The sequence below is a fragment of the Leuciscus leuciscus genome (assembly GCF_965113295.1).
Source record: "Leuciscus leuciscus genome assembly, chromosome: 25".
NCBI lineage: Eukaryota > Metazoa > Chordata > Actinopteri > Cypriniformes > Leuciscidae > Leuciscus > Leuciscus leuciscus.
In genome coordinates, this window is record NC_138724.1 from 2,169,671 (window position 1) to 2,297,964 (window position 128,294).

The following is a 128,294-nucleotide window of genomic DNA, read 5'->3' on the forward strand; positions in this document are numbered from 1 at the left end:
TGAGTATTTCATCATCCGAGCATGCCTCGTTGTAGAGCTCTAGGAAGCCCTCCATATATTCCTCCAGCATCCAGCCATTTTGGAGAAAACAGTCCTTCTCCGTTTCAGTTTTGGCAAACACTATAGATATAGAAGGATGGTTCACTCCTATTACTTATGAATGGGAGAAACTTTAACCCCCTGGGGTCGACGCCGGCACGACGAGCTCGCTTTTTTTCTTATCAGTGCAAAAGAGACTCAAAATACTCTGTTGATTTTGATCTTACATGTAAGTGTTATACATCATTCTATCCTGTTAAGTGTCTTTTCCATTTATGTATACTCACAATAAAACAAAGTGTTGTGCTTTTTGCCAAATAAAGAAAAATAAACATGATGCGAGTTCTGCCTTCTCTCTGTCAGTGAAGTCCATTCTGAAACGCGTCCGAAAATGAACAATAACTCAGCGAATACTCAGTCAAACAAGCATACAGGCACACAGGCATAAAGCTTGAATTCACTTCTTTTAAATAAAGTAATTTATATAAAAAACTAATATTCTCAGTGTATGTAATCTGTATGAAAAGAGAGAGATAAGTCAGTCATTCTCATTTCAGCTCATTATAGCTCATTAAGTGTTAACGTGAACACGCCCACGGAGAGCGCGCACTATTCAAACGCAAATTATCTGAGGCGATCCATGCAAACGTGTCAACGCCCACATCAGCTGGATAAAACACATCAAGTTTAATCAGACAAGTGTACTTTAGGTCGTCTTGCGACGCTGTGAGGAATAATACTATCGTAATAATAATCCTGGGAAATTTACCTCAGAAGTGCTGGTTTAGTTTCACTTCGAGGAGCAACGGATCCAGCTGAGGATTGAGCAGTTTTTTGTTCTAATCGCGATATGCAATAGTGTCTGTAAACCGCAAAAAGACTGTTTAAATATGAATATCGCGTGTCTGTGTGTGAATGAACTGCATAGATGTGCACTGTTGTTTACTACAGAACCGCTTGCATCTATGCCGTTTAGCTTTTACCAAACTATATTGCTATTGGCTACTCAGATGAGAAAATAATCGACTGAAATACTTTGAAAAAAAATTTCTTTGTATAAGCAACGTATTAAACTGTAAATTAACATTTATATGCTAATATATGATAAAAATGATATGTTACAGACGAAATATGAATGTTTAGACAATATTTTGTTGTTTTTAATAAGTTTTTACTGTAAAAAGACTACTGTCACATCAAATAAGCTTTTGTTTGCCAATTTCTGCTCATTTGTTAAATATATAGTATGTGATGTTTTGTCAAAAATAAAGTAGGTATATTGAATTATCAGCTAAGATGTTATTATAGTGTTTGTTCCAATATTCAAACTAATGAATCCTTAACTTTGAAATATGTATGATAAAATGTATACTTTTTTACAAAGAAAGATTACATTTGAAATATTGTTAACATTTTAATTGTTGTTAATTTACATCAAAACAGCAAAAAATATATTTACAAGGTAGATGTAAGCAACATCTTAATAGGTCAATATAAGCCTTCTCATTAAATTATTTATTATTGTTTTTTATTAGTGACACAAAAACTTTCTGAAAATGCAGTATGATAATTAATTGCATAGTTACTAGAAATCTTTACCTTGGATATTATACAATTTGCATGCATACAAAATAAGTCCTTACATTCTTTCTTGTGGTACCCTCTCAGTGACACACCTGAATGAAAGGCTCATTATGCAGGTCATTGTCTTCTCATGTGTGAACCACATCATTATTCATGATCATTCACACCCCCACGCATATTGCCTTTCCGAACAAAACGTGTCTTACAAAATTGAAATCAATGTATTGTTTTATGTGAATGATAAGGCAGGATGATTTTCAGATAATTTTGAAGCAAAAACTCTAGGCTACAACATCCATTAGTCAAAAGTCTTGTGGACACATATTTTGTGGCCTTATTTCAGAAACTTGAATTTTTAGTTTTTTCAATAACCATGCATAAACATTATTTTCTCAAAAATACAAACATGTACATACATGTTGCTCACATATTATGGTAGCCCTGTTTGTGCTAAATAGAGTGTAATTATACCTTGGTCATTAATATGTTTATAAGCAACTGAAAAAAGCACAAATGTCAGGGCATGTCAAAACATCTCAAGGACCCCAAAAACACCTTAGGCCCCAGAGGGTTAACTAGCAATATGGTGGAATACGTCCCGCCTTCTAAATAAAAGAGCCAATCACTGATTTGTAAAGTCCTTGCATCACTGCAGCTGCCGTTAGAAGCTCCGGTTCCCATAGAAACCTGAGACACATGCTTAGGACTTCACATGTGCATTGGCTGGTTTAGCCTGAAAAATAAGCCCTTTTATTCGCCATTAAAGAATGTGAAGCATCCTGCATCATGGCTGTTATATCAGATCAAAGCACATGATTATCTATGAACACCTATGAAGAGACAACCCAACACCTGTGAAGAGACGGCGTATACTCCTGCGAGGACTTCTGATGAAGCAAACTCTGAATCAACATGCACCAATGCAAAAATGTTCTATCCTAATCGTTTGTTAACAAACATATATTCATTACTTCAATCAGCTTATTGTTTCTGCTTTAAATTAATACATTGTTTAAATTAATACATTTTAGCTAACTGTGTGATTTGTATATGTACATTTCTGAAATACATAACCTCTGATAACAGATCACTTTAAATTGTAATGTAGACATGCATTTTCTTTAAAGCTGCTTTGAAACAATATGTATTGTGAAAAGCGCTACACAAATACATGTGAATTGAATTGCTGTGGTGTTTGTTACCACGACAACCGTCTGCACATCCGCTTTGAACACACTTCTTGTGTATCCTGCTTGTAGCAAATGCAAATTATCATGCTTCTGAAGCTGTAACTAAATACTGACCAACAGTGCGTAATTAGAGGTTCAAGCATGAAATGCTGAAACCCTATTGTAATTGTAAGGATTTGTAAAACTGATCGTGCAGGCCAAAGCGTAAGGCCTAGAGACTTGAAACCTGGCCAGATGGTAGGCCTCAATTTGGGGAGAACCTATCAGAGTTGGCCCATAGGTGGCGCTACAGCAACAAAAAGTACAAAATCGCTCATAACTCTTAGACCGTTTGTCCTAGTCAAGTGTCTTACACCACTGTGATCCCTGGCTCAAGGCGGAAAAAATGTGTATCTCCGATTTAGGCAGGAACATTTTGTGCTATATTGGATTTTGTCCAAAACATACTTTTGCGAACTAGTCCCTAGTTTAGGACAATTCTCTGGACTCTCTAGATCAATAATTATCGAAAAAAAGTTGAACTTTTGCATTTGGGTGGCTGTAACAGGGTCATTTAGAAAAGGGGCGTGCAAAATACACTCAAAAGCCTATAAATCCTAAAGGAAAACTCAAAAATTGGTGAGCATATGTGACATAACATTCTGAATAAGCACCTAAAGTTTTATGGATATCGGACCATAGGTGGCGCTATAACTGTTAAAATGCTTTAAAACCATATATTTCCTATGGTAAATTGCCTGTACTGGCTGTAAATGGTCTTTTCCATCTAGATAAGTGGTTACATGCTTGCTAAATAAAACTTAATAACTTTTGATGCTTTTGTGCTTAAAGGCCTTAAAGGTCTTAACTGCTTGAACCCCCCGATAAATGCTGCTTGCAGCTTTAATATATTTTTATAGTTTTAAATGGCGCTCACTCATTTCTGTAAAGGATCCCATTGAACGCGCTGCCCATTATGCACTTTTTATTGCAATAATCAGTTAGCTTAGTGTGCAAATTTAGAATTTCATTTTTTTTTTCATTTTAAATTAAATTTGTAGTTAAAATAGATACACATAAACCTTTTTTTTTAAAATTTGATTTACAGCCTTGCCTTATTGTGTAGGTATTTGTGCAGTGAAAATTACCCCAAAGCACCACCTAGTGTCCAACCTACGCTAATACTGTTGTAACCCATTTAAACGTGAGTACCGTAACTGCACTGGGGGGAAAATTGTGAAATGGCAAGTGAGCCACACCACAGCACTCAAACTGTTCCATGTGTCATTTCATCATGCAACAGCAAGCAACAACAAGAGAGAAAGGAACCTCAAGGATGATCCAAGCAAATATGTGCAATTGTATAGGGCCCCATTCCTACATTTTGCCTGGGGCCCCCAAATCACTAAATCCACCCCTGGAGCAAAACTCATGAAAGCAGAAAAACTCAACAAAGATACTTTAATGAACACGGAGAGGAGAATCAAAAATATACACTGAGGATAAACACACTAATCACATTTACCAACAACGAGAACCGACAAAGGACTGAACAGAACACAGAGTATACACACGAGGGAACTTAACAGGAAACAGGTGAACATGATCAGTAACTAAGGAAACTAACTAGGGCACAATGAAGACTAAACTGAAAGGGTATAACAAGGCAGAACCCTGACATACAGTTTGTTGTTTCAACTCAGAAACATATGTTGAAAAAACAAGATGAATAGGAACAGGTACTGTTCAATTGTCCTGATAAGCAGTTTTGAATAAAGTCAAAGAAAGTTGTGGCATTATTTTATTAATTATCATGATGTATTGTTTTTCATTTAATAATAATACTAATAACAAAACTGAAGCAGCATCCTGATTAAAATTACAGTAGAATGACTGATACAATAGAAAAGACATACAGCTTACATGGATCCCAGAAATACACTTCACAGGGCATAATTATCACAGTAATTGTTTAGTATTGTACTTATTAAATGTAAAAGTATATCATGTCAGTAAACAAATGAAAAAATAATTGCAGAAATATGAAAGCTGAAGCAACGTTATATCTTTCATATCTTAATATATACAATAAAATATATATGTCATAGATAATAGAAGAGCCACTGCATATTTTTTTTTTATTTGTTTGTTTGGTAACACTTTACAATAAGGTTTAATTAGTTAACATGAGTTAATGTATTAACTAACATGAACTAACCATGAGCAATACTTTTTTTAAAAATTTTATTTGTTAATCTTTGTTAACGTTAGTTATTAAAAAAATACGGTTTTTCATTGTTTGTTCATGTTAGTTCACACTGCATTAACTAACAAATACAAGATTTAATTATAATAATGTATTAGTACATGTTGAAATTAACATTAACAAAGATTAATAAATGCTGTCGAAGTGCAGTTCATTATTAGTTCATGTTAACTAATGTAGTTAACTAATGAAACCTTATTGTAAAGTGTTACCATTTATTTATTTGTCTTCAAGTGCTTTGCCTTTAAGAAATGTTGGACTGCTACCCTTCTTAAGTGTTATGGCATGCTGTAGAGGAAAGTGTTTTGGAAATGTCTGTGAAATAATGGAAACCACAGACACGCTATGATGAGGACAAGCCCAGAAAACAGGAGATTTTCTGCCTGCTGTACACAAAATACACACACATTCCCCATTCATAATAGACACTCAAACACACATAGCCAGAGGCAAATGGGATAAACAGATGTTTCACCCACTAAAGTTTGTTTTGCTTCTCCATGGAGACTGAGGGGTCATGCTTGATGTCTATTTTGAATTTCCCTTTTGGTCTGAAATTGGAAATCCTTACACAAATTATCTGAAGGCTGCATGACTTCATCTGTGATGTAGCCAATGAGTCTTATATTCATTTTGGAGTAGTGTGTATATATGTGTAAAAACTATTGCATGTATTTAATATTGTCTTATTACCTCACCACAAACTCTCAACGGACCTGGGCCTTGCGGTCTAAAAAATCCTGGTAGGGTTTTGGGACTAACCGACAGAGGTGACGCCGGAAGACGCCCAGGCGGAATCTGATGGAACGAGAGACCAGGTGACACCAATGAACCAGGAGACCAAGGTGGAACCGTGGTGACGAGCGGCTGAGGAGGAGCCAGTGGTGCCGGGGGACTGAGGCGACGATGGTCCTAGGTTGAGCCGAGGGGGTGAGGATCCAGGGCAGAGCGGACTGGTCGACGGGGAAAGGTGGAGCTGAGGACACATAGGGACGAGGCAGAGCTAGGAAATCAGAGCCAGGAATGCTGGCTCAGTTGCAGGCATTGGCTCTTGCATGATGTCCGTGGTGGGCATAAGCTGGGTCTCTCAGTCTGGTTTCTTATCCGCGGTGGGCATAGCCTCTGGATCTGGAGTGCTGATTGATGTTAAGTGGGGCTGGACGCTAGGGACGGAATCCTCTTCAACTTTGCTCACTGCAAAAGAGGATCCATCAACCCACAGGGCGAAGTTGATATATTCCACCAGGGTACAACAGGAATCCCTCTTAAGCATTACAATCTGAATCTCATCGTCCAGTCTGCTCCAGAACCCCTCCATGAGTGTCAGGTCATCGCAGTTGGCGTGATGGCTAATGCTGACGAACTCCTCCACATAATCCTCCAGGTTACGTCCGCCCTGAAACAAAAAATAACAGCCCCTTTGGGCCCATGAAAGCTCTGCATTGGGGCAACGTTAAAGGAAGCGATATCCAAATCTTTTAGGTCCAGTATTCTGTAAAGTTAAATGAGGATGAAGATAGGCGAAGTAGTTCAAAATAACAGCTTAGTAAAATAGCAGATCTCCAAAAGGGTTTAAACACAACGAAACAGTGCTCATGGCACAAACAATACTGGACAATGAACTGAATGAACTGAGGGACTTTTAAATACACAAGAACAATGAACTCAAATATGAACAGGTGTGCTAACTAATCAATAGCCAAAGTGAAACAAAGGAAACAGGTAACAAAGAGAAACAAACTAAGAGTCCATGAAAACGACAGTAAAACACACTAATCATGAAACATATACGAATCATCAAGTATTCTCGTCACTTAACATTAAGGCTGAACCACTGGAGTCACATGGACTATTTTAACGATGTCTTTACTACCTTTCTGGGCCTTGAAAGTGGTCGTTGCATTGCTGTCGATGGAGGGTCAGAAAGCTCTCTGATATCATCAAAAATATATTATTTTATGTTCCGAAGATGAACGAATGTCTAACAGGTCTGGAACGACATGAGGGTGAGTAATTAATGACAGAATTTAAATTTTGGGGTGAACTAACCCTTTAAACAAAAGGAGATAGGGTTGTGTTTTATGCCCTTTTTCATTTTATTATAGGCCTACACATACAGTGAAGATAATCCGAGTATTTGTGCTCTTAGTGCCTGAACCACATGCTAATATATTTCATATTTTTAAAATAAAACTAAAAGAAGCAGGGTGGTGTGTGTGACGTTATCAAGGACTTTCGTCCTCCTGTCCTCGGGAGATGTTCATTCAGAAAGATTTGCGGAATGTGCAAGAAAACAAGAGGAAACGGCCAGTCATAGTGCGATGGAGGAACTGAGGAATAACGGTCAATTTTCTTGGAAAGAAAGACTTTATTTTTAATGCATTAGTACTAAGCTAGTGACGGTCGTTTCATAAGCCACCTGGAAAAATAACAAAGCGCAGTAAACGATAAAACTATTTGCGCTACAATCTAGTGTGTTTATGATTATTACTGTTACTATAATAAATTATAATAATACGATAACAAAGAGTACCAGTTTCCATCATCAAGCAAAATAATAAACTGACTTTGCACAGCTGAAATAACAAGCGCTGTTTCTAATGTTTCTAGATCTAGTAAAGAAACATTTCTTCAGTTTCAGGTCGGGAACAGCAACAGCACTGACTCACTACTGACAGCTAGTGGTTCGTTTTAGTACTCGTATATACAAATACTCTATCACTACAATTACAACTAATTATGTAAACTTATAGATTAGCTAACCACTAATCAAGCACTGTAAGAATACAAGATGTAATGCATCGTATTACAGTCTCAAGCATTATTTACATTCCAATCACAGTAATATCAATAGATTACATTTCCTTTTTTTTCTTTTATGAGAAATAAAATACTTCCTGTAGATTTTTTGGATTAAAGACTATTTAGATTAAGACTATTTCCTTGAATTTCCTTAAAGATTTCGAGGCTGTTCTCTTGCTCACCCCTCCCTCGCTCCATCCATTTGAGAACAGCAAGCATCTTAACCTCACACTCTTAAACCAATGCACACACACACACACACACACACACACACACACACACACACACACACACACACACACACACACACACACACACACACACACACACACACACACACACACACACACACACACACACACACAATCATCAGTTCAGCTTCACTTACACACACACACACACACACACACACAATCATCAGTTCAGCTTCACTTACACACACACACACACACACACACACACACACACACACACACACACACACACACACACACACACACACACACACACACACACACACACACACAAAATCATCAGTTCAGCTTCACTTACACACACACACACACACACACAATCATCAGTTCAGCTTCACTTACACACACACACACACACACACACACACACACACACACACACACACACACACACAAAATCATCAGTTCAGCTTCACTTACACACACACACACACACACACACACACACACACACACACACACACACACACACACACAAAATCATCAGTTCAGCTTCACTTACACACACACACACACACACACACACACACACACACACACACACACACACACACACACACACACACACACACACACACAAAATAATCAGTTCAGCTTCACTTACACACACACACACACACACACAATCATCAGTTCAGCTTCACTTACACACACACACACACACACACACACACACACACACACACACACACACACACACACACACACACAAATCATCAGTTCAGCTTCACTTACACACACACACACACACACACACACACACACACACACACACACACACACACACACACACACAAATCATCAGTTCAGCTTCACTTACACACACACACACACACACACACACACACACACACACACACACACACACACACACACACACACACACACACACACACACACACACACACACACACACACAGTAGTTTGTTTATGTGAGCTGCAAGTTCTAATTTTCATGTCTCAGATTGTCCAGAAGTGTGTAGTTGTGTGTAGTTGTGTCATGTTTCCTACAGGAGGCGCTGGAGGCCTCAGTCAGTGTGTTGAAGTAGAATCGGGATAGTGACCTGAAGAATCGCTGTTCAGCACAACCAGGTGAGTCCAACACCCAAGACATCCATACATCAGATAATATCTATTATTACATAGAGTAGTCAATACATAATAACAGAACACGACTCACTCCTGAAACTGATGATTGACACGAGGGAACCAGAAATGGGACTACAATAACAGAGGCTGTGGATGAGAGTAAACATCATCATCCGAACAGGTGAACAGAGAAGATCTGCCAACAGTTACATCAAGTTTGTGTATTGTTCTTTTGACAGATTTTTGTTGTTGTTGTATAGTACACATAAATAATTAACACATTTAACACATTGTTTTAAAGGGACATTGTGTAGGAATTTCTCCCATCTAGTGGTGAAATTGTATTTTGCATTCAAACGAATAATGCTCTCCAGCGCCTCGCTTTTTCAAATGCGCGTTGCATCTACGGTAGCCGTTATGTACCTAAAAGCTATGACAGGATGTCTTATAATAGCACTTCGAGTTTTTCTTCGGGTGAACATGTTTGTTATTTAAAACAAACTGAAACTTGAAACAACGAAAAAAAGAATGTTACAGTATGAACTACTGACTGTCAAAAACATTAACTATGGTAATTAGTAGTAATGCCTTCTTTACTCGTTATATTTTTTGAAGTATGTGCATTGTTAGATATCATCATCATCAGAGCCTTCTCTATCGTTACTTTACTCAATAGCTGCTATTCATCAAAGAGCCTGTTTAACTTTTAACTATAAATGTTCGACTGTCTATATAATAAAGTAGGCCTACACAACCAAGCAATGAAAAAGAAGCTTGTAATTAAGACCGTAACATTGACTTACCTGTCGAGAAGAAAGCAGGCAACTTCAGGGTCTCTTTTGAAAGCTTTCTCCTGCATTAGCTATCCTGACAGTAACCCTTGTTTTTGTAATCTCCGGTCACGTTTCCTTTTACCATCTATTTTGGACTTTTTCGACGACGAGGACTCCTTATCCTGTGACTCATATGTATGTATGAATGAACGGTGTATAAATAACCGTGCAGTGCAGCCTTTTAAACTTGCCGCGGCGGTGACAAGCGCCTCTCACTGCTCTGCTCCTCCGCTTCTGCTGGCTTCAGTCACGTGACGCTGGCTCTAAACGAAATGCGTTGTGGAAACGCGTTGGCCTAGTACTTTTTGTCCCTCTCTGCTATTATAGTTTTTCAAGATGGCGGAACTACATGGAAGCCTCCGTGGACTTACCCGTCCCATGTATATAAAGATAATAAATTCTTCGTTTACGAGGATTAGTCTGAACATTGGCATAGGTATTTGTACACCATTGAGGGCATATTTATGAATAAAAATATAGATTTTAGATAATAAAATACCTAAAAAGCTACACATTGTCCCTTTAATACTCATTCATACAGTGTGTGTGTTCAGTTTTAATAAACAGCAAACAGCACATGAGAGTGATGATCTGCACCTCTAGACAGAGTTTTTCATATGAGTGGGGTTAAAAACGAAGGAAAAGTGGAAGAAAGAGACGCCTTTATATTATATAGGAAGTTTGCTGAATGTTTATTCTGAGTAGAAGTTTATTCTCATTTGATGCGCATGGTTTTTATGATTTCATCATAACTTTGAACGTATACAATCTTCTTATTAAAAACATGTAATAGTGAATTTTAATCCCAATTATAAGTATTATTATTAATTGAGTGTGATCACTCTCTTGTCATTATTGCCTTTAGCTGCAGGAACCTCCTACTTCTGGCTGTAAATGAAAGTGGACATCGGGTGTTTTGGGATATTCAGCTTTAGTGACGGTTAACTTCCTGTTTCCAGCTGCCGATTCGTCGCTGACTCCGAGGCTTTAAACCTCTTTACACTGAATATTTAAACAGCTGGTAAGTTCAGAAATTATTCTTCATGTAATCATATAAAACGAGCTGATTTATGTTTTTACTTCAGATCTTTATTTCAGATGTTTAATGTGCAGACTTACTTCACCAAAATGTCAGAAATGCTGATTATTACAAAGTAAATCACTTGTAATATTTACACTGAAAGATTTTTTAATATTATAATATTTGTTAAAATAATTTAGTTTTTATGTATAATTAAATATCATAGACTAACAGTCATGCATACTTTTTATCATTTATCCTTTTTTTTTTTGTGCCACATAGTAAGCTATTGTTTTCCACCTGTGGTTAAAAAAAGAAGAAGTGGAGATAAGGACACCAGAAGCCTGAGAGTTACAAAGAGCCGCACCCGATCTAATGTTAAAGGCAGATATCCTGATGTTTCTAGATGTGCTAGGGGTCTTTTTACATTACAAAGAGCAGTGCATCACATTTACCACTCTATTAGGCCTATGAAAGGCACTGCTTTTCTACACATGTACTACAGTGTTTCAAACAGAGTAACACAAACAACTGAGAAGTAATAGAGAGGTCATAGATACAGAATATATGAAACTGTCACAAGATCACCATAGCATAACTGAGAGCAGTATTTACAACTCAAACTCTACAATCTCTTTGCAATTGCACAAGCAAATTTATATTCACATAATAAGAAAGAAAGAAAGAAAGAAAGAAAGAAAGAAAGAAAGAAAGAAAGAAAAAACAAGAATTCAGTTTGATTTTGTAGGTTCATGGGTAGAAAATGCTTGAGCTTGAATATTCGGGGTCAGCCCTATGTTCCCACAGCCCTATGTTCCCACATTTCTAAGAATTATTATTTTTTTTTTTTACGATTTGTCTAAACCCCAGTTACGGGTAGGTTTAGGGGTGGGGTCAGGGGTAGGCCATTTGTGGGACCACAGGGCTGTGGGAACATAGGCATGATCCCGAATATTCGAACACGTGGACGGTAATGAAATGCTGCTTTCTACTGATCCGTCAACCTGAGATCAGTCTGTGCCGTCATCAGGTCTTCAGTTCTGTGCTACAAAATCCGCTGTGGATTCTTGAACCGTTTATTGCAACTGCCTAGAGTATAATAGGACACAAGCAACACCTAGATAAAGCTTTCTTCTAGGCTACCTGCAGGTGCCAGATAAAGGGCTATTATTTGCTTATTTCAGGTATTAATGTACCTTGCATCTGGACCAATAATTACTAGGGGTGGCACGGTTCACAAAACCCACGGTTCGGTTCGTATCACGGTTTTAGGGTCACGGTTTTCGGTTCTGTACGGTTCTTGTTGTTGTTTTTTCTTTTAATCTTTAACACTCCAAAAATTTACTTCAGCATATGATATATAGCTGAATTATCTAATTATTAATTTATTTATTTCATAAATGGGGTGTGTTTGCAAAACGCAGCTTCTCATTTCCCGTGGGCTGTGTCGGACAGTTATTTGTCACCACTTTTTGCCAGGGTTGATATTATGTCCCAGCACGGATGTACCAATACAAATAAATAAAACATTTCCAGTTAACTAGCAAAGTATTCGTTTCGTTCGTTTGTTAAATAAGAAGCAATCTAGCGCTGAAATGTGTTTTTTTTAATCAAGTGATCAAAGTGCTCGTTGCCGTTGCGATCAGTGGCGCTGATACAGTGTTCTCGTGGCTCGCGCACACACCGCAGCGGCCGCACATTCTTCACTCAGACGCGCGCTTCAGTCCGTTGAGGAGACTCTAGGCTACTCTATTCGTTCCGATGAAATCACAAAACAAAATTCATACAAATCTGTCCCTGCTTGATATACAACCGCTGATAAACATAATCGGTTTTGATGAAAAAGAAAAATATATACGAGTGCAGATTAGAACTCAGAACCTTTGACACGCTTGGCAAGTTCTGCCACTGGACCATTAAAGTACATACCGGTACGTGGAACAGTCGATCTATGTAGCCTATTTATTCACGTGAAAAAAACAACATATAGCCTAGTGGAGTTGATCTCATTAAATGTCTAAGTAAACCCAGTGTACTATTTAAATCGATTGCTGGACATTGTAATGTTATTCTACATTTGTCTGATTTATGATTTAGCATTGTATTAGCAGTAGCACGGGCACAAGGCTACATTGCGCATGCGTCGAACCGTGCGAACCGCGCGACGCACACACGCACCGAACCGAGACAAGCGAACCGAACGGTTCGGATGTTTTTTCATGTACCGTGCCACCCCTAATAATTACCCCTTAGCCTACTGTCCAACTATCAAATCTGTGCGGCAAAGCTGCGTGACACACTGGACAGCGCAAACCAGATGCATTTACACTGTAGTGAAGTGCAGATCAATATTTAATATCGATTTAAGTTTAGTACACAGCAGTCATAACTTTTATTTTAGACAATACACTGAGTTTTGGACAAGGGATGAATTTTATAATATATTAGTCACATTAATTTGTATCAATGCTAGTTTACTATCACGTTACTTAATCGTTAAATGTCTTATGATGTGGTTAATGATGTAGTAACGGAATTTGTAGTTCAGGGAAGAACGAGGCGAGAACCAGCAAATGTTCAACACAAACTTTAATCACAAAATAAACCAAACACAAAGTAAAGCAGACCCCCACGGATGACTGACGCATTATGCAAACAAAATAACAACTTAAAATGTCTTCTGTCGTCAGTCGTCGTTTTCTCCTTCCAGAGCTCCTCCGTGAGACTCACTCAGCGCTGCCACAGATGTATTGATGAAACGAGAACTGTCAAAAACATATACAGTATGTATAATATAGTATAGGACTGGCTGAGAATTGATTCTCATTTTCAGAGACTGTCAATATAATTTTCTTATTTGCAATAGGCCTATCTTACATAAGAAAGAGAGCATACACAGGGCAGGCGTAAGCTAGCCTACACAAAATTTGAGGCTAAGGAAAAATGCATTTCTTTTTCAAATCAGAAGCTTTTCAGATCAGAGCTCGACGAGGACCTCTGCTGGCGAAAGCGATGTAAAATAATGAATGAATGGATAGATGAATAAATTAATGAATCAATATATTAAATAGCCTACATGACAACAATCTGTTCCATTGCATACTCCTAGTAACTCCAAACAATAAAGATAACATTTTGTATTGTGAATGTGGACATTCTTCCTGTTTGTAAACATATAAAACTCATGAATAGAGGAAGTAATAAATGCAGGTGCAAGCACACACACACACACACACACACACACACACACACACACACACACACACACACACACACACACACACACACACAGTTTCACATGATTATAGTAGAGTAAATGTACTGTAGCCGAATGGGCAAGGCTTATGGAGGCTTTGTGCTTAATGAACATTGTAAGAAGTGTTCTTTAGAATTACTGGTGCTTAAAGTGGGAAACACTTTAGAATACTGTTCCGTCATTAATGAATAACTACACATGAACATGAGTAACACACTATTAACATTCTAGTAACTACTATTAAAGGGATAGTTCACTTTGAAATTAAATTTTGGTATGTTTTAGCTTACCTCAAGGGCATCCAAGATGTAGGTGTCTTTTTTTCCGCAGTAGTTTCAATTTTGATATTTTTAGGTCAAACCGTTCTTGTCTGTCAGTCATATAATGCAGGTCGATGGTCACTGTCTCAAAGAGCATGCACAGAGTCCAAATTAAAACAATCCCCCAATTCGTAAGTACACATTGATGGCCTAAGACACGAAACGAGCGGTTTGTGTGAGAAAACGAACAGTATTTATATATTGTTGGGGAATTGTTTATGGGGAATTGTTTAATTTGGACGACGGGGAATTGTTTTAATTTGGACTCTGTGCATGCTCTTTGAGATAATGACCATCGACCTGCATTATATGACTGACAGACAAGAACGGTTTGACCTAAAAATATCAAAATTGAAACTACTGCGGAAAAAAAGACACCTACATCTTGGATGCCCTTGAGGTAAGCTAAAACATACCAAAAATGTATTTCAAAGTGAACTATCCCTTTAACTAACAAGAACCTCTGATTAACACATTAGTAAGTAATAGCACTCAGTTGAATGAGGTAGTTCACTATTAGCTAATCAGTAACTACAATTTTTTTCATACCTCATTAATGAAGGAACAGCATTCTAAAGTGTTACCCTTAAAATGTTTCAAAGTGTTTGAACGCAATACACCTTAACAGAGTGAGGGCACTCCCTGCGTCGTGCATTTTTAGACCTTTGAATCAAAGTATGAAGCAGTCAAGTGGGTGTGTGTGATACGAAGTTTCGGACGTCATTGGTCACGTGATTGTGATAGAACGAATCAAGCATCGATACAAAGCTTCACTAAAAATGCTTTTTTGGACACATGGTTTACATCACTATTCATTACACCATGTCTGCATGTCTGCCACGCCAGTGCCTTTTCACAACATGTCTGCCACACCAGAGCCGGTTCACAACATGTCTGCCACACCAGAGCCGGTTCACAACATGTCTGCCACACCAGAGCCGGTTCACAACATGTCTGCCACACCAACTCCAGTCCATGAGTGCGCTCCAGAGTCCGCTCCAGTCCATGAGTCTGCTCCAGTCCATGAGTCTTCTCCAATCCATGAGTCCGCTCCTGTCTATGAGTCCGCTCCAGTCCATGAGTCCGCTCCAGTCCATGAGTCTACTCCAGTCCATGAGTCTTCTCCAATCCATGAGTCTGCTCCTGTCTATGAGTCCGCTCCAGTCCCTGAGTCCGCTCCAGTCCATGAGTCCACTCCAGAGTCTGCTCCAGTCCATGAGTCCGCTCCAGTCAATGAGTCCGCTCCAGAGTCTGCTCCAGTCCATGAGTCCGCTCAAGTCCATGAGTCCACTCCAGAGTCTGCTCCAGTTCATGTGTCCGCTCCTGTCCATGAGTCTGCTCCAGTCCATGAGTCTGCTCCAGTCCATGAGTCCGCTCCAGTCCATGAGTCCGCTCCTGTCTATGAGTCCGCTCCAGTCCATGAGTTCGCTCCAGTCCATGAGTCCGCTCAAGTCCATGAGTCCACTCCAGAGTCTGCTCCAGTCCATGAGTCTGCTCCAGTCCATGAGTCCACTCCAGAGTCTGCTCCAGTTCATGTGTCCGCTCCAGTCCAGGAGTCCGCTCCTGTCTATGAGTCCGCTCCAGTCCATGAGTACGCTCAAGTCCATGAGTCCACTCCAGAGTCTGCTCCAGTCCATGAGTCCGCTCCAGTCCATGAGTCCGCTCCAGTTCATGTGTCCCTCCTGTCTATGAGTCCGCTCCAGTTCATGTGTCCGCTCGTGTCCATGAGTCCACTCCAGAGTCTGCTCCAGTTCATGTGTCCGCTCGTGTCCATGAGTCCGCTCAAGTCCATGAGTCCGCTCCAGTTCATGTGTCCGCTCGTGTCCATGAGTCCGCTCCAGTCCATGAGTTCCAGAGTTCAATTCAATCAATTCCTTGAAAGTGCTGATGCACAAACGTTCTGCTGTGGCTCGTTTTGTAACCTTTCATTGGCAGAACAAAAACACAATGTATTTTCTCTAAAATTAAAAAAAGTTATTCAGTATTGCAGTAATACAGATCTATGCTTCTCGAGTCATTCTGCAGCACAGTATCGGTCACGCGTATGTTCTGTTTTTATTCAGTTTTCATTGTGTTCTGTTTCTCTTTACAGTTAGTTTGCTAATTAGTTCATAATCTCCTCTGTTCATTGCCTGTTTGTTTCCTAGTTTACAGATTGATTAGAGTCCTCGTTTGAGGTGTCTTTTTAATTAGATCATTCACGAGTTTGTGTGCCCATATAATCTTAGCGTAAGTGGTAAATGGATTTGGCTTGCTGTCTTCTATGAGGAGCTCATAGAGGATATTCTACTCGAGCTCCGATTGCCCCCTATTACGCAGGCAAAATATGGCACAAAAGGAGAAGGGGATATGGGGGGATTCTGAAAGAACTAACGACGGGATGTGGTAAGAGGCTAGTTTTTATACCTTGGTATTAATTAGAAGATTAGATTAATATCTAATTAATATTAGATATATGTTAGTTATAATATAATCACTCGTTCTTGAATGAATAACATTTGTAACTATATTTGTAATGTATATTTTATTTATAAAGATTAGTTTCTGTACCTGAATACCTGAAAATCTTAAAGGTATAGCGGAGGATTTTCTTTTTCCGGGTGGGTAGCCTATACTATTGGTCCACCTAAGTGTCAATCATTCTGGTGATATGTTTACGTAAGGCCGTCGTACGTGCTCGTCCTTTCTGCGCATGCGCACTTTCAGGTGTATATGTGTCAAGTCAAGTCAAGTCAAGTTTATTTGTATAGCGCTTTTCACAATACAGATTGTATCAAAGCAGCTTCACAGTATTAAATTAAAATAATACAACAAAGTTTGTTTCAAGAGGAATTTATTGATTGATAAAATTAAATTAAATATCCCCAAAATATCCCCAACTGAGCAAGCCAAAGGCAACAGTGGCAAGGAACCGAAAAACTCCATCAAGTGACCTAATGGTGTCCTAAAACTCCATCAGGTGACCTAATGGAGAAAAAAAAAACCTTGGGAGAACCCAGGCTCAGTCGGGGGCCAGTTCTCCTCTGGCATTTATGAGCTAGAGGCCGGATTGTAGTTTGAACTGTAGGATTATATGAATGCCTGGCTGAAGAGATGCGACTTTAATCTAGTTTTAAACTGGGAGAGCGAGTCTGAGCAACGAACAGTATCAGGAAGACTATTCCAGAGTTTTGGAGCCAAATGTGAAAATGCTCTCCCTCCTTTGGTGGTTCTGGATATCCTAGGTATGACCAAAAGCCTTGAATTTAGTGATCTTAAAGAGCACGATGGATTATAGGGCGATAGAAGATCCGTTAAATAGACTGGAGCTAAGCCGTTTAGGGCTTTATAAGTCAGTAGTGATCCAACGCTGCATACTCTTAAAGGTTACGTCCGTGGATCACGGCTGAACGCGTCTTTTCCACACTCACTTACAAACAAACATTTTATATCCAAGATTATATCCAAGACTTCAGTCATAAATTAGTATTAATATTGATAGCATCACTGGTAGCTTCGTTGCTAACTCACTGTCCATCTGTTAAAATGGCGAATATATCAGATGTAAGTAGTCTACCGTTTAGTGCAGGTGAGGACACATTTGAGCTGCACGCACTGCAGTCTGAGCTGGAAGCTGTTGAGAAACAGATCCACAACCTTTTATTGAGACAGGCCGAGCTGAGAGACCGGTGTTTGGCTCTTGAAACATCACGTGCCGATGCACACAAATCAGTGTTTAACGTTACTAACCCGCTGACATTAGGTTAGGCATTTTGGACTAACTGTAGCTTGTTTATTGAGGATGCAGGACAACCAGCTAATAAAGCATTACAGTAATCCAGTCTCGAGGTCATGAATGCATGAACAAACTTTTCTGCATCAGAAACTGATAGCATATTACGCAGCTTAGCAATGTTTCTAAGGTGGAAAAAGGCCGTTTTTGTAACATATGAAATATGATTTTCAAAAGACAGGTTGCAATCGAGTATAACACCCAGGTCTGTTACTGTAGAGGATAAAGTAACAGGACATCCTATGATGTTAAAGTTGTATTGTGCGAGGTTTTGTGGGTGGTTTTTTGAACCGATAAGTATTACCTCTGTCTTGTCTGGATTTAATAAAAGAAAATTACGCGTCATCCAATCTTTTATATCTTTAACACACTCTGTCAATTTGGAAAATTGAGCGTTTTCATCCGGCCGTGATGAAATATATATTTGAGTGTCATCAGCATAATGGAAACTAATTCCATGTTTCCTTATAATATTTCCAAGTGGCATCATATATATTGAAAATAACAGAGGGCCTAATACAGATCCCTGCGGCACTCCATAGTTTACTGGAGTTATGATCGATTTTTCTCCATTTAAATAGACAAAATGGTAGCGGTCAGATAGGTATGATTTGAACCAGCTTAGTGCTTGTCCTTGAACACCAGTATAATTTTGTAGTCGATCTAAGAGTATTGTGTGATCTATAGTATCGAACGCAGCACTAAGATCAAGTAAAACTAGTATTGAGATACAGCCTTGGTCAGAAGCTAAAAGTAAATCATTTGTGATTTTAACGAGCGCAGTTTCAGTGCTATGATGCGGTCTGAATCCAGACTGAAACTTTTCATAGATATCATTTTGTTGCAAGAAAGAGCCCAGTTGAGCGGACACCACTTTTTCTAATATTTTAGACATAAATGGAAGATTTGAAATGGGTCTATAATTTGCTAGATTATTATGATCTAATTGTGGTTTCTTAATGAGAGGTTTTATTACTGCCAGTTTAAATGTTCTTGGAACATGACCTAAAGATAAAGACTAGTTAATAATATTGAGGAGAGGCTCTTCCACTACAGGTAACACTTCTTTCAGTAGTTTAGTTGGTATAGGATCTAATAAACATGTTGTTGTTTTAGATGAAGTGATAAGTTTATTTAACTCTTTTTGTTCTATAGTTGTAAAGCACTGTCATTGTTCTTGCGGGGTGATAATTGAAGCTGAATTATAAGGCGCGATTGAAGATTGAACGTTTACAATTGTGGTTCTGATGCTTTCTATTTTCTCAGTGAAGAAGTTCATGAAATCATTACTACTGAACTGTAACGGGATATTTTGTTCGGGTGACGTCTGTTTATTTGTTAGTCTAGCCACGGTGTTAAATAAAAACCTTGGATTGTTTTGGTTGTTTTCTATTAGTTTGCGGAGGTGCTCAGCCCTGGCCGCTTTTAGGGCCTTTTTATAACGTGACAAACTGTCTTTCCACGCGATTCTAAAGACCTCTAAATTAGTTTGTTTCCATTTACGCTCTAAAATAGGGGTTTCTCTCTTTAAAACATGCATAGTATTGTTATACCATGGTGCTTTATTTTTCTCTCTGACCTTTTTTAATTTAATAGGTGCAACCACATCCAATGTTCTAGAGAGAATGGTGCTCATAGTGCTAGTTAGTTCTTCTAGTTCATCTGTTTGTTTGGGTTCAGGCGGCAGCTGAGACAGATTAGATAAGCAATTTGAGAAATTATCTATGGTGGATGGGAGGATTGTTCTGCCTGGTTGATAACACGACGCCGCATGACATATTACAGCAGTACGTAATATGCAAGTTACCATGTAGTGATCAGTGACTTCATCACTTTGTGGAATGATATCTATATCGGTTGGATCGGTTCCATGTGATATAATTAAATCGAGTGTATGATTAAGACGATGTGTTGGTCCGGTGACGTTTTGCTTGACCCCAAATGAATTTAATAAATCTGTAAACGCAGCTCCTAACGCATCATTTGGATTATCTACGTGTATGTTAAAATCTCCAACAATTAATGCTTTATCGACATTGACATTGAGGTCTGAGAGAAAATCTGCAAACTCTTTTAGGAAATCAGCGTAAGGCCCTGGCGATCTATATACGGTAGCCAAGGCTAGAGATAATAGGGATGTTTTTCTAACATCTAAGAGCGTAACATTTAGTACAAGTACTTCAAATGAAATAAACTTTTAGTAACATTTAGAATATCTCTATAAATGGTTGCAACACCTCCGCCACGACCAATCAGACGGGGCTCATGCTTATAACAGTATCCAGGAGGAGTAGACTCATTAAGACCGAAATAATCATTTGGTTTAAGCCAGGTTTCAGTAAGGCAAAGTACATCGAAGCTATTATCTGTGACTATTTCATTTACAATAACTGCCTTAGGTGTGAATGATCTAATGTTTAGAAGACCTAGCTTTAGAAATAGTTTTTGTTTACTAATAGCAACATTTTCTGTTTTAATAACAATTAGATTTTTCCTAGATCCTGCATTAGATTTATTATTCGATCTCACTAAACGAGGAATAGACACGGTTTCTATGCAATGTTCTACACTAGTATTTATATCAGTTGAATTGGTGCAGCAGAGACTATGATTTGGACTTTTGGTTACTGGTCAAAGGGTATTTAACATTTTGGAGATGTTATCTGACAGAAGATCCGCTCCGAATCTGCTTGGGTGTAAGCCATCAGCACGGAAAAGCCTAGGACGCTCCCAAAACAGATTCCAATTATTTACAAAGAGCAGTTTCTGCTCATTGCACCATGACATTAACCATTCATTTAGCGCAAATAATCTGCTGAACTTTTCATGCCCTAGTCGGTACGTGGGAAGCGGTCCTGACACAATGATCGTTGTTTCAGGCAATGTGCTGCGTACCGTATCGATTAGATTCCTGAAGTCTTTCTTCAGAATCTCCGTCTGGCGCAGCCTGATGTCGTTCACTCCCGCGTGCAGGACCACAGTTCCGACGCGCTCGTCACCGTTCAGGATCTCGGGAACGCGAGCAGCGATTTCAGAAACACGAGCACCAGGAAAGCAGTGACTTTGCACCTTACTTTTACCTAACGTAGCGTGTACGTGCCGAACGATGGAATCGCCGATGATCACAGCATCGCGTTCTGTTTCGCGTAGAGGGGAGAAGCGGTTTTGTGTGGATAACTCGAAAACCGGGAGGGTCGGAGAAAGTCTTGGTCTAAACCTGACTCGCGTCTTCCGCTGCGGAACCACCCAGGCTTCGTGGTGGCGTGTTGGAGCCGGAGTGAACGAGACCATGGCTGATTGCGACCGATGCTGAGGAACGCACGGAGTAGACGCGGTCGGAGTCAGCGGGTTAGTAACGTTAAACACTGATTTGTGTGCATCGGCACGTGATGTTTCAAGAGCCAAACACCGGTCTCTCAGCTCGGCCTGTCTCAATAAAAGGTTGTGGATCTGTTTCTCAACAGCTTCCAGCTCAGACTGCAGTGCGTGCAGCTCAAATGTGTCCTCACCTGCACTAAACGGTAGACTACTTACATCTGATATATTCGCCATTTTAACAGATGGACAGTGAGTTAGCAACGAAGCTACCAGTGATGCTATCAATATTAATACTAATTTATGACTGAAGTCTTGGATATAATCTTGGATATAAAATGTTTGTTTGTAAGTGAGTGTGGAGAAGACGCGTTCAGCCGTGATCCACGGACGTAACCTTTAAGAGTATGCAGCGTTGGATCACTAATAGGCTTGAGACGCGTCTGCTCAACAGTCCGCGTTGTAACTATGAGGTTTGAGCAGTAGTGCTTCTCAGTGAGGAAAAGTAGAAAATGTTCGTTGTAAGCGAGTTTAAAGAGAAAAATCAAGAATTATAAATCAAATCGATAGAGCTCCAAAAACAACAACGCATTCAGACGCAACGCATGATAATAACAGGACAAGACATTACTCACCGTGTTTGTTGAGTGTTTCTTACTCACCTGAGCTTTTATGAACTCAAAGGCGCGAGCGCGCGAGAGAAAATAAATAAATAAAAATAGCTGAGCGCACGGGTGGCGCGTTAACAGGCTAGCGAATTACTAGCGTGTTGTGCTAGTAGTAACGGAAGCTAACGATGTCAGGGTTGGGTAAGCTGTATTTAGTAGTAATATAAACAACTAGAAATTGTAGTAAATGATGGTTCAAAACAAGGAAATACGAGGCTAAGACGGAGCTTACAGCACCGAAGCAAACACACTCACAGCAGGCAGCGAGGCAGACAGGAGCAATCGAAAATCGAAAAAAGTCCGAACAAACTGTGTGGTGAGCTATGGTTTCAGCCATTCATTGAAGCTCGCCGTTCTCACCGGGTTTTTTCAAAATGTCTGAGGGTCGCAAGAGAAGTGTCTACGAATTGTATGACAAGAAGAGAAAGGCCTCTGAAGAAAGAAACAAGACCAGTGTTTTTGGGAGAATATTACACACGCTGGCGTGAGCTAAAAGCTAAAAGCACAGGTTGGGCTTCCCACTGATGCCTCAGTCGCGAAGTTTCTACTCGACAGGTAACGTTTGGCATGCTATTTGGAGAAATCCATTTAAAATCACTGCTAGTAAAAGTTAATGTAAGCTATGATTAGCGATGCTAGCGATTAACCCTCTGAGGTCGACAAACGCGCGGGCGCGTTTTGATGGATTTTCTCCACATTGTAGCACTATAAACTTAAATTACTCCGTCATTTATGGTCATACAGAAAAAAGAAATATAAAAAAAGAATCTGTGATATTTCTCCTTTTGTATGTGTCCACTGACAATCAAATCAAAACATTGTGCTTTTGTAAAATAAAGAAAATAAACAGGGTGTGCGTTCTGCCTCTCCGTCGCGGTGAACTTTTTTTTCTTGAGCACGTCTATAAACTGAAACAAAACTCAGCGAATACTTGTCACACATTTTTGAGCCATACCTTTATAAACATTTAAGTGTGTACTTTTAAATGATCGGATTCAAAACGAAAACAAATATTCTCTGTTTAAGTCATTTGTATAAAACCAACAAGATGTCCAGCTTCTCAAACGCTTGCTCATTACAGTTAATTTGGCCACGCCCACTCGCGCAAAAGATATTCACATGCAAATCTCCACATGGGACGCGAACGCCCTCGTTACCTCAAACACAAAACACCAAAACACTTCACAAGTCTCTGCTTTTCGTCGAGTTTGGAAGACACGTCTGAGCTTACATTGAATTTACCTCAGAAGAAGAAGAACGCGATTTGAAGACAAGAAAGATGTAAGGTAAGAAATTCTTACTTATTAGTTTATAGTATTGTTGCATAAACTTCACATTGCAGTTGAACTGTTGCTAGATATATGGTGAATATTATACTATTTAGACCCGTGTTTCCTGTTAAATACTGTTTGTGGATATCTGCTCAAACATAGATATGTATAACCATAATGTATCATATTTTGGAGCGCTGTGGGTTTGAGTATCATATTTTGGAGCGCTGTGGGTTTGAATGTATCATATTTTGGAGCGCGCTGTGGGTTTGAATGTATCATATTTTGGAGCGCGATCACGTTTGAAAGGAAAAATGCACCAAACATTAGGCTTTATGTTTTTACTATTATCTCATTTCATATCATCATATCGAATGGAAACATTTGAAGTAACATAAGATAATCAATATATTTTTTCTCTAGCATTGTTACTGAAATCTTTTGGAAGATTTATAGGCTGCTATTATATAGGTTATTGTTATAATTATTTTATGCAGTACTGCACATAGCTTATGCCTACAAGGCACAACAAACATTCTGTTCATTATATTATATATTGTTGGAAACATTTGTGTGTGTGTGTGTGTGTGTATTCTGTGAATTTTAAAAAGCAATTTTAACCAGAAAAATTTAAAATGTATTCCCAAAATCGTGCAGGCCTAGTTTCTCTTGATACCAGTATGTTCACTTTTTTTTTTTTTTCAGGGACCAGATGCAACTGAGTCCTGCTGACTTCAACATTCACATGTGTCTCTGTACATGAACATGGTAAAGTGAAAATCAAACACCTTGGAAATGGTATGTACAATGTTTTTAGGAATGGCACAAAGGTCTCTGTCTTTGGATCATTGTTTTCAATATGCTCTTTTGTCATTTGTTGTGTATTTTTGGATTATGTTGTGTTGTAAATAAATCCAAACAATCTGTAAGCCATTCTTTTTTAAATCTCCTCATTCTTTGTGCAAGGTTGCTCTGAATGACAGGGCCTGATCGCTCCTAATAGGGCAGTTAGGGGAGTGTCTTTGTCTTTCTCAGGTGTTGAAGGCTTACATATTCATGAGATGATCACGCCTCTTCGCATATGGCTTTGTCACACAAAACACGTCTTAGAAATTTAAAATCAATATATTGTCTTATCTGAATGAGCAGTCAGGGTGATTTTCACATAGTTTTGGAGCAAATATTCTAGGCTACGTGATACAATTTTCAAAAGTCTTGTGAAGAAATAATCAGTATGGGTTTCATGGCCTTATTTCAGTGACAATTTTTTTTGGTATTTTCACAAACCACGCATAAATGTCATTATCTCAAAACTACAAACTTTTACATACATGCTGCTGATATATTATTGTAGCAGAGTTTGTGCTAAATACAGTGTAATCAGACTTTAGCCATGACAATGTCACAAGTAACAGAAATAAGCACAAATGTCAGAGCATGTCAGAACACCTCCAGGGCCAGAAAACAGCTCAGACCTCAGAGGGTTAATAGGCGTTCCCTCTCGGGAGCAGGCAGAGTGTTGCGCATGTGCATTTTTTCAAAAAGTGGAGAGGGCGGTTCTTTCCTAAAATTCGGGAAAATCCTCCGCTATACCTTTAAAACACTTCATTTCAATCGTATATTTGTTCAGTAAGCTGTCATTTTTTTTTCTTTTTTAATTACTGAGGGCCCTATTTTAACAATCTGAAACGCAAGTATCAAATGCAAAACGCAAGTATCTTTGTGGGCGGGTCTCGACGCAAATCTAAAATGGGTTGGTCTGAAGTAGCTTCATTACTCATAGGTGTGGTTTGGGCATAACGTGAAATAAACCAATCAGAGCGACATCCCACATTCCCTTTAAGAGCAGGCGCGCTTGTTCCATGGCGGATGGCTATTATAACGGCGGATTTCCCAGACGCATGCCAGGAGCGGTTCACAGCCGATGAGACCGACGTTCTCGTCAGGGCCGTAAAAGACAGAGAAGTGACATTGGGGATGGAGAAACACACCCAAATTAGCCTCGGTTAAACAGGCGTATGATAATTTGGGTAAATGTGTAAGCTAGATTTATGCCTATTTTTTCACATCTTCATGGACACAACAGTGATTTCCCTCGTGTGCAGAGCCGGATTAACGCAAAGGCAAACTAGGCACGTGCCTAGGGCCCGATTGGCGGGATGGGGCCCAGACAGAGGGACAAAAAAAAAAAAAAAAAAAAAATGTACAAATGTCCTATCTACAATTTATTTCAATATTTATTAATTAACTAAAAATAGTGACGATGTTTATCTTAACCATAGACTGTTACATTACTGCAGTTAAACCAATTAATGTGTCCGTTACAAAGCGGGTGCCGGCTTCTGAAAGTATGTGTAACGAACATCCATCAGGTGCTGCGAGGCAAAAGCCTAATAAGCACACAAAGAAGCACAGCTCATAATGCAGGTGTGTGAGTTGTCGTCATCTATTTTGGAGTGATTGCAATGTATTCTAAATATAAACTTGTACTGTAGATCAGCGTCATTTCTGGAAAAATCATTCACCGCTTTATTACGAGTTTAAAAGAGCGCGAGCGTCATTAACGTGCCCAGACGCGACGCTTTGAATTTGCGCGTACAATGAATAACATCGCGTCGGGAGCTGACTTGTAAAAAAGCTACAAAATTAAAAGACAAGACGTCTGTATTCTAAGTTAAAAAGCCAACACACTCACTACAACATTTTTAAATGTTTCAAATAAAGGATCTCATATCTATGGGTCTATCTTCTAAATTCTGCTGATGATTAGATTATACCCTGACATTACGCCAATAATATCAGTTTATATATTTTTTTCTGCTCAGTAGCGATCGTGTCTTTCTCTTCCACTTGATTTGTGTATAGCATATTTAAGGTAGCAATGCAATATAAAAGCACTTATGCTCATCTACTGAAGTGGGATTCTGGAACTGTGAATAAATTGAATAAAACAGCAAAATAACAACAACAACAACAATAACATCTTCATTAAACAAAAAAGAGATTACCTTAGATAAAGTTTGATTAATATGTACATACAGTACCGGTAAAAGTCTGGACCCATTACTATTTTTAATGTTTTTGAAAGAAGTTTATTATTATGCTCTACAAGCCTGCATTTATTTGATCAAAAATACAGAAAAAAACAGGAATATTCAGCAAGGATGTGTTAAATATATAAAAAGTGATAGTGAAGACTTTTTTAAAACAACTTTTTAATAATAAAAAATCCTGAAAAAAAGTATCACAGGTTATAAAATAAATATTAAAGGAGAAGTTCACTTTTAAAATGAAAATTCTGTCATCATATACTCACCCTCATGTTGTTTCAAACCTGTATACATTTCTTTCTTCTGCTGAACACAAAGGAAGATATTTAGAAGAATGTCAGTAACCAGACAGTTTTTGGGTCCCATTGACTTCCATAGTATATTTTTTTCCTACTATGGAAGTCAATGGGACCCAAAAACTGTCTGGTTACTGACATTCTTCTAAATATCTTCCTTTGTGTTCAGCAGAAGAAAGAAATTCATACAGGTCTGAAACAACATGAGGGTGAGTATATGATGACAGAATTTTCATTTTAAAAGTGAATTTTAAAAGTGGTGCTTCTCCTTTAAGCACCATTTCTAACATTTGATAATAAATCAGAATATTATAAAGTTTTCTGAAGGATCACGTGACACTAAATTCAGCTTTGCATCACAGAAATATAAAGTATAGTAAAATAGAAAACCATTATTTTAAATTTTAATAATATTTCACTATATTATTTTTCTGTATTTTTGATCAAATAAATCCAGGCTTGATGAGCATAAGAGACTTCTTTCAAAAACATTAAAAATAGTAATGTGTCCAAACTTATGTACAGTGTAAGTAAAAATATACTGCTTTTAAAATTAAATGTTGTATAAATAAAAAGGTTAGGAATCATATTTGCTTCAAGTGTTTTTTTATTGGGGGTGGGGGGCCTCCAACATGAATTTTGCCTAGGGCCTCCTAATGTCTAGAACCGGCCCTGCTCGTGTGTTAATATTTTTTCTTGTAATAATGTAGCCTATGATTTGCAAAAATGAAAACGGCTGCTTCTGTGTAGATGAGATAAGCAAAGTGTGTGTGCATTGTGCACACGCTACATTGATTATGGCCAAGCATGCGCCCTCAAAATAGCATATGAATAACATGCGCCACTGACTTTAGACTAGGTTTCTCCTGGTCTGTGGCGGAATTGTTTTCTAAACCTGCAAAATAGCTCCAGGGAACGTTTGCGCCAGAACACGCCTCCTCTTTTCGCTGCGCCGCCCCCGGGAGCGCAAGTTCATTCCCTAATTTACCGACGTGCGTCTGTGGAGGGAAGAGTCCGCTGTGCGCGGGTGCTAAATAGGAATGATACATGCGTCGGTGTACAAAGTCAATTGCGCTGGGTGCAAGATAGGGCCCTGAGTGTTTACTTGTCTTTAATAATGTGCTTGAAATTTATATTAGTTAGGTTAGGTGTTTTGTTCATGATATTCAGCTACAATTAAATGTTTTGCAATAAGACTAAATGTGAATGATCTAAGTTTTTTTTTTTTTTTTTTTTTCTTATTAGAATCGAAATAAGGAATCGATAAGCAGAATCAAAATCGGAATCAGAATTGTTCAAATTCAAACGATACCAAACCTTAGTCATGACTTTACTTGAGGGGGCACATCATAATTCATTCACTGTTAACTACTAACTAAATTTAGCTCATGATTTATTATAAGCTTACTATTTGGTGTAAAAAAAAAATTCACATGTAAAAATAAATCTGCATTGTTTATCCTTTTGATCTTTAATTAAAAAAAAATGCAAAAATCTATAGGGTTCAGGTCAGGGAACTGGGACGGCCATGGCAGAAGGTTCATTTTGTGCTCAGTGGCACATTTTTGTGTTGATTTTTATGTTTGTTTTGGATCGTTGTCCTGATAGAAGATCCAAACACGGCCCATTATACGATTTCTAGCAGAGGCAGATTTTTTATCTACTAGCCCTGGCCCATATTCCACCCTCCTAATAATCCCCTTACATTGAATTGGCTCTATCACTCTCTCTCCTCTCCACCTATAGCTGGTGTGTGGTGAGCGCACTGGCGCTGTTGTTCTTTGGCTGCCGTCGCATCATCCAAGTGGATGCTGCACACTGGTGGTGGTTGAGGAGAGATCCCCTGACATGATAGTAAAGCGCTTTGGGTGTACAGTAGTACATATAAAGCGCTATATAAATGCCTTATTCATTCATTCATACCAAACCTACTAACCCTCACTTTAAACCATCATCGAGTATTTGTATTATCTTCCAATCGCAATCTAAAGTGGTGTTTAGTCATATAATGATGTTGAAATATGTTATATTTCGCATTTTATATGCAGCTAATCGCTACACCTGCTTAGCATGTATACTGAAAACATTCTTTATTCATATGAAAATACCCCAAATCACACGAAAATCGCACACAAACCACATATAATCGAAATTGTGCATTTATTAGCTTGTGTCAGGTGCAGAAATATTTCTTTAGCTTTGATTTTCACGGAGCAGAGGGCGAGGAAGTGTACAGGACAGCGTCATGCAGAAGGGCAGGATTATGGTCACGTTGAATCACGTGATATGATTGACAGCTGTACAGCGAATGAGGAAGAGGAAGAGGAGAGACAGAGCTAGATGTGTTCGCTGTGATAGCTCTTCAGATCGCAAAATATTATTCTGTATATAAACATTTGATGATAAATCATTATTTCTCCAAATATGCGCACCATTAGACTAAGAGCTGTGACGGATGCTGTATATTGCATGTTTGTGAACACAAATAAACCGGAGAAGACGTGACTGACTGCATATGAGTGATGATATTACAGATGAATTATTTTGCACTGTTGACATAAATTAAGAAATTATTGTCACTGCAAACCAGTTTTATCATAAACAGTGGTCAAATATCGAAGCTGGAGTCTTAAATCATTCTAATGATGCTCAGTTTGTCCAGATCAAATGTGTGATGTTTTAACGGGTAGTGAATGTTGAACAACAATAATCTGGGGCCGTCTGCGATCTTAAGGGGTTAAACATTAACATTTCGCAGATTCTGCAAGATTTATTTAAACTAATCACCTATCAACTGTGTATGTTTCACTTTCTTCTTTTCATCTCACAACTATTCTCTATTCTTATAACATTTCTTATATGACTTCTTCCCCAGGTTTTACAGACAAGGCTTAAGCCATCTGAACACCAGAAGGTGTCTCACGCAGACACGCCAAATATACCCCTCCGCTGAAGTACGATAAAACACATCATTCCTATGGGCATCATCGCTGTAGCTGAATAAACAGAAGATTGAAACGCTTTGATTAAACATGACTAATAAACACACGACTGCCTTATTCTGTCTAAGAAGCCACATCATCTCACAGAAGGATGCTCAACTGTCGTTATAAAGTGAGTTTGGAGTAAAAGCATGTTATTAAATGTTGTCTTTTGTTGGAAAAGAGGTACATAAATGCTTCTCATGTTTGGAAAGATGTTTGACGCGTGTTGCTTTTTCAAATGCACGTTATAAGTGAGTATAAGCGCATAAAAAATAATTGCAGCCTTCGTGATTTCAAAATCGCAATAAGCCAACTTTAAGTGCGATTTCATGTAAATTGTGATTAATCGTGCAGCCCTATGGTAAATATGTATAACATGTCATTTTATTTGTCTCTTGTCATTATCACCAGGAGGAAAAGACGAGTCTCCAGAACCCAGTGGTGTGTCTGTGAAGTGTAATAGATCCATGAATCGACCCGTTTCATTCAGTGATTCCATGTCCTCTGACCCTTTGTTAGTATAAACATGTAGTAGCTACTTTACTGTACTGCATTTCATATGAATAAAAATGTCAGAAACTCAATCTCATTGAGTTTTTTCATATCATAATATCATTGTCTTTTTGACAGAACCTTTCCGACATGCACTGTATCCCTGCAGACTGGAGACTTGCAGAAATCAGTGGATGATGTCATTCAGAGAGCCAAAGACCAACTCAAAACCAACATGAAGAACAAGTATGATAACTTAGTTGAGGGAACCAAAGTCCAAGAGAATGAAACCCTTCTTAACAGGATCTACACACAGCTGTACATCATAGAGGGAGAGAGTGAAGGAGTGAATGAAGAACATGAGGTTTTACTGATGGAGAAAACGGCCAGAACACAACACTCACAAGACACTCCAATCTACTGTAATGACATATTTGAAGTCTCACCTGAACCAGGATGCAAGGAGAAAGACCAAATCAAGACTGTCCTTACTAAAGGCATCGCTGGAATCGGGAAAACCGTCTCTGTGCAGAAGTTCATTCTGGACTGGGCCGAGGGAAAAGCCAATCAGGATGTAGATTTCATGTTTGTGCTTCCATTTCGAGAGCTGAACTTGATCAGAGATCATCAGTACAGTCTTCACAGACTTCTGCTGGACTTTCATCCTGAACTTCAAGATCTGGACTCAAAGATTTATGAGGAGTGTAAAGTTGTGTTCATCTTTGATGGTCTGGATGAAAGCAGAATCCCACTGATGTTTTCAGATGCTCAGGAAGTTTCTGATGTGACTGAGACTTCATCAGTGGGTGTGTTGATGTCAAAGCTCATAAAAGGAGATCTGCTTCCCTCGGCTCTCATCTGGATCACCTCCAGACCAGCAGCAGCCAATCAGATCCCCTCCAAATACATCAACCGTCTGACAGCGATTCAGGGATTCAATGAGCCTCAGAGAGAGGAATATTTCAGGAAGAGAATCAGTAACGAGCATCAAGCCAGTAGAATTATCTCACATATCAGAAGAGCAAGAAGCCTCCACATCATGTGTCACATACCCGTCTTCTGCTGGATCTCCTCCACTGTGCTTCAAAAGCTCCTGAAAGAAGATATGAGTGCAGAAATCCCTCAAACTCTGACTGAAATGTACATCCACTTCCTGCTGATTCAGATCAACACAAGGAATCAGAAGTATGAAGAGAGAGATCCAGAGAAACTCCTGCAGTCCAACAGAGAAGTGATTGTGAAACTTGCTGAAGTGGCTTTCAAACAGCTGATGAAGGGCAATGTGATGTTCTATGAGGAGGACCTGAGAGAGAGCGGGATAGACGTCACTGACGCCTCAGTGTATTCTGGGATTTGCACTGAGATCTTTAAGGAGGAATCTGTGATTCATCAGAGGAAAGTCTACAGCTTCATTCATTTGAGCGTTCAGGAGTTCCTTGCAGCTTTCTATGTTTTTTATTACAATTTGTACACTATTATGGAGACACTAACCTTTTTTGCACTGCATAATTTGCTCAAAGGAGCAGTAGATGCAGCCATTAAAAGTGAAAACGGACAGCTGGATCTGTTCTTGCGGTTCCTGCTGGGTGTCTCACTGGAGTCCAATCAGATACTCTTACAGGATCTACTGACACACACAGTTAAAAGCTCAGAGAGCATCAGAGAAACCACACAGTACATTCAAGAGAAGATCAAAGATGGACATGGACTCCCCACTGAAAGATCCATCAATCTGTTCCTCTGTCTGCTGGAAATGAAAGATCAGACTCTATCCAGAGAGATTCAGGAGTTTGTGAAATCAGACAAACACTCAGAGAATAAACTCTCTCCTGCTCACTGCTCAACAATCGCCTACATGCTTCAGATGTCAGAGGGGGTGCTGGATGAGCTGAACCTCAAGAAATACAACACATCAGATGAGGGTAGAAGAAGACTGATACCAGCTGTGATCAACTGCCACAAAGTTTTGTGAGTTTGTGCTCAGTTAAGAGACAAAAGTTTTTATATATATGGCTGTCAGTAGATACATTTTTTTAAATCACAATTACTCACACCCTCTTTGTGCGATTAATAAATAATCATAGACCATTTATCTTGTTTAACAAGTTCATTTTGTCATAATTTGCTATGTCTAGCAAAGTAAACTATCAGATTTAATGGTGATTCTCATCAAAACTTCACTAGCAAGCTAAATTACTAAATAAATAATACATTTTCAATATGAAAGACTATACATGAATCCATCTTGTATGCTTGTATACATACTAAGTTCTATAATTTATATTTTACAGCAACAGTTGTTTGTTTGTTTTTAAAGACCATAACTGACTTATTAGCCTGTTGAAGATGCCATGAAACTCTGTTGTGCTCTGCTCTGTTTCAGTCTTGCTGAATGGAATCTGACTCATCAGTCCTGTGAAATTGTGTCATCAGCTCTACAATCCTCAAACTGTGCCCTGAGAGAGCTGGACATGAGTAACAATGACCTGCAGGATTCAGGTGTGAAGCTACTCTCAGACGGACTGAAGAGTCCAAACTGTCAGCTAGAGATACTGAGGTATGCAACATTTGATCTTCTAAATCTTGGATCTTTGTAATCCAAGATTTTAATGTTTAGTGCTAATAGTGATTTTAGGGATCCAAGCACAGAAATGGTAAAACTAGATAAAAAAAAAAAAAGTCACGACAGACTTTGATGTTGGCTTGAGAAGGCCTGACCAGAAAGTTTGAAGTAGTTTTAAAATATCAAAGTTTGCCTATACAGTCTGGTCCATCAGAAAAACTGATAGATAGATAGATGAGCATTCCAATGTTACCCAGATGGTGTTCTGAAGTAAAGTGCATATCCGTGCACACTCTAACAGCTAAAGTCCTCATTATACTTCTGCGTCGGACTTACGCCGGAGCCTATACGCCGTAGGCAACGTGTTGGTTTTAATTTATACTTCTGCGTTGTTGTCCGCGTTGACGCGCACCTAGGGAGCATGTGAAACCCCGAGGGAGGGGTTCTGGCAGACCAATCACAGCGCTTGCGTCCGCGTAGAATTGACGTGTTGTTACATTTTTGGAGAGGTGCACGTCAGGGTACGCCGAAGGATACGCGCGCTACACACAGCCTACGACGTAGCTACGGCGGCAGTTCGACGCAGAAGTATAAATAGGCCTTAATACTGCTCACAACCCATTGTGCAATAGGCCTATGCATTTGTTAGGAAAAACTGTATGATTTCCAACATTATTGGGTAATTATAGTAAATAATAATAAGAATAAAGATAAGCATATGTGTATCAGACAATGAGAATATTTTATACAAAACGAAACCATCAACACAGTCCAGCATCAGACAACAACAGCACAGCATAATGTTGACACCAAACGGGTGTCAACGCCTGATAAGGCAGAAAATTATCCCAGACTTTCCAACATCGTACTGGTTCTATCACCTGCAGAGGTGTAATAATCTTCGGAAACACTACCATTTCTCTGTTCACGCTCCATTTCATGTGCCAGTGAATTTAACGCTTGTATCAGCTCTGCCGCCGCCGTGTTTCATTCCAGCACCTCAAAACACGTAACACATAGCCTACGTTTACCTGTTGCCGAGCCCTGCCTTCACGCAGTGATTGACAGGGCGGGAGGGAGCAGGGACGTGATTGGCTCAGAATGCATTTTTAATTTGCACATTGAATTAACATTTAAATTTTAATTTTGCTACAGTTTTTGCTTAGAAATATCTAATAATTTCTGTTATACATTTTCATTTTCATTTTGCAACTTATAAAGTGTTAAAATATGTATTCAATTTACATATTAAAACTAGTGTATGAAATGCCAAATGTAAATTACATAATTGATTTTTCATTTTGCACCAACATTGCACAAATGCAATGGAAAATGTCAATTTAAATACAGAAATGCATTGCCATTTTACATATTGCATTGTCATTTTGCATATTAGATTTCAAATTGAATATTGCTACCCATATGCTTCCATACTGGACAAGCTACAATAAAATGAAACCTATACCGGGGCTATTTTTTTAATGTGATTGTAAAGGTCTTGTCTATGTGATATGGTTTTGTAAGTGTGAATGAACTTATTGTAATAAATGACAAATTTTGGATTTTGTCTGACAATAAAGTTATGCCATATCTTATCATCAGCAAATCTGATGATTGTGTTAGTAGGATAAACAGGGGAGCAGTCATGGGTAATGGAGGAGTAGAGAAGTGGGCTGAGGACACAACCCTGTGGTGTGCCAGTGTTCAGGGTGAGAGTGGATGATGTGTAATCTCCCTTCCTGACGTTCTGGGATCTGTTGCTCAGGAAGACTAAAACCCATGCGAGTTTTGGAAGCAGTTTGTGTGGGATAACTGTATTAAAAGCAGAACTGAAATCCACAAACAGCTTTCTTGCATAGGTGTTTTCCTGGTCCAGGTGTGTAAGGGCAATGTGGAGAGCTATGATGACAGGATACGAATATTGAAAACAGTGATAGATGGGTTTCTAAACCTTTACGCTTAGGAGAAAACTTTGAGGGGACCAAGCGAAATGTATTTCTGCTCAGCTGGATATCAACAACACGGCATTTGCTAATAACTTTTCACTACCGTCTACTTTCTATGTATAACAGTTCTATCTAATAACACATTAGACAGGACTGTTAGACAGATCGTAAACTAAGGAACATGGAGAATGCGATGACTGTGTGGCTCTGGCTGGCATTCTCAGTTCCGTCAAAATAAAGGTCTACCGCGCAATCAAAATAAATGTCTCAACAACAACGTTACTTCAGAGTTACTTACATTACTTCAGAGTTCCTACTGGCGGTGCGAATGTAACCAGGAAAACGTCCCTAGGGGAACCATTAGTTCTCGGGGATCCACCCTGGTGGCTAGTTCCTAGAACTAAAGCGGCGTTTCCACCTCAGGAACTTTCCCCAGGAACTAGTGACTTTGGGGTGGTACTCCGTGTGTTTACACCGCAGAAACCAGGGTCTAAATGAAGTTCCGGGTAAATATCCCCCATTCCCGCTTGCGATGTAGTACTTTTTCAAAGTTCAGGAACTTTCAGGGGTGGGACTTGGGCATTGAACATGCTGATTGGTTGAGTCTATGCCGCATTTTGATTGGTTGACTCCACGCAACATTTTATTTTAACCACCATCTGTTACGGTGCGTGTAGTAACAGTTGTTTGCTGTTCGAATAAACAATGGAGTTTAAAAAATACGACCAATGAACCGACGACGAGGTTCAGGCTTTATTAAGCTTAAATTCAGAGGATGAAACCCAGCAGGAACTGTACAGTAGCATGCAGTCCTACGTCACCGGACTATTTGCCTAATCTTCACGGTACTAGATTTACGGTACTTAAATTGCATTTCGGTGGAAACGCGGCTTAAGTTCCTAGAACTACCCGGTGCAAAAGCCCCTATTGACTTAGGTCAGATCCTAATGGTGGATCTGACCTGATGTTGGGCAAGCTGAATAGGTTCGTCCTTCTCTGGTAGAGCAGGATGAATGCTGGCCTCTCTTGTTACAGCGGTCAAAACGAGAAAATAAAAGATTCAGAGTGTCTGGCAGTGTTGACATGCCAGACACTTATGACATGGTATGACAGTGAGGTAAGATGGCAGCATGTCTAGACGCAGCAGGGCCGCACTCTCAAGTTTTGGCAGCTTTTCTAAATAAAATATCAGTTTGTCAAGCCAGGTCCAGTCAGGTCTATGTAATGTTTTTGAGTCTTCACTTCAATTCTGACTGACAATATCTGACTGTTTTGTGTTGTCTGTAGGTTGTCTGGCTGTATGGTGACAGAGGAAGGCTGTGGTTATGTGTCTTCAGCTCTGAGTTTAAACCCCTCACACCTAAGAGAACTGGATCTGAGCTACAATCACCCAGGACAATCAGGAGTCCAGCTGCTCTCGGACAAACTGAATGATCCAAACTGCTCACTGCAGATACTCAAGTATGTGGGGCAGTATCAGGGTTTTACACAAGATCATTATTACTGCTAATCTCAGTGAAACTGAGTGAAATAAATTACATAATAAGTATGTATAAATACACATACAGTACTGTGCAAAAGTTCCTGTGAAGACGTTAAGTATTTATTATTTAATATTATAAATCTAAAATCAAATCAATATTTAGTTTGACCATCCTTTCTCTTTAAAACAGCACAAGTTCTCCCAGGTACACAGTTTTCAAGGTTGTTTAAGCATCTTGGATAAGTTGCCACAGTTCTTATGGATTTATTTTTGTCTCAGTTGTTTTTCTCTCTTCAAGTAATCAAACCAAACTGATGTGGACCAGACCATACAGGTTGACCATACAAACTTGTTCATACAAAAATTTCACTGGATTAATACAATATACGTAAATAAAATGTTTGGAAATCTAAACTGGTATTTCCTACTGGTACACTAAAACAAAATACATTAAAATAAGTATTAAAATAAAAAAAAATGTAAACCTTTTTTGTGAAGCATATGACTTTTAAACAGTACTGTACACACACACACACACACGTTGCGTTTTCATGTTTTATGGGGGACTTTCTTTAGACAATGATTTTTATACTGTACAAACATAGGATTTACCAGGTTAACACACACACAAACAGGTATGTATACAAATTATACTTTCAGTATGTGCCACATGAGCACACACACAAATTACAAAAACAAATTGACCAAATAATAATAATTTGTCTGTTTAAAGTTTTTTGGCAGCACATAAAGTTTCACAAAAAGATCATAAGATAACAATACTACAAATACACATATAAAGTCAAATCAACAAAAACAATTAAATGTCTAATTTAAATCAGTTTGTAAAAGATATTTAAAAATGGTTAAAGAGATTAGAGGTGAAAAGATAAGAAATATAAGAAGGTAATTTACCTAAAAGTGCCTTAAATAGTGCAATAAATAAAAAACGTGCAATTTTCTCCTATGAAATAAAGGTGACCAAGCTAAAGATTAATTTAAAATATGATGCGTACATGACTCTGCACCACAAACAAATCATAGTAGAGAATGATAAACAGAATCTAATTCAAATGTAACTAAAAAAAGTGGTTTCAAGATGGCGGCTTGAAGGGCGGTTGTGTGTAGTTAAGCGGTATATGCTCTCATTGACAAATGCGGAACAATTAGTTCATGCGTTCATGACATCAAGGCTAGATTATTGTAATGCTCTACTGGGTGGTTGCCCTGCACGCTTAATAAACAAACTACAGCTGGTCCGAAACGCAGCAGTTCGAGTTCTTACCAGAACCAGGAAGTATGACCATATTAGCCCTGTTCTGTCAACACTGCACTGGCTCCTCTATAAACATTGTATACATTTTTAAATATTGCTGATTACTTACAAAGCACTAAATGGTTTAGCTCCGCAGTACTTGAGCGAGCTCTTAACGCATTATAGTCCTTCACGTATATTGCGATCTCAAAATTCCGGCCAATTGATAATACCTAGAATATCAAAATCGACTGCTGGCGGTAGATCCTTTTCCTATTTAGCACCAAAACTTTGGAACAATCTTCCTACCATTGTCCGGGAAGCAGACACACTCTGTCAGTTCAAAGCTAGATTAAAGACACATCTCTATGACCTAGCTTTCACATAATACATTATAGACTTCTATAATCCAATGTTAGGCTGCATAGATTAGGTCAGCTGGAACCGGGAACACTTCCCATAAATCCTGATGTACTCGTTACATCATAAGAAGAATGGCGTCTACTAGGGGTTTCATCAACTAGTCGACTAGCCGACTAGTCGACTGTCACAACCACTAGTCGGCGCTGTCGGCCCTAATCGACTAGTCGGAAAACAAAATGGCGTCAGGCGCTGAGGTACCTATGCGTCCAAAACGGTCAAGGTCATGGAGTGCAGTGTCGCATTTGGTGCAATATAGATGGACACGCAAAACGGGACACATTCAGAATTAATAAACATTTAGTAAACTACAGAACAGCGCGAGTGGGAAATGGCGCACCTCACACGGGCAGGGCTACGAGAACGGACACTGCACTGGTGATATAAAACGCACACACACAGGTCTGTTAACTTAAGCGATACTTTTAAGGTTGTCTAATATTTTTCTGACTAACAAATTACTGACACAGTTGGCTAAAGGGTAGATTTAAAAAAAGAAAAACGAAATTTAAATAAAGAAAAAACAAAATTTAAATAAAGAAAAAACGAAATTTAGGCTAAATAAAACAAATGAAATTTAAATTAAGAAAAAACGAAATTTAAATAAAGAAAAAACGAAATTTAAAAAAGAAAAACGAAATTTAAATAAAGAAAAAACGAAATTTAAATAAAGAAAAACGAAATTAAGTTAAAGGTGCCCTAGAATGGATTATTTTATTATTTTAGAATGTTTCCTGGGGTCCCCTTATAATGTTAGTATGTTTTTTAGATCAAAAGTTGTTATAATTTAGAAATAAAAGGCATATTTCCTAGCCTGATTTCATCCCCTGATTTGAACGCTCTGTTTGAAGGGGCGTGTCTGCTGTGAGACTTCAATGTAAACGCCCACTGCTGTGATTGGCTGACATGCTTGCATATGAAATCTGGCATTCGAGCTATCTGGAAAACTTTTACTATTACAGCTTTTATACGTTTTTACTATTACAGCTATCGGGATTAACGAATCATGAGAAGTTTTTTAAGTATTTAGATCTATTCCCATCACATAAAAGGTTGCAGTGATGACCATTGAGCAGATGACAGCCTGTTGATCGCGTGAATGAAGATCTTATCACTGCAACGCGATTTACTGATGCATAAACAGTGTTGAACGACTTTGAGAGAAAGATTATCTGTCTGAATTTGAACAATTACACATCAGAAATTCACATAACCCACTGGTTCTCCAGAGGCTCGGATGAAGGAGCTAAACAAATATTTTTGTGTTCATTTGTACATCCAAACACTGAGCAACTGCCATGCTTCGTTCGCTCGTTTGCAAGCCACGATGTCTCTCGAGGAAAAAACAATATCGCGCTGGATCTAGATAACACAGTGTAAATTATCGTTAATAAAATCACTACCGCTTGCGGGAATATAACGTTAGTTGAAATCGCCCCCTTCGTCCGTTTGAGACGCCGAGAGAAGAAGCCTGGCTGCTTGATATTGTTCCAGGTTAGAAAAACAGTCCGTGGTGAAATGGGCAGAGCAAACTAACAACTTCGAATTAAACTGTAGCGGTATCCGATTATAGATAGAGAGATTAGAGATAGATCTGCCATTTTCCCTATGATCCTTCACCTGCAGAACTTCTGATGATTCGGCTGTGCAGTTTCGCCTGGCCTTGAACATGGGCTGGCATATGCACATTTTTGGAGGCGTACATATTAATGATCCCGACTGTTGCGTCACAGTTGGTGTTATGTGGAGATTCGCCTGTTTTTCAGGGGTGTTTTTCAAAAACGAGATTTAAATAAGAAAGAGAAAACTATGGTGTTTGAGACTCACTTTATGTCATGTCCATGTACTGAACTCTTGTTATTTAACTATGCCAAGATGAATTCAATTTCACATTCTAGGGCACCTTTAAATTAAAAACGAGATTAATTTAAATTAAAAACGAGATTAATTTAGATTGATAATAACGGGTAAAAAGACTAATACATTTTGTTTCTATTATTCTATTTTCCACAATGTCAAAGCAACGCAGCTTAACCGAAAACACAAGCTCAGGCATGCACTTCGGTCCATACAAACTCCGCTGTTCTGCACTCTAGCGGTTCGAGCCGCGCCTGAATCGCGTGTCTCACGCAGGCAGTGTGCAAACTCCAACCTGTTAAGCTGAGACGCTCACGCCACGCAGCCAGTGTGTCGCAGGTGATACAAAAATATAGTGGTTCAGTATAACCTACATCAAACTTGTATCGGCCTATATGCTTAAATGATATTTGCTTAAAGATGCAATGAAAAATGCACAGTTAAAACTATATGCAAAAAATATGTCGTGATGTTGACAATGTTATTGTCTGAGGCTAGCCATGTGGCAATGCTTATCTGCAACGTTCGCTGATGCGCGTGGTGTGGCAGTTCATAACAAGAATGTTTTAATTACAAGAATGTTTTAAATGAATGCTGCTGTTTTTGTATAACACAAGAATAACTGATGAATTTATTTATTATGTTATTTCTGAATTTCAAACATACATTTCCAATAATTCACCAGAACTCCTTCCTCTGTCTTCCTTAACAATGCTCAATGCGTTAATGCGTCAATTTAATGAATAAATAATTTAACGACTAGTCGACTAGTCGTCGACTGTTATGCAAAACTAGTCGACTAGCAAAAATCAGTAGTTGTGAAACCCCTAGCGTCTACACTAATATTAGTCTCTGTTTATCCCGAGGTTTACCACAGTCCGTCGGATCCGGGCTGTATCCAGATCTGATGAAGGACCTGCGCCTGGATGCGATGACAGCGCAGTCCTGAAATGTCAACTAGTCTCTTCCCTGTGAAGGCCTCCCTCCCCTCTCTTTACCTCTCTACAGATAAAGCGTTGTCGGGATAATTCCGGTTCGCGTGGCTATGTGGAAGCGATACAATTCTGTATTATTCATTTTAAGGCCAGACAAGTAGTATGTTGAGGGTTGATTTGTAGGGAAGGACTACATGCCTGCGCACATACTGTATATTCAAACGCGCATACCTATCGACTGAACTCGTAATACGCATGTGCACGCCATCAACGTTCTCACTGGTTCGCGTTTTTTAAGTTTGCGCAGAAAGAACTTAAGAGTTTTCTGTTAAAACGGTGTCGTGTTAGCGGCCCCAAAGTTCATAACTAATGATCGTTGCGACAAAAGTGAATCAATCAAACTAACTTTAGCTGGACAATAACTTTATTCGAGAGCTGCTATAAAGCCAAAACACTTTACTTTAGTTTCCTATTATCAATGTAAAGTTGCTTTGGAACAATCTACATTGTTAAAAGCGCTATATAAATGAAGACGACTTGACTTGACTTGACTACACGGCTACTAGCCAAACGGCTAACTGGTGCTACAAGGACCCCGGCTGCCATTCCATGTTGCCTGTCCTTTAAATTCAGCCACCCTATCAGCAATCTGTAATGGGATTGGAAGACGCTTCACAATCCCCCTTCCCTTCTCCTGCTTACCTTGCTACATTTGAGGCTTGTTCGACTTGAACCGGCGCTGCACAGGCCGATCGGTTTTTGACATCAAAATACTGCGAGCGTGATTCAGAAGCATACAGAGCCGTCTGCTCTCTAATCGCTCTTGCGGTACTTTGATGTCATTCACTGATCGGTTTGTACAGCGCCGGTTCAAGTCGAACAAGCCTTTGGACTCTTTGTGTTTCGTCAACGTCTGCCTTCATCACTTATCTTGCCCTCTGTCTCTTTGTGCTTCGATCTCATGCCACGTTGTATTCTCTCGTTGTAGCGATCACAAACCAGCCTGGATTATACAGATTGGACTGTTCAACTGATTTCTTCCTGTTCAAGTTCATCATCTAACTCTAGTTGGCCTCACCATCTGTGATTTGGATTTATTTTTTTTTATTTTTTTTATTTTCATCTTCCAGGACTGTTGTGATTGTTTTCACTGTGGACTAAATAAACGATTTAATTGCAATCAGCGTTTGGGTTCTGTCTGTTACGGTGTGAGTGATTTTCTCTATTCAAAATTTCTATAGCTGTGTGTTTAGTCAATTGGTCTTGAATTTATTGTCACTGCGTTATGTATGCTGTTGGTTTTGTAGACTGATCTGTCTTTAGAAATCTGTAACTATTTGACTGCTAAGTTCATTGGACTGGGTCCAAAAGAATTCTGTATTTGGCTCCATTTTTGAATGCCTCATTTTGAGAAATACTTATTTATTTTGAAGTTATCAATAATATTTTATGTCTCTTTCTAGTTTGGATCATGGAGAACATTTCAGAATTCAACAAGGACTGAGAAAATGTAGGACTTTTCTCTTTCACTTACACACACACACTCTCACACACACACACACACACACACACACACACACACACACACACACACGCACACACGCGCACACACACACACACACACACACACACACACACACACACACACACACGTGTTAATGACTATATTATTGAAGATATCTCATTTCAATTGTTTTTTCATCAGGTGATTATATTTTAATATGTCCTAACCCAACCCCTACCTCTAAACATAACCCTCATAAAACTCAGCAAAAAAATAAATGTCCCTTTTTAGGATACTGTATTTTAAAGATAATTTAGTAAAATCCAAATATGCTTTCAGATCTTTATTGGAAAGGATTTAAACAATGTTTTTCATTGAACCATAAACAATGATCGCACATGCACCTGTGTAACAGTCTTCAAAACACTAATGGTTTACAGGCAGAATTTTTTTTAAAATAATTTTAAAGAGACCTTTCCACTGACTCTGAAGAACATCAAAAGAAAGATGCCCCTGGTCCCTGATCACCTGTGTGAACATGCCATAGACCTGCAGCAGGAGGCATGAGGACTGCAGATGTGAACAGAGAATAAACTGCAGTGTGTGTAATGTAAGATACCTAACATAGTGCTGCAGGGAGACAGAAGGACAGCTAATCATCCTTAAAGTGCCAAACCACGTGTAACCACGTGTCCCCCCAGCCCCCCAGAAGTGTTCGAGAACTTGCAAGTGCCTTGGTGGAAGAGTGAGGTATAATCTCACAGCTAGAACTGGCCAGTTTGCTGCAGTCCATGATGCTGTGTAGGGCTTAAAGCAGCAGCTGGACACACCAGATCCTGAGTGCTACTATTGATATATCCTCCCCCCGATCAGGGTCTCATTATTATTATTTTTTGTTCATCAAATGTTTATGAAACTTGTTTGGTTTGTCTTTTCTTTTTCTTTTTTTTGTTGAGTATACACACACACACACACACACACACACATGCACTGCTCTAAAACGATCAACTTCACACAACTTCTAATCTTCTTCTTGTGTTTCTTGTGTTCAGATGCCTGTGATCTCATACTGGATCCAAACACAGCACATGTTAAACTCTCTCTGTGTGAGGAGAAGAGGAAGGTGACACACACCAAAGACCCAGAGTCATATCCCGATCATCCCGAGAGATTTGAGAACTATGAGCAGGTTCTGTGTGGGGAGAGTCTGACTGAACGCTGTTACTGGGAGGCTGAGTGGAGCGGGAAGGGTGCTGGTATAGCCGTGGCATATAAAGGAATTAGCAGGAAAGGAGGGAATGACTGTTGGTTTGGATACAGTGACAAATCCTGGAGTCTGTACTGCACTGCAAATGGATTTACTGTCTGGCACAATAATATGAGCAATAACATTTCTTCCCCCTCACCGCCGTCTAACAGAGTAGGAGTGTATCTGGACTGGCCATCCGGCACTCTGTCCTTCTACAGCATCTCTGACACAAACACACTCACACACATAGACACATTCAACACCACATTCACTGAACCCCTCTATGCTGGATTTAGGGTTTATGATGCCTCCGTGTCTCTGTGTAAGATTTAACAACCTGTGCGCTTTCATTTGACCAGGACTAAAAAGAAAAAGCGGCCCATCACACCATAACGCTCTGGCTTATTATGCACAGAGCAATTTTTAACACGACTTACTAACATTAAAATATAAAAAAATATAAAAAAACTAAAATATAAATGCTATTTAATTGTTTTAATGTGTAGGATTGAAAATAATTCCAAGATATTGCAAATGAACAAAGACATTTGCTTTGCTGTTTTCAACCCACTCTCTCTTACCCCAAGGACCATTTTCTAAAGGCACAGAGGGGTATCTCTATCAGATAGTGATCTAGGCCTGTTGGCCAAGATGTGTGTACTTCGGGGGTCTATGAATTGTCACACCTTGATTGGTCAGTTTGAACGGCTCACATTTGGGTTTCGGTCACATGGTCAAAGAAGGGATAAAAGATGATTGTAACTGTTGCTCTGTCTCTTTGTGATTCTCTGGCTCTCTTTCTCTGGGCATTCTCTGTTTGCCTCTTTTCTTTCTCTCTTACTCTACACTTTCTCTCTGCCTCTCCCTCTCTTTCTATCTCTCAGGTAACATTTTGCATATGCTGGGTACAAATGATGGTATAAGTTTTTATCATCTCATACATCTGTTTTATAACTATTTAAAATGTAATCATAACCATATTGTCATTGAACCCTTTCAATTACAAATAATGTGCTAACTAGTTTTGATTTGGTATTGACTTTGAAGTGCTAACCTATTGCAATACGATATCGTCACTCTCTAGCGACGCTCTCCCACATATTAAGCTATTGTTACTGCGCTTATTTCCGTCATTAGTATAAGTAGCAGTGGGTGGAATAGACAAGAAATGCACAGTTTTCTACCATCTTGCTTACATTTCTTTAGTCATTCAGCAGTCTTGCAGCCTGAGACCCTGTAGGAAACCCACCCTTACAAATGGAAATAAAAAGTATTTTTAATGAACAAGTGACTGGCTTCTTTACATTATAAATTCTTTCTGTGGACCTCATTTATAAAATATAAAATACAGATTTGATCTTAGAGTGTTTGTATGCCACGATTCAGATTTATATAAAAAAAGGTATTTGATGTGGACAAGGGTGGGTGAGGAGGGAGACCCTGTACTCAATCCTGAGGGAGACAGGAAGCCAGTGGAGTGCTTTAAGGATGGGGTGATATGGTCATATTTGCACACCCTAGCAGCGCTTTTCTGAATGTACTGCAGCTTCTGGAGGCTTTTGTGAGGGATCCCGATGAGGAGCGCATTGCAGTAGTCCAGCTTGGAGGAGACAAAGGCGAGGACAAGCTTTTCCACATCTGCAAGAGTGAGTGTGGGACGGAGTTTGGCGATGTTCCTGAGGTGGAAGAAGGAGGTCATGGACAGATGTTTGATGTGAGCCTCAAAGGTCAGACTAGAGTTCATTCTAACAGTCAGGTTGGTGGCTGATGTTGAAAGTGGAATATCCTGTCCAGAGAAGGTAATGCCGGTAATGACAGATGTCCGGACCTGGTGTGGGGCGCCAAGTAGGATGGCTTCAGTCTTGGAGCTTTTTAGCTGCAGATGTGTTGCTTCATCCACACCTTTATCTTCTCCTGGGAGGTGCTCAAAGTGGATGATGGCAGGGCAGAAGAGGGGGTTGATTTTACTCCTGAGGTAGAGTTTCATCTTTCTGATGATGTCCTCAACCTCTCGCTGTGAGATGTCAGAGAAGCAGCAGATGTTGGGTCGACAGTCTGGACAGGCAGGGTGGAGGAGCTGGATAGGAGGGAGCGGATGGTGTCTACTTTTTTTTCCTGAAAAAATGATGAAGTTGTTGCACCTCTCCTCTGTGGCTTCTGAATGACAGTTTGCGGTTTGAGGATGTGATTTATAGTAGAGAAAAGTTTCTTAAAGTTGCGAGGGCTATTGTTGATGATATTGGAGTAGAACTGTGACCGTGCATCTCACAAGGACCTTGCTCTCTGGCCTTTGGATGCTCTCTGTAGGCTTGCCTGTGAACAGTCAGTCCTGAGACCCCAAAATTGCCAAACTATTGCCAAAATGTGTTATATTAGATCTATTATATGCATTTTATAATAATTCCAAAAGCAAAACATACAAAAAGCACTATAAAAGGATGTGGTAATGGCAAATGAGCTAATGAGTGGTCCTCTGCTGCCATCTGCTGGCTATAGTGGTAATGTCATGCCCTTTTCATGTTAAAGAGTTTGTTTTCCACCAGGTGACAGAAATCCTTGACTAAAGCATGGCACATTTCCTGTGTTATCTCCATAAATGAAAATGAGAAATGTAGGTCTTTTTTAAAGTTAATTTTACTAAGTAAATGTATTTTCCAAAAATATTTTAACCACATATTGCCAATCTAGACATTTACAGTAATATAGGGTTTGTCTGTATTCTCAATATAATAAATGAATATTAGCTGGTTATTTAAAATGATTAGAAATTAATTAAATTTTCAGGGACTGACTTGATGGGTTGTTTAGAACCTACTGTGTTGTTAAGGCCTATCCTAGTATACAAACAATATAACAAATTAAGTTTTTTTTTTTTTTTATCATACCCTCATTAAACCCAAATATTGTAATCCTAGAATCGCCCCTGTCCCCTCCCTTCAGCTCACAGGCCATCAATAGCTAGTTCTCTTACGAGAGGTCTCTCGTACTGCGTAAGATATCTTACGCTAGGGGAAAATCCTTTTTCCGCGAGATATTGAAGCCAAAAATTATCCTTAATTTTGTAATAATGCAAAACGCGTTGCGGCAGCATGCAGACATAGGCGAGACAGCTCGCGCGCCTATTGGCTGCTCTGCGGCAACTGCAGCAGCCTATCGAGCGAGGCCTGGCGTGACGCCAGACCCAATCAGGGCACTTCGCGCCCGCTGCGTCACGTCCCGCCGAAATGGGCGTGGTCTAGGCCTATAAATACCGCTCGCAGGCAGCTATTATCTGATTTTTCATCCTTCAAGCGAAGCACACGCATCGCTGGAGCCGGAGAAGAAGCCGCGCCGTCTGAGAGAGCACCTTCAGCGGGACGAGTCACTGAAGTCGCTGGCCGCGCCGCCTTCCTGCCTTCCTGCTGCGCTTTCCGGCGCTTATATCCTTTCCTTATTACACTGTACTTTTGTGTGTGTGTGTCGCCGCCGCGACACACATTCTAAAAGAGCTAGCGTCTTTTTAAAGATGCCTTCCTGCGGCTCGTGCAGAGCCACACTCAGCGACGGGGACCGCCACGTGGTTTGCGTTTCCTGCCTGGGTGAGGAACATGCAGTTCTCGCGCTCGCTGACGGCGGCTGCCCTCACTGCGAGCTGATGGCAATGGCGACTCTGAGGACTCGCCTAGCCTTCTTCACCGAGACTGCTCCCCCGCCCGCCGCGGCGTCGCGCCGTAAAAAGCGCCGTGCCCAGCGGGCCCCGGAACCCTCCCTCAGCCGCCAAAGCTCGCCGGTTCGCCCGCTTGCTTCCCCGGCTTCGTCAGCTTCGCTTCCTGACGGACAGCGGCCGCCGTCTGCCGCCGCTTCCGTTGACATCGTGGATGAGGAAGCCCTGCTGGGAGAGGATGATTCCTGCTCTATCCTGGCGTCAGGCAGTGAGGATTGGGCGGGCTCTGAGGACCCCGCGCCCCCTGCCCGCACGTCGTCAGGCAAGAGAGCGTCCATCGAGACGGAGCTCATGCGAGTACTCGCACAGGCCGCGGCGAGCCTCGGCCTCGAGTGGTCTTCGCCTGAGCAACCCGCTCACAACCGGCTGGATGGATTTTTCCTGCCTGGGGAGCGCGCTTCGCCTGCGTCCAGACCGGCGCCTTTTCTTCCTGAGTTACACGAAGAAGTCGCCAAGTCCTGGAACGATTCGGCTAGAGTGCGTCCTGCTGTTTCTTTGGCATTCTCCGCTGTTGACGATGCCAAGAACAAAGGATACCTTTCGCTGCCGCCGGTCGAAGAGGCGATAGCGGCCCACTTATGCCCGCCCTCCGCTGGACGGCGTGCTAAGTCGGCCCTACCCTCTAAAGCTTGCCGCACGACGTCAAGCCTGCTCCGCCGCGCTTTCTCCGCCGCCGGGCAAGCTGCGTCAGCGCTGCACACCATGGCAACGCTTCAGATCTTCCAGGCCGATCTCCTCCGTAAGCTGGATGAGGAAGGACCTGACGCGATCTGCGTGCCGGACTTAAGGAGTTCCACGGACCTCGCTCTCCGTGCTACTAAGTCTGCAGCGCAAGCCATTGGACGGAATATGGCCTCTCTCACCGTGACTGAGAGACATCTTTGGCTGACGCTCTCGGAAATGGCCGAGTCTGAGCGCACCGCGTTCCTCGACGCCCCGCTTTCCGCCACAGGCCTCTTTGGATCCTCCGTCAAGGATTTCGCGGAGAGATTCGCAGAGGTACAGAAAGCGTCACAGGCTATGAAGCACTTCCTCCCGAAGCGCTCCAGCTCTGCAGCAGGCCGTGCGAAACCGTCTGCTCAGAGCTCACAGCCACAGCCACCGTCCACTGCCTCCACTTCACAGCGCCGCCAGGCCCGAAGCGCGAGACCGCGCTCCCGCTCATCCGGTCGCCGCCCCGCTGTACGTGGCCCTCTTCTAGAGAGAACCGAGGTTACGTTAGTAACCGAGTACGTTTTACGGTGGCCGAGAGAGCTCAACGCGCTGCAACTGAAGAAAACACATGCAAATAGAAAAACACCTGCAAATTAAGAAAACATCTTCATCAGTTTCACAACACATGTGTGCTCCAAATACTCACAACACAACCAAATACAGAAACGCGCTGCAAAAGTTCACAACACAACCAAATACAGAAACGCGCTGCAAATTGGACAGAACACAACGGAAATGTTTCCGGGGAAGCTAATAAGTGACGGACCCGACTGGGACGTGTGGACATGCTTACGGAGCTGTCTACTTTAATTTAATTTAATTTATTATTTTATTTTTGTTGCAAAACGTACAGAGATTACACGTTTATGACATACAACTTTGTATACAATATACAAAATGCATTTGTAATATGTTCAATGTCATAAGAATACTAATCAGAAAAGAACAAGCTGAAGACTAAAATAAATTAAAGAAAAAAGATAGAGAAAAAGAACATGAGGGAAAGATATTAATATATACATCAGTTACATTGTACACATTCATGTTATGTTAAAATAAGTTTCATAAGAAATGTTAGAATGAAGGGTCCAAATCATAGACAGTAGTCTATATAAGAGGTCCAAATATGAGACGGCGCTGCGTTGTCATGGGAACATCCCAGGTGAAAATAATGAGGAAATTACATTGGCTTTCGTTGCTCCCTTCATCAAGTCCGTTCCAAACGGCTACATAATGGCACACAAGTGCCACGCTCCCTCCAAAGTGCCCACGTCAAGGGCTCTGCCGTCATTAGTCGTTAGTAACGTTAGGGCATAGGTAAAGCTCACGAGCAATAAAAAACGTCCCAGCCGGGTCCGTCACTTATTGGGTTCCCCGGAAACATTTCCGTTGTGTTCTGTCCTATTTGCAGCGCGTTTCTGTATTTGGTTGTGTTGTGAGTATTTGGAGCACACATGTGTTGTGAAACTGATGAAGATGTTTTCTTAATTTGCAGGTGTTTTTCTATTTGCATGTGTTTTCCTCAGTTGCAGCGCGTTGAGCTCTCTCGGCCACCGTATAGTTTCCAGCCAAAGTTGCAAATTTAACTTTTGAAAAATTTGAATATTGCATAAAACATTTTCAAATAAAGCATCGTTTTCATCCAGTGAGTCAAAGAGAACAAAATCGTCACTTCCTGATAAACTTGCGATAAATATCACTAAGATAAGTAAGAATTGCCACTATATATAATAGTTTTCGTATATTATAAATTACTTGCGTCTTTAAGCGCGCAGACGAAACACAATAAATGTGTTATCTTGATTTTGGAGGCAGATGCTGCTGTTTGGGAACGCAGTCGTGTAAGGCAGTTCTCAGGTAATTATACTGAACCACTCTGTTGACAGACTTTGCTGAGGTGTTTCAGAACAAGCGTTTGAGATGTGGTGCAACAAAATCGGTCCACAGGTTAGTCTGCGCCATCCCATAGCAAAGTCACATGTCTTTTTTGATGTGCATCGTGGAATTTATTCAGTAAATGTGTTTCCATCGTAGTTTATACACATGTTTTCTTATCGGATAAAAAATCAGACTCATTTGAATTATTTTTTTATGCACATTTTTAGATTTTATGCGCATCTTGGCGTTTCCATCCAGCATTTTTTTATGCGATATCCCAAAATGCACATAAAAATAGGTGGATGGAAGCATAGCTAATATGATGATCAGACAAGGGGTTTCAGCTGTATTTCTATCTATTTTTGCACTGAAATCCAATTTTTCATAAATCACATTTTTCCGTTTTTTTTTTATTATTTATTAATTTGTTTTAAATTAAGGGCATTTTATCTGTTAAATAAAAAATTAAAAAATAAGAAAACTGCAATCCTCATGTAGAGTCAATGAGTGGCAGGCAACCCCTATAAGCTCACAAATGGTTTAACCCTGGTGCTCAGCAGCCAATGGGAACTCATCACACTCAGATGGATCAAAAGTATGCGAATTGACGCCTGCGATCACGCATTGTCACACAAACAACACGTAGTTGACGCATTGTTCACATGTAGTTTACGTGTTAAAAGTCACTTAATTTTGAGCTTCCTGGCTTTCCATTCAAAATTAATCTGCTCCCGCCCCAAGTGTAAAGCCAAACATGATTGGTTGTAGCGAGAATGTGCTATGATTGTGCTACGGTTGTGCAGTCCACTTACTTGTAAATTTGTCAGCACTTCCTTACACTAGAAGTGTTTCAAAATATACAAATGTGTGCGGAGATCAACAAATACACAGAAAGCGATTCGCAAATGAATGCCAGTTGTGTTTGTGACATAACACATTTGTAAATATTCTTTTTTATTTGCAAACATTTCATAGGGGCCGTGAAAAAAAAAATGCATTTGGGAAAATAAAACAGATTTTTATAGGGTGCTTTTAATACATTGATGTTGAATTGCATAAGTTTCATTATTTCAATGAATTAGACATGCTATTTGATTGCTTACATTTAATTTAACCATTCAAATGGAATCCAGAAAAAAATCTAAGGAAAAAAAGTAATTAAAATCATCAATTTAAATTTTGAAGACATCAAAACCATGACAACTTGAACTGAAATGAATGAATTGAACAGTGTTGTACTAATGTTGACTTCCAGCCAAGAGCGGTTATCTTTATAGTGAAGATAAATGTCTTCCCTGTTGTGCCTTATAAACGAGTGAAACGCTTATGGGGGGAGGGGGAGTTATTCTGATTCAAGATAACCAGAAACATGAATTTAACACAGTAAATAATGAAGTGCACCGATAAATCATTCATAAGAAATACTGCAATATTCCATGAAAATAAAATAGAATTGATTTCATGGTGCCTTGAAAGCACAACAGCACAACATGAAGCACAAGTTGAAGCCATGACGACTCACACTCACAATGCTCCGCCTACTCCCAGCAGTCACACACACACACAGAGAGAGAGAGATCTAAGCAACCATTTTGTAATTAAAACAACATTAAATCAACTAAATAACAACAAATATTTAGAGAGCCGAGTATCCTTCCATGGTGTTTGTCCTCTTCTCCGTCTGCTGTTGCTGGTCTCTGTCTTTCAGCTTGTTTTGGAGAAACAGGAAGTAGTGGAAAAAAACAAAACAAGGAAGTGCAGGCAGTGTGAGCAGCAGCACAGGTCTGAGATCATCATGTGTTGTGTTACAGCTCTGTGGAAACAGGGCAGTCAGAAAGAATAGAAGTAAAATTAACAAAACAAAGGGACAAAGAGAAAGAATCTGCATTAGCATCTCAGCGGGTCATACGTCTGCAGCACAGAGACAAAGGAAACAGTGTCCACTCCAGAAACACAGAGGTAAGACTGAGGATTCATGAAGAAAACAGAAGACAATAGCTTTCCTTCTCATGCTGTGAGCTGGAGAGAAAACCCGCTGAAGCTACATGTTAGCAGCGGGAAGGCTTTTGTGTAATCCTCTGTGTGAGGATCCGGAAGGTTGTTGAATGGTTGTGACTCCTGAGCTTCCTCATTGTGTGTTTCAGCAAGACTCTACTGTCCTCAGGTTGATATAGGGGAACGAGAAGCTGCTTTGGATAATAGCATCTGCTAAATGACTACAGAATCCTGGGACTTTATTACCTTGCCTAACAAAATACAAAGTGCTAACAGCTAGTCTTGCTGACCACAGATGTGTGAGCAGGAGTGTATGCTACACGGCTAACCTGCGCTGTTGTTGTTTTTCTGAAGCCTGTCTGACAGGGTTAGTTCTGAGTAGACAAAACCAAACAGATCCTTGCAATTTAACATTCTCTCACTACATGCTATGAACTATCTCTATCAACTCGAGGTTATGATTGCCTCAGAAACATATGCACATGAAGTGTGATGTTTACAGCGACAGCCAAACTTGTGAATAAGAGAGAGATTCACATCTCTGCAGAAGTCGGTGCAAGTGAATTTAAAGAGTTTGTCATTAGTATAGATCCACAACAACACAGATGTTGTCATTTTAAAGGCTTTTATGATAACATAATGCTACTTTATTATAACATGATATTGATCATCTGTAAGCCTAATTTATACAGTATATTAATTATAATTAATATAATGAATAATATACAATTATAATTAATTAAAAAGATTAGTAATTCATATTTTGATTTTAATAAAAACGAATGACGATTTATTAAGGGTTTGTAGACAGATCTTAATTTGCATAAAAAAGTATGTTTTTTTGTCACACACCCAAAAGTACGTGCAAAGGTGACCAAAAAAACTCCTTTTAATGATAATGGAGAAAACAAACAAAACCCAGAGAATTAAGTAGATATGTTACTAAAGTGATTGACCTGTAAGGTTACAGTGTCGGGATTGTACGGAAGCACTAAATCTGAAATACTGCCCACTAAAATCAGTCTGGTTCCTTTCAAGATTTTACAATGCAAAAAGGCTAATGACATAAATCCACACCGTTGACCGCTCCAGACACTACGGCCAGTCGTTTTTGAGTCACTAGGCGCATTTCCATTACAAATTTGCGCAAAACTTTTGCGATTTTTTTTTTTCCCCTAAATGTCGACAAAAAACTATTGCGAAATGACGGCGTTTCCATAAACCGATGTTATGCGACTAAAACTTCATTTTTTCCTCTCGCGATCAGTAAAATCATTCCAAAAACCATGGCAACGGATGTTGGTAGGTTTATGTACTATATCCCAGCCACTGCACTGGCCATTATTATTAATCGAAGAAGATGTATGAGTAATAATAATAATAATAATAATTCGTTACATTTATATAGCGCTTTTCTCTGCACTCAAAGCGCTTTACATAGAAGGGGGGAATCCCCTCAACCACCACCAATGTGCAGCATCCACTTGGATGATGCGACGGCAGCCATATTGCGCCAGAACGCCCACCACACATCAGCTTACTGGTGGAGAGGAGACAGAGCGATGAAGCCAATCAGTATATGAGGATGATTAGGAGGCCATGATGGACAGAGGCCAAGGGGCAAATTTGGCCAGGATGCCGGGGTTACACCCCTACTCTTTTTCGAAGGACATCCTGGGATTTTTAATGACCACAGAGAGTCAGGACCTCGGTTTAACGTCTCATCCGAAGGACGGTGCTCTTTTTGGCAGTATAGTGTCCCTGTCACTATACTGGGGCATTAGGACCCACACAGACCACAGGGTGAGCGCCCCCTGCTGGCCTCACTAACACCTCTTCCAGCAGCAACCTGGTTTTCTCAGGAGGTCTCCCATCCAGGTACTAACCAGGCTCAGCCCTGCTTAGCTTCAGTGGGCAACCGGTCTTGGGCTACAGGGTGATATGGCTGCTGGCCCTGTCTTTTCCAAGCATTAATGGTGAGGAACTACCCTTATTATACTTGTGAGCGGCACATATGAGGAGTTTCTGGGTGTTTCTCCCTCAGATCTGCTTCGAGGTCTTGATTGTGGCATTTATTTGAGGTATAGAATCCATTATTCCTGTAATTATTTAGTCTTGAATTTAATAAAGAACTCTGTCTCGTATTCTGTCCAAACACACCGCGTCGTCTACGTCAGGTGACCTGTAAATGCACAAAAACTGTTTCCATTGCAGTTTTGCGAAATATTTCTTTTTTGAATTGCCTGATAAACCTCCTCATGCGAGCGGAAATACTTTTTTTGCGATAAATGCGAGTTTTTGCGAAATTGACGTGTTTCCATTGCACGTATTTTCAATTCGCAATTTCAATATGTGCAATTTGAAGGGTAATGGAAATGCGGCTACTGATGTCATCAGCTAATTTTCATTTGCTTTCAGCTTGTATCCCCTTTTTTCAGTTGTATCCCCTTTAAAGAGAAATGAAAGGTAAATGTTTGTTTTCCGAGACGGGACAATGACTGGATGGTCTTGTTTACAATAAACATATATTACTCTGTACTGTACATAACTTTGTGAGCTCATGGAAACCTGCGAAATCCCCACTCATGAGTACAAGTGGAAAACCTCCATATCAAACAGCTGCGAGAAGAAAGATGATGTGAAATGGCCCAAAATCTTTCCTAGCATGTTTATGTTAGCAAACTAATTACAATACATTATAGCTATACACTTGTAGTTGACTGAACCACCCACACATTACTGTTATGCCGAGTCCACACTGCATGATTTTCGGCCCGATTTTCAATCGCAGACAAAAGATCGGAGGCAAATCGGTGTTCGTTCACACGAGTGACGATCTCGCAGTGTGAATTATCAAAGACGCGATCTGAGAGAATTGCCGACGCCTGTGAGATATTTGGCGTGCTCTTTATCTGGACCTGAAGCGATTCACAATCCTGCGGTGTGAGTGTTCTGACTGAAAACTACATCTGCGATGACCTAAAGCCCACGAGAGAGCAAGATACAGCGCAGCCGGAGGAGGTATAGACCAGAAGATCAGTATTTTAATAGATATGCACAATTATATCAAACAGAAACAAAGCACAGACATTCGCTTGACCAGCGCAGCAACAGCAGAACATTGCAGAACACAATCCTTTCTCCCCGCGTCTCCCCAACCATTCCCTCCTGCATAATCTGTTTTCTTCTTTGTCCTTTTCAGCGCACAGACACTTCAGATCGCAAGCTTCTTGCAGGCTATCATTTTTAATAACAATTCCAGTCTCACACACACTTGATCTTGCTTTATTCCCGTATCACTTCTCGCGTGTGTTTGGTTGTTAAAGCGTAGTTCGCGGACTAGACAGAGTTGTCGGCGATTCTTCCTCCTGTAAAGTCATGCGGTGTGAAACCCCCTGTCACCGATCTATCGTTCAGTGTGAACACAACAGCGACTGAATGTTACCCCAGATAGTCATACAGTGCGAAACCTGACGAGTTTGAAAATGGTGCAGTGTAAACATGGCATTAATGCCAATCATTTAAATGCAATTGTCCTTTGCCCATTTTAGGCTTCCACCCAGAAACTCCCTACCGTCGTGTTAGCGTCTCCCGCTGACGGTCATGGACGCCTCCGGAGGAATGCGGAGCTGTCTGAAGGAGGAGGACCTGCCGCAGATGGACGGCACATGCGATGCGTGTGAGCCGGACGAGCCTCAGCCGGCGGCGTGGGTTTGCACTCGCTGTCGCTTCGCCTTCTGCAGCAGCCATGCGGACCAGCATTCCCTGAGCACTGGACACCCGCTGCAGGCGTACTGCACCCCCGAGCCTGCGCCGGAGTGTGTGTGCCCGCCGGCCGACAGCGCGGCACAGGGAGCCTCCGCACCGCACGAGCTTCAGAGCCACACCGGAGCGGGGAAGAGGGAAACTGTGACAGTGGAGAGGCTGAAGTGTAAAGAACATGATCAGGAGGGGTCGCTCTACTGTAAGCAAGACCAGCGGGTCATCTGTGTGGTGTGTGCTGTGCAGGGGGATCACAGAGAACACGAGATCATCACGCTCAGAGAGGCCTACCTGTGGCAGAAGGTCAGTGAACACACACACACACACACACACACACACACACACACACACACACACACACACACACACACACACACACACACTAAAAACACTACCCCTAAACCTACCCATTACACACACACACACACACACACACACACACACACACACACACACACACACACACACTAAAAACACTAAAAACACTACCCCTAAACCTACCCATTACACACACACACACACACACACACACACACACACACACACACACACACACAGGGTTTTTTCTGCTATACTTGTGAGGACATTCCATAGGCGTAATGGTTTTTCTACTGTACAAACTGTATATTCTATCCCCCTACACTATCCCTACCCATTACACACACACACACACACACACACACACACACACACACACACACACACACACACACACACACACACACTTACCCCTACCCCTAAACCTACCCATTACAGAAAATGTTATGCATTTTTACATTTTTAATAAAACACTGTTTAGTATGTTTTTAAAAGCCATTTGAAATACGAGGACTCAGGAAATGTCCTCATAAATCACGTCCACGTTGTAATACCAGTGTGATACCCGTCATTATACAAATTCACATAAATCACAAAAACAAACACACACACACTCACACACACACACACACACACACACACACACACACACACACACACACACACACACACACACACACACACACACACAGCACTGGTTATAATTCTGTCATTTAGGACAGATAGGGATAGATCACCAAATGTAAGTTCCAAAACTCTGGCTACGTTCAGACTGTCAGTCCTCAAATTGAAGACTGGTTTGTTTATTGAAGAAGCGGAGCACAAGTGTGCAGGGAATGAGTCAGTGTTGAGGACCGACCAGCAGAGGGAGCCAGATGCCCTCAGAGGAACAGTGGACAGCAGTGTCGACATGTTCATGGTGTGTTTGTGTTTCAGAGCCGAGAAGGCATCGACTTGCTGGAGCGCACGCAGGAAATATCAGACAGGATCAAGAACAAGTGGATAAGCCCAGACGTGAGTCACGCTCATCACATTATTGTCTTAACCCTTTAACTGCCCCACCAAGAAAAAGGCATTTGAAAAATGTTTTGTTTGCATTTCTTATCTAATTATGTCGCTAGTAACCACAATCAGTGTCTTTTTTTCAACACATCCCATAATTTAAAAAATATTGGCCTCTACCAAATAGTCTAGACGACACTTAAAGGTAAAATAAATTGTATACACATTTTTATATGAACTATGAAAATATGAACCATAATACTAATTTATTTAAAAACATAATTAAAAATAAAATATTTTTGAAAATATAAAATACTTTGAAAAAAAACTTCTTTATTTATTGAAGTATGCCATTAAATATTTCAGGTTTTCATTTTAACAGGAAATTATATGTTTTCTTTTTTTTTTTTTTTTTTTTTACAATAAACTAAAATAAATAACACAAATAACTAAAAGTAACAAAACCAAAGACATTCTTTCTGCATTCAAAAACTAAACTAAATAAAGAGCAAAAGATAGTAATATAATGGCATTTTAGGCTTTTATGTTTCAAGAAACAAGCCGTCAAGTGTGGTAGAGCAACAGGATTGTTGATTTTCTTTGCCCATCATAATTTATGATCAAAACCTTTTCTAATCTTGACAAAACACATATTGTCACAAGGTTACATATTGTCTCAAGGTTCCATATTTTGTGACATAAGTGATATTTGGACAGAAATGTATTAATTTGTTACGGCAGAATGCATACAATTAAAATCAATGGACTGTGTCACCCGGTGGCTATTTTTGGTAATACGCCTAAACAAAATCTTCAATTCAATTCAATTCAAATTAACTTAAATTTTTGTGATATCAACTTCAAATTTGGAACACAACTTGGATAGATATATGGCTTTGATTTTATAGTAATTTTATAGTAAAAAATATTTTGTAAAATATTTATTTTATATAAAAGAAAAAATATTAAGTACAGTATATTTGATTTACTGTAAATTTACACATCCATTTACTTTCTCATACTTAAATTTTTTGAAGTGCTTTCACCTCAGCAATAATCTGCTGAGTGTTTTCTTTAAAACAAGACCAGACTTAGATCTATATTCCAAAGCATTCTTGAATTAGAACCGAGTTTTAATAATGCATTTTAATGTCCATTCTCAAAAAGGGGGGTGACAGTTAACCGTTATGTGACAAATCAACCGTTTGGTTGAGCATGTTTTTGAAAAATTATTAAAAACATACTAAAGTTTTTTCATGGCACCAAGTAACATCATTTTGTAAAGTCAGGGCTCTTATAGTGTAATATGTCAAAAAAATATGCTTACCTTGCAAAATTTCACCAAAAACAGTTTACATGACAGGAGTGATTCTGAAATCCATGTTTCAGGAAGTGTTGTGACGAGTGCTGTTGATTGACACTGTGACATCTAGTGGATATTTTTGGCATAACATACCTCAACCAGATGGTAGAGATGGCTCAATCAGCTTGAGTTAAGTTAGGTACCCCTCTCAGTAAAATATAGAGACTCAAAATGTGCTCAACCATTTGGTCGCGCAGGCACTTCCACACATGCTGCACACAAGGAAATACTGAGCAAAAAAAAGATAGATGTGTCATGAAATACGACTTATTTATGCATCTCTTTAGTCCAAATGAATTCCATCATTAAAAGAGCATTTCAGTGACGTAGATGCCTCTGGACTGCCGTCGTGTGCAACCTCTAGGCACCTAGTCTATGTTTGATGGACACCACGTCCAAAAGCCAGTGTTCTCCTCCTGCTCACAAATATAGATACAAGATAAGTGCTTATAATTACAATTATACAATTATAATAGCATTTAATTGAAAATAACTTAACCATAGTAAAAACCCCAAAATCAAGAAAAACTACATCGAACATGCAAATCATGAGGTCTTGCACATCCAGTCGCTTCGCTTCTGAAACGCTCCTGGTGTGTGTTGGCACTGCCTGGAGGACAGATACGCCGCAGACGTGTGCAGAGCAAATAAGGGGTCAGTATGAATGGAGAAAGTAGCAGAATTTCATAATCGAAGAATAACATGTAGCCAATGTGTCGATAATAAAGTTGGGCTAATATTTCAAAGACAGCTCGATCATGCAGGTTTGCACTGCACAACATCAGGAAGATCAGGCCTTTCCTAACTGAGCATGCAACACAACTTCTCGTCCAGGCCCTGGTCATTACTAGGCTTGACTACTGCAATGCTCTTCTGGCTGGACTTCCATCATGTGCAACTAAACCTCTACAAATGATTCACAACGCTGCAGCTCGTCTTGTCTTCAACGAGCCCAAGAGGGCCCACGTCACTCCTCTGTTCATCTCTCTGCACTGGCTACCTCTCTCTGCTCGCATCAAGTTCAAGACACTGACGCTTGCTTACAGATCTGTCACAGGCTCAGCTCCCTCCTACTTTCACTCACTCCTACAAGTCTACATCCCTACCAGAAGCCTACGGTCGGTCAACGAGCGACGTCTCGTGGTCCCATCACAGAGAGCCAAAAAATCACTTTCCAGAACATTCTCATTCACAGTTCCATGCTGGTGGAATGATCTCCCCACCGGCATCCGGAATGCAGAATCCATGACAACATCCAAAAAAGAGCTGAAAACTCGTCTCTTCCGTGAGCACTTAACCTCATAAAAAAAAATAATAAAAAAATAAAAAAAGTGTATATATATATATATATATATATTTTCCTGTAAATTCTCGCTTATCGGGCTTATGCTACTCTGAATAATTCCTGAACTTCGTATTTTGAACACTTCTTGCGTTGTTTTTTTGCCTCTTCACGATGACTTGCTTAATTTAGTCCCAATTTGTAAGTCGCTTTGGACAAAAGCGTCTGCTAAATGACTAAATGTATGTAAATGTGTAATACGATCAAATCTTCTGGATCAGGTAAAGACACTAGCTGCTGGATTTTCAACCAAACGATAGGACGGTTATAGTTATAGTCTTGAGGTCAATGTATGACCTAGCATTTCTGTATCAGGAACAGAAAGCACGTTTCATAACTGAAAAATATGGCAGGTGAATGCAATACAACCAACTGCAGCTACTGGAGGTAGAAGAAGGGAAAGCGAATGATATGGACAGAGATATTTAGGAAAAGGCTTTACCTCTAAATCTCAGTACCTCGGCTGCTGTGTTTTGAACAAACTGCAATGTGTTTATGGAGACTACATCCAGCCAGAAGTAAATATAATTATCTAGGCTTGTGGTTATGAATGCATGAACAAGCTTGTCTGAATCAGGAACAGACAGTTTCATAACTGAACAATATTCCTCGGGAGAAAGCATTATTTTTCAATCCTGTTGTTGTCTTTGCACTCCAAATAGTAATTAGACTTGTTACTACACCAAACTGAACAAAGTTTACTCACATAAATCAATATACTGTGTAGCAAACCTCTCCTGCTTGGCTGTTCATAGATGGGTGTGGAAGAGCTGGAGCAGTTTGTGAACGATCAGTTTGACGAGATGCACCGGCTGGTCCGGCTGGAGGAGTGGCGTGTCCTACACCTGGTGGATCTGAAGGAGGCTTTCCTCACTGCCCAGGCTGCCGAGAAGATCTCTGAGATCAGTGTCCACACGGAGAAGCTTCAGGAGGAAATGGACTCCATCACACAGCAGCTGAGCGACCTGGATCAGATGGAGCAGGACGGGGTCGCGCCGATGTCCCTCGCCCCGCTGTTGGCCAGCGGACCAGCACCGGCACCTGAAGCTCTGCTGGAGCCCAGACCACTGGTTAGTCAAGCTTCTCACATCGCACATGATTTCAAAGAAGCTTCACTGAAAGGAAAAAAACACAGTAATAATGCATGAAGAGGTTTGGGCTGGTTAACTAAGATAAGTACATTTATAATACTTTTACACATTTGGCATATGCTTTTATTCAAAGCAACTTACATTGCATTCAAGGTATGAGCTGCAGGAACGCCAGAACAAATCACATTTCAGAATCGCAGCAGACATATTTGACACTCAGTGTATTGTACTGTTAAAGGACATTGATCAAATTGTGAAAGCAATCATTTATTGTCTATAAGGTCCATCCCATATTGCTTGATGAGGTGGTCAAAGAGGTTTGCTTTGCTGTCTAACTGGTGGTTGTTTTAGTCACTTAAGTCCTTAAGATCGAGGACTAGGTGAAGGCATAGACGATTTCAGCTTTCTGTTTCTACCATGCATTGCTGGATTCATTCATTAGCCGCGTTTCCACTGCAGGAACTTTCCCCAGGAACTAGGGACTTTGGGCTGGTACTCGGTGTGTTTCGACCGCAGGAACCAGGGTCTAAATGAAGTTCTGTGTGTTTCGACCGCATGAACCAGGGTCTAAATGAAGTTCTGTGGGTTTCGATCGCATGAACCAGGGTCTAAATGAAGTTCTGTGTGTTTCGACCGCATGAACCAGGGTCTAAATGAAGTTCTGTGGGTTTCGACCGCATGAACCAGGGTCTAAATGAAGTTCTGTGTGTTTCGACCGCAGGAACCAGGGTCTAAATGAAGTTCTGTGTGTTTTGACCGCAGGAACCAGGCTCTAAATGAAGTTCTGGGTAAATATTTCCCCCTCAGAAAGTCCCTGCTTGCGAGAACCAAAGTTCAGGAACTTTCGGGGTGGGACTTGGGCACTGGACATGCTGATTGGTGAAGTTCATGTCACATTTTGATTGGTTGACTCCACGCAGCATTTCATTTCAACCACCATTTTTAAAAATCTGTTGCGTTGCGTGCAGTCCTAGGGGTGTAATGATACATTGATATGGATCGATGCATCGATATAACGTCTAACGATACGATGCATCGATTCCACACGTAAAATATCGATATACACCTTTATTTTGACACTCTCCACATTCTCACGTACAGGCCCGGACTGGCCATCGGGAGCACCGGGAGAATTCCCGGTGGCCTGGCGACTAATTTGGCCTGCTGCCAGCCAGCGTTTTTTTTTTATATATATTTTTTATTATTATTATTATTTTATACTACTACCTTTACCAGTGATCATTTTCGAATTCGTCATTCAATAAAATTATTATTATAACATAAAATCATGAATCTGTTAGTCTTGACTGGCAAGGCTACGATTCCACTTAAAACAGAAAATGCGAGCATCACCTGGTGATGGAGAGAAACCGGCCAGGTGGAGCAGAGAGGGAAAGGACAACGAGAAAGAAAGCACTCAGAGAAAAAGCATCAAAATGTTGCAAAATGAATGACCTGTTCAGGGCTTCAAGTGCAGGTCAGTTTCATCTGTAAATACTGTACTTTTTTCTTCTTTAACTTAGTATTGAAATGCTAGCAAATGTAAGCGGTATAGCGCCCCTATTACTATCGTCACTCAAAATACTGTATGCTAAAGGAGATTAATATTATTTAGTGTAAAGTTACATTAGTAATTTAGCAGACAAATATTAAAGGGATAGTTCACTTTGAAATAAAATTTTGGTATGTTTTAGCTTACCTCAAGGGCATCCAAGATGTAGGTGTCTTTGTTTCCACAGTAGTTTCAATTTTGATATTTTTAGGTCAAACCGTTCTTGTCTGTCAGTCATATAATGCAGGTCGATGGTCACCACCTCAAAGAGCATGCACAGAGTCCAAATTAAAACAATTCCCCATCGTCCAAATTAAACAATTCCCCATCGTAAGTACACATTGATGGCCTAAGACACGAAACGAGTGGTTTGTGTGAGAAAACGAACAGTATTTATATCATTTTTACCTCTTGAACACAGCCGCGTCCAAGTGATCTGAGGGCACGCGCTTCCTGGTGTGTGACGTGTGCGAGCGTTCTGGCTTCAGTCTGCGCAAACAATGAGTGACGTACACGCACGAGAGATCACTTCCGGCGCTTTCCGTTTTTAAAAACGATATAAATACTGTTCGTTTTCTCACCATACTGTCTGCCGGTGTGTCTTTATAACGTTAATCTCCTCATCTGAAATAGACGCCTGACAAGACTGACTGAACGCTAAACAAGTTTTTTCACAAAAGTCGGTATTGTCCGCTGTCAAGGCATCGCGAGTTCATGTTTTACAGCAGAAACAGACAAGCAGTCGCACCCTTGTTGGTGAACACAACACGATAAGTTTCGTCAAAGCTGACTAAAAGTGATCGAGGATGGATAATTTCAATGAACTTGATGAACCCGTGATATCTTCTTCGGGGCGTAAAAGGAAAATAAAAGCTGAAACATTTTCACGGAACCTTACTAAAGCAGCTCGTTTAGTGATGAGGGAAAAGCTCACTGTATTGCGTGTACGTTATCACAACAACAAAGTTTGTCAGGCGTCAGCTGAGGAGATTAACGTTACAAAGATTAACCGAGTGTTGTATTATTTATCATAGCAATTACTTGGTTTTGTTTGACTCAGAAAGATGAAATGTGAATGTATCTGCTCTGCTAAAAAAAAATAAAAAATTAACTTTTAACATATTAAAGCAGCACTCAGTAGCTTCGGGACTTCTTCGCTGTATTCTCGCTTTTTGCTCGCAGGTTTCTCTCTAGAGCTCCCCCCACAGCTTCGGAATAGATATTTGACAACACTGTTGTAAAAACTCGTTGGTGATTCTCAGACACCAGAGGCTATAGATCAACGACATCAAAGCAGATGGGACGTTCTTTAAAACGTCTTCTTCATTCGGGTTCGGACAGCGTGAGGGAGTGCAATAATGACAGCATTTTAGCAGATTTCTTTTGGCCGTAAAGCAATTGTTTACATCGCGAGACCTGATATCACGCGAGACTTCCTGACGCAGCGGCCGGCGGCCCGCCGGCTCAAAGTTGCAAGTGCGTATTTTCCGCTCACGGGCACCAGGGGGGTGCGAAACGACCACCATTCAACCCGAAATAAGTAATATAACCATTCCAATGACTCCGAAGCTGTTCAGTTAAGGTAAAAAAGTTACTTAGTTCACCTTTAAAGCATACTTTCAATTAACTTTAATTTTGTAATTTACCTGTATTTTTTAGGTTATTATTATTATTAATTAAAACAACCCAGCTGCAGTTTGATTGATATTACTTGGAAGTCACAATAATAATAAAAAACATGATTTATGAAAATGAACAAGAACGGAGTACTTGCAAATGACCTCTTCTGTTGTAAATGTCCCAATTGGGAGAGAGTGTGCAATTTTCAAAGAGTTTAATTAAACGTTCATGTTATATATTTTGGTTGCATTTATGAGTTAATAAAAACGTAACTGGTTGTGTGAACATAATATCAAATATAGATTAATCGATCGATATAGCCCTGATTCGAATCGAATCGTAATCGCAGAATTGTTTGAGGTATCGGCAAATATCGTATCGCTGGCTGAGAGAATCGATATCGTATCGTATCGTATTATCGTATCGTCAGATTTACACCCCTATGCAGTCCTACATTATCAGACTAATTTGCCTAATCTTCACGGTTCTTTAGACTGTGGTGGAAATGCAGAAAGCAACAGGTCTTGGGGGAAAAAGTTCCTGGGACAAATTGTTCCTGGTAATTCCGGTGGAAACGCGGCTATCGACTGCTGTTGTTACTCACCTGTTCATCTACAGCTATCTGCAGTAAAGATCGCAGCATTTGGGCTTCTAACATCCTTCTGCACTTCCTGACAAATATTTATTCATTTATTATTCCAGCCAAATGAATAACTTCTTTTCTTTGCTCTGTTTTTCAGATTCCTGATTTGAGACTAAGGTAAGGGATTTGAAATGATCTGTTGTTTCAGTAACTGCCAGGTACTCTTATAAAGTACTATTTGAAATAATAAACTGGTCCTTGATGCTGATTGTAAATAGCCATGGTTTGTTGACAATATACCAATAGCTGAACATTATTGGGTTGCACACTAACTGATTGACGAAAGATACAGTGGATGTGTCCGGGGCCGGATGCAGGCTTTTAGAAATACTGAGGTCCCAAATTTTAGTCTCTCAAATGATGTACTCAGAACTTCCCCTCCAGATCCTGGGGAACACCAGAGATACTTCCCATTCCAGAGAAGAGGATTTTGGCAGGGAGTCAGAACGGCTTGGCAACAGAGGAGACACAGGCAGTGTATAAGACTGCATACTGTTATCTCATCAGAGTCCACAGCACTGACAATCCGATAAGTCAGTCCCAGTTCTCCACATGAATCCATGACTTGTATAATACCGGCTTCATGCTGGGATGTGGCACCCCTCAAGGGTACAATATTGTACCTTAACCTTTAAAAGAAACGGTACATATATGTACCTTTTAATGCTTTTTTACCCTCAAAAAGGTACATATATGTACCTTGAGGTCCAATAATAAGCCCTATGGGGTATGTTAGTGTGGATTGTACCTTGGGGGACAGAAATGGACTCCTACTGTACCCCTATTTCTGACAGTGCACAAATCAACATCTAGATTAAACAGTGCCCTGTGCCACTATTACTTTTCTATATTTAATTGAGATTTTGTGACCTCCAAGTTTTAAATTTCTGTACCGGTATCTGTATTTTGTCAATGTTTGAATGTAAATGTATAATTCATGAGTCTTCCTTCCTCTTACAGAGCAGCCAATCAAAGGAGGGATGCGGAAGATCCTTCAGGAGATGAAGAGAGAGGAGATGCACATATTGGACATACACCCTAAAACTAATGGCCATTCCGTCGCCTTCTCTGGCTTTCTCCCGTCATACCAAACGTATCGGGATGAAAAACTATGACTATCGCTGAATGTAACTGTGCTGATCATATTTCTTTAGTTTTAACCGCTCATCTCAAAATTGTTTTATTTTGAACCAATTTCTTTCTTTCTATCAAAGTTAATAAAACAAAATGGAAATGCTGGAAAGGCAGGAAGGAAGCGGAAACACTACATTCTACAAGACAGATTTGCATTTTGTCATTTGAATTTTTTTAAAGGAAAAAAAAAACTCTTTTGATAGAATGCTTTTAACCTTTTTTTGTTGTTGTAATTATTCATATTCCACACTGGTTTGATAGTTTGATTCATGAAATGCGGTCTCTTACCTTCACATCATCATGCTATACTTTGATTCTATCCGAGCTTAAACGTAGAGGATTATATATTTGGTCTAGCTGTTCATTGTTTGATGTATTGTTTCTAGTCCATTTGTTGGCTACCTTTTCTTTATCAGAATGAAATGTACATTTTCCTGGGTCACTGATTCCCAGTATACTAAATATATTACAACCCTGATCGTAACCTGCTGGAAAACCATTTCTTGTGTTTGGATATCAGTATGTTGGGTCTGGAATCGGCTTGTGTACATTTTCCTCACCAGTTCTAAATGTATATTTTGCTTTTTTCAGTTCTCTTAGCATTTTTTTCTGAATTAGTAGATCTCTCTTTGATAACTAAACAATGCTTTGCTTTGGGAAAACATGAGGTTATATATTTGATAATGGTCAGTTGGGGAAAGTTACTTTTATAAGTAATGAATTCCTGAATACTGCGTTACTTCCTAAAAGTTTTTGTTACTTTTTTATTTATTTTTATTTCGTTGCTTTTTATGGAAAGTAATGCACTGTTACTTTTGCATACTTTGTCTCACCTTGGCTTGCTTGTTTTTTAATAAGTAAAAAAGTTGTATTTTTGGCAGCAAATGTAAAGGCCCGTTCACACCAAAGGGGAAATGAATAAGCCTCAGACTGAAGGAAACGCAAATTTACATTTACATTTAAGCATTTGGCAGGCGCTTTTATCCAAAGTGACTTACATTGCATTTCAAGGTACACATTTACATTCTTATCAGTTCTTGCTTTCCCTGGGAATCGAAGTTTAACACTCTTACTTTAGCAACAATATTAATAAAAACTTGTACTCAAATGTGATGTTTATCTAAAGTCATTTTTGCTTATTCGTATGGTTGATTTGGATCATCGAAGGTCAGAAGCAAAGACATTGGTTAATAAAGTGAGATTAAATACATAAAGTATTTAATACGTCACTTACGATTCTCTCAACATGGGGATGAAGAGCTGCCAGTCAATACATGGGAAAACAAAGTGTTACTTATTTGAAAAAGTAACTCAGATATTTTGTTGTACATTAATTAAAAGTAATGTGTTACTTGAAAAGATGTAATTTGATTACGTAACGCCCATATGATCTTTGATATTAGGAGTAGAGTGACCTCTGTATCAATAAAATGTTTGGCTAACAAGTGATTTTAACTATTGCTCAATCATGGAGTCCATGGATGTGAGTTAAACTCTCAGGAAAAGCAGTGTGGAAAGATTCAGTTCTCAGCATACACACATAATGTGCTTTATTTCTGTCACTGTGTTGTAAAATAATAGGCTTTTATGATTTAACTTACACTGATTCTCAACTCCTACCATCACGTAAGCTGCTGATGATATTACTGATTTAACAATCAAAGCTTCAATGCTTTTGAGGATTAAAATACCAAGGTCCAGATTTACTACCAGCTTGCTCCAGTGCAAAACCTCTTTTGGCGGTAAAAAAAATACTGTCAGGATTTACTAAAGACACGGAGTGTAAAATTAGCAAATGCATTTGTAGGAGTTTCCCTTTCAGATGCAGTATTTATGGGAGGAGAGTATTTAAATAATTAATGCAAGGTGATTTACTAAGGTTTACGCTAGCCAATTTACTGGTACGTACATTATTATTTACCGCCCAAAAAAGCATGTCTTAAACCAGATGCTAATTTGCGCAGCTCTTGGTAGATTGCGTTGGTCATTATGGAAATGATCCGGCTGCGTCTGTGTTCTTTAATGTGCTGAACTTTACACTCCCATCAGCACTTTTATGTGACTGCGCTCTAATACTAATTTGCCCTGTTTATTAAGTCTGGTCTCAAGTCTGCCAGTGCCGGGCACTCAAAGCACTACATTTGGTATCTATCTAGCCTCATTTCATGTATTTTATTTATTTATTATGTGACGTGCAGCTCTGCAGATGGATATTATTCAAGTCAAATCACATTTATTTCTATAGCCCATGCAATACAAACTGATCCAAAGCAGTTTCACAAGAAGCAGCTTCAACAAGTGTTAATGTTGATCAATTCATCAGTAATGAAACACATTACACTTACGCTGTGATGCAGCTCTACAGAAGACAAGTGACATTATTCAGCTCAATTCAGGTCACAGTTGATTCAGATCAGTTCAATAACAGTGTGTTTGCATGTGAGTGTGTGTGTGTGTGTGTGTGTGTGTGTGTGTGTGTGTGTGTGTGTGTGTGTGTGTGTGTGTGTGTGTGTGAGTGAGTGTGTTTGTAATATAAACTACTTCTATATTTAAAGGGGTGGTTGATTATGATTTCACTTTTTTAACTTTAGTTAGTGTGTAATGTTGCTGTTTGATCATAAACAACATCTGCAAAGTTACAACGCTCAAAGTTCAGAGCAAAGGAAGATTATTATCTATTATCTATTAAATAGTTTTTTAAGGACTACAACAAACGGCTGGTAGAGACTACACCACATTCCTCACGGGTTAGTGACATCACAAACCCTAACATTTACATTAACCCCGCCCCCGGAACACGATTTATAGATTATCATGACAGAATATGCTAATCAATGACTAGAAGCTACACATCAGCTTCATAAATTCATCAACTAACCATTCAGAAATGTCCTGTTGCTCTACATGTTGTCACTTCTTCTTGAGTCTCTCCATCATTGTCTGACTCCGGTTTGAACATAAAAGGATAAAAGTTTTTGAAATGTTCAGTGCATGTGTGTGTAAGTGCAAGCTGTTGAAGCTCCGCCCCCTGTGCCGGGAGCAGCAGCTCATTTGCATTTAAAGGAACAGACACAAAACTGTGCGTTTTTGCTCACCCTCAAAAAGTGACAACTTTAACATGCTATATTAAAATATCTGTGGGGTATTTTGAGCTAAAACTTCACACACACACTCTGGGGACATCAGAGACTTATTTAACATCTTGTGAAAAGGGCATTATACCCCCCCCCTTTAAATATTTTAACTGTATGAATCTTACAGTGCAAGTGACAATTTAGAAATGTTAATCATAACAATTTGTTACATTTGTTTTTATAATGAAACGCACACAAAAAGTATTACAAAGCCCTAAAACAGACAATTAATCGTCATCCAGATTTCACAATCATGTCAGCCCTGTGTACAGAAGACAATACCTGATCATGTCAGTGCAGTCAGATCAATAACATTACTGTACATTAAGTGTCTTTAAAACCCCAACTAAACAAGGAACACAACCTCACTCAGGTCCAGGAGACAGAATGGAGGAAAACCCCTTGGGAGAATCCAGACTCAGTCGGATCAGTTCTCCTCTGGCCAACGAATGAACACTATTATGATTATGATTCAGGCAGCATTACAAGACTGTGGACTTTACATTTTTTAATAACCTCGGGATAATAATGAGACAGACTAATATTAGCATAGATGCCACTCCTCTTAACAAGGACATCGGATGTGGTTAGAGTTAACAATCCTTTAACGGATTTGATATAATAGTGTGTAATGTGTGTGCCAGATTAAATAGATGTGCTTTTAATCTAGATTTAAACTGACAGAGTGTGTCTGCTTCCCGAACAAGACTTGATTTCGATATTCTATCAAGTGTTTGATAATAAAATTTGATAATTTTGTCATGTATGTTGGAAAAGCCTGGAAAGATTGATAAATTAATTTAACTTGTGTTATTTGTCACTCACACTGACATGCTATTGGTTTGTACCCTGGGTTATCCCAATACAATATATGATAATTATGGATAATTAACAGTGTTTCCTAACCCTATCCGTAGAGGCACACCATAAATATCTCCCCACATTTGATGTTTTGGAGTCTCTACTCATGATCCGATGAGTTGAGTCATGTGTTCGATTAAAAAGAGTTTGAATCTTCCAAGAACATGGTTGGAAACACGGATATCTAGGTTAAAATACAGTAGTCGACAGTATATTTGCATTAAACAAATGACATAACTTTATTTAAATACAGAGGTGTTTTTTTCTGGTGGCTGGAAAAAAGTTTCATGCTATAAAAAAGACAAGAAAGAATGTTATACAGACAGTTATCATGTGAATAGGTGATCTACAATAACCACCCCACTTTATAGCCTATTAAGTGTCTTTAACTATGTAATTACATTTAAATTATTAATTTGCTACAATGCACTTGTTGTGCACATGCATGTTTTTGTATTGTACTTGTATTTTAAAAATACCTGCATGAAATGATATCTGTAATATCTATAATGACACGGTTAACCCCTTAAACCCACACATACAGTAAACCTGTGCTAATATTACCTGTATCATCCTCAATAACAGTGTGTTTATAGTACAACATCAACACAATAAGTACATTTAACTTAATCATTTGTTTATGTAGGCTAAGTACATATTAGTTAAAGCACCTAATATAAAGGGTGACTTTCTCTAATACTTCGTTTATGGTCAGGAAAATACTGTAGATGTTTGCGAGTCTGTAGATGTAAAGGAGTTAGTCCTTGTTGAGACCCCGCCGCTCCTCCTCGGCCATGTCTCCGTGTCTCCGCCTTTCTGCTGCTCCACTCCAGCATGTTTCTCCTCCTCCTCCTCCCTTCTTCCACAGTGATTCAGGACTGTCCCGACAACACGAGCACACACACACGGACACACAGTACACACTGAAGGCTTTACGCGTTAGATCCAGCGAGCTGCCGCCCCGCTGCGGGCCGGTCCGTCGGGGAACGATGTGGGTTTGGTACTTTCTGCTCGGTTCGGGCTCGGGTTCGGGAACGGGCTCGGGATCAGTCGGTGAGTCGCTACGCCAGGCTTCATCCATTGTTTCTCTGAATGTCCTCCTGTAGCGCCATTAGTACAGCAGTTGTTGTAGTGTTTCAGCAGTGCTCAGGCATCGCAGCTGTTGCATTCTCTTACAAACGCACTTTATGTGGCAGCTTGTAACTTTTGAAGCATAAAGTAACGGGTTAGTGAAGCCGGCATCAATGTGCACGCGCTGCTCGCTCCCGGGGACTTGTTTTCCTTTTAAACGGTTCGTTATGTGAACCAGAGACTTTGTGATTTACTGGGTGTACGCAAGAGTTGATAAGCGGAGAGTAATGAGCTCGTGCAGTTAAAACATTTATAAACAAAACAGTTTTAGTGTTTATTTGTTTGAAGCTAGGCTTTATGAATCTCTTCAGTGACAATCCTGCCGTATTCATCAACATCACACGGTCATGACGTTTCAGGAATAATGTTCAAAACAGCACTAATGAGATCTAGTGTGTGGAGCACATAATGGAGTGTGTGTCTCTGCTGAAGGTCACCTGAACACCATTGGCCAGATAAACAATAACCTTTTCAAACCTACTGACTGTTTAGACTAATTAAATAGACTAAAAGGAGTCGATATAGGAGTTGATAACACAGCATTAGGGTTAAATATGTTGCAAACATCACCAGCTTTTTGTGCCTAAACTATCAAGCAACATTAGAATGGTTTTATTGGAGTGGAAGTCGTTTAGTGGTCTGACAGATCCACATCAGTTTTAAGTTTGAATATTTTGGCATGTTACGACTTCGTACTCTTTTCTTCTCAAAGTTGCTGTGTGTTCAGTTGGACAGCCGTATCATGAAAGATTTCTGAGATGAGCTTTCCAACCCGATCTCCTGGCACTGCGCTTCTGTAGTTCCTGCTTTCATATGACAGTCTCTTTATATGCTAACATTACCTTTTACATGCATGATTTCTCAGTTCACAACACTTACACACATTTTACATGCGTCTGATATATGCAGTATCCAGTTACATTTCATTAATCGATTAGCAGGAAGTGGCAGAACTTTTAACCCCCACTGAGACAACACAAATGAACCAAATGGATTTTAAATCAATAAAGTAAGAGGAATTATTATTATTATTTCATATTTATTTGTCAGGGACTGCATAAAAAAACTATTATCTCACAAGAGAAGAGATGCTTTGCTACAGATTTACTTGCTAATTTCCTTCTGCAGTCCCTGGACAAGTAAATAAGTAAAATTACAGAAATACATTAAAAAACATGTACTCAGTGCCATATCTATGCATAGGCGAGTGCTCATTACAATTACATTGAGGATTATATATATATATATATATATATATATATATATATATATATATGAAGAGTTCAGATGCAAAAGCCTCTAAGTGCCATCTTAAATTTTCTTCTAGAATGATCATTTTTATCAAGCTTGTATATTTAAATTCAGTAATTTCACTTAAATGGCAATGAAAATGACCTATTAATTGTAATTTAAGTGAAATTACTGAACTTAAATCTACGAGCTTGATAAAAATGATCATTCTAGAAGAAAATTCCAGATGGCACTTAGAGGCTTTTGCATCTGAACTCTTCATATATATATGGGTAGTTGACAAATGGCCAAGAAAAAGAACTTTTTTGGGAAAACATAACTTTTTAAGAAAAAATACATATATTTATGGAGTATGAAAACTGCAGTTTCAGAAAATAGTAGTGGTCACTCATTTTGTCAATGACTTCACGTATTTTTTTCACGTTTTCACTCAACAGTACTGTAAATGTGTCCTATGGTGTGACATTTAAAAAGTACTAAGAAATTATATTAAAAAATACTTGAGACAGAATTGTTAACATTATTAAAACATTATTTTCTTAAAGTGATATTTATTTTACATGAAAGTACTAATTAGAATCATTTTCACCATGTATAGATGAACCTGATAAACTTTTCCCTACGAATGTCAATAAAACTTTTTCGCCAACCTTACAAAACTGTTTGAAATTGTACCCATTTAAGAGGAGATATTATTGTAACTCCCCTAATGCCTAACTTGACTCTTTTTTTTAAAAGATATTTTAAAATAAGTATATTTTTCTGTTGTTTTATGTTTGTCACACCATAGGACAAAACGTCACACTAAAGGAAAAAGATAGTCATTGCATAAAAAGAGTCAGAATATATAGTGTTTATTGTAACAATAATAAAGGAGGACATAGTTTTTTTTGTTGAAACTTTATATATTCGTTTTAAAAGCTTGTTAAGGAGGTCTTGTCCTATGGTGTGACATCTGTGTCCTATGGTGTGACAGGCCAAAGCGTCACACCAAAGGACATTTCCTATGACATTTTCTGTCACACCAAAGGACATTTGAGCTTTTGTGGCAGTTAATAACCATGCTAATACTAGCTGAACTGTTATTAGCAATTGGCATGATACATTTGCATAATATTACATAGTCTTGCTGTTAAAAATACAAATTTTTATTAAAAATACGTCGACGCAAAAAATACGTCGACGCAAAATATGCGCGTCGATTCGTCGACCTGTTTTCATTTCTCAAAAAAACGTGTGCAAATTACTTCACAGTGTGTACCTTATGTGCGCTGATACGCGATGGCCATCATTCTATCCAACGGTATAACCAATCCAGGGGTTTTCCTGCATTGCATTTTTTTTTGGGCGGCCGCCAAAGCCTTATTTGATCGGTGAGTGATGTAGAATAGAATGACTGACTGCGCTTGACAGGGCACATATAAGTACGAGAGAGAGCCCCGGCCGCGCGCGCGCGCACTCACCGTCTTCAAACAACACGAGCGCTGTCTTGCTCTCTCTCTCTCTCTCTCTCCCTCGTGCATATTAATCAAAATCATTAGACACGATAGAAAAAGGGCGGAAGACCAAAGTTTCACGTGGAGCATTCGGAGATTTTTTTCTCCTGAATTACCGCGGAGTGTGAATTGTGGTAAAAAATAAACTGCCAGGATAATCACACAACGCTTGCCGTAGGCTACACGTCCACTAATGACACGTCCGATTCGCGAACTAATGACTCATTTGAACCGATTCACTTTAATGAATGGTTAAAACAACTGATCTGTCCAACACTGAACTCACGAGACGTCTGAATCGGTGTATAACAAATCGGTAACACTTTACAATAATGTTCCATTTATTAAATTCTAGTTAAGTACTTTTTTTTATTAGTATTTTATTTTTATTTTTTAAGAAAAAGGTGAGTGGCAGAGTGTATTACTATACGTTGTTGTTATTTTTATGTGAATGAAGAGTTAAAAGATGCACTTTTTTCAGTAAGATAGGACTATGTGTTTTCAACATAAATGTTCAATTCTGTTGGTTCAGGAAGGACGCCATGACAGGCTGCTGGCTCCCACTGTTTTTTGTTATTTTTTGTTGGAAAAGCACTCTCTGTATTAGCTTAAAGCCCCCAAGTTTACATTGGTTACTGTATTCTTTTTTTATTGAATGCTAGACATCAAGTTGTTGTTATTTTCATCTGAAAGAAGAACTTTTTTTCAGTAAGCTAGGCCCTATGTGTTCAGTAAGCTTGTTTCAGTAAGCTATGTGTTTTCAAGGCTTTAAGGTTTTATTGAATGCTACCTCTGACTAAGAATGCATTACTATGCACTTGTATAGTCTTTTATTTTGGAATTTTAAGAGCAATAAACATATATTGCAATGTTAAGGAATTCATGTTTTTTTCATTCAGATATGTAAATTAATATGTATAAATTGCTATTAGTCAATTAATGGGGATTGGGGAGATAATCGATAATCGAATCGAATCGAAATCGAATCGGACTGGAAAAATGAATCGTTAGATTAATCGATGCATCGAAAAAATAATCGCTAGATTAATCGTTTAAAAAATAATAGTTTATCCCAGCCCTAGTGGTCTGAAAACATAGTTAAATATTTGAACAATTCTGAGAGAAATACTTGCCATGTGCACTGCTCATGGGCTTCATAGGGGTCTTCAGTCACATGACCTTGAATGGGGCCTTTCAACTAAATTTAGTTGTCCATGATATTGCCCAACTTAATATCAGGTTATTGCATAACACCAAAGGACATTTTTTTCTGTGACAAACTTTATTAAATTCCTACACTTTTAGAAATGTATGTATAGGAAAAGTGATGGCCACTTAGTGAAATAGACACTTGCACAATTATGCCAGGAGTGTTCATTAAGATGTTTAAACATTATTTTCTTTATTTATAAAAGTTAATATTTATGAAATAATGTTGTCTACCATCACACCATAGGACGATTTTGAGATTTGGCTCAAAGTTGTAAAAAAATAAAAAATAACTCGGGTATTTAAACAACAAATTCATGTTAAACAAGAAAATGTTTAACCATGTATAGTATTCTAAATGATGAAAATGTGAAATCAATTATTTTTTATCTTCTGTGACGGTGAAAAAGCCACGTCACGTCAACTACCCATATATATATGTATGTATGTATGTATGTATGTATGTATATGTATAAATTATTATTATTATTATTTCAGTCTAATGCTAAAACTCAGTAAGATTGGTCAGAAACCTTGTATTTCCATATTTTGTCATTTTTCCCCCTAAATCATTTGTATTGTTAACCCTTTACTTCTGTCTGTGGGTTTTGCAAATATTTAACCAATGAAATGTTTAAAAAGAGCTCCATTTGGTTATCAAATTAGCTATGTTTCCATCCACCTATTTTTATGCACACTTTGGGATATTGCATAAATAACTGCTGGATGGAAACACCAAGATGCACATAAATAAATAAAAATGTGCATAAAAAAAACACCCGCTTGTTTGAGTTGGAGAAACTACTACATCGCATAAACTTACGATGGAAACACATTTGCCGAATAAATTCCTCGATGCACTTCAAAAAAGTCATGTGACTTTGGGATGAAGGGACAGCATAACGGGATAATCTAATGCTATAATCCACACTCTTTAGATTGAGTTCATCTCGGCATCTTTAATAGTTAAACATTTTAAATGAAGTAAAAAATCTTTAAATGAGTTCCACAGTACTACTTACCTTGTATGCACAGATGTTAGCCAATAGCAGTGGGCGTTTGCATTGAAGTGTTAAAGGAGACACAGACTTTTAATCAGCGCATAAATCAGAGAGATAAAATCATGGTAGAAAATGGCCTTCTCTAACATTACAAGCGTGCACCTCAGGAAACATCAAATTAAAACATGCAGTTCATGATCCCTTTAGGAAAGAAAATGATTAACCTGAAGTTCTTTAACCATTATTATTGGACAGACTTAACAACTTTCCAATGGTAAGTTTTAAAAACAGTGCAACCGTAGCTGATAAGTTAGTACATTGCTATTTACCACAGTGAAAGCTACTGGTTATGGGATAAACCTACGGGTTATTTTAAATGTCATCAATGTAATCATTGTAATAATGTTGTGACAGGAAAAACTTTTCTAGATGTAAAAACAAATAGGATCTATTTGATTTATGAACTGTTAAACCATCCATGTTCTTTATAGATTGAAGTGCAAGTTTTTTTTTGATATGGGTAGAGCAAAAAAGATGATTTCTTGATTAATTGGCTAAACACAAATATGCCATGAGGGGTTAATGAAATCTAAGGAGAGATGGATTACTGTAATGCATTCATTTAAAATGTTTAGCCATAGGATTTTTCAAGATATCAATCAAATATTACAATTAGGAAAGGAAAAAGAGAACAAAAACATAACCAAAGAGAGACTTTTTGGATTTATAAACTTAAGGCTAATACATATTCAGGATTGAAAGAGAACTTAGACTTTTTTAGGTGTTTTTATTTTTGAGTATGATTCACATCTGGTGAATGTTTAATACCATAGGAAATGTTAGTCACATGACAGCTGTTAACTTATCGTGTGCCTTAAAGCATTATTTCCACGTGTGGTAAGTTTGTTGTGTTACCCTCTCCTGAGGAAGGCCTGTGCTGAAACTTTTGTATGTAGTCATGAGACAAAGGCACTTTAATGGAAAAGAGTGCCATGGTGAACCCAGTGATGAACCCTCGACCATAGAGCACCTTTACTTCACATTTCCAATTTCAATAAATCTCTCTATCATGCGCCGTCTTGTTGTTGACTCTGATGAGTTTATGCTCTGGAAGCTTCAGTATGCAGGTATTTACATGATGACATTGCAATAGTATCTTATAGATATGTTTTTTTATATAATAATTTAATGTGAATAATATATTACTTTATATAAATATTTTGTTATGTTTATTATATTTTAGTTGATTGCATATAAGCTGTACAGCTTTGCTTATTATTATTACTTTTTATATTTTTAAACATACTAACAAATACAATATTTCACTTAAATTGCATTTCATATGAAGCTGCCCAATTACTGACCAATGAAGCCTGTGTCTAAAACACGGAAGCCTCTTCCGCTTGTGAATCTGTAGTCCTGCTGTCGGTCCTGTCCATGATAGTGGGATGCTTGCGAACTGACCTTGCAGTGTTCGAGTGTCGTCGAGTAAATGACCTATCAAGGAGAGGTATGGCTCAGATGTTCTGCTGGACCATACATCATTTGTGGCAAAATGTGAAACCTTCCACGGTTAATTCGCCAGAGTTTGGTGACATGAATCATAAAATCACTCAGTGTTTCTTGGGTCTAAAGTATTCAAAAGATGCTTGAAACTCTCTCTCTCTCAACCTCCTGAACTGGAACCATGTCTTTTGCGATGCAATTGGTGACAGCTTTATGTCGTAAGACACTTGTTTGCCTAAGGTTGCTGTGTGTTTTTGTGAGGTTACCCTTGATGTACAGGTGACTCCCGAAGCTTTTCAAATTTGACATATTGTGTAATTCGCCGCATTGATCGTAAGCTGCCTGATAGAGACTGAGTTAGCATTGCTTCTCGCATCGCTGCATTACTGACATGGACTCGCTGAAGTTATACTCATGTGACTGACTCAAGAACAAGTTCAGATGAGATCTGCACTCCACGGATATCAAGAGAAGATCAAGCATCCACGTCACAGCTGGCCATAATATACTTCTGATTTCGGCTCGGCTTATGCGATCATATTGGCAATGTGCGTTACTTATCTGTTGTCATTGGCAATTTGCTTGTTGCATTTTCGGAACACAAATTAAGATATTTTTTATGAAATCTGAGAGCTGGCGAGAACTGAGAAGATGACGCTCACGATCAAGTGATGGGAAAGTGTGAAAGGTAAGCCATTCATTTTGCGGCATAGGTAAGGCACTTTTAAGTTTTCTCGTTGGTTTCTCATGATTCGGACATCCAGGAACTTTAGAACCATTGTAAACACTACATTGTGACTCATCTGTGTCTTCTTCTCAGTTCTCGCGCATGCGTCCCATGAACTCACGTCAGAGGCACACACTGAAGAAAATGAATAGTTGAATAAAGTAGTTATTTTATTTTTTGCATTCTCGTCGCTTGATAAACTTGAGCCACTGTAGTCACTTGGACTATTTTAACAATGTTTTTACTAACTTTTCTGGACCGGCAGAATGAAATTGCCTAGAAGCCTATGAAGCAGTGAGACAGCTCTCAGATTTAATCAGAAATATCTTCATTTGTGTTCCGAAGATGAACGAAAGTCTGACGGGGTTGGAACAACATGAGGGAGAGTAATTACTGACAGAATTTTCATTTTTGGGTGAACTAACCCTTTAACCTTCTCTGGTTGAGTCAGGTCGCCTTTATTTATATAGCACATAAGGCACATATTCAAGCAGCTTCCAGTGATAGAAAGGAAATAACGTTCATGGTGCAGATCAGTGGGGATTTCTTTAAGACGGCAAGGGAAGCTCGGCTTCCCCTATAATGTCAAAAAATTAATGGTCAAATATGTACTATATCTATTGTGTTAAAATTGTATTGACTAAAAATGCGTTATAAAACGTTCATCTCAAAGTCGGCTGACTCGATCTCCTTCTCATTCCCGTAGCGTCACAGTGCATTTCCCTGTTGAAGCCCAGCGTCCAGTGACTTCAGTGGAGCTGCTCTGAACAGTTTTTTTCAGTGCTTCGAAACTAGTCGGTCATTGGATACATGCTCAAGTGTAGTCCAAAGACAAACTGCTGCAACATATTTCTTGGAATTTGCTTGTCGAAATTGCTAGCTAATTTTCATAATACATTTCACACAATTATACATTTATACCTTTATTATATTATTACTTATTATATCTTTTATATTGTTATTAGTAATAATTAAAAAAAATATTATTACAATAATTAAAAAAATATATTAGTAGTAGTATTATTATACTTTAATATATTATTATTTATACCTTTATTATATTATTACATTTATACAATTATATTTAACTCTGCTGGCCATTGAGAGGACACTGGTCAAGTCACTGGAAAAGACGCCTAGTTGGTACGACAGGGTCACAGAGCATTTTCTTGAAAAGGAACATAGAATTTACGTATAAATAAATGGACAATTTTTATGATGTAGGCCGAAAATGAGCTTCCCCTGTTTGAAAGACCAGCAGCCGCCACTGGTGCAAATGGAATCATTTCTGCTGTGGCGCAGCTCTAAAAAGCCGTAGTAAATTTGATCTTTTAAGATCTTTTACTTCCCTTTGGGCTTTTAAGTTTACACTTAAATGGTGTTCATTTGTTTCTTTTAATGGCAGCAGTGAATATATTAACTGAACAATTATTTGAACTGTACATTAAACTAAACATTGGAATATTTTTTTATTTTTTTATTTATCCACAAAGTGTGCAGCTTTTGTCACTGCAGTGTATCTTTCTGGGCTCAAAAACGTCTGGCCCATTTATTGAGATCCGCATGCAAGATGGTCTCCTTGCAGCCTATTGCGGATGTTTGTCTTGACCTGCAAATGCATTAACTGTTAAATGTGATAGCTTAACATATAGCTAAAAGCAGCAAATCCTATTGTGAAAAGTAGGGCTGCAGCTATCGATTCTTTTTGTAATCGATTAATCTAGCACTTAATCGATCGATTAATCGAGTAATCGGATACATTTTTTTGTGTGTTTTTGAACAACCAAAACAAATAATGCATAACAAAAATGATGTGGCTGTAAAATGATCAAGCATTTGGCTTTTATTTCTCAACAGAGGTATTTATTTCCAAGTCCAAAAGTTTGGCTCCAAAAGTTAAGTGCCAAGTTGGCATTGCCAACAATTATATAACAATATACAGTTAAGTGAACTTACTGTTACATGTATAACATGTATTGTAAAACTAATATGAATACAAACTTAATACGAATATAAACTTAGTTTTTTGTCTTCTTAATACACAACACTACAAAAAAAGGATTGCACCTTCTGCAAATTTAGTTTAGTTAACCTGAGAACAAAAAATGAATATAAAATATATCAAGCCAAACAGGTACACAATGTTTAACATTTATATATAAAAAAAAGTAAATAAAACAATTATAAATAATAAGCTGTAATCTCAAACCAAACATCAAAATGTACCTAGATGAGTGAGTGTGTGTGTGTGTGTGTGTGTGTGTGTGTGTGTGTGTGTGTGTGTGTGTGTGTGTGTGTGTGTGTGTGTGTGTGTGTGTGTGTGTGTGTGTGTGTGTGTGTGAGAGAGTGAGTGAGTGAGTAGTGAGTGAGTGAGAGAGAGAGAGAGAGAGAGAGAGAGAGAGAGAGAGAGAGAGAGAGAGAGAGAGAGAGAGAGAGAGAGAGAGAGATTTCAGATTGATTCTACAACAGCTTATAGTTGCAATGGAGAAACGTCAACATATCCACATGCTCAGCACTTAGGCTTGCCCTACGTTTTGAGGCAATGTTTTTAAGGTTTTGGATCAGCTGTGGAAGGGCAGAGAGGGTGACACACTTTTCTCCACTAAGAAACTCTGTAGCTCCTTCAAATGGCCCAAGGACCTGTGTCAACTCCTCACTGATGTGCCACTGCTCTGGCTTTAGATCCAGGTAGTGGTGTTTACCTCTTGGATTGACTGCTGGATCGGAGAGAGCTGCAGTCACAGGCCATCGCTGTTCCAGGAGTCTTGATTACATGTGATACGTACTGTTCCACCGGGTACTGACATCCTGTATCAACATGTGTGGTGGCTTTCCCATCTGCTGTTGTTTTTCTTTGAGCTTAGTGCAGGCCAGTTAACTCTTTTTGAAGTGTTCCACTAGGCACCTAGCAGAACCCACACAACTAGCAATTGTTTTTTGTTTTTGAGTGTGCTCTGCACAACTAAATTTAAAGTATGCCCTGCACATCTCACAGAAGCCCACCAATGTGGTTAGGGAGAAGGACTTCATCTCCCAATCTTCCCCCAAGAAGTGGCATGTCACCCCCAGGTAGGCCTCTGTTGCCACACTGGTCCAAATGTCTGTTGTCAGGGCAACACACTCTGTTTGCTTTAGGACAGCTTTCAATTTCTCTGTAATGTCTCTGTGTTTCTTCTCCATCAGTTGTGTGAAATATGTTCTTGATGGCAGGCTGTATTTAGGATTGAAAGTTGAGATCATGTCTCTAAATCCCTTGTCCTCCACCATAGACAGTGGCCTCATATCGGTCACGAGTATGTTCAAAATACTCTCTGTAAAAATTGCAGCCTCTTGAACAGTGCATGACTGAGCTGGGCGAACAAAGCTGTCCATACTCCGTTGTGAAGTGCTGAGAGGGAGAAAAAGAGGAAAAGCAATTTAATTTATTAACCCTCTGAGGTCTGAGCTGTTTTCTGGCCCTGGAGGTGTTCTGACATGCTCTGACATTTGTGTTTTTTTCTGTTACTAGTGACATTTTCATGGCTAAAGTCTAATTACACTGTATTCAGCACAAACTCTGCTACAATAATATATCAGCAGCATGTATGTAAAAGTTTGTAGTTTTGAGATAATGACATTTATGCGTGGTTTGTGAAAATACAAAAAAAAATTCTCACTGAAATAAGGCCATGAAACCCATACTGATTATTTCTTCACAAGACTTTTGAAAATTGTATGACATAGCCTAGAATATTTGCTCCAAAACTATGTGAAAATCACCCTGACTGCTCATTCAGATAAGACAATATATTGATTTAAAATTTCTAAGACGTGTTTTGTGTGACAAAGCCATATGCGAAGAGGCGTGATCATCTCATGAATATGTAAGCTTTTAACACCTGAGAAAGACAAAGACACTCCCCTAACTGCCCTATTAGGAGCGATCAGGCCCTGTCATTCAGAGCAACCTTGCACAAAGAATGAGGAGATTTAAAAAAGAATGGCTTTTAGATTGTTTGGATTTATTTACAGCACAACATAATCCAAAAATACAAATGACAAAAGAGCACATTGAAAACAATGATCCAAAGACAGAGACCTTTGTGCCATTCCTAAAAACATTGTACATACCATTTCCAAGGTGTTTGATTTTCACTTTACCATGTTCATGTACAGAGACACATGTGAATGTTGAAGTCAGCAGGACTCAGTTGCATCTGGTCCCTGAAAGAAAAAAAAAAAGAAAAAACTGTGAACATACTGATATCAAGAGAAACTATAGGGCTGCACGATTTTGGGAATAGATTTTAGATTTTTCTGGTTAAAATTTCTTTTTAAAATTCACAGAATACACACACACACACACACACACACGTTTGCAACAATATATAATGAACACCAGGTTTGTTGTGCCTTGTAGGCATAGGCTACGCAGTGCTGCATAAAATAATAATAACAATAAATTAAATCTTCCAAAAGATTTCAAGAACAACTAGGCTAGAGAAAAATATATTGATTATCATATGTTACTTCAAATGTTTCCATTCGTTATGATGATATGAAATGAGATAATAGTAAAAACATAAAGCCTAATGTTTGGTGCATTTTTCCTTTCAAAAGCAATCGCGCTCCAAAATATGATACATTCAAACCCACAGCGCGCTCCAAAATATGATACATTCAAACCCACAGCGCGCTCCAAAATATGATACATTCAAACGCCATCGCGCTGCAAAATATTAAACATTATGGTTATACATATCTATGTTTGAGCAGATATCCACAAACAGTATTTAACAGTAAACACGGGTCTAAATAGTATAATATTCACCATATATCTAGCAACAGTTCAACTGCAATGTGAAGTTTATGCAACAATACCATAAACTAATAAGTAAGAATTTCTTACCTTACATCTTTCTTGTCTTCAAATCGCGTTCTTCTTCTTCTGATGTAAATCCATGTAAGCTCACAGCGCGTCTTCCAAACTCGACGAAAAGCAGAGACTTGTGAAGTGTTTTGGTGTTTTGTGTTTGAGGTAACGAGGGCGTTCGCGTTCCATGTGGAGATTTGCATGTGAATCTCTTTTGCGCGAGTGGGCGTGTCGAATTAAAAAGTAATTAGCAAGCGTTTGATACTGGACATCCTGTTGGTTTTATACAAATTACTTAAGCAGAGAATATTTGTTTTCAGTTTGAATCCGATCATTTAAAAGTACACACTTAAATGTGTATAAAGGTGTATGGCTCATAAATGTGTGAGAAGGATTCGCTGAGTTTTGTTTCAGTTTATAGACGTGCTCAAGAAAAAAAAGTTCACCGCGACGGAGAGGCAGAACGCACACCCTGTTTATTTTCTTTATTTTACAAAAGCACAATGTTTTGATTTGATTGTAAGTGGACACATACAAAAGTAGAAATATCACAGATTCTTTTTTTATATTTCTTTTTTCTGTATAACCATAAATGACGGAGTAATTTAAGTTTATGTTGCTGCTATGTGAAAAAAATCCAGCAAAACGCGTCGGCGCGTTTCTCGACCTCAGAGGGTTAAAGGGTAACTAAACCAACTTTTTTTAGTTAATGATCTGTAAGAATGGGGCTTTATTAGTGCTGTTCATTGATTCAAGTAGTTTTTTTTGACATTTGTGTTTAAAGTGTTTTAATTTTACAAAATATGGTGTAAAAACGTCTGAGTGCTGCCCTCTTCAGGTTGAACAGTGGCTACTGCAGTTGAATTTTCCTATTGGAAGTTGTGGTACCCTCTGACGTCAGAGAGTACCAGTTAACCACGCCCTTGCATGCAGAGAGATGTCACAGATGCACGCCCCCTCTCCACTGGGCTCTGCCTACTTTTCCAGCATTTTTCAAATATTGCCAGTGGGTGGAGTCAGGCTCTGACCAGGGGTTTAGTTACCCTTTAATATGCACAACAGGTTTCATGCTGTAATCTAGTCCTGACATCAAAGTAAATATCTGTTTTATGTAGATTTCTACACCTGCAGCATTTACCATTAGGCTGATTATAATGTCCTCCCCAAAAGTACGAGTCGATTTGGAGAAGCAGGCTGTGTTGGAAAAATACACTCTTAACAGAATAGTTATATTAAACTTGTGTCTATTTCAGTTAAAGCTGTTATAAGTTATACATATACTATAAGTTATATAGTATGCAAGTTATAAAGCTATCTCATATGTGAATTTCTCCTTTAAGATGTTATAATATAACCACTCTAAGCATCTAAGCATATTTGTGTATTCTGGTAGTTTAACGCTGAAGAAGAGCTGTAACGTGACTTGTTGTTGAACACGCAGTAAAGGCTGACGCACTTTTTGTTCCGTGCGTTTTAACTGAAAAATGAGTACTCCGAGTCTTTATTAAAAACCAACAGGCTGGGGAGTTAAATTTTTTGTTGTTGTCTGTAACTATTTGGCAGACGTGACATACAAACAAGGTCTCGCAAAGACAATACAATATTTGTTCCTCCATCACGTCCCGGTGTATACAGTGAATGCATGCTGAAATTATTGTTGCGTGGCTGCATAAAAGTTTAAGCATATGTGATGCATTGCTGCAATTGGTCTGACTGGCGTGTGTGTGTGTGTGTGTGTGTGTGTGTGTGTGTGTGTAGGGGTTCTTTTTTTAGGCTATACTCTCTTGCAATTGAACGTGATAGTTACGTTTACTACTTAAAAACGTCATTAAAGCTAAACATCATATCTAGTCAAACCGCATCACGACATCGCTACAAATACAGTATGGGATTAAAATCAGCGAACATCAATAGGCTTAGACTACGTTACCTTGTTTCAGCGATGCTTGGTGAAACAGCATGGAGTGGATGTCTTCTGTTCAGATGCTGAATCATGGAAGATGTGCTGTTGTGGTATGCCAGCTCTATTTTGCAGTAGAGACACTGCACCTTGTTCTCTTCTTTATTAAGTGTGTAATGACCCCACACTTTAGACAATTTCTGCCATTTATTTACAGATTTATTCTCCGCCATCGTGCCAACTAAATTCAAAATATATGGTGTGCTTCCTGAACAGGTCCGTGTGAATAAACAGTCCGTGTGAAACAATCAAATCCCTGCACCGCGCATATAGTGCGCGTCATAGGAATTTAACGAGGCTTCGAGGCAGAGTTTTTGCCTCGAGGAATTTTTGTAATCGAGTAACTCGAGGAATTGTTTCAGCCCTAGTGAAAAGTTTGTATTACCCTGTTCATGGTTGAGAAGTCCCTTTCACAGTTTACACTACTGACTGGGACCGTCAGAGCAATAGAAGCCAGCAGGCTCATAGTTGGGTACAGGACACCAAACTCCTCATATTTTGAGGACAGTTCAGACAATATTGCCAGCTGTGTCTTGTTCTGAAAAGGTAAAAAATTATATCAGTAACACAGTGTAGTGTTCATGATAATGTCAAGTAAAAATGTCACATTTGTAAGTTACCTTAAGTGGACCTGAGACCACTTGCTCCTTGAAAGAAGCCCATTCTTCAAGGACTGTTCCAAAATCGACACAGGAACAAAACTTCTCTACCAGTATCCTCAGTTTTGTGTGTGCAGTGTCATCAGGGAGTGTAGCTGCTTGTGGACCGAGTTGGCCACAACTCCAACCTCACAGAAACGTCTCTCGAGATGGGCAACGAGGCCATCCAAATATGGATCCATCACCTAATCAAACACATGAAAACTGTCAGTAAACTATTAGTATAAATAAAACTGTGCAACAGCTATATTTAATTTAGATCAATAAAGTCAGACAAAAGCCACATAATCATACCTGTGATTGAAATCTTTGCCAGTACTGCTCTCTGTCTCCTGCATTACCCCCTCTTCTCCCTCTTTCCTGTTCAGCAGAGATGCAGAATGCACCCAGTCCTGAAGGGTCTTCCAAATTTTGGGTCAACTTACTCGGGTGTGAGCCAGGTTGATGACCACCAGAATCTTTTATGCCCTTTATTAAGGCCAGGGTGACGGGTACCTGGAAAAAATAAGCATATTGACTCATGTGAAAAGATTAATTGTGGTACCCTATCTAAACAAAAATAAATAAACAAGATAAAACATAGCAGTTGAGCTGAGTTATAAGTTTCCTGCTCTTTGATTGCCAGGAACATGACATCCCCCTTTTGAAAGAGCTTAGAGAGGCGTGCCAGGTGAGGGAGCACATCAGCTTGCAGATGAAGGGCGGCAAGGAAGCGATAGGTGGCAAGGAATGAATAAAGTCCCTTAGCAGTAGGACATTTGCGGGTCTCTACTTCGTCTGCCAAGGCACCCAGTACAGCAGTTATGTTCCTTAGGAGGTTTTTTACTGCTTCATGTTGGGAGAGCCACCGTGTGTCCTTTACTTTCTAGTCAATGACAGAAAAAAAACTGATAAAAAAAAAAGAATAATGCAAGTAAAGTATTCATATATGTCATTTTCTTTTAGGCATAACTTATTTACCTTCACTTTCAGCTCACACACACCGAGAACCTCTGCAGCGGCTTTCAGAGAAGCAGAGCGGTTTGCATTGTTTCTGGAGTACAGGTGCAACTGTTCCAAATGGTCTCTGAATGTAGTCATGTAAAGCACCTCTTCAGACGCATCCTTACAGGCTAGAGCTAGCCTATGTGCAGCACAGTGGACACTTAGGAGCCGGGGCCATTCCTCTCATAGCTGTTTTGCAACTCCATTTTGTCTTCCTTATTAAATATATTTGTTTATTAATTTAACAAGAAACAAAATATTGAAAACAGTTTAATTATTTACAAAAAGAAGGTTATGACACCTGTCATTACAGCAGCACCATCGGTTCCAAGGCCAAAGATTAGGTGTGTCGGTATGCCCTTCGTGTGAATAATGTTTTTCAGTGCTGCCACTATTGAATCTGCTTTCCCGTCAGTAAGGCAAATCAAATCCAGGAATTGGCAGAAAACCTTACCCGCATTGTCCAAGTATCTAATATGTCCAAATGATACATTTTATACTTTTCAATGATCTGTTATTTAAATTTTATTGGTCAATGAAATGTTACACTTTGAGTAGATCTACCTCACTTGAATGTCTAGCTGTCTGCACACAGATACATCTGTGGTCTCATCAATCTCCAAGCCTATGGCTCGTGACTGAGAAATATCCCTCAATATTGGCTTTTCAATGACAGTTGCCAGAATTTCAAGCATTTCATCAATTATTCTACACTCACCTAAAGGATTATTAGAAACACCATACTAATACTGTGTTTGACCCCCTTTCGCCTTCAGAACTGCCTTAAGGCTGATTTATACTTCTGCGTCGTTGTCCGCGTTCAGGCGCGCAGAGGGAGCATGTGAAACCCGAGGGAGCGGTCCTAGCAGACCAATCACAGCGCTTGCGTCCGCGTAGAGTTGACCCCAACCAACCCTAAGCATCAACAAGGCATTTTCGCCCACAGGACTGCCGCATACTGGATGTTTTTCCCTTTTCACACCATTCTTTGTAAACCCTAGAAATGGTTGTGCGTGAAAATCCCAGTAACTGAGCAGATTGTGAAATACTCAGACCGGCCCGTCTGGCACCAACAACCATGCCACGCTCAAAATTGCTTAAATCACCTTTCTTTCCCATTCTGACATTCAGTTTGGAGTTCAGGGCCCGTATTCATAAAGAATCTTAATGCAAAGAGTAGCTCCTAGTGACAAAATTCTAAGAAAATTCTTAGAAATGTGGCCGTTTACTCTTAAAATTAAAGAAAAAATCCTAGTAAAGAAAAAAGTTATTCAGAAAGCATCTTAACCCTTAAAAGAGGTCTTAAGGTCAAAATTGTTAGGAGCACGGACGAGGACTTTTAAGAGGCTTAAGAGTTTCTTTAGCAGAGGAGAAAATGGCAGAAAGACGAAGAGGGAGAAGAAATGTGTTGCAGACAATGAATAACAGTGAGTTAATAAGACTCTATAGATGAGATCGTACAGGGATCATGTTTGTGACTGATCTTATTAGAGACACGCTAACATCTCCGACACAGCACAGAAATGCCACAGCGCCAGAAATAAAAGTAATCACTACATTACGATATTTGGCAGCTGGGAAAATTCCATGTTTGATACATTAAAACCAACATTCAAACCACCACTTAAATAGACATGCCAGCAATCAGTGTAACTGGAAAGAGTGGAACAATTTTTATCATTCTAAGCCAAGCAAATACCTTATAGGAAATTAACAGCATGGTAAATAAAAATAAAAAGGATTTATATACACATATATAATGTGTGTGTGTGTGTGTGTGTGTCAGTGATGCGCGGGTTGATCCGAAATGAGCGGGTGCCTGCGGTCACCCGCGGTTACCCGCGGTTACGAGTCATCCAAAAATATTTTTAATGATATTCGGGTCGCGGTCGGTCGGGTCGTTTGAAATAAAGATGCCAATTAAACCTTTGTAATTTATATAGTACTAGAGAGCATAAGCGGAGTGGAGCGGTGAGAATCTCCGCTCATCGCTCACGGAACTGTCCACCCCTCCGCTCCCCCGCTCAAACATCAGGCCGCTCCGCTCATTATCGCTCGATCAGCGCTCAACGCAGTTTGCTCCGCGCTCCACCAAAATCGCCCCCCGCTCGCTCCAAAAAAGGAAAAAAAATCTACATGTATATCACTGTTAGCTTAGACCACAGCCTTACCTCCTAAAGAACTAATGAGCAACAACAACATTTTTCAAATAGAAATGTTTTATTTCAAATTAGGCCTAGGCTATAAGGAATATAGCCTACACAAAGTCCTGTAAAATTTAACGAATAAATGGGCCTAATAATATAAATAACAATTATATAAACAAAAATATAGCCTACATACATTTCTTTTAAATAAATTTACTATTAGGCCAGAATTTTGATAAGTTAACTTTTGCGCAACGCGCACGATTAAAATTTAAATGGGCTTATATCCATTGTACACATAAACTGCTATAAAATAAAACGAATAAATGGGCCTAATAATATAAATAAAATTTAAATAAACAAAAATATAAAAAAATATACATAAACGTTTTAAAAGTTGGCTAAATTAACTATTAGGCCAACATTCTTATAACTGAACTTTTGCGCAGCGCGCAGGATTAAAATTGAAATGGGCTTGTATCAATTGTTTGAATATTACGCTATATTTAATTTACACTTTGTTACAAGTTACCGTAGGCCATTCAATTTGCTAACCTTTTGCTTTCTTCCCAGCGTGTTCAGATAGCACACTGCATGTTTTCGAGAGATGTGTCTTTTTAGATTCCAAAATGAATCTTTACTGACTGAAACGATGTCTCCACATTCGTTTTCTTCTACCACATTATAGTTAGTTTTATATTATAGTGTAGCCTACCTGTATGACTTCTTATTTTCCTTTTTGAAGTAGCCTACTTTTTGAACTCCATTATTGAGCCGAGTTTTGACTGAAAATAGAATCCATCTTGCAGTCATCAACTGAGTCAGGCTGAGCATGCTTCAGAATCGTGGTGTGCGCGGAGCGAAATTGGAGCGGGAAATAGGGCGACGCTCCATCCTTTTAAAAATGCCGCTCTGCGCTCTGTCCAAGATCCGCCCGCTCGCTCCCGCTCCACTCCGCTCACATGCAATTTTCTATGAAATACATAGGCCTACACTTTATTGGCTGAATAACTGGCGCGAAAGCACGAGCTCAGTCTGCAGGTAGAGATGGAGGCGGCAAGAGAAAAGGTGAAGACTGGGGAGTGGAAGCTCCGCAAATACAAAAAACAGAAAGAGCAAAATGTGGGAGACATTTGCCGAAATAATGAAAGATGATGACCAAAGTGCTGGCTTTGTCATGTGTACTTCTTGCTATGCATTTACTACTTTTAAAAAATGCGGGTCAGGAAGCGGGTCGGGTACAATATTTTCTTCTTTTTTTTTTTGCGGTCCGAGTTGCGGGCGGGTTAGTTGAAAACGTCGGTCGGGTGCGGGTTGTTTATACATTGACCCGCGCATCACTGGTGTGTGTGTGTGTGTGTGTGTGTGTGAGAGAGTGTGTGTGTGTGTGTGTGTGTGTGTGTGTGTGTGTGTGTGTGTGTGTGTGTGTGTGTGTGTGTGTGTGTGTGTGTGTGTGTGTGTGTGTGTGTGTGTGTGTGTGTGTGTGTGTGTGTGTGTGTGTGTGTGTGTGTGAGAACGGTCAAATAGGAAAAATTACGCATGTAATTTCAAAGTGAAGGCTTAGAATAGACCCTATACTTAAAATCACTTTTTTTCCCCCTTCTTGGACAACCAACCAATCACAGTCGTCAAAAGATTGTGTCATACATAGCAACGGGGTCAACCCCGCCTCCTCACTAAGATAAAAGTTTTTGTCTTTTCCTTACTCAGAGTTGCTCTCAGATCAGTCCCGAATTGCTCTTAAGCTAAGACTCCTACGTAAAAGTTTTTAAGCTAAATTAAGAGTTTTCTGAGAGGATTCTTAGAATCTTTATGAATACAGGCCCAGGAGATTGTCTTGACCAGGACCACACCCCTAAATGCATTGAAGCAACTGCCATGTGATTGGTTGATTAGATAATTGCATTAATGAGAAATTGAACAGGTGTTCCTAATAATCCTTTAGGTGAGTGTATGTGATCTATAGTTGGTGCTTTTGCCAATCTAAAAAATTGAAAAGATGCTTGACAAGTAAATGCAGTATGAATTCTTTAACTAATTTTATGCAAGAAACTTCCAATTACTTGTCAATATAGGGAACACATAAGACAAATAAGAAATATGGTAAACATTTACAAAAGAAGCTTACACTGAGCTTGTCAAAATAGGTGCAGCCCAAAAGATTAGCTAGTTGCAGCAAGGCTGGAGAGTTGGTGTGGTGGGCTATTTCATGCTTTATTAGCCAGTACAAGCACTTGAACGCCCCACCACAGCTTCATGTTCCAGGACAACTGTGGGCTCAAATGATGCAAGGACAGTGTTGCCTGAAATTACATGCATCATTTGTAATAAAGAATCAAACATATTATTGATCGAATCATAATAAAATAAAATGACATGCTATCAAACTTGACTGGCGCTGACAGGCTGTTCTGTGATGCTCAGATGCCATATGGTTGTCAAGTTTGTCCTTTCTGTAGGACTGGCAGGGAGACTCTATAAATGGCCGGGTCTGATTTCCTCTCACAACCGCTTGTTTATGCTGTCTACATATTCGACAGAACATTCCTAAAACCAAAAAGAAATCTTAAATAATTTCCTTTTCATTCTTTATGTGCTATCTATCTATCTATCTATCTATCTATCTATCTATCTATCTATCTATCTATCTATCTATCTATCTACTAATCTACCTATGTCACATAAATTGGTTGTCTGGGAGGGTAATGCTTTGTAAAAGTAAAAAAAAAAATGAACATAAGATATCTCTTTAAAAAATAAAAATAAACGTATTTAAATCTTTTTAAAATGGACTTTTGCAAATAACATTTGTTAAATTTATAGAAGTATTTGTTAATATTAATGGACCAGAGCTTAAATAGTTATATTTTTTAACTAACAACTAAAAAAAGATTTATAAATACTAACAAATATATTGCTCATTCATTGTTCGTTAATGTTAGTTAAAGGGATAGTTCACCCAAAAATGAAAATTCTGTCATCATTTACTCACCCTCAAGTTGTTTCAAACCTGTATGAATTTCTTTTTTCTGCTGAACACAAAAGAAGATATTTTGAAAAATGTCGGTAACCAAACAGTTGATGGACACCAATGACTTCCATAGTAGGAAAAAAAAAAATACTATGGAAGTCAATGCGGTCCATCAACTGTTTGGTTACCGACATTTTTCAAAATATCTTCTTTTGTGTTCAGCAGAAAAAAGAAATTCATACAGGTTTGAAACAACTTGAGGGTGAGTAAATTATGACAGAATTTTCATTTTTGGGTGAACTATCCCTTTAATACATTTATATGATAAACACATTTTAAATGGGCTTTTTTTGTGAGAAGTTTTTTTTTTCTATGATGCATTTATTGGAGAGAATAATCCTGTCAGACGCAGCACTGCTGTGAACATCATCACGTGCGCAGGACATTCCCATACAACACAGAGCGGCCTGCATAGCGTATTAAATATCTCTTGTCTTATTTAATCAGCAGATTTACAATGTCCTGACTAAAAACATTTTAAACACACATATGTAAATAGTAAGCGGCATGTAATTCATTAATATACATTTTATTGTTAATGAAATTACAGGTTTCAGTTACCCGTCATGTAATTACCACAATATATTATGAATAAGTTAGGCCGTACGTAATTGATATGTCATGTGTTAGATGAGAACCCTGCTGTCACATTTATTTATGTATGTATTTAGTTACTTACCAAGATCAGTCTTGTACAGCCAAGGGGAGTATTTCCCCTCTGACAGCCAAGCTGGGTCAAAACCTATCATCCGGTGATGACTGGACTTTTGATGCTTGTCAGGGGCAGGATGCGCAGCACTTTGACTTGGAGCAGGAGAGTAAAGGCCATTGCACACCGAAAATCGCATCCGAAATTTCTGCACGAAAAAAAAAAAAATTCGACCTCACTTTATGTCAATCACATTGCACACTGTCTACGAAACTTTCGTCCGTAATAAAAAAATTCGGATCGGGTTCGATTTTCTGCGTTTTCCGCATCCACAGCCAGTATTTTGAGAGGTTTTTTGACAATTCAGAGCCACCGTACAAGCGAACGACAAAATCCAGAATGGCGTCTGACAAGTTGATACACTTCGTCTCGCAACACAAAGTACTGTATGAAAAACAAAAACGTGTGTGTGTGTGTGTGTGTGTGTCCATACCTTAGACAAACTGCCAGTCTCTGTTCAGGATCGATTGGTTCACGGAAATTGGTGGTGGTCTTTTTAATATGTGGCTCCAGTATAGCTAGCAAAGCATCAAACTGTTCCACTGACATTCTGAGGTAAATTTTTAATCGCTCGGGATAATTTCGCAACTCCTTGATAAGGAGGTGAAACTCTCCTTCCTCTCGGCGCAATCTCTGGATTGGATGGACCCAATATTTCCTCTTTCTTTTTCTCTTTTTAGGAAGAAAGAGGGCAACAAAATCATCCTCACTGCTTGACGCGTCCATTTTGTATTTTTTGCGTTTTTTTCCGCAAATGTTTAATAAATACGCATCGGACTCAGTTTGCAAGGTTTCTGTGTGTGACGAATTTTAAGGCCGACGAGCACGAAAAAACGCATACGAAAATTCCGGACTCAGTGTGCAATGGCCTTTACTCCGGCTGCTACTCGCAGTAGAGCGAGTGTTGCCATCTTCAGTTCCCTGTGAGTGTTTAAAAAACGCAAATATTTTTGTCTGGTTTTCATCTGGTTGACGCGACAAATTTCCCGCCGCGCGCGCTCTGTCCGCTAGTGCTCATCTGTATGTGACGCAAGTGTTTGTTTGTGTGTGAGTGTGCGCGCGTGCGCACTCATTGGGATAATTGTAAACGTGCAAACACAGACAGAAAAGACATGCCATCGTGGAAATAAGATAAATAACATATTACTTAAGGGCTATTTAGTTTGTTTAATAAAATAACAAATTGTAATCTGGCGCTATAAAGAAAATCAAATCAAATTTACTTGACCTTCAAGGGGTGCGGGGCGAGCCATTAGGGGGGCGGGGCACCCCCCTTATATAATGGTAGGGGAAACCCTGTTTAGGCCTCTAGTGGTATACTATTATATTTCATATATTAGTTCATACTAAAACCACTTTATTTGGGTACCAGGAACGCTTATCTTAAAGCTGTTGTTTAAAACTTTATGATCCGATTATGTTGCAACATTCTGTGTTGAAGTTAGCAACATATTTGAGTGTTAAAGGTTATCTAGAGTCAGGGCCGGCGCTCCGCACACGCACATCACGCACTGCGCGTAGGGCACCAAGTGCTTGGGGGGGCACCAAAAAATCTGGGTCGTGAAAAATCATCACAATAGGGTACTAGTATAAATAACAAATAAAATATGTCTAAAGCATGTTAATATTGGGTTTAAGTGGTCGTTCAATGAGGCCTATTATATGTTGATCCGACGAAAATTATGTGTGTATTTAAGTGGTCCAGTGGTAGAATTTTTGCCAAGCGTGTCAGAGGTTCTGAGTTCTAATCCGCACTCATATCGTTTTTTTTTTTTTTTTTTATCAAAACCGATTATGTTTTTTAGTGGTTGTATATCAGGCAGGGACACTTTTTGTGCTTTTTGTTTTCTAATTGTACCGGAGCGAATAGAGAGTCTCTCCACAACGGATTGAAACGCGCGTCTGAGTGAAGGCTGTGCGCGAGCCAGAAACATTATGATCGCTCGGCAACGAGCACTTTGATCAGTTGATTTAAAAAAACAACACATTTCAGCGCTAGATCGACTCTTATTTAAAAAACGAATGAAATGAATGCTCTGCTGGTTAACTGGAGATGTTTTGTTTGTTTGTATTGGTACATTCGTGCCGCGAGATGTTTCAAAAGTGGTGGGGACATGTCCTACCCGCAAATTACGCCTATGCGTATGCATGTCCAGGGGCGTCGCTATAGTAGTGCAAAAGATCCGGGGCTTTAGCCCTGCATGGCTAAAATCTTTTTTTTTTTTTTTTTTTTACTTTGAAACTGCAATTAGAAGAAAAAAAACCCGCACAATCTCAGTGTTTGTATATTTTCATATTCACAGAGTTGTCAAATTATGTACAGAATTATTATATTGTGCCTGACCTTTGCACTTTTAACTTTCTGTGTTTACATTGTTCAGTTCCAAATCTGTGTTTTTAGTAATTGTGGTGGTATTTGGTATTTATAATTTTAACCTTTATATTATTTATTTCTTTTCATGTTTGGTGCCATTGTTAATGTAAAATTATTTATTTGCAGCAGTTATTTTGGAAGTAAAGAGAACCTAACTAAGAAATTCTGAATGGTTGTTATTCCCTTGGTGGGGGGGTGGGGGTGGTGGGGGAGTGGGGGGAGTGGGGGGGGTGGGGGCACCACCAAGCATTTGTGCTTAGGGCACCCAAATGGCTAGCGCCGGCCCTGTCTAGAGTACATGCTTGTGCTTAAATACACAGTAGGTACGTTTCACTGCAGAGGTTATTCAGCAGTAACAACATCGTAGCTTGATGATCCCGTGAAGGAGTGTGGAATCATGGGAGTCGTCATCTTCACCTTCACAGAAGGTGATCATTCATGATATCTGCAATACATTTATATTGGTTCTGTTCTGTTTACCCTATCACTGCTCTCCCTGCTCTTATCTAAGCTAGGCTGCATGGATGCGCAGGGAGTTCTTGCCCAGAACAGAACCACATCGCCAATCCAATCCAAGTTCAAGAGAGCGAATCAGAGAGAGAGAGAGAATGCCTTGGCTTTTGCCACCATTCAGATTTAAACACTGCCCCCTTTTCTGTACCATGAGATTACAACAACCCGAAATACTTAAATAGATCACTGAATAAGTAAATAATATTTGTGTATGACTGTAACGACCCATGTCTTTAGTGGGGTTTCCCCAGTGCTAGCTGGATTACATCAACGACACCTGCTGCTTACTTCCCTTTGGGCCTTTAAAAGAAGCAAGACGGATGCCAGAGGGGGCGGCCTATTTGATAAGTTTACTTTTGTGATTTGTTTGGTTGTTTCGTTTTGCACACACCACTATGCTACAGCACATTATATTCCCATGTATTAATTTAGCATTACACAACTGATGCCTGTGTCTGGAATCTTGTTTCTAGAATTCGTTTCACCAGTCATATAATCTTCAATATAAAGATTGTAAATACAATCGTCTCTTTTCTTCAGATTGCCAGCTTCTTCCTGGAAATAACTTTACGACAGAGTGCAACATTCCAGGAAACTTTATGTGTGGGGATGGCGAATGTATTCCTGGAGGTTGGCAGTGTGACGGCTTTCCAGACTGCGTCGACAAGAGTGACGAGAAGGGTTGCCGTAAGTCTCACTTTCACTGCACACGGAGCTGGACAATTATGAATGTTTATTCCTCCCTTGGCTCACAAAATCATTGCTTATGCACCAATTAGCTCAAAGGGAGTTATGTATAATTAATTGTGATAAATATTGGTATTAGCTATATATAAAGATTTTTTTTTTTCCTGGCCATGGTAATTCACTTTTCTTATTACACAGCGCTCGGAAATGCTTGATTCTGATTGGTCAGATGCAACATTATGAAGCCATTTATTCCCCAATAGTGACTGTCATCAATAGCAATGCTGTATAATGACCAATCATCCGGATTTTTGAGGCTGGTGCTTCATTCATGTCTCGTATCACACCGCAGATGCGCTCTCTCTCGTTTCATTCAAACGCAGTTGCTGCCATCTGTCGCCTGGATTTTAAATTAATTTGGAGGACTTGGAGTAAAATGAAATGAGGATTTTGATAAATAGTAGGTCTCTGGTAATATTGTTGTAGTGTTTGTCTTGTTGCCAGAATGATTGTTTTGTACACAATGGGAATTAATACAACATGCTTATGATTAAACTAAAATGAAAAAAAGAATTAATAAAAAAAAGTTTTAATTCATGGACACACAATCTTTACTCTGCATGTAGTGCAGGTGTTACGATCACTACATTTCCCATCATCCTCCCTGGCCCTCACCTGCATGCTCTTCCTCTGTTCATTGTTCAGCTGTATCTTGTTAGTTTCCATGGTTACTGTCATTGAGTTAATTTGCCCCAGCTGTGTCTTGTTTCCCTGATCTGTTCTCTGTGTATTTAAGCCCTCTGTTTCTCCATTTCTTGTCTTGTATCTTTTACTTTAAATTGATGTGTGGTTATGTTTCCTGGTCTTATTTCTGAATTAAAGTATCCTATTGAATCTAATTCGTCGTGCGCTTGATCTCAACCACCTCAGCCGTGACAGAATACAAGACCAATATCAGTTTATTTTTTGCGGTGTTTTCTTTCTTTTGTTTTTCTCCATGGACATTCCTGCTGTTGCCCCGCTATGCCTGGAGCAGAAGGACCGCTCGCTGGAATCTTACACCACGGAATTCTTGGAATTGGCGTGCCTAACGCACTAGCGGTCCCGGGCACGCCTCCCAGGGAGCGGTCCTTGTGAAGATTTCGCCGCATGTGTGGAGTGAGTGCTGGTAAACAACAACTCCGCATTCACCAACGGGCCTCGCAGAGCCTACCAACACCCCTCCGCCAAATCCAGAGTCTCGTCCTGCCGAGTTCACCCTTCCAGAGTCTCGTCCCGTCGAGATCACCCTTCCAGAGTCTCGCCCCGTCGAGACCGCCCTTCCTGAGTTTCTTCACGTCAGTCCTGCCGATCCTGAGTTTCTTCACGTCAGTCCTGCCGAGCTTGAGTCTGAGGCTTTTCACGTCATGCCTGCTGAGCCAGAGACTGAGCCTGAGCCTGTTCACGTCATGCCTGCCGAGCCAGAGACTGTTCAGGCCAGGTCAGCCGTGCCTTTGTCTATGGACAAGGTGGTTGCTGCACCTGAGACAGTTCCGGATGATGCAGCACTCATGATAGTCGCCACAGCTATTTTGTGTGTTTGGGCAGATGGCTGTCGCCACGCCTGAGCCCTTGTCTCTGGCCAAGATGGCTGATGCCATGCCTGAGCCCTCATCTCCGGCCAAGATGTCCGCCGCCTTGCTTCCCGAGCCCTCGGCCAAGATGGCCGCCGCCTCCACAAGGGTCGTCTCTGCCATGGGCGCCTGAAGGGTCGTCTCCGCCAAGGCCGCCTGAAGGCCTGGCTCTGCCCAAGTCCCCCGAGCTGCCCGGTTGCACCATCTACGGCGCGAGGACGCACCTATTTTATTTTAGCTAATTTAGGTCTAGAACATATAGAGCTCAATTTTATTGTAAATGCCAATAGTTTAGAGTGTGTGGTGTGTGTGTGTGTGTGTGTGTGTGTGTGTGTGTGTGTGTGTGTGTGTGTGTGTGTGTGTGTGTGTGTGTGTGTGTGTGTGTGTGTGTGTGTGTGTGTGTGTGTGTGTGTGTGTGTGTGTGTGTGTGTGTGTGTGTGTGTGTGTGTGTGTGTGTGTGTGTGTGTGTGTGTGTGTGTGTGTGTGGTCCTCGATTAGTTCAAGAAGGGGGGATTAGTTGTGAAGAGTATTCACTAGGGCCCAGTTTGATGGCTGCAACAGTGGAGAAAGGATTGCTACATTTCGTTTGGATTTGTGTGGGCTAAAACAAACTAATGTGCAATGGCATCAGATAAGGACTCTAGGACAACAGCCAGACACCTCTTAGAAGGTGAGGAGACTACCCCAGTCCCAAGCCCAGGAAGGACAGGACTTCTCATTGGTCCATGTGCAGTTTCTGCCCTTCATCCATCTTGAAACTTATTCCTAAGGTTTAAATATAACAGTTCTCTGGCCCAGAGGCAGAAGGCATACACATTTCTAAGAAGGTTATGTTAAACCTTCACGTCAAGGTTCCTTCGTCTGTGTGTTCCAGATTGTTAAGGACCTTCTGTGCCTACTTCAGCACCTCATCTGCGTGTTTCAGATTTTAGGACCATGTTGGTGCACCAGGAGATCAGCATCCCACAGAGTTTTGTTTTCAAGGCTGTTGAAACGGATTCCGGTTCCTTTTTCCAAAGCATTGTCACCCAGCACAACCAGTGGAAGACGTCACCGCCATCGGACTGCTCACTCGACCACGTGGAGCGTAAATACCACTGCCAAACCTCTTTCCAGAGACCTTGGTATTGTTGTATATTATCAGTATATGCTTTTCTAATTTATGTTAGATGTTATAAAGCTGATGCCAGTTCATTAAAATACAAAATCTTTCATGTATTTGTTTGCATAATAAGGTTGTTCACCTTATTAGTTTCAGAAAAGCAACAGTTCATCTTTCCATAAGATAACATACTCTTGTCTATCTTTGCCAAACTTTGCCAAACCTCTTTCCAGACCTCCTCAAATCTTTTTCTTAATATAATTCATTTATTACACTTGTGTCTCCTTTGATAGTACAGGAAGAGGCTCTACAAGTTATCCAATATCTCACAAATCATTCTGATTATTCAGCTGACACAAATTCACTCCATGTTACATTATTTTATTTATTCAGCAGTCCTCTTCTTTACTGTTAACGTGAAATTAAAGGGAGGAATGAGTCATCAGACACTCTCACATTCAATCTGAGCGACGTATGACCAAAACTCACTACATTAATTTGGTGCCACGTGTGAGAAGCACTACAGCTAGGAAAAGCATCTTGGACACCTCAAAAAGACTTAGGACCTATGGTTTGTACCAGGGCTTGTGGTTATCTGGCCTCAATTTGGGAAGAACTCTGAGAGGCCCTGAATTGTTATGTGCAATATGTATCGACTACATTCACAGGGACTTTCCTGCAGAGTTTAGCTCCAACCTTGAACAAACTCACCTGCCTGTATCTTACAAGTAATCCTGAAGACCTTGGATCAGCTTGTTCAGTGCTAGTTTTCACTTCATGATGTATGAATGAATGAGGCATTTATATAGCACTTTCATATGTACTACTGTACACCCAAAGCGCTTTACAATCATATCAGGGGATCTCTCCTCAACCATCACCAGTGTGCAGCATCCACTGGGATGATGCGATGGCAGCCACAGTACAACAGCACCAGTGCACTCACCACACACCAGCTACAGGTGGAGAGGAGAGAGAGTGATAGAGCCAATTCAGTGGATGGGGATTATTAGGAGGCCATGATTGGTAAGGGCCAATGGAGGGAATTTGGCCAGGACACCAGGGTTACACCCCTGTAAACCCATGAAGCCTAGAATGCTTTTGCCTAGAATGACCCAAGAATTCATATTCTATGGACACTGCAGTGGTCATATGACATCACACTCTGCAGCACCATTTTATAAAACATAATTCAATATATAATACGTATACATACGGATGTATTGGACAGCAGAGGCCACTAAAACACCTTTGACCTTTATGCCTGAACAGGGAAATATGTGGCAATTTCATGTGGCGGTGTGCGTGCCATTTTGTATAAAATTTTGTGTGTGGCTCCATTTTGTGTGTGGCTCCTGTTCCGAAGATGCATGAGCATTTTTGAACCAAAAGAGTAAAAACCAAAACTAGGTTTAATTACAAACCTACAAACCAAAATTATTATTTGTATTACAAATGTTGTTAAAATTACTTTTACATCAAGAAAACAAATATTTAAAGCACAAAAAATAGAAACACTAGAAAACAACAACAACCCTGTTCAACTAGAATGTACATTTCCTGAAGAAAATGTGAAGTGGTGCTTGCAGTGGCAAAACTCGCCACTGGGCAGATGCTAACATAAAATAACATGTTGTGATACCATGATATACCACGTTTTAACATGATCTGAGTTTGTAGCACTTCTGTAGACAGTGCCTTCTGATGACAGAGTTTTGAGCGCAGTACTACTTCTCACCGCTGCTTCCTGATGGCTTAAAGGGATAGTTCACTTTGAAATTAATTTTTGGTATGTTTTAGCTTACCTCAAGGGCATCCAAGATGTAGGTGTCTTTTTTTCCGCAGTAGTTTCAATTTTGATATTTTTAGGTCAAACCGTTCTTGTCTGTCAGTCATATAATGCAGGTCTATGGTCACTGTCTCAAAGAGCATGCACAGAGTCCAAATTAAAACAATTCCCCGTCGTCCAAATTAAACAATTCCCCATCGTAAGTACACATTGATGACCTAAGACACGAAACGAGCGGTTTGTGTGAGAAAACGAACAGTATTTATATAGTTTTTACCACTTATACACAGCCATGTCCAAGTGACCTGATCTGACGTGTACGCAGACTGGTGCATAGATATATACACACTAGATGTCACCTTGTCTACAGCAGTTCATTGGAACGAATGTCTTTAAGGCGACATCTAGTGTATATATCTATGCACCAGTTTGCGTACACGTCAGATCAGATCACTTGGACATGGCTGTGTATAAGTGGTAAAAACTATATAAATACTGTTCGTTTTCTCACACAAACCGCTCGTTTCGTGTCTTAGGCCATCAATGTGTACTTACGATGGGGAATTGTTTAATTTGGACGACGGGGAATTGTTTTAATTTGGACTCTGTGAATGCTCTTTGAGATAATGACCATAGACCTGCATTATTTGACTGACAGACAAGAACGGTTTGACCTAAAAATATCAAAATTGAAACTACTGCGGAAAAAAAGACACCTACATCTTGGATGCCCTTGAGGTAAGCTAAAACATACCAAAAATTTATTTCAAAGTGAACTATCCCTTTAAAGGACAATTACTCTGAGTCGCCCCCCTGACGTTTCTAAGAGCAGTACAACGACGAGCGCATCAAGAATAACAGCTTCGTCCATTTGGGGAGGTGCGCGCAGTCATGCGAAAGTATAAACAAGGCTTCAGATCTATTCCACTTTACTACTAGTTACAACATTAAATAAATATGAATGAACATCAGAAGGTATGTTGAAAAATATAGTATGACTTACTGAAATCTGTATCATGTAATTGCTCAATCAGTGTTTCAACCACAGAAAGACATCAATAAAACAGCTTGTTTGTTATCAAACTCGGTTTAAGACCAGGCAATTGAACCAAGTGTAAAAGCACCTTAAAAGAGCCTTCCAGGACTTTGAGTAAGGAACTTTGGATCTGCTCTGGTCGTGGCTCCTTTAAAAGTGCATTGAAAAATGGTTACCTACATGGACATGGTTTCATTTCTTGTAACAAATATAAAGCTACAATATGACATGCATTTTTCATATTGACATTTATTCTAAAAATAATAGTGCTTGAATGCTAGCTTAATTTGCAAATAGTGTAGTATTGTAATATATTCAACATATACTTACGCAAAGCATGGTAAAACACAAAATTGTGAATTAAAGATAGACTCATTCAGGAAAAAAGCTTGCATCTCCAAAATTCTGCACAGGTGTGTAAACAGTCCAAAAAAAAAAAAAACCTTGGTCCTTGGAAGTTCAAGTTGGAAAAGAGGACATTTAAAACAACCGCATGGACACAAAGTGGTTGCTGCCCCTTCCTTGTATGACCTCACAACATGGAGAGGATGGTAATTATCAATGGAGTCAATGACAGTAGTGGGAATGACACAGCATGCAAAATAGTGTCTTTTGAAACCTACTGTGTCACATTTCCTAACAATGAACTTGATGACAGACTCAAAAACCACAATCTTCTGAATTGTTCCAAACTGAGGGTTCACCATCTGGAGAATGAGACACAAGGAGGGTCATTCCTGGACAAAATTCTGTCCCTTTCACCCAAGAGGGTATGTACACTTCAGCCAATGATGGAGTGGCAGACTTGATCAAATCCCTCAATGGAAGCAAGTGGATTAGTGCAAACAGGACCAAGTTCTTTGTGATGTGTAAATATGTGTTCAGACTAACAAAGCAACAGTTGATGCCTGAAGGCCATTGTTTTGCAAAGGTTTCTGAAGTTGCACGTGACGTGGGCAAGCCTTTTTAAAAAAACATGCTTGGCCTCAAAGCGCATGGACCAGTAGTACACCAGAGGGCGCAGTCTCCTTATGGAACCTGGATAATGCAGCATAAAATTATGTTTTGGCTTAAGACGTCTATCAGGGAAGAGTTCTAGGAAAAGGCTGTGGTGCTTCAATGTCATCAATCTCAGATGTCTGACAAATAATACTGCATCTTCTGATAAGGCTGGAGAAAAAATATATTCCATACAGTTCAACAAAAGCAGCCAGAGCTCCCAGTATTTGTTTCCCTCTGGAATGAGATCTCCTATCATCAAAGGAAGTATCACCACATTTGTGCTGCTTTCTGCTTCATTGAACTGTGGTACTTTTAGTTCTTGAGGTCGGATTGTGGATGGCTTGTTGGCACAGTCACAGAAGCCATAATTGTAACTTGTGATTCGGTAATTAACCTGGTCTAAGGTTAATACCTTCTGTTAGATGAGAGAGCCTAATACCAATTTAATTTCATATGCACCTTCTCCTTCAAGGATATTATGCATGACAGCTGGTGCTACATTTTCTGTCACATGGAAGTATTTCAGGTTGTTTAAAAGTATCTCTCTTTTTAGGCCAGTTTCTGTTGGATTACTTTGCACCAGATCTGAAAGATGGCCATCCTTATTCCTAAGCAGTGGAGGATCTTCCATTGTTTTTGTTCGCAGGAACTGTTTCTTCACATGGCACCAGCGACAAACACTGTTCCCAGATAATCTCTCTGCATAGCCAAGGATTGAATTTAGACCTTAATTATCCCCACAAATGTGGGCAACCCAAACCTTTAATGTGCCTTTGAAGTGAGCCATATCTACTTCCATTTGTTTCCAAGTCATTGATATCATCAACAACTGACTTCAGGACAGCACCTATACCATATGTTTTGGCATCATCTACTGTTTTGGCATCATCTACCTTATACACTGCCAAAAGAAAGTGAGAGTCCAGACTTGGAAGGCAATCTGGAGGAAGGCATTTAACAGTGAAATAGATGAATCCCAACTTGTGGATTGAGGTCTTGGAGCCTAGTGGATTAACTATTTCACAGTCGTCATTATACAACAGAAGAGGAGCAGAGGGCTGAGTGGGAAAAACAAAACTTGTTTTCAACACAGTGGTGTCATCCAGACTGTTTGAGTCACTAAGCTTCTTTTTACACTCCATTATCTTCTCCATCGTTCCTGGACTCTCAAGAATGAGTTTCAGAAGTGGACGTAAAGGAATCCTTCACACCTGCCACCTGTTTTACAGTCCTTGTCTGTGAGTCCCTTTGTTGAGTGTATGAGACACCAGGGAGAGGCTGCTCCACTGGCTGGACTAGGTACCCAGCTTGAACAAAGTATTTCATCTGCTTGTGTTCAGTATCCAGGCATTGAAAAGGTTTAGCAGCATTTTCAAATTGCTGATTCAGCTGTTGGCCTTCAGGAGTCTCACTTTGTAAGAAAGACATGGTCTGTCTTTGTAAAGCACCAACAATATCATAGACCAGACTAGATGTTTGCTGAACTACAAAGTTGACAGTAGATAGGGTCATAGATGATTTTGTGCTCAACTTTGATAGAAACAAGGCCACTCTGTCTGTGATAGTGTTCTGCTCTAACTCATCACATTCCATGTCATCAGCAACATTATCTTCGGCAGAATTATCTTCCTCCTCTAAAGGCTGACTGTGAGAAGTCAGAGGTCTGCTTTCAGACCTAAATGTCAATGTCTCAGGCAAGTGTGTTGACTGGCTGGATTCTTCTGTCTCAGCCTCTACATGGTGCTGGAGCAGATGTTGCTTAAATTATCTGCTGTAATTAAATTTCCTAGGACATCCGGCTTAGCCACACTCAAAATAACTTGATGAACTATGTACATTATGCATTCTCCTTAGGTGAGAAAACAAAAAACGAACATTGGCCCCAACAGTCTTTTTGCACTTAAAGTAGATAAATCCCATCTTAAATGTGTATTTCTTCACACACAACAAGCAGCTCTCTCAGGTGCTTTTTAAATTTCAGACATAGGCCTGTCTTTGGTATCATTGGTTCAAGGGATTTTTTATCAAGCAGCGGGATGGTTTCTTTATTAATTTGTTCATCTGTAAAGAGAAAAAGAGTGAAGAAAAAAGAGACAAGAAGTGAAGAATGTAAGAAAACTGGCCTACCCAGAGGCACAATGGGTTATAATGAAGTACATTTTCATTTTACCTAAATAAAGTTTACATTTAAAGCTTGGTATCAGGACATCCAAGTTCCATTCTTTCAGCTTCTCCTGTACAAAAGGTACAGGTCTTTTTTAGCTGTTATTCTGCACCCTCAGTGGGAAAATGGGCAAAGTGGCAGAGGCTGTTTTAAGTGGGCATCTTGTTTTTTAAAAGCATTTAAAATTAGACAAAATAGTCTGTATATCAAACAAATGCAAATATGAGAAATTATAATACACTTAACTTTTGAGCACATACTTAATCAATGACTGACAAAAAGACAATTTTGCCCTAGAGATACACCAATAAGAATTTTTTGGCCGATACAGATATTTTCCATTTGCTCACTTATTTGAACTTTTGTCATTAAAACACATCACTCATATTAAAGGTCTAAATACATTAAAGGGTTAGTTCATCCAAAAATTTAAATTATGTCATTAATTACACACAAACCTGTAAGACCTTAATTTATCTTCGAAACACAAATGTTACAAATGTCTTAGAACACAAAATATATTTTTGATGAAATCCGAGAGCTTTCTGACCCTTAAGAGACTGCAATGCAACGACCATGTTCAAGGCCCAGAAAGGTAGTAAAGACATTGTTAAAATAGTCCATGTGACTCCAGTGGTTCAACCTTAGTTTTATGAAGCGACAAGAATACTTTCTGTGTACAAAGAAAACAAAAATAAGGACTTTATTCAACAATTTCTTCTCTTCCGTGTCAGTCTTCTACGCGTCCACGAGAGTACCCCGATGCTTGCGTGTGGTGCTGCTGATGTAGAACACGGATGGCACTACACATTGTTTGGAAGCAGAGGAATACACACGCATGCATTGTGGTATTGTCGTTATTTTTGTTTTCTTTGTGCACAAAAAGTATTTTCGTAGCTTCATAACATTAAGGTAGATAGTATTGTATCTATTGTTTGTGACAAGTTCTGCCTGTGGGACTTGTCAAGCTTATTTATTTCGTGTATTAGAAGAAATCTTAATACAATGCTAGTCACCCAAATGACTGCTCAGCCAAATACAGAGACCCACATTTTTTCCCCTCTTTATTTCTCTCTCTCGCCTCCTCACAGTGAAAATGAAGTCAAAGTGTGCGCCCACATTCTTTGCTTGTGCAAACGGGGTCCACTGCATTATTGGCCGCTTCCAGTGTAATGGCTTCAGGGACTGTCCTGATGGCAGTGATGAAGACAACTGCAGTGAGTATCCAATGATCAGCCAAGCACAGAAACATAAACCATGGTTTTAAGTAAAGGAACGAAACCACTTTAAATGATTAGTTTAGGCCTGTATATTACTTCATTAAAGAGCTGTATTTCTTTTTCTTTTTTTTTAATGATGTATTATTGTGGAATAATTTGATTTTATGTGGGTTGCACCCCCTACTGGGTTTAACAGGTTAATCTTCAGTTAATACTGACTTTATTGAAAGGATGTTCAATTAAATTTGGGTGAGGTTAGTAGGTTTACTTCACCTTCTGCTTATTAAACAACTGCTTGGCGATACATTTACTTAAGAAATAAATTCAAATGGTATTCAAAGTAAAATTAAATATAAAAGATAATTCAATTAAATATAAAATTAAATATTTATTTTATTTATTATACTAGAAGAAAGAGAGCATGTACAAATCTATGAAATAATCTGTAAGGTAATCTGTGAATCTCTCCCACAGCTGCTAACCCTCTGGTGTGTTCATCCGCACGCTTCCACTGTCGTAATGGCCGGTGTGTAGATCGCAGTTTTCTCTGCAATGGACAGGATAACTGTCAAGATAACAGTGATGAGGAGAACTGCCTAACAACAGCAAGTAAAGACACACACTACACTTACACATCTGCACACTGAAGGCAGGTTTTGAATGACCTGTAAAATGATTTCATCAAAAGGCTTATGCTTAAATGTTTGAAATTAGCTTTGTAGCTAAAAAGTACCTGAATACTCTCTCTATTTAATGAGTTTGGCTGTGTCCATAATTCCAGACAGTGAAAAATCTTCATAAGCATAGATGTTCCTGACTGTAACCAAAGGTCATAGGCTCAGTTCCCAGGGAATACATGAACTGCTACAATGCATACTTCAATGTTTAAAGTTGATCTGAATGCAAGTGTCTGCCAAATGCATGTACATAGATGTGTAATAATAGTCATGTGTTCACTGAATGAATAATTTAATATTTACAGTAATTAGAGAAAGTTTAAACTGTGCAACTGTAGACTTTTAATAGCCACTCTATAATTTTATTGAAGAAATGTACACAAAATATATAAAAAACAACAACAACTGATTAACACGGTAATCAGGGTGTATATCTTGGGAATTTACCCAAGCGTACCTCTTTATGGTATGATTGTGTATGTTTGATTGTATGTATGTTTCAGTTTATTTACTTGGCTATTTATGTAAAATAATCTTTGAAATAATCTAAAATCATTCCCGATTCCTCCCAGAATACCCAGGACAGGACGTTGTGACTCTGGACTATCGACTACACTATTACCCCAGTATCACATACGCAGTGATTGGCAGTGCCGTCATCTTTGTGCTGGTAGTGGCACTGCTGGCCCTCGTCCTGCACCATCAGAGAAAGCGAAGTGTCCTGCTGCCACACGGGGTCTACAGAGGCGCCTGCCACCAACCACTCCTGCTGTCCCGGCTTGTCATAGTGGACAGAGGACACGTCCGTCCTGGAGGACATGAACTTTCACCCCAGTGTCCGTCCCCGTCAGAGACGTTCAGCTCAGTCCACAGTCTCCAGCTGCTCTCTCCTTCACAATATCCCAGAACTGCCATAGACTGTCCTCCAACATACTCGCAGGCTGTGCTGGATGTTGGGTATGCTTATCAATACTACAAATGAAATGATATGTCAAACTTTTCTAATTAAATATCAAGCTTTTACCACATTCAACAGTTATCCACTAGTGGCTGACCGATAGGGATTTTTTGATGGCCAATGCCAGTATCTTACAGAGCAAGATGGCCAATGACCGACTGTAGCTGTATGAGCTATATGAGAAAGTTTAATAGCATTTGCCTTTCTATAACTAATAACAGAATTGTCAAAAACAGAATAAAACAACATCAGCTGATGCCGATAATAAAAAAATGCCAAATACCAGCATTGGCAACATTGTATATCAAAGCCTTTCTAAAAGTTAAAATAGTTTTGGATGGATAGATAGATGGATATAAAGACAGATAGATAGATGATAGATAGATATATAGATGGATAGGTAGATAGATAGATAGATACTCCACCACTCCTGCGTGGATTACCTGCCTATCTCTGCCAGACCCCATGCTCTCTCGGGAGGAAGAACGAGAGACGTCGTGGCAAACGAGGTGGTCTGTTGGTTAAAATAAAGACTTTAATGGCTTTGTTCCCAAATGCTGATCCTCGCTGGATTTTGGGAGATTTTGACGTGGATTGTCGTCAGTACGTGCTTCGACCATTTTGGGATCCTGCATATAAATGGCTGAAACCTATGATTGACGCGGATAAGGAGCCTCCGGTGATCATTCATCGGCCACCCCGTCGTAGAAGAGGTGGTGTGGACGCTACTCTCCATCGGTCTTTTGACCGTGAATCTCCGTCGTTGAAAGACTCAACTCCAGTGAGGATAGCCTTGGTGAATGCTAGATCACTAGCTAACAAGTCCTTTATTTTGAATGACTTTTTAACTTTCAAGAACTTGGACATGTTGTGTGTGACTGAGACCTGGATCGGTGTTGGTGAGTCGAGTGTTTTTTCAGAAGTTTTACCACTGAACTGTACCTATTTCAACTCTCCACGGCTTACGAGACTAGTAGGTGGAGTAGCAACTATTTTTAAAAAACATTTAAACTGTTGGCGTTTGCCATCTTACTCTTGGCCGGAATCATGACGAAATATGATCAGGTCTTAATTGTGGGGGATCTTAAAGTCCCCGTGAACCGGAAGTTGCAAACTACTTCTCTCCAGTGTTGTGACGTATTTCCCAGTGAAAGGGAATATTGAAAAGAGGGCAGGGTTTTACTCTAGCGCTCCTCCTCTCCATCTCTGCTCATAGCAGACTGACGGTTTGAGGGAGTGGATCAGCGTTTTCAACCCAAGCCGTCAAACTGACGTTATCAGAGAAGGAACGCCATTCCAGACCGGAAGTAAATTTTCAGATTTTGATTAAAGATTACCACGGCAAACTATTTTTTTCTGTGTATTAACTTGCACGGATTAATTGTTCACCACAAGACTAGTAATATGCGCTAACAAAGTAAATAGGGTCAATTTTGATTTCATGCCGACTTTAATTTCCATGAGTGCTGTCCCGCCAAGCCTTTGGCTAAAGCTTTTTAAAATCTTTTGGAGTCTTTTAACGTAACTCAGTTTGTTGCAAGTCCCACACATATATGCGCTAGATTTGGTTTCATCATATGTTTTGCCTATTGGTAATATTGATGTCTTTCTCTGATGATTTGCCTGTTTTATTTGAGATATACATTTCTTGTGATTCTAAAGTGACTGTTCCAAACCGTCACTATCGGACGATTAATCCTTCAACTGCTCAATTCTTTTCTGAGGATTTTAATGGCATTGAGGATGATTATTCAATGTCGTCATATGGCCTTAACACCGACGACTTAACCTCATTGTTATTTTTAACCTGTGAAAGTATTTTGGATACAGTGGCCCCTTTTAGGACGGTTCGAGAAAAAACTAGAGTTCAACCGTGGCTGAATGCTACTACTCGAGCTATGAGGCCTGAATGCAGAAGGAAGAAGGATAAATTACAGATCTCATTTGATATTTTAAAGGAGAATTGGTTTCACTTTATTTTGATGGTCCCTTTAACACATTCTGTTGACTATAAGTAACGTTACACCTACATGTCTACTAACTCTCATTAGAGTGTTAGTAGAGGATTAGTAGACTGGTAGGGTTCGGGTTAGAATAAGTTGACATGTAGTTGCAAAGTTACTTAATAGTCAGTATAATGTCTGTTGGAGGAGCATCACAATAAAGAGTTAGCAGATAATAAACAGACAATCTACTAATACTCTAATGACAGTTAGTTGACATGTAGTTGCAAAGTTACTTATAGTCCACAGAATGTTCAAAAATGTGTCTAAATATCAAAAAACTGTTAGATCTGAACAATCAAAGTATCTCTCTAATGTTATCTGTAATAACTCTTATAAGCCAGCTGTGCTGTTCAGTACTATTAATGCTATTTTGAACAATCCCCAACCTACTTGTTAAGAGCCTTCTGCCAAAATGTGTGAAAATTTTTTACACCTTTTTTATTGACAAGATTGATGCTGTTAGAGCAAATATCTTTCCCATCCACTTTTTGATCCATTTTCACTGAGTGCTCTGCTTTTTTTAATCAGTTGAGGTTTTTAATGACTTGTTACTTACTACTGACTCAGGGGACTGTGCGATTCAAATTTTACTAGACCTTTCGGCTGCATTTGATACTTTAGACCATAAGATCTTGATTACACACTTATAATTCGGTTTGAAATCGATGTGGTTACTTGGCTAGTTTCCCCAGTTTCCTGGTTCTGGTCACCTTGCCACCTTCCTCCTTTTTCAGCCGGGCTTAGGACTGTCCTTGACGGAGTTGCATTATGAGGAAAGTCTTTGAGGGCAAACAGGGCATTCAGTTGGATGAAGATCACTTCTTAACGGACCTCATGTTTGCTGATGATAGCTCAGTCCTCGCGAACAAAGATGCTTAGGCCATGGATATCCTCTACGACATCGCCCACATTGCTCAGTCGTATGGTCTTCAGATCAACGCCGAAAAGACCAAAGTACTCTCAACGGATGGTTCCCAAGCAATCATCCACCTTGCCGGGTTAAGATTGAACAAGTGCAACAATTCAAATACCTTGGTTCGTTGGTTCAGGAGAAGAAAGTGGCATCTTCCCTCAAATGGTGTCTGTGGAAGAAAAACAACATGGACCTGCCTCAAGATGGATTTGATCAAACTTGAAGTTTTCCAAATGCGATGCCTACCCCAAATCCTGGGAATTTCGATTCGCGACCACATCACCAATGACGCAATCCGAGCCAGGTGTCAACAACAACCAGCCATCGAAGAGCAGATACAACAACAACGGCTGAGATGGATGCAAATCGAATACCACACCAACTCCTCTGGAGGAAACGACCAAGCCAGTGGAGAATCCAGCGCACTGCACCCAAGAAAACATGGATCAAGCAAATCGAAGAAGATCTGAAGGACCAGCGGCTTGACCTACAACAGGCAAGAGTAGTCGCTACATGCCAGAAAGCATGGAGACAAGTGATCAAACGAGTTTGAAATCCTGCGGCACCCACAGCAGAATACTGGTTGCGAGGTCGTCCTCCCCAAGATGTCTGCTAGGGATCAAAGAGAAGAGAACACACTTAGAAACAATGTGTTGATATTAAGGGTACTGCGTTGGCGTGGTTTAGATCCTATTTGTCTGAAAGAACTTTCTCAGTTCGTTTTGGAGACTTTACCTCCTCAACAGCTTCTTTCACGTGTGGGGTCCCTCAGGGCTCAATTTTAGGGCCTATTTTGTTATCCCTGTATATGCTCTCCTTAGGACATATTTTTAGGAAATTTGGTATTTCTTTTCATTTTTATGCAGACGATACGCAAATTGATCTGCCTTTGAAACGAAAAGATACTTGCACTTTAGCGCCACTATTGCAGTGTCTTGAGGAAATTAAGGCCTGGATGGCACTAAATTGCCTTAGCTTTAATGAAAATAAAACAGAAGTTGTGTTGTTTACGCCGGGAGGCACTTATGAATCATTACATTTGGACCTTGGTGAATTTAATCCACTTGTGAAGCCCTGTGCAAAAAATGTAGGTGTTATTATGGATTGTGATTTTAAATTGGACAAACAGATTAACTCGGTAGTTAAATCTAGCTTTTTTCAATTGAGACAACTCACCAAGGTAAAATCTTTCCTGTCCTTTAAAGACTTGTTCATATTTCATTTCAACTCATCTGGATTATTGTAATGGCCTCTATAGGTATTAGTCAGGCCTCTCTCTCCTCTCTCTGTTTTTAAATCTCTTAATGGTTTTGCACCTAAATATCTTTCTGACCTGATCAAGCTGTATGCACCGCTAAGATCACTTAGCTCGTCTGACCATTTGCTTTTAGTTGTCCCACAGGTAAAGTTGAAGAGCAGGGGTGACAGAGCATTTGCAGTGGCAGCACCGAAGCTCTGGAATAATTTGCCCCTCTACATTAGACAGGCTCAAACACTTGCTGTTTTTAAATCTAGCCTAAAAAAATGGCATTTGAGATATGTGAGAGTTGCTTTTTTATTGTGTCTTATTGTTTTATTCTGCGCTGTTGACTGTTTGTATCATATGTGATATGTGTGTACAGCACTTTGATAAACACTTGCTGTTTTTAAAAAGTGCTTTATAAATCAACTTTAACTTTGACAATAATTATAGATCTCATTTTATGAAGCTCAACACTCTTTCTGTCTGTATTTCTCTCTCCAGCCGACCATCATGGTTTGACCTCCCACCTCCTCCTTACCCTCCAGAGACTGAGAGAGAATCACCAGTCTATGAATCACCAGACTCAGCCAGAGCGGTACCGTCTCAAACCTGGACCAGCAACGCCAGCACTGAGTCTCAGCAGCCAGTGCTGTAAACCCAGAGGATGGGGACCAATCGTGCATCATACATCTGTGCAGAGTGTTCAGAAAGACCAGCGGTGATGATGGCGATGTTTGCAGGATTCACAAAGCACTTGTAGGGCATGTTAGTGGCACCATCTGGTGGCCAATGAACTGCATTACTCGTATCATAACCAATGACATTGGCAGTCAAAAAAAGCTCTGTAGAGATGGTACACATCCAGCTTTTTACTACTGCTGCAATTTGACCAGAGTAATGCAACGAGACTTTCACTCATTCCTGTGAGATTTACATAAAGTGTGGGGACAGTTGATATACTATTTAATTATTGCTCGTGTACAATAGTTCAGTGTTTGCATTCCCTGTGAGTTTGATGTAAATTGAGGAATGCAGAAGTAGTTTTTGTGAAAAGGGCCTCTGTGCCTCGTCTTTCTTTATGTTAATGAACATGTACTTCAAGCATTTTATGCTCTAATTGTGCATTATGCTCTTAACATACAGCACTGGGAACCGTTGTTATATGTAATGACTGCTCTCTTCTATCTCTAATCCAGACAGATTTGCAGTGAACCTGCAGCTCTTTCTAAACACCCTGATTTATGATATCTTAATAAAAAATAAGTTGTTAACATATGGCACAACACCAGGATAACAGAATTACATGATGAACTGATGAACCTTTTCCTGCGGCTGCAGTCAAGTGTAACGAACCATCCAAAACAATGCATAATTGAGTTAGATTTCCCATCTTTGAATGTGACTGATGGCAGTGTTTCTCCTGTTAATCACAGAGGCTGCATCACATACACATGAAATCGCATACTTCCCTATTATATATAGTAGGCAGAAAAACAATTTGTGACTAAATAAGGATTTCTGAATTCACAGTGTCATGACCGGCTCAAAGCCGTGGCAAATGAAAGGACACAGTCTGGTTGGTATGATCTTTACAAAAGATTTATTAAATAAAAATATAGAACAAAACAAAAATCAACACAATTTCTGTCAGACACATGATCAATCTAAGTGACAGACAGAACCAAATTTAAATAAATGCCAAGATCAAAATAAAGAAACAAAGACCAGAATCAAGAACAAAGTAACCAGGAGCACGCTTACACCACCCCCAACAAAACCCAAGCTTTATAGAGGGAAGAACAGGTGGACATCGTTCACTTGATGAGGTCTCCCAGCCACACCCACTGGCAGGCCGTAGCAGGAATAACCTGAGCCTTTAAAGGGGTGGTATAATGCCCTTTTCACAAGATGTTAAATAAATCTTTGATGTCCCCAGAGTGTGTATGTGAAGTTTTAGCTCAAAATACCCCACAGATATTTTTATATAGCATGTTCAAATTGTCACTTTTTGAGGGTGACCAAAAACGCACCGTTTTTGTTTCTGTCCCTTTAAATGTAAATGAGCTGCTGCTCCCGGCACAGTGGGCGGAGCTACAACAGTTTGTTTCTTTTTACCAGACTTGCACTGAAAATTTCAATGTTTATGTTCAAACCGGAGTCAGACAATAATGGAGAGACTCAAGAAGAAGTCACAAAATGTAGAAGCAACAGGGCATTTCTGAATGGTAAGTTGATGAATTTATGTAGCTGATGTGAAGTTATCTTCTAGTCATTGATTAGCATATTCTGTCATGATAATCTATAAATCGTGTTCCGGGGGCGGGGTTTATGTAAATGTTAGGGTTTGTGATGCCACTAACCAGGGAGGAATGTCGTGTAGTCTCTACCAGCCGTTTGTTGTAGTCCTTAAAAAACGATTTCTTTAAAAGCAAATATATTCCTTTGCTTTGAATTTTGAGCTTTGTAACTTTACAGAATTTGTTTATGCTTAAACAGCAACATTTTTACAACATTTTAGCAACACTAACTAAAGTTAAAAAAGTGAAATCATAATCAACCACTCCTTTAATATGGCAAATATCTAACAGGTACCCCTGTAAAAATAAGCAGCACCTCATTTAACATCTGGTTAGGGTTATATAACGAGTGAAGAAAAACTAAAGAGTTGTGATCAGTAAAAACCACCAGAGGTCCCTCAGACGAACCCACATACACTTCAAAGCATTGCAAAGCCCAAATCAGACCAAGTGCTTCCTTTTCAATCACAGAATAATTAAGTTGGTAAGAATTAAACTTTTTAGAAAAGAATCCAACCGGATGATCAATTCCATCTTCAGAAGTCTGTTACAGAACGGCACCAGCACCCACATTGCTGGCATCCACTTGAAACCGAAACGCTTGGTCAAATTTCTGAGCTTTCAAAACAGGACCCTATATAAGAAGCATTTTCACTTTTTCGAATGCTTGCTGACAACAAGTGCAACAAAAGTCTATTTTTGCAATAAATTTGTCAGGGGGGGCACCACTGTAGAAAATTCCACCATTCCAAGAAATCACAGAAGTTCTTTCTTAGTGGTAGGCATAGGGAGGTTATCAGTCGCTTCTACTTTTGCACGGACAGGGCGCACTTGGCCTTGCCCAACCACTTTCCCCAAGTAATCTACTGTGGCCTTTTAACAAATTAACAGTCAAATTTGCCTTCAACAATGGATCGAATAGTGCTCTCATTTGAACTATGGGATTATCCCAAGTTTGAGTATACACAATGAAGTCATCTAAGTAACAGCACATCCCCTCAAACCAGAAATAACTCGATTCATTAAACGCTGGAAAGTTGCGGGAGCATTACGCAATCCGAAACTCATAACCTTGTACAAAAATTATCCCAATGGTATAATGAAAGCAGAAATTTCATGAGCTCTTTCAGTTAAAGGCACTTGCAAATAACTTTTTAGTAGATCAAACTTGCTAACAAATTTAGCGTTTCCCACCTGATCAATACAGTCCTCAATTCAAGGCAATGGAAATTAATCAGGTTTTGGGAGGACGTTTTATCCAAAGTCCCAGCTAGCTAAGGTGCCTGAGCACCAAATCCTTGTGTGCGCATAACTGATCTCTCGAGTGGGCCAGGACGAGCCAGTCGTTAGTGCTGGTATAGCTAATACCGGGGCTCCGATGCTCCGACGCAATTTTAAAAGCAATATTGTATCACACACTGTCTGATGCTTGTATCGAAATGACAATACCATGTAATTGATGACGTTTGAAGCTTCGAACATCATGCAGTATCGGAAGGTCAGAACTGCGGGTTTGAAAAAATCACTTCCGAGGGCTGTCAGTAGGAGATCAAGACACTCAAACGGTTGTATTTTGAGAGAGAGCCCATTATTCACCTTTGCACTGTTGCATAAGCCTCATCCCTCAAACATCCCACTAAAATATGTATTTCAGACTTACCTTTGCACAGTTGCAAAAGCACATCCCATATCCTTTGTGTTTGACTTTACATTGAGTTGGTTTTGTGTGTGTGTGTGTGTGTGTGTACACTTATTTGGGATTTAGTAAAGTAGTTTTTGTCAACTGTAACCTCAACACCAGACAGAAACTGAATGCACGCCACACATCTATTGCATTTAATCATGTTTTATAGCTGGGGTCTGAGAGACCCGAACAGAACATTCGGGTTAAACAGTTATTAAAGTGCCCCTATTATGGTTTTCAATATTCCCTTTCATGCAGTGTGTAATATTAGCTGTTTGTGAATGTAAATGTTCTGCAAAGTTGTAAAGTTGAAAGTTCCTTTCATCTTCCTTTCATCTTGGCCAGGTTCAGCCAGAGATGGTGTTCCTGGACCACAAGCGTGGACAGACGCTGCGCAGTGAATTTCGTCACCCGAAGGGCGAGGTCTGTCGCTGTACACAGCTCCTGCATCAACCCTGGGTCAGAACTACCCTTGTGCAGCTCTTGGAGTGACTTGGCCTGGTAGACTTGCAGGATGGCCCGTCTAGCGGCGCTGTAAGCCTTGGCAGCAAGAGCAGCCATGAACTTATAGGCCCTGGATGGGATAAATGGGTGACCCAGCCAGGTGGCGGTATTTTGCAGGTGTAAGATTGAAAATAATCAAAGATATTTGAAAATGAACAGCTTTTACTGTTTCAACCCCACTCTTTCTTACCCCAAGGACCATTTTGAGTTCCTAAAGGCATAGAGGTGTTGATAGTGATCAAGGCCTGTAGGCCAAGATGTGTGTACATCTGGGGTCTACGAATTGTTGCACCTTTAGTATGATGGGGGAATTTCTAATTATCTTATTAGTCAATTTGAAAGTCTCACATTTGGGTTACAGTCACATGGTCAAGAAGGGATAAAAGAAGATTGTAACTGTTGCTCTGTCTCTTCTTATTCTCCGGGTCCCTTTCTTGGGGCTCTCTTTCTTTGCCTCCTTTTTTCTTTGTCTCTTACTTTCTATACACACTCTCTTTCTCTCCCTTATCTCTCAGTTAACATTTTACATATATGCTGGGCAGGGCTTGACATTAACTTTTTTGCTCACTAGCCAATGTGGCTAGTGGTTTTCCAAAGTTACTAGCCACACAGCATTTTTACTAGCCACATTTTGTTGTTGTGAAATTACCTGATAAAAGTTGACTATGGCGTGCTAAAATTTACTTGAACTAGATTTACAACCCTTTTAAATGTAAAACCACTGTACACACCCAAATCAAGACTACATAAATTTATAACAATACAGGTAATTATCATTAGCTCTGATAAGGTTGTGTGTAAAGCTCCTTTTTTTTTTTTTTCTAAAACCATGTATTATTATATGTTGCCACATAGCTCCACCGGCATACGACATAACTCCAGCAGGGCAGCTAGCTGTCTCTTCGTTTCTGTGTTGTTGGTCACTAGCGCGCAAGCACAAGGCAACACTGTGTGCATGTAATACTCAATAGGGCTGTCAAAATTGCTCAAAAATGACGTTCAAATATTCGCTCTAAAAAAACAACACATAAAACCCTGCGTCCCAATGTGCATACTATTCACCCTATCTGCCCTAAATAGTATTGACAATTACTAATGTCACACACCATTTAGGATGGATAGTATGCACATTGGGACGCAGGCATAGCCTATATTCGAGCTATTCGAACATCTGGTTGCGCATTTTAATACAAAGAGACATAACTACTTGTATAGGTAGTTTATTTAAGTTTAAACATATTTGACAACGTATTACCTACACAAAAACAAGTAAATCAACTAATGGCCAAGATCGCAGACCTCACTCTCACTCGCTCGCTCACTCGCAGGCACTCTTTCTCTCTCTCGCCCTCACCGTCACGCTGCGTTCACACCAAACGCGAATAGAGCGTCTGGCGCGAGTGATTTCAATGTTAAGTCAATGTAAAGACGCGTTTACGCGCGTCTGGAGGTCTTGCGCGCGAATGAGGCGTCACAGTCTCTGCGCATAACGGTTTGAATGAACAACAACAATAAGCAAATGTTGAGTGCTGATCAAGAGTTTTGTGCAAGCAATTTAAGGTCGCGACTCTTATATAGCAGGCTTCATTCAGTGATTGAAACAAATATTATTAACATTAATTGAAGTTTTACAGTATATAGAACCGACATTGAACGCTCCGAGCGAGCTGTGCTGTGGTAAACATGGAACTTTTCCTTGACATTAAACGGTAAATAATCAAACCAGTGGAAGCCTGCAGTGCATGAAACTGCTGTATCTAACCTACCTTATTCATGCAATATCTATTCAGTCAGTACAGTAGCCTACACTTTAGTAATGTTTCTGTTTAACGTTAACGCTTCTTCCTGTTACCTGTCCCTGACCCCTCAGGCAGCGCGCCCACTCGCAAAGCAGACAGCCGCGCCTCTGCTACCGCGGGCGTTTTTCCACATTCGAATATTCATTTTCACCTTCGAAATTCTGTTTTTTATAACTATTTGAATATATATTCGAATTTAGAATATTCGTTGACAGCCCTAATACTCATGGGAGTTGTAGTGTGTCACACTTATTTCAGATGCCTTTTGAAAAGACTACAATTATTCAACCCGCCAAAGTGGCTAGTTGGAGTGACTATGTTACCCGCCACGAGCAAAATCCACCCGCATTTGGCGGGATGGCGGGTGTTAATGTCAAGCCCTGATGCTGGGTACAAATGGTATAAGATTTTATCATCGGGGCTCTCTTTCTTTGCCTCCTTTTTTCTTTGTCTCTTACTTTCTATACACACTCTCTCTCTCTCCCTTATCTCTCAGTTAACATTTTACATATATGCTGGGTACAAATGGTATAAGATTTTATCATCTCATACATCTATTTTAAGTGTAACCATAACCATATTGTCATTGAACCATTTCAATTACAAATAATGTGCTTGGTATTGACTTTGAAGTGCTACATACTGCAATACAATATTGTCACACTATAGCAACACTCTCCCACATTTTAAGCTATTGTAACTGCGCTTATTTCCGTCATTGGTATAAGTAGCAGTGGGTGGTAATAGACAAGAAATGCAGAGTTTTCTACCATCTGCTGATAACGTTTCTTTAGTCATTCGGCAGTCCTGCAGCCTGAACCACTGTAGGAAATCCACCCTTACAGATGGAGCCGAAATGCGGGATCCCTTGCAGTGAGTTTTCTGAAATCTACTTCGATCTGTCCTCAAAATGAGGACTTGTTTTCTTTTGTTGATTCTTTGAATGGATTAAAGCTGACCTTCTGACCACGAACTGGATAAGTCTGTTTTCATTGTTTAATTGTATGATAGGAAAAGTCTTCATTTACATAAATTGAATAAAACAGAAATTAGAAGGTTTTATACAGCTCCAATAGTACCATTACTGCACAATCCGAGAACTGTTTAAGATCTCCTCAGGGATAGAAGGGAAAATTTCTGACAACAGAGACGGAGTGAATGGAGAAAAAAAATTATGCCTATCTTGAACAGCAAATACTTACCAAAAACTCAATTCAGATTATATAATGCTCGCATATTGGCACATACTTGGTAGACATGAAAATAAATCAAAACGTGGTGAAATAATTGAGGCTTTAAACTGCATGAGTTAAAAATGGCTACATGAGTTAACAAAATATCTATCTTCACTTATGGATGCTAAATGTGAAAAAGTGCATTCTAAAAATGCAGAGGCACAATTGTGTGAGGCAAAGATTCAAGATCTTCAAACACAGCTGGATCAATTACTAGCTGAGCAGTTAGCCCTGACTGAAAGGGTAAACATCACAAGGAGATCATTGCAGATCTCAAGGCTGAGCTAAATGTTAAAAAGTCCATGTCTCCAGAAACGCTTAACAGCGATGGGACTAAAAAGCATGTTCACTTCTTAGAGGAGGTGACTTACTCTAATGAATCTGAAACGTTTAGTTCAGAAAATGCATGTGCAACTGTCCAAGAAAGTGTGCCTATTTCAGTTCTTAAGGTGATGTACCCAGCAAACACATTTACGTTGTGGCAACGTCTGTGGCACGTTGCATTTCTTCTATGGCAATGTCGCTGTCTACGTGCTCACAACATTGTAACAACGTAGAATTGTAAGATGCGACAGGGCTGTAGCAACGTTGTTGCGCGACATTCCGCAACTGATAGATGACGTTCTGGCCATTTTTTGTTTTTATGATAGATAGGCCTAGATATCCCACATTTAGCATTTTATGTTTTGAGGTTAATTTTTAATTAGTCATACGTTAGATAATTATATTGTTTTTTAAAATATTGTTTATCCTTATTATTATTTAATGGCCGGGGCTATCAGTAAATTAGCCTGATTATAATCAACACCTGCAAGTGTACACTTTGAAGAGTAAAAATGACAGAAGGTTACGTTAATTCAACTTTATTAAAACTAACTGCATATGGTAATCAAATTGCACTTCCAAAAGTCATACATTTGTGGAAAAAGAAAAAAACGAAATAAATGAATATACAAATTTCTTTCAAGTATAATAAATAAAACAAAAGGCAAAGATCAGAACATTTAATGAACAAAACCGGTTCTGTACATGGCAGACAGTAGCCGAAAGCCGGACGATAAAGGTCGGTGAACGGAATCAGTCCAGGAAACATCCACAAATCCAGAGGAGCAAAGAAACGAATGAGACTAAATAGCAGACAAATGAAATGAAATACTAAACAATGCGAGCGAGGCTACATTAATCACATTAGAAAATGAAGTTGTAGGTTGTGTTTGAATAATTACGTATCTTATTTAGCTGAGGTAAATTGAACGCAATACTCCCGTATCCTTGTCGATGAAGAACGAGACAACACAATGAGCCCAACGGGCGGTTGAAATTTAAAAGTCTGATTTTCACACTTCAGGGCAGTGACGAGTACATATATAGTCCAGTGGTTGTCAAGACACCGTTGGCACAACCTTAACCATCTGAGGTCGAGAAACGCGCCGACGCGTTTTGCTGGATTTTTTTCACATAGCAGCAACATAAACTTAAATTACTCCGTCATTTATGGTTATACAGAAAAAAGAAATATAAAAAAATAATCTGTGATATTTCTACTTTTGTATGTGTCCACTTACAATCAAATCAAAACATTGTGCTTTTGTAAAATAAAGAAAATAAACAGGGTGTGCGTTCTGCCTCTCCGTCGCGGTGAACTTTTTTTTCTTGAGCACGTCTATAAACTGAAACAAAACTCAGCGAATACTTCTCACACATTTATGAGCCATATACCTTTATACACATTTAAGTGTGTACTTTTAAATGATCGGATTCAAACTGAAAACAAATATTCTCTGTTTAAGTAATTTGTATAAAACCAACAGGATGTCCAGTATCTCAAACGCTTGCTAATTCCTTTTTAATTCGACACGCCCACTCGCGCAAAAGAGATTCACATGCAAATCTCCACATGGGACGCGAACGCCCTCGTTACCTCAAACACAAAACACCAAAACACTTCACAAGTCTCTGCTTTTCGTCGAGTTTGGAAGACACGTCTGAGCTTACATTGGATTTACCTCAGAAGAAGAAGAACGCGATTTGAAGACAAGAAAGATGTAAAGGTAAGAAATTCTTACTTATTAGTTTATGGTATTGTTGCATAAACTTCACATTGCAGTTGAACTGTTGCTAGATATATGGTGAATATTATACTATTTAGACCCGTGTTTACTGTTAAATACTGTTTGTGGATATCTGCTCAAACATAGATATGTATAACCATAATGTTTAATATTTTGGAGCGCGATGGCGTTTGAATGTATCAAGTGGCGGACTGGCACCAAAAAGAGGCCCTGGCAATTTTAGCAGAGAGGCCACATTTGTCTTCTCAAGTCATCTGCAACCAACAAAGAAACATAACATTACACAAACAACACACTCCAATAATAGCTTAACCAAGACATGAAAAATAAATGTTTTACCTTCATGTGGTTACAGTAGCAGGTTGCGCAATAATTTGCTTTTCTCTGCCACTCTGTCAATACCCATCATTCACTTGTCATTATCTATCATCTCATCAGGTCAATGATCGCGAGAAATTCCACTGACTAAAAACATTCAAAATACCTTATAAATAGAGAGAGTACATACATTTAGGCTATTTGTCCTTCACAGGAAAAATATAAATAAAAAGTCATTATTATTATTTAGTTCATAGGGCTATTATTTTTCAGAGATTGGCCGTGGTGTTTGTTTGTTTGCTTTTTTCCTTGTTTTTTTGTGGCCGCCTGCAGCTCCGCTTAATTTATTATTATTTTATTCATATTTACATTTACATTTACATTTATGCATTTGGCAGACGCTTTGCAGACACTCCGCTTTATTTATTTATTTAGCCTTTTTATATGGTTGTGATGAGCGCCGAGCGAGCCGCTGGCTGTGCTGCCGGTTGCGGGCGGCCAATCCGCCAAAAGGCGGCCGCATCTCCGCTTTATTTATTTATTTAGCCTTTTTATATGGTTGTGCGCCACAAGTTGTGATGAGCGGCGAGCGAGCCGCTGGTGGTGCTGCCGCTTGCAGCCATTGCGCCCCGCTTCCTCGCTTTATTTAGCCTATTTATTTGTTTGTGATGCGGCCACAACAAGTGATGAGACCAGGCGGCCGCAGTGGCATTTGCCCACATTGCCCAATGGCCAGTCCGTCACTGAATGTATCATATTTTGGAGCGCGCTGTGGGTTTGAATGTACAGTATCATATTTTGGAGCGCGATTGCGTTTGAAAGGAAAAATGCACCAAACATTAGGCTTTATGTTTTTACTATTATCTCATTTCATATCATCATAACGAATGGAAACATTTGAAGTAACATATGATAATCAATATATTTTTCTCTAGCGTAGTTGTTCTTGAAATCTTTTGGAAGATTTAATTTATTGTTATTATTATTTTATGCAGCACTGCGTAGCCTATGCCTACAAGGCACAACAAACCTGGTGTTCATTATATATTGTTGGAAACGTGTGTGTGTGTGTGTGTGTATTCTGTGAATTTTAAAAAGAAATTTTAACCAGAAAAATCTAAAATCTATTCCCAAAATCGTGCAGCCCTATAGTTTCTCTTGATATCAGTATGTTCACAGTTTTTTCATTTTTTTTTTCTTTCAGGGACCAGATGCAACTGAGTCCTGCTGACTTCAACATTCACATGAGTCTCTGTACATGAACATGGTAAAGTGAAAATCAAACACCTTGGAAATGAAAGGTATGTACAATGTTTTTAGGAATGGCACAAAGGTCTCTGTCTTTGGATCATTGTTTTCAATGTGCTCTTTTGTCATTTGTTGTGTATTTTTGGATTATGTTGTGTTGTAAATAAATCCAAACAATCTAAAAGCCATTCTTTTTTAAATCTCCTCATTCTTTGTGCAAGGTTGCTCTGAATGACAGGGCCTGATCGCTCCTAATAGGGCAGTTAGGGGAGTGTCTTTGTCTTTCTCAGGTGTTAAAAGCTTACATATTCATGAGATGATCACGCCTCTTCGAATATGGCTTTGTCACACAAAACACGTCTTAGAAATTTTAAATCAATATATTGTCTTATCTGAATGAGCAGTCAGGGTGATTTTCACATAGTTTTGGAGCAAATATTCTAGGCTATGTCATACAATTTTCAAAAGTCTTGTGAAGAAATAATCAGTATGGGTTTCATGGCCTTATTTCAGTGAGAATTTTTTTTTGTATTTTCACAAACCACGCATAAATGTCATTATCTCAAAACTACAAACTTTTACATACATGCTGCTGATATATTATTGTAGCAGAGTTTGTGCTGAATACAGTGTAATTAGACTTTAGCCATGAAAATGTCACTAGTAACAGAAAAAAACACAAATGTCAGAGCATGTCAGAACACCTCCAGGGCCAGAAAACAGCTCAGACCTCAGAGGGTTAAACATGGCCCTACAACGGTGGTTTAATGTCAACGTTGTGACAACGCTCTAACAACCTTCACCACACAACGTAGTTATAGCAACCTTTTGGCCATGTTGATAAAACGTTGTTAGAAGGTTGGCTAAGTTGTGCCAACGTTCTGTGTTTGCTGGGTAGCACTGTAATAGTGCAGAGTCATGTACCAGAATGCATGGTGTACAAGCATTAGAGAGAACGAAGCAATCAACCCTATGGCAAATAAAGCAGATTTTGCAGTTCCTGTCAGAAAATAGGCCATACAGAGGAAAATGCTGGTCACTGGGTAGGGGCAGACCTCCTCCTTATATTCAGAAAAATAGGAAACCACATGCTAAGGGAAAAGATCAGCGATCTGCACGTACAGGTAAAACTCTTGGTGAGTTAACTGCATTGTTCATGCAAGGCATTCCACTATTAACTTAACTTGCTAGTGGGTTAGCCGCCCAATATCAACAAGTTTAATAGTTAAACATTCAAAATGCAATGATCCTGTTTGTATTTTCACATTTTTAATTGTGCGTAACACATTGTGCTCATAGAACACACTTTATAGTTGTCTGTGCTACTACATGTGCACATAGGCTAGTTAAGTTTATTCTTTAAAACAAATGATTGCTTTACTGTAAGTGTTGTATGAAACACTTATGTTAACACACTGAACTAAAGACAGAGACTTGAACAGTCACACACCTTTGTGCCATTCCTGAAACATAGTACATACCTGTCATTTCCATGGTGTTTGATTTTTCGCTTTACCATGTTCATGTACGGAGACTTATATGAATGTTGAAGTCAGCAGGACTCATCAGTGGAGCATCTGGTCCCTGAAAAAAAAAAAAAAAAACGCTGTGAACATACTGATATCAAGAGAAACTATAAGGCTGCACGATTTGGGGAATACATTTTAGATTTTTCAGGTTAAAATTGCTTTTTAAAATGTACAGAATACACACACACACACACACACACACACACACACACACACACACACACACACACACATATATATAAAATGAACACCAGGTTTGTTGTGCCTTGTAGGCATAAGCTATGTGCTGTGCTGCATAAAATAATAATAACAATAGCCTATAAATCGTTAAAAAGGAACACTTCAGTAACACTGCACTAGATAAATATATATATTGATTATCATTTGTTACTTTAATCTCATTTCATAATGTCATAACGAAAATAAACATTTGGAGTAAAAAAAATGAAACTATTGTTTGGCGCATTTTGCTTTTCAAACGCAAACGCGTGCAGAGAACATTTACTGAAGCGATCAAGCCGCTCCAAACTAATAAACTAATTATTGTTACCATATTATACATCTACGTTTGAGCAGATATCCACAAACATGGTTCTAAAAATTATAATATTCACCATAGTATACACTCATACTAGCCTACTTTTATCATGCTGTGTTTTATTATAGAATATAAAAACATCCTCGTGTTGGACATGTATACATTTAGCACTGAAAGATTGCCTACCAATCTAGTTCACATTTCAACATGTTTCTGTCTATTAATAGGTACATATAATACATGTATGATATTAGGCTTCATGTTTTTACTCCAATCTCATTTCATAACATACATTTTAATCTGGCACCACCAGTTTAACATGTCTTACCTTAAAAATCTTCTCATCTTCAAATCGTGTTCTTCTAATTCTTCTGAGGTAAATCCAAGGTAAACAGCACAGCACAAACACAGTCTTCCAAACTCGATGAAAAGCAGAGGAGTAAGTTACCGAAGTCTCTGATTCTTTGTTTTGAGGTAATGAGGGCGTTTACAGCTCTGCATTCCTCCGCATGGATCATTAGCATAATCGCTTGTGCGCACGTGGGCGTGGTCACATTAGAGTTAATTAGGACGCGTTTGAGAAACTGTACATGCCGCTGCTTTCCTACGGATTACTTAAACAGAGAATATTTGTTTTTTATATAATTTACATACTTTAAAAATAGAGACTCCAAGCGTTGTATAGACATGCGTTTCAAGTCTATGTGACAAACATTCGCTGAGTTACAGGTCATTTTCTGTCGCGTTTCAGAATGAGTTTCCCATTGAGAGAGACGGCAGAACGCGCATCATGTTTATTTTCTTTATTTTACGAAAAACACAACATTTTGTTTTTATTATGAGTGTACACAAATAAAAGAAGACATTTAACAGTTTTGAATGATGTACGATACTTATATTTAAGATCAATATCAACATTTTGAGTCTCTTTTGCACTGATAAGAAAAAAAGCGAGCAGATCACTCCGGCGTGATTGCCGACCCCAGAGGGTTAAAGGTTGTATTCCTGTTCTGTGCCATGTTTTGTAGTCCTTTGTAGTTTTTCTTGTTGATTAGTTCATGATTGTTCTCAGGTGTGTCATTTAACATTTACAGCCTGTTACAAGGCATACTATCTTTTCTGGGAGCTATGTTCATCCTAGCCACTAGGGGTCACTAGTAGCACTCCATATTTAGAATAAAAAGGGGAAGTAGCAGAAGAAGAATTATATGAGGGAGGGAAGGAGTTGGGAGGAACGCGTGGAGTTTGAAATTAACAAACATCAAAATCAATCAACAGGATTTTTACGTTGAGAGAGAGAGAGAGAGAGAGAGATGACTAGATCTCGACTAAAAAAGAATGTGGCTGATCCAGAGACAAAGGAATGCATATAGCATTCAGAGGAAGGAGAAGGAGATGGGATGGAGGTAGGTGGGGAAAATGTAGAGGAGAGGAGAGCATTCACAATGGTAGGGACAAGGAAAAGGACAAGGAAAAATAAAGAAGGGACAGCAAGTAGTTCATGGGAAAGTGGTGAAGAAGAGTGGATAGAAAGGAGAAGGGATGAGTTTAAGTTAATAGTTAGGTTTAAAGAGGGTCATGGAATGATAGGGGTGAGTCCCTTAGCTCTGACGATTGAGTTAAAAAGGTTGATAGGTGAGATAAAAAGTGCAAAGGTATTGCAGGATGGAGCATTGTTGATGATATGTGTTAATAAGGAGCAAAGGGGAAAAATAATGAGAGTACGTAAGTGGAGTAATTTCTAGAGTTCCGTTAGAGGTATCAGTGGAAGAGTTAAAGAAAAATATTGAGGGAGGGAAAGTAGGAGAAGTCAGACGATTGAAAACAAACAAAGATGGAAGTAGAGTGGATAGTTTATCAGTGATGTTACAGTTTGAAGAGGACATTTTACCAGAGAGGGTTAGAATTGGATATATAAGTTTCCCAGTAAGAGCTTATGTGAAGGCGCCATTAAAATGCTATAATTACCAAAGATATGGACATATTGCAAAAGTGTGCAAGGCAAAAAAGAGATGTGCGAGATGTGGAGGCGAACATGACTATGGGAGATGTGAAGAAGGTGCGGAGGTAAAGTGCTGCAACTGTGGGGGTGCGCACAATGTTGCATATGCGGGCTGCGCAGTAAGGAAGAAAGCAGTAGAAGTTCAGAATGAGAAGAATAAAAATAATATGACATGTTTAAGCAGTGAAACTAGTGGAACGAAAGAGCAAGGAGAAGCTAGAAGATGACAATAAAGAGGGGCAGAATGTAAGTAAGCCGAGAGATCAAATAAGGGTGGAAGAAGGGACGGTCAGGGAAGATGTGTTAGTGGTAAGCAAGAAGAATTTTCTGTTGTTTATGGCAGAAGTTATTAATTTTACAGCTCAAACGGATAATAGAACAGAGAAGATTCAAATAATTGTAAAGGCAGCGGAAAGATTTCTAGGTGTAAAAGGACTCACATGGGAGAAAGTTAGAGATGGTCTAACTTTGGAGTCTCAGCAAAGTCAGGAAACATGGGTTGGTCAACAATCTGGATATTAATACTGCAGTGGAATGGAAGGAGCCTGTTGGCTAATGGTTTGGAGTTCAAAGGATATGTTAACCAAATGAAAGAGAAACCGGATGTGATTTGTATACAGGAATCTTGGCTTAAACCTGGACTTGATTTTGTACTGAAAGGATATTCTGCAGTGAGAAGGGATAGAGAAGAAGGTAATGGAGGAGGATGTGTGACTTTTATTGGAGTAGGTATTCCATTTAGGAAAGTAGGAATATAACCCATGCAAGAGATTAGGATTGAATGAATTGGAAAATATTGAAGGACAAGATGATGAAAGAGTTATCTGGTGTGGAGATTTTAATGCACATAATACACTGTGGGGTGGGAAAGTAGTGGATATAAATGGGCAGGTAGTAGAAGAGTTAATAGATGTGAAAGCATTTAGGAAATTGAAGAGAACTCACAATTTTCAAAATGTAGTTAACTATAAAGTGACTCAAGCAGTGGTAAGGAACGTGGTAAGAAAGACAAAAAGGGAGTTTTTGAGATCATTCTGTAATGAAATAGGGCGAAGTACTCCAGTAGAAGAGATATGGAATATGATTAAGAAAATGATTGGAATAAGTAAGGAATTTGATTTACCAGTGTTCAAAATGGGAGAGGAGTTAGCAGTAACAGATGAAGAGAAGGCAATAATGTTTCGAGATGAGTTTATTAAGGTTAACTCTTCCAGAAACTTGTGTGAAGAGAGGAAGAGAATAAGAGAAGAGATGTTAAAAAAAAATCCGACAGTGAAAGACAGAAGGGAAGTTTTGGACAGTG

General features: G+C 39.4%; 3 protein-coding genes across 5 annotated transcripts; all 3 read left to right on the plus strand.

The window, feature by feature from the left end:
* Window positions 1-10,941: 10,941 nt before the first annotated feature.
* LOC309490463 (NLR family CARD domain-containing protein 3-like) lies at window positions 10,942-44,992 on the plus strand. 2 transcript variants are annotated; one of them, XM_082159650.1, is made up of 9 exons: window positions 10,978-11,057; window positions 11,340-11,441; window positions 29,881-30,119; window positions 30,401-30,503; window positions 30,620-32,449; window positions 32,865-33,038; window positions 36,278-36,451; window positions 42,404-42,450; window positions 43,497-44,992. In XM_082159650.1, exons 4-9 carry the CDS (start codon window positions 30,457-30,459, stop codon window positions 44,024-44,026), a joined length of 2,802 nt encoding a protein of 933 aa, XP_082015776.1. In that variant the 5' UTR covers window positions 10,978-11,057; window positions 11,340-11,441; window positions 29,881-30,119; window positions 30,401-30,456; the 3' UTR covers window positions 44,027-44,992. The 2 variants fall into 2 exon arrangements, with proteins under 2 accessions (XP_082015775.1, XP_082015776.1); XM_082159649.1 differs by lacking the exon at window positions 11,340-11,441 and having other exon boundaries at window positions 10,942-11,057.
* Window positions 44,993-51,504: 6,512 nt separating this feature from the next.
* Window positions 51,505-66,923, plus strand: trim44 (tripartite motif containing 44). 2 transcript variants are annotated; one of them, XM_082159709.1, is made up of 7 exons: window positions 51,505-51,947; window positions 55,535-56,048; window positions 57,000-57,077; window positions 60,526-60,840; window positions 64,774-64,793; window positions 65,061-65,209; window positions 65,637-66,923. In XM_082159709.1, the coding sequence occupies exons 2-7, from the start codon at window positions 55,587-55,589 to the stop codon at window positions 65,789-65,791; spliced, it is 1,179 nt and encodes a 392-aa protein (XP_082015835.1). In that variant the 5' UTR covers window positions 51,505-51,947; window positions 55,535-55,586; the 3' UTR covers window positions 65,792-66,923. The 2 variants fall into 2 exon arrangements, with proteins under 2 accessions (XP_082015835.1, XP_082015836.1); XM_082159710.1 differs by lacking the exon at window positions 65,061-65,209 and having other exon boundaries at window positions 51,516-51,947.
* Window positions 66,924-70,584: 3,661 nt separating this feature from the next.
* ldlrad3 (low density lipoprotein receptor class A domain containing 3) lies at window positions 70,585-113,050 on the plus strand. The gene is made up of 6 exons (XM_082159705.1): window positions 70,585-70,858; window positions 95,896-96,042; window positions 105,840-105,965; window positions 106,443-106,577; window positions 107,218-107,602; window positions 112,267-113,050. Exons 1-6 carry the CDS (start codon window positions 70,600-70,602, stop codon window positions 112,418-112,420), a joined length of 1,206 nt encoding a protein of 401 aa, XP_082015831.1. The 5' UTR covers window positions 70,585-70,599; the 3' UTR covers window positions 112,421-113,050.
* The last annotated feature ends 15,244 nt before the right edge of the window (window positions 113,051-128,294 follow it).

Coding starts and splice junctions, on each gene's coding strand:
- LOC309490463 (XM_082159649.1), top strand. CDS start 30,457: ATGAATCGACCCGTTTCATTCAGTGATTCCATGTCCTCTGACCCTTT. Junction 33,039..36,277: donor TGTCAGCTAGAGATACTGAG/GTATGCAACATT, acceptor TGTTGTCTGTAG/GTTGTCTGGCTGTATGGTGA. Junction 42,451..43,496: donor TCAACAAGGACTGAGAAAAT/GTAGGACTTTTC, acceptor TCTTGTGTTCAG/ATGCCTGTGATCTCATACTG.
- trim44 (XM_082159709.1), top strand. CDS start 55,587: ATGGACGCCTCCGGAGGAATGCGGAGCTGTCTGAAGGAGGAGGACCTG. Junction 56,049..56,999: donor AGGCCTACCTGTGGCAGAAG/GTCAGTGAACAC, acceptor TTTGTGTTTCAG/AGCCGAGAAGGCATCGACTT. Junction 65,210..65,636: donor CAGCACTGACAATCCGATAA/GTCAGTCCCAGT, acceptor TTCCTCTTACAG/AGCAGCCAATCAAAGGAGGG.
- ldlrad3 (XM_082159705.1), top strand. CDS start 70,600: ATGTCTCCGTGTCTCCGCCTTTCTGCTGCTCCACTCCAGCATGTTTCT. Junction 70,859..95,895: donor AACGGGCTCGGGATCAGTCG/GTGAGTCGCTAC, acceptor TCTTTTCTTCAG/ATTGCCAGCTTCTTCCTGGA. Junction 107,603..112,266: donor CAGGCTGTGCTGGATGTTGG/GTATGCTTATCA, acceptor TTCTCTCTCCAG/CCGACCATCATGGTTTGACC.